This window comes from Panthera tigris, chromosome C1, assembly GCF_018350195.1.
Source record: "Panthera tigris isolate Pti1 chromosome C1, P.tigris_Pti1_mat1.1, whole genome shotgun sequence".
In the NCBI taxonomy this organism is placed as follows: domain Eukaryota; kingdom Metazoa; phylum Chordata; class Mammalia; order Carnivora; family Felidae; genus Panthera; species Panthera tigris.
Window position 1 is genome coordinate 13,513,709 of NC_056667.1, and position 140,271 is coordinate 13,653,979.

Genomic DNA, 140,271 nt, shown 5'->3' on the forward strand with positions numbered 1-140,271 from the left:
TCTCTCATGCTGCAAGCCCAAGGTCTGCCCCGCAGGACTGTGGTGACAGAGGTCAGGGGCTTGGTCAGGCCTGCCCACCCTTTTCCAAAGAAGGGGGTCGCGGTGGGGGCTGGGAAGGAGCACAGCTTCGTCCAGCAGACTTCATCACCACACTATTCCACCCGTGGTCTGCTTCTTAACCACCCGGGTCTGCGTAAGAGTGAAGTCTACACCCTGCTAGCGTACGAAAAGACAAAACAGGTGATCTTGGCCCTTGGCCCCCGAAGCGGAGGCTCAGTGGAGGCGTTCAGCCAGAAAGAAAAGGATTGGCATTAACAGGCCCTTCGCCGCCCTTTCCACCATCGCTGTCGAGAGGACCTAGGTTGGGTTGCACCGGGGAGCCCCCCGCAGCTGACGCTGAGCCCAGACATGTAGCTGTGGAGAGTGAGAGGGCTGGGTGTCAGCCCCCAGGGAGGGCCACGCGGCTCGACTAGCGGGCGGGGACGCGCATCTGGGAGGACTGGAGGGGCCTAGGGCTGGAACCGGCGAGCAGAAGCGGCGGACGGGGCCCCTCCAGGGCGGGCGTCAGGCTGACCACGAGGAGGGGGGACCGGGAGTCTGAGCAGCTAGAAAGCAGGTGACGGCGGTTTAGGTGGGGAGAGAGAGGAGCAGCCCCACGGGAGCCTGCTCGCGAGGCGAGGGCTCGGGGGGAGCGGCTCCCCGGCTGGGATTCGACGGGTAGGGGAGCCTCTACCCCAGGGGAGCGGATACCCACCTTGCTCCGCCGTGGCCTCCTGCTCCTCTCGCCACCGTGCTTCGCCACGACTAGTGACAGCCTCCCGGTTACCCCGCCATGGCGGCGGCCTCCTGGGGCAGGCCGCTGCCGGCCCTCCGTACCCCCTTCTCCCTTCTTCCCTTGAGGGCACGCTCCCTCGTGCACGTGATGGATGCCCACGAAGGTTGGGGTCCCAGGGAGCAGAGGCCGAGATGGACACAGCAGGGGGCAGGTTTGCTGGGGACACCTGTCCACGAGAAGGGGAAGAAGTTGGGGTGGGCCCAGGGAGAGGCTGGGCTGCGATGCGGGCACGACAAAGGTCTCGGCCGACCCCACGAGGCCCTCCCCGCAGCTGTCCTGCATCGCGCCCGAGAAACTCGGCCTTGATGTTCCTTGGTATCCCTGCAGCATCCAATCCCGGGGGGGCAAGCCATTCTGGAAGCGTCTGAGAACAATGAGCCAGCAGCCCTCCCAGCGGCTGCAGAAAAAAGTCCTTCAGTCCTAAAGGGGGAGCCGGGGGGTGCATTACCACGTCCACCACAGATGCCCCCTACATACTATGTTCCCACCTTCCCTCGCAGCCCGGCGTGGCAGGGGGATTAAATTCTGGCCAATGGCACGTGAGAGGAAGTTACGCGTGCCACTTGCGGGTTGTGCCTGGTGTCCTGCCCTTCCGACTCTCCTGCCACCAGCTGGGATGCAGCTGTGAAGATGGGAGCCAGAGCAGCCACTTTGGGTCCAGAGTTGGATGCTCCATGCGGAGGGTAGCAGAGTTGCCCACCGTTTCTCAACCGCACCCCTCCAGAATGTTACGTGCGAGAGACTTCAGTTCTGTTGTGTTTAAGCATTTGGAGGCCCCTTTGTTACAGCCTACCGTCCTTTACCCTGTTTGAGCAGCCACCACCTCCGTCACCGTCCTGACCACAGTGTGACCAGAGTGTTACAAGGTTGCCATCAGGACGAGACAAAACAGTGTACGTATGACAGGAGCAACAAGGTTTGCCCGCCTCCACACGGCCGCACCCTGTCGTCCACTGTCTCCTTGACGGTGACCGTTGTTGTGGGGACCTTATTATGTCACCTGTTGCCACAGCATCTCCATGAAGCCTACTCCATGGGCCTCCCCGCCCTAGTGACTGGAAGGGTCGCTGCCGTTTTCACTTACAATCCTAGCTGGATCCATGACCGAACGGGGCCCCGGGACTCCCCTGAGCCTCAGCTCTCTCACCTGTCAAGTGGGGATAACAACAACCCCCCAGCAGGTGGCTGCGGGGATTAGACGGGAGGACGTGTGGGAGAGGCTGACCGCAGCACCTGCTCATGGGAAACACTCATAAATGGCCCCCACCGGCACCGTCCCGGTCGCCCTTTCCCTTCGCAAAACACCTTCATCCACCAGAAAGCCATGGGCCAGGGGAGGTGGGAGACCCGGCACCCCATGGCAAGCACCCAGTCCTTTGTGCCACGTGACCCTCCCAGCAGGTCCCGTGGGAGGTGAGCCCGAGGTCCCTCCCACTCTGAGCATCCCTGTGACTCCTGGCTGCCCCCGCCCCAACCACTGTCGGGAAGCCACCCGCCCGCCAGAGGGCTCCCTCCTCAACGTCCGAGCTCGCGTGGGGAGCGCCGGGCCCCTCCTCGGTGCGGGGGGCACAGGCCGAGCCGCATCCGCCCGGGCGCCTCAAAGCTCTTTGACACTTGTTAATGTCTTCCCGCTTCCGTGCGAGCGGGTCTGGTTCACATTAGCACCCAGGCCCCGCGGTGGTCAGACGCAGGGCTTGGGCTCCGTCCAGAACGTGTCAGACTCCGCTGGGGTTCTTCTGACTACTTATCTAACGTGGAACATCGAGTGGTTTGATCTGCCAATTAGGCTCACCCAGAGCCGCTAACTGGAAGCAGATGGGCCGATACGTTATCGTACGGGGACCGCACACTTCCCTCTTCCCGACAGAAGGGGAAGGCGGTGCCCTGCGCGTCTCCCCTGGCCCACCCTGGACACCCCTGCGGCGGCAGCGGGTCCGAGGGCCTCCCCCCGGGGGGTCCCGGATGGGAGGCTTGACCCGGGGGAGTCGGCCTCGTCTCCCCTTCCCCGAGAGCTGGAGGAGACTGCCGAAGCTGGATATGCAGTGAGCCGGGGTGAGAACCCACCCACGTGGCCCCAGAGTCCCAGGGCGTCTGCAAGCTGCTGCCGGTTCCCTCCATCTAGGGCTCCTGGGCCGGCCCCGGGGGGCCTTTATGCAGCAGCTCGACACCCGCCACTGGGCTGGGCCCAGGCTGCACAGAGGCAGGGGTGCTGTGAATGAAACGGTCCCTCTGGGGTCCCCTCCGACTCCTAGGTGGCCCCAAGCCCACCCACAGACAGCTTCTCCGACCAGTCCCACCCAAACCAGGATCCCTCCCCTCACTCCAGGGCCAGCCTGTCCCCAAGGAGCGTTGATGCCCCGACTCCACGGCACCACTGGTCCGGGACATCATCCGCACTCACCTGCTGGCTGACACCCCAAGGGCCTCCCGCCTCCTCCCTCAGACCCGCGCACCTGTCTCCCTTCCGAAAGCTCTCCGAGCGTCTCTCTTAGGACAAAGGCCAAGTTCCTGATAAAGATCGTGGCTAAGCCTTGGCAGTTGCTGTGTCCTAGGCATCCTGTAAGTGTTCGCGCGGGACGGCACACGTACGTCCCTGGGGGGTGGGCGCTGTGACCTTCGCCCCATTCTATGGAGGACACAGAACTGCAGCCTGGGGCGGGGAGGGGCGTAAGTGAACATCCCCAGAGTCAAGCAGCGGGACGCCTCTCCTTCCCTCCTCTGTCCTTGTCTCCCCCTCCCTCTCTCTCCCCTCTTCAAGACCTCCTTCCTTCTCCCTCCCTCTCTCCTTCTCTCTCTCCCTCTATACCCCTTCCCCCTCCCCCCCTCCCTCTCTCTCCCTTCATCTCCCCCTTTGGGGGTCCTGAGTCCTACACCAGAACATGAGCTGCCTGGACGCAGGGACCGTCCTCTCGGGCCATCCCCGATCCTCGGTGCTGCGGGGACCTGACCTTCGTAGGGCTTACTATTGTTAGTGAATGAATGCCAACTTCCCACGCCCTTCCCTTGCTCAGGGACCTGAACGGCTCACCCTAACCGTGACCTTCCACCCCTAGAGATCTGCGCCTGGTTCTCCCGGCTTCTAGCCACATGATCCGTTTATAATCCTGCCTCATCCATTGACTCAGCCACTCAGCCGGTATTTGTTGAGAGCCTGCTCTGTGCCAGGCACTTTTCTAGGTGCTTGGGCTGATGCATCAGTGAACAAAGCAGACAAAGCTCCCTGCCCTCACGGGGCTGACGGTTTATTGTGGGATAAAAACAACACTCAAGCCAAAGAGGTAAAATGTATGGTGTGTCAGTGGTACGTGTGAAGGCGAAAAGCTAAGCAGGCAGGAAAAATAAACGAGGAAACAAAGGAACCACCCGGGTGACAAGCTGAGGAAGAGCATTTCAAGAAGAGGGAACAGCCAGTGCAAAGGCCCTGGGGCACACACGTGGCACGTTTGGGGATGGAGAGGAAGCCCAGTGTGGCTGCAAGGAGCGTAGAGGGTGGGGTGTCCACAGCAAGGTAGGAGAGGTGGTGGGGAGCCCTGGGGGTCTCACGCCGGCATAAGGACCATGGCTCTTCATCAGAGAGAGAGGGGGAGCCCCGGGACTGAGCAGAGGAGGGATAGGAAGTGACCTACTGCAGTGGGCAGGGCAGAAGCAGGGAGAGCACCTGGGAGGCTGTCGCTGGAACCCAGGGTCACCCCAGGTTTGGGATCTATTCAGTGTTGCTGACAGATCGGATGCAGGGTGAGAGAGAGGAGTCAGGGGTGACAAGATCGGGGACGTCGTCACTGATTCTACTGCCAACCTGTCCTTGCCTGTGAGGCCAAGGTCCAGCTTTCTGCCTTCCCTCTGTCACCCTCTCCACACCCCTGCAGCCCAGCCACCACGGAAGGTAGCCCATTCAGCCTGGCCTGGCCCCAGGGCCCCAGACCACACCCAGGTCCCACCAGGTCCCAGCAGGTGGGGGCCAGCCCCTGCAAAAGGCCCCCCACCCTGCGTTTCACTGCCCAGGCAACAAATGCCCAGCGCCTCGAGCAGCCAATGCATTGGAGGTGACTCCACAGGCGAGAGGAAGGCCACACAGAGACTGGCCTGCCTCTGACTCAAGGGCTCACAGACCGAAAAGGCAGCAGCCGGTCACAGGCCGGGACCAAGGAGGGTTAAACTCAAGCAGCTCTGGACGTGCAAAGGACCTCCTCTGCCCCAAGGCAGGGAGGCCTTCCCCAGGGACTGAAGTGTCTCAACTGGGCCTCAAGGGATGAATGCAAGTCCCGCAGGGATAAGAGAGAAGGGACAGCTTGAGCACAGATGCGAAGCCAGACCTGTTTGGGGAATCGCCAGGATCCCACGGGAGCCGCTGGGGGGGTGAGGCTGGAGAGGCGAGCGGGAGCCAGATTCTGAAGCACAAAGCACCTGCCTCTTCCACGAAGGAGGCCAGGCCTTGGGGAGCCACAGAAGGGGTCTGAGCTGCGGAGGCCTGCGACCGACACTGGGTCAAGGGGGCGTCACTCAGCTGGACTGGTATGGGAAGGGGTCAGGGTTCCAAGAGGGGGAAGCTTGAGAGATGCCCTACGAGGTCAGAGAGAGTGTGTCCAAAGGAGAGGACGACGGTGGCATTCAAAATCCGGTCCCCAGAGCGGACAAACCTCTAGACAAAAAAAGGGATGATCTGAGATCACAAGAGCCGGACCCCACCCCCAATTCTCCAAGTCCCAGCTCCCCGACCTGTAAGCTGGTTGGCCCCGAGCAAGTTAATCAGCCTCTCTGAGCTTCGGTTTCCTCTTGGGTAAGACACAGATGTGTTGGGCTGCAAGTGAGAGAAAACCCAACTCAAACTACCGGAGGTGATTAATGGACTCGCAGGAGGTTTCGGAGGAAGGGCCGCCTCCAAGTAAGATCCATGGGCTCAAACGGCTCCAAGGACCCAGTTTTTCCATCTTTGCACTTGGCCTTCTGCAAAGTCCAGCTTTCCTCTAAGGCTCACTTGCCCTGCGGTCCCACAAGCGTTGCCCCGAGCTGCTGTGTCTCAGCCTTGTCAGTTTCTACAGGAAGAACCTTTGTCCCAGGAAAAATCCCGGGAGTCCCTCTGCCTGGACCAACCTTCGGCCAAGGTCACCTGCCTCCATTCCCTGGGGCCAGGACAGAGTCAGCTCCCCTAGAACAGCAGAGATCTCTCCTAGGAGCATGGGGGCTTCCAGGTAGGGTGGGAGAGAAAGGGATGCCAGGGGGGTCACTGGTACCCATGGGGCAGTCATTGTGGGGATTAGAGATCCCACGTGTGGCACCCTCCTCGAGAGGCCACTATTCTTTTTTTTTTTAATAAAAAAAATTTTTTAATGATTATCTTTATTTTTGAGACATAGAGCAGGAGCAGGGGAGGGGCAGAGAGAGAAGGAGACACAGAATCGGAAGCAGGCTCCAGGCTCTGAGCTGTCAGCACAGAGCCTGACGCGGGGCTCAAACTCACAAACTATGAGATCATGACCTGAGCTGAAGTCAGACGCTCAACCGACTGAGCCACCCAGGAGCCCCCCCCCTTTTTTTTTTAAATTTTTTTAGTGTTATTTACTTTTGAGAGACAGAGACATGGCACGAGTGGGGGAAGGGCAGAAAGAGAGGGAGACCCAGAATCCAAAGCAGGTTCCAGGCTCTGAGCTGTCAGCACAGAGCCCGACGCGGAGCTCGAACTCACGGACTGCGAGATCATGATCTGAGCTGAAGCCAGACGCTCAGCCAGCTGAGCCACTCAGGCGCCCCTAGAGGCCACTATTCTTTTTGTCATTGGGTATAAAAGACCATCGTGAGCAAGAAAAATGAGGTTTAATGTGCCGTCCCCAAAGATGAAACGGATGTCCGTAAACGGAAATCCCCAAGGGTCGGGTTTGAGTCAATCTAAGAAAAATTTCTAACAGCTGGCGTTGTCTTCCATGGGCCTCCTGTCACTGGAGGGGAACAAGAGAGGACCAACATCTCAGCTCAGGGCAGCTGTAGGGGGAGGTGTGGAGCGGATGCCTCCGAGGGCAGTGGGGTTCCAGGATTCCCTCTCTAATGGGGGTCCACGAGGCAGAAGCAGGAAAAGGAGGTCATTATCTCTTAAAAAAAAAAAAAAAAAGTTGTAAACCAAGGCGTCAGAAGCATGGAAGGAAAGAGAATTAAGCGCTTAAAACTCCCTGAGCTTGGCAATCTGGTCCCGAGGGTGAGGGGGATGGGACATGGGCACATCGAGGAACAGACGGGGCACAGAGCTGCTCCCTGGAAGCTGGGGACTGGGCGGGGTCTCCCCTGGGAGGCAAGAGCAGGGGACAGAGAAGGGGTGCAATCGTTCTCCCCTGGGGGCTTCCCGGGCAGTCTCCAGCTGTCGGGGCCAGGCCAGCGCTCAGGACCGTAGGAATAGGACCAGAAGCAAGGGGTGGCCAGGAGCCCCTCAGGGGACCCCGGAGGGAGCGAGGCAGCGTGCGCACGGGTGCCGGAAGCGGGTACCAGGTGGGCAAGGTCAGGGTCCGCCCCGTCTAGCCCCGGCCCTCTTTCCAAGCCCGCTTCTCACACCGGCCACCCCACTCGGGCCGCCCCCCGGGTCTCCTCGCACCCACCTTAGCTCCTGCCGCCCCCACCTTCTGTCTTCACACTCAGACTTCCCGGTTGCTCTTTCCAAACGCCAGCCTCCCCCCGCCCACCGCCCCAGAGTCCTTCCCAAGTGGAGAGACTGTGCCCCTCCCTCCATGACTGGGTTGCCCGCACCAGCTCCCTGGGTGAGGCGTCGGGGCCCGGCTGTGAGGGGCTGGGGAAGCTCCCCCCACCCGTAAGACAAGGACGGGATAGTGGATAATGCAGTAAAGCCTTCGGGGAGGGTAATTCGTGTTAGCTGCCTCCTCATCGATGGTGAGCGCAGGTGTTTGTCTTACATTTCTTTTATTTATTTGTTTATTTGTTTATTGTTTTATTTGTTTATTTTAGAGACAGAGCAGGGGGAGGGGCAGAGAGAGAGAGAGTAAGAGAATCTTTTAAGTTTTTTTGTTTTTTTTTAATCTCCTTAATGTTTATTCATTTTCAAGACACAGAGTGCAAGCAGGGGTGGGGCAGAGAGAGAGGGAGACACAGAATCCGCAGCAGGCTCCAGGCTCCGAGCCGTCAGCACAGAGCCCGACGCGGGGCTCAAACTCACAGACCATGAGATCATGACCTGAGCTGAAGTTGGATGCTCAACTGACTGAGCCACCCGGGCGCCCTCGAGAGAAAGAAAATCTTCAGCAGGCCCCACGCTCAGCCCAATGCGGGGATCCAACCCACAATCCTCGGATCATGACCCGAGCTGAAATCAAGAGTCGGACTCTCAGCCGACGAGCCACCCAGGCACCCCTGTCTTGTATTTCTAGATGCTTCTCAGGGTCCAGCACGCAAGGCCACGGGGCATGAATGGGATTCATGATGCAGTGGCCTGAGGGAACAGTAGTGGAGGAGAAGGGGAGACGAGCACCGTGACTCAGCTGTCCGGTCGATATTCGTGGAGCACCTGCTGTGGGCCGGCTCTGGAAAGACGCTCAGGAAAGGGAAACGGGGACCGTCCCTGCCATTGCTGTTATGGAGAAGCAGCTCCCAAAATACGAAGGCTGTTTTCCCAAACTCCAGGTGATTCAAAGCGAGATCCCATCACCCGCCACCTTGAAGCATGAAGGACAGAGACTCAGGACCAGAGGGAGATAGTCCTGCCTTCCGTGCCGCACATGAAGCTTCCGGAAAGTTGCTCCTGCCAGGGCCGGTGTTGGGCCAATCCAGGAATCACTCCCAGGGGAGTCCTGACACAGTCACGAGGTCACCCCAGTCACTGATTCCTGAGCCCGTCGCTCAGCCTCTCCAGGCTGCAGCTCGGAGGCGTCGGCAGGGAAGTTGGGGCTCCCTGGTGAGCTGTGACAGGCCGGCTCTGACCCCTGGACGGCGAAGTCAGGGCTCCTCCCGCCATCGAGGGTGATGGGCACGGGCACAGCTAAACTCAGCATGGCAGTGTCTTCCAGGTTCAGCGGTGCCGGGGCGGCTCCGAGCACATGGGGGGCCCAAGCACCGCAAGACGACGCCCAGAATTTGCTGGGGGCAAAGCCAGTTGCCACAAGAGGCTGGTACCACGGACTCGAACATATACCATGGACATATGGGTGTAAAAAGGAGACACAACCTCCTTTTGAAGCCTGATGGTTCAAGGGAACATGTGAACTTGCAAAATGGTTGCATTTATTGACTACCTACTGTATGCACTTCACGCCCATTCTCTCTGATCCTCCGACGTCCCGGCGAAGTAGGTATTGTTCCTATTTTATCTGATTTATTTTTAATCTTTTTAAATATAATTTGTCGTCAAATTGGCTAATACACAGTGTGTCAAGGGTGCCCTTGGTTTATTGTTCCTATTTTAGAGAAGGGGCCGTGTAGGCTCTGAAACAGTAAATAGAATTGGCCCAGAGTACACGGCTCAGAAGTGGCAACGCGGAAATGGAAGCTGAGGTCTCTGATCCCAGTCTTCTTTCTTGGGGCGGGGTGGGGGGAGGGGGGAACCTCTGGAAACAAGAAGGAAACGCCTTCGTTTCACCCAAGGGAGGTTTATTCATAAGCATTTTATGAAGCAGCCCCTATGCGCAGCCATGACTCAGAGAAGCTGGGTCCCAAGCTGGGTTCCAAGCTGGGGGGCGGGGGAGTCTGGGAGGTGAGGCGCAGACACGTGGGCAGGGAGTGAATGATGCCGGGCAGATGTCCCCCAACACCAGCCCCAGCCCAGCCTTCCAGCATGGCTGCCCCGAGCCGGAACCTGCGGACACCCGCTGTGACCACCAGATGGCGACTGTGGGCTGCTCCGATCCACCTCTGTCTTGGAGACCAATAGGGAGGTCACCCCGGATCCTTTTCCTAGCATGGGTGGCGGTGCCTGGCAAGCCAAACAGCTGCAGGGAAAGCGTGAGTATTTTTAGGCATCCACCAGCGGGTGGGTAAAAACGGCCAGGGTGCAGAGAACCTGGAGGGGGAGGCCAAATCAGAGAGTAGGGCGGGGTGGCGTCCCTGCTCCCAGCAGGGGCTGAACGAGTCACCACCACCCCTACCCCCACCCCGGGTCTCCATCTCCCAGGGTGGAGCCCTCTGGCCCCCTGGGCAGCCAGGGGGCAGTGCTAGTCCTTCCCGTGCTGTAGCCCTGAATCATGCTGCTGAAGTAGACGGGCGTGTTGCGATCCGGTTAGAAGAGGACCACGCAGCACTTGGGGCCGAAGTAGCCCAGGGGCCAAAGCGCCCAGAAGGTTGAGCACTGCGACCACGAGGTGCAGGATGGTGACCAGGACCCCCTCGTAGACAGACATGAAGGTACGGAGGGAGATGGAAGAGGTAGTAGAAGGTCATGCGGAAGGTGATGAACTTGGCCTCGTTGTGGGTGGTGGGCAGCTCCTTGCCCACGTAGGCGAAGCTGAAGCCGCCACGGACAGGAGCGGGTCCAGGCTGGTGTTGAACAGCAGCACTTTGTGGTAGTTGCAGGCGAGAACCGCGATCTTGGGGTCATCGGGGCCGGGGCGGGCGACGGGCTCGGCGGTCGTGGCCAGCACGTTGCCCGCCACGAAGACACAGGGCCCGTGGTAGCGGACCCAGTAGCCGTGGGCACGCGGGAGGCGCCTGGCCATCTTGAAGACGCGGACGATCTGGAAAGAGCGCACGGTGACACAGGAGATACAGACGGTGAAGCAGAGGGCGAAGAGGGTCTGGCGGCCGAGGCACATGAAAAACGCGGGCTGCCCGACGTACATGGGGACCGTCACCTATGCCAGCGGCAGTGGCATCGGCATCGGGAACCACCTGGGGCCCCCGGCCGAGCGAACCATGGGCGCGTGGCGGTGCCTCCAGAAGATCACCAAGATGGCCAGGGTGCGGAGGGAGCCCAGGATGGACAGCACGGCCACAGCGACGGCGGGTGCCTCTCGCCATTCAAGGGAGGCCAGCCGCCGCTTGAAGCAGGAGGCGTCGTTCCTCCGGGACCACCCGCAACTCGGGCAGGGCCGGCAGCCAAACTCGTCTGCGAGAGCCCACAGCAGTTCCCGTCAGATATACCCACCTTCCCAGCACCCACATCCTCTGCACCTGCACCCGGCCAGGCTGTAGGGGCAGGGAGGGGGCGAGCCAAGGGCGATGCCTGCGGTCGTAGCCACCTCTCACTGCGTCCCTCGTATCCACCGGCCCATCAGATCCTCACTGCCACCCCATTTCACAGATGTGGCATCTGAGGCTCCTCCAGGCAGTTACAAAACCAGACAGTTACAGAGGCAGGATGTGGTCCAAGGTCCCCTTGACTCAGAGCCTGGCGACCGTAATGCCTCCCTTCCAAGACCGTACCCTCTGGTGAGATGGACATTCGACTGTTTATTCAAGTTTCTTCTTGAGCGCCATCCACTGTGATAGGCATCTGAGATGGGAGAGCACAGACGTGGATAAAACCGAGCCCCCAGACTTCCGGCTACCGACCAATTGCAAACAAACTTTTGTTGAGCACCTACTCTGTGCCCTGGGCTCTGCTGGGCACGTCGTAAGTACTCGGATCGGTAGATGTACAGACCGCTTAGTTACTAATCTGTGAGGTCATGAAAAAAAAATAATTCGGCCCCAACGGTGAACTGTGCTAAACACTGGAGGGATGACATTGTCCCCCCCCTTCCTGGAGTTTCTGATCTATAGGGGGAGATGTCAATTCTTCTCATCAAGGATGTCACTCAATAAACATTCACCGAGCAAACATTATATGCTCCGAACTACACGAGGCACTTGGGAGGCCACAGAGAGAAATCAGATCCTAGCCCTGTCTGCCTGAAACATTTCTTCTACGGACAGAGACATTCATTCATTTGTGTGTTTGTTTGTTCGTTCATTCATTCATTCATTCATCCAGTGGACATTCTCTGGCCTGACCCCCCTGGGCCCTCAGCTACATGTGTGTGCAGAAGGGATCAGTTACAGCCCCGCCTGCTTGAGGGCTGTTCCTTCTCCCACCCCCACGCCCTCACAGCATTGAAGATTTTTCTTACACCAGCGGTTAGGGAGATACAAGCGGAATCAGACATGGTCCGTGGCCTTTGGACACCTGTGTCCCCTGGATGAGACTCCAGAGACCCTGCCAAAGATGAAGGGCCCTGAGAGCCCCAGGGCGGGGCAGGGGTGTGGGTCTGCGAGTCCCACATGCAGTTTGGTTGAGGAAGGTGCCTGGAAGGCAGTCGAGACACTCGAAGCAGCAGGGATGCATACCGGCAGGCTTCTTCCTCAGGCTGGCCGTCCTTGGAACACATGGACACAGGGATCTGGAGGGAGGAAGGCAAGAGATCCTGAGCCCAACCAGCAGGATGCTCAGGAAACGGAGCCTGGCCCCTGTCCGGGATGGGGAAGGAGTAGGGACTGCCACTAGAACGGGACCTTTGTAGGGACCCCCCCCCCCCCGCGTTTGGCCTGCCTGAGACCTGGTCCACCTTCTTCAGGTAACAGCGCGCGACTGTCGAGACGGAGACTTTCTGAGATTGCCGGGCAGATAAGATGTGGCTCTGGGGCTGCCAGCAGCCACCGTGTCTCCATAGAGGGAGGACATTCCAAGGAAGGACCTGAGATCTGGAGGGAATGAGACCCTGGATCTATCCGTGCCTGGAGTCTCAAGGTCCACTCCTGGAGTTTTCGGTGATGGGAGGGAACAACTTCACTTTGTAGAGTGGGGCAAAACGCATCCTAAAATTCAGATGGCATCTCAAGGGACCCTGAGTTCCCAACGCAATCTTGAAAAAGAACAAACTGGGGATGCATATTTCCTGACTTCAACACTGAACTGCGAAGCTACAGTAACCCAAGCGCTGTGGTGCTGGCATAAAAACACACATACAGGGCGCCTGGGGGGCTCAGTCGGTGGAGCGTCCGACTTTGGCTCAGGTCACGATCTCGCTGTTTGTGGGTTCGAGCCCCGCGTCGGGCTCGGTGCTGACAGCTCAGAGCCTGGAGCCTGTTTCGGATTCTGTGTCTCCCTCTCTCTCTGTCCCTCCCCTGCTCACACCCTGTCTCTCTCTCAAGAATAAAGAAAGATTTAAAAAAAGAGTTTTGTATTTGTTTTTTTTAAAGACACACATACAGACCAATAAAATAGAACAGAGAGTCCAGACACAAACCCTCACACATACGGTCAAATGATTTTTGACGGGTGTTCCAAGACCATTCAGTGGGGGAAAGATCGTTTTTCCAATGAATGGTGCTGGGAACGCTGGATATCCACGTACAAAAGAATAAAGTTGGACCTAATGCCACGTGCGGGTACCTCAAAATGGATCCATGACTCACAGGGAGACCTAAAATCATAAAAACCGCTACAAGAAAACACCGGGCACAAGTTTCAGGACACTGGATCTGGCAATGACCTTCCTGGATAGGACTTCGTGAAAATGGAAAACGTTTGTCCACCAAACGACAGAGAGTAATGTATGGAGAGCGTAAAAAGGCATCCCACAGAATGGGAGACAATATCTGCATGTTGTTCATCTACCAAGGGATTAATATCCAGCATATACAAAGAACTCCTAAAACATGATAACTCAGAAATGGACAAAGGACCTGAATAGAGATTTCTCCAAAGAAGATACACACATGGCGAATCAGTACTTGAAAAGCTGCTCAATCAGTAATCATGAGGGAAAGACAAATCAAAGCTACAGTGAGAGACCAGCCTACGCCCATTGGGATGGTTGCTATCAAAAAAACGGGTCATAACCCGGGCTGGCAAGGATGCAGAGGAACCGGGACCTCCTCATTCACCGCCGGGAGTGTAGACGGGGATGGTGGTGGTGGAAAACGGTATGGCAATTCCTCAAAAAATTAAAAACAGAATTAACACACGATCCGGCTTCCACTTCTGGGTGTCTACTCAAAAGAATTGAAAGCAGAGATTCAAAGACACATTTGTACACCCATGTTTAATGCAGCGTTATTCACGATAGCTTAAACGAAGAAGCGACCCAAGTGTCCATTGATGGATGAACGGATAAGCGAGATGTGATATATACCTGTAATGAATTATTCAGTCTAAAGAGGGAAGAAAATTCTGACACACGCCACAAAACGGATGAACCGTAAGAACATGATGTTGAGTGAAATTAGCCAGTCACGGAAGACAAATGCTGTGTGGTTCCGTTTATAGGAGATTCTGAGTCCAATTCATAGGACCACAAAATAGAAGGGTGGCTTCCGGGGCGGGAAGGAGGGGAGAGTGGGGAGTTAGTGTTTGAGAAGTATAAAGTTTCAGGGAGCCTGGGTGGCTCAGTCGGTTAAGCATCCGACCTCGGCTCAAGGTCATGATCTCACGGCTTGTGGGTTCGAGCCCCGCGTCGGGCTCTGTGCTGACAGCTCGGAGCCTGGAGCCTGCTTCCGATTCTGTGTCTTCTTCTCTCTCTGCCCCTCCCCAGCTCATGCTCTGCCTCTGTCTCTCTCTCTCTCTCTCAAAAATAAACATTAAAAAATTATTTTACATTAATATATACCCAAACTTATAGAAGGCAGTGAACGCAGTACTTAGAGGGGATTGTGCAGCTCTAAATGCCTGATTAAAAGAAGAGAAAGCTCTCAAATCACTACCATTTGCTGTCTTATTGCAGTTAAGTTTACTCTTGTACTGTTCTCTGTCCACATGGCACTGGATCGCTCTGACATTCGGCAGAACATCATGCGGGTCCACTTTATTCATGGCATCGTACCGACGGGATCTGGTGAGTAGGAAGCAGGAAGCACCCTTCATGCCCACGCGAGACACAAATACTTAGGTACGAGGGTATATGATAAGGGCTCTGACACACCGGCGATGCTTTCAGGGCTCCTGTGGTCTGGGAAAGGCCAGGACATCCTGTCTACGCGACAGAGCGACTTGTGACATCTTCTGCCTTCTGCCGTTAGAGACGTATGGCACTTGGCGAACCTCTCGAGATCGGGGGCGACCGCATAAATCGCTCTTGGAAAGACTGCTGCAACCCGCATTTATCAGGTGGCTCGGACGACGTCCGGTTTCCAGGCAAACGATGACAAGCCCGGAGGAGGACTCTGAAGCAGGCTCTGGCTGTAGGACGTGCTGTCCTTGCCACTCGGGCCATGTGGCCAAGCAGATTTGCTGATGCCAGCGTCACCTGCAGGGGACAAGAGGGTCCAGCCCCAGTATGAGAGGTTGCAAAACGTAGCTGTAACATACCTTCCACCAGAGTACGACTCTCTACTTGAAAATCAGCTCCTGGTGTCCTGCCGGGCCTTCGTGGAGAACAAGCACGTGGCCTCAGGACATCAAGTGACTCTCAGAGGCACGGAGCTGCGTGGTCAGGCAGGAAGAGTGGCACATGTCCACGCAACGGAAATGGCACATTTGGGATCAGGCCAAAGCAGGCCCCGGGGGCAGCGGGGAGGGGGCACAGACATGTATGTGTCTTAGGTCAGTGATTCACAGGTAATCTATCCCCAGCTTGATATATTAACGTGAGCTCAAAACGGACCGTTGCCACACTAGGCTCCTCTCGGGGACGCCCCCGAAGGGCGGTCCCCAGGGGGTAGAGTTGAGAGCACAGCACGTGTTTGTTCACTTGGTGTGGACGGAGAAAGGCCCTGGAGAGCGGATATTCCTGGACGGCTGGGCAGCGACGAATGGCTTGGCCGGCTGCTCGGTGGGCCTGGAAAGAACAAGACCAGAAGAGTGGAGAGGACATCGTCTGGGCGGAAGGGTGTGTGCGTGGATGTACGAGAGTGAGCGCAAAGCCTGATGATCTTTGTGTCTCGGGCCCATGCCCGTCGAGAACCCAGGGAGCGATGAAGAACCAGATGGACAGGATGAAGCTTCCAGTACGGGTCAGCCGCCCCGGGGCTTGCACGGAGTGCCCGCGGTGGCGAGGATGGGGGCTGTGGGCGGGAGCTCAGCGGCGTGGGCTTCCTCTCCGTGGTCGGCACCGCTGAACACCTAACCTTCCAGCCCGGAACCCACACTGAGCCCTTGATTTGGTACCATTCTACATGGATGCCGGCCCATCTATCAACCGCAGGTGCCTTCTTCCCTGGAGGGAGCACTGACTCATCCGTGTAAGAACGTGCCTCCCTGTCTGCCACGCAGCACCCCCATCCCAGGGCGTACAGAGTGAACGAGTTACTGTCATGGGGCCCCCCACAAAGTCACCCCAGACAAGAGACCCATTGTGCGGCAAAGGGGGTGTGATGTGGGCACATGACCACAGGATCCACTGATACCAACACATTCCACACCACCATCGAGAAGTATCCCGTCTGATAAAACGACGGTATGGTGTATTAAGCGTTCAGGTAAGGTACCAGCTGGGGGACAGACAACACCTTGAGGGTAGGGACACTGCCCTTCAGGGTGAGGTATAAGCATTGAATGAAAGGCGGGTATGTAGCACTGTGGCCCCAACAGCTAGAACACGTGGGTCCAGCCACCACGGGGCGGAAGAAGGCTCGGCCACGCTCACCATTGTTCTCGGGGGCTCATTGTAGAACCGGTGCTTTTTGTCCCCACAGGCTGGACTCTTCTGGAATCCAGGGTCTGGCCTCCAAAGAGGGAACATGTCTACATATCCCCAGACAAAATGGGTGCTAGGTTACCTCCTGGCTTTTCAGGGGCCGCACGTCAGGGAACGAGAAGGCCAAGAAAGGAGGAGGTAGTTAACCTGGATTAGCAGGAGGGGCCAGGTCCCCACCACACAAGAGGGTAGGAAGGAGTAGGTCTGGAGTCCAGAAGATTCAGCGCAGTGGCCGGGTCATTACTGGACACCTGCCACAACCACGGGCCGGCACGGACAAGGCGACTGCGGGCTCAGACACCCGGGGACAAATGTCCGGAACACCCCACCAGCCAGGTGGCCAAGGGCGAAGGACTCCGGAATGGATGGCGGAAGGGAGGGATGAGGAACAGCGGCTCCACCTGGCCCCCACTGCAGCTGCAGGGCCTGTGATGGTGTCCACTCGAGTCCCCGTGAAGACGCCGGGCTGGCTGCTGCCCCAAACGTGCCAGCCCACCAAGCTGTGGGGAGGACGTGAGCACAGCGACGGGTGGCCATCCATCTCTGTGGCTTCTCTCACGTTTTCTCAGCCCACCTTCTAGTCCTGCCCCTGCCATAGCAACCAATCCACGCAGGGGTTACCTGTCAGCACCTCCCCTAAGCTGCACTCGGTCTCTTTCGCTCTCTGCCCGGGGGCTGTCGTGTGAGATGCTCGTGGGGAGCTGCTGGGCACCCACACATGTGTGACCTGGAAGCACAAGGGAGTTAATGCCCCGTGCGGCGACCTTGGGCCACAGCGGGGAGGGGGGTGGTACAGACCAGTGGATCCATTCCATCCTCTTCCTTCCCTTGGGGACAATTCCAAAGTGGTCCCTCGGAAGGTTCCAGTAAGATCGAGCTCACAGTCGGTGTCCAGCTTAAGAACATTCCCTGCTACTGACTTTCTCTCTATCCCTAATGGACTCTCCCCCATCACCCACTCCTGCTCCCATGGAGCATATCCTGGAATAAACTGCACATAAACCCTTGCCTCAGGCTCTGCTTCCCAGGAAAAACCCCAGGCAAAGACACTGTTATTTGTTGACTTGCATCCCCTCGAAGTTCACTGAAGTCTGAAACCCCAGGACCTAAAAATGTGAATTTACTTGGAACTAGGATCATTTCAGAGGTAATCAGTTAAGACGAGGTCATCCTGGAGTAGGGCGGGCCCCCACTCCAATATGACCCATGTCTTTATAAAAGGGGAGATTTGGAGACAGATACCCCCACAGGGAGAGTGCCCGTGGAGGTGACCACAGAGGTCGGGTGAGAAAACCCCAAGCCAAGGAAAGCCAGCGATGGCCAGCTAACCACCAGAAGTTGGGAGAGAGGCCTGGAACATCCTCCCTCTGGAGAGGGTTCCAGAAGGAACCAACCCTACTGACGGCTTGAGTTGGACTTCCAACCCCCAGACTGTGGCCCTTTGTGACAGCAGCCCTAGCAAACCATTAAAGACACCAACCCAACTGACTCCATAAAAACCCCCACGAAGCATAGGAACTAGAGGCACCCGGGACCACAGAAACTGTGGATAAAGTGTGCAGTCCATCGGGAGGACTGGTGAAGGCAGGCGGAGCTTTTTTTTATTATTATTTTTAAGTAGGCTGCACGCCCAGCACGGAGCCCAACACAGGGGTCTAAACTCACGACCCTGAGATCAAGACCTGCGCTGAGATCCAGAGTCGGATGCTTAACCGACTGAGCCACCCAGGTGCCCTGGCTCTTTGAACTTTTAGATCCCCCCACCTCCCCCGCTCCCCACGAGGCTGGGTCTCTACCCTTCCCCACATCGCGGCCATTCTGACAGCTTGTAACCTAAGAGGGTAAAACAAAGGAGCTTTCAGACTGACAGATGTCAGACACAGGTGAAGGCACAGCTACTGTCCCCAAAACGCGAGTACTAATCGATGGGATGTAGACTGAATGCTGCGTATAGAGACGTGCGAAAGCTGTGTGGCCTTTTATGGGTCACGCGACCCCCTCTGTGCCTCCAGTTTTCCAACGCCAAAGACAGGAGGAACAGTACTCTCTATTTCCCAGGGTTGACATGAGAATTGAAGTCCTTAGCACACACGTGTCCCCCTAACGTTCACTTTGCGCAGCCCCCTGAGCCCCTGGGTCCTGAGGATCCAGAAAGCTCTAGACTTCCACAGTGCTTAGTCAATGGGAGGAGGGACACCCACAAATAGGGACGCCATCATTGCTCGATAATGGATCTCAGGTCCACAGGGCCCTTGCCACCCCTGCACGAGCCAGTGCCCAGACCCAGGTCCCAGCCCCCCACCAGCCCTCCGAGAGCTGACCGTGTTGTTGGCCGTGTGCCAGGAGACGTCACGGATGGCCCTCAGCCGTCGTAGCACCGGGCAGTAGGAGGCGATGCTCCGGAAAGGTCCTGGCTCAGGTCCCACCGCCACTGGATGATCTCCAGGCGCATGAGTAGGTCCCCTCGCTGGTCAAAAAAGATCCGGTGGCCCAGGAGGGTGAAGCTGACCTTCCAGATTTCCTGAAGCAGCTGGAGAGGCCACAGGGAAAGGAAGCGAAGCTGGCGTCAGAAGTCGGGCCCGATCTGGGGGGGAGTGACTACCCCACGAGACTGGGCGTCCACATCCCTACAAGGGGGCAATGAGACCGCAGATGTGGCCACCCGGGAGGCAGCGGCTGGGAGCCCCGGCTCTGTCGTCGGACACACCTGGGTTCAGGCACCAGCTCTGCCACCTGCTCTGAGCCTTGGGCCTGTCGCCCAACCTCCGTGAGCTCCAGTCTCCTCTTCCGCAAAGTAGGACAACAAAAACCCTGTCTCCCGGGCTCTGAAGCAACACGTGAGTTTCCCAATGTTGGGAGCTTAGCACAGGGCCTGCAAACTAGGAAGTGCTCCCCTCCGGCCGAGGTGTCGACATTGTTCCTGCTCCCCGGAAGTCACCTCGGCCATGCCGCGGGGACCCAACACCTGGGCTCCAGAGTCCACCGCCTCTCTCACTTGCAAGGGTCAGCTGCCCCCACCCCTGCCCCCTGGGTGCTTCCGGCTTCCCCACAGTTGCAGGCGACCCTCCGGTCTCTCCCCCGTGCCATCCCCCGTCACTCTGTGAATGCGGAAGCTGTACAAACTGGAACACGCTTTGGACTGGGCATCCTTTGGCCTGAATCCCAATCTGAGCTCCTTCCTCAATTTGCTGTGTGACTTTGGCCAAGTCACTGAACCTCTCTGGGCAGACCACCCCCCCACCCCCCGCCCTCGAAAGAGCTTCCAACTTAGATACCCCATCAATCTGACTCCTCGGCTTTCCCTCCATAAATGAGAGAGTCTATTGGGCTATGTCTTGGGGGTCCAGAGCTCACCTCGCCTCGGGGACCGACAGACAGACAGCCAAGTGCTTCGGGCCCTAGCCTTCTTCCTGCTCTGCCCAGGGAGTGAGGTCTCCAGAAGCCTCTTTGGAATTTGCACATGTTGCTGGGACCGAGGGCAGTGGTCTTGGGAGCTGAGAGGAGGAAACTCCTCCCCGGTGGCGGCCTCTGGATGGGGATCCGGATGCCGTGAAGGGCCCACAGGGAACCAGGTCCTGGTGTCGGATTCCAGGGCTCGAAGGCAGGGGGTCAGAAAGTATTGGCCCTGCAACCCTCCTGAGCGGAGGACTATTGTCCAGAAATGAATGAGGAGAAAGAGAAGGACATTCGGCTTCTACTCGGCAGCAGGTAACGTGCACGCATCACTGCTAATCCTCACAAAAGCTCAGCAGGGTGCGTATTATCCTTTCCAGCCAGCACAGGAGGAACCTGGGGCTCAGAGATATTAATTAACTTGCCCCAGGCTGCACCGCTAATGGGGCCAAGCTGGACTCAAACCCAGGTCTGCCTGAGGACAAAGCTCTCTGCCTCCCAACGGACGGACAGATGGGCCACAGCTGAGACGCTGGGGTGGACAGAGGCGGAGAGAAGGACGCAGTGAAGAGCCAGTGAGGGTGGTGAGCAGGTGGCCTGTGGTCCCGGCCGGCTGGTCACTGTTAGAGCCCCAAGGGCCCCAGTCCCAACCCCATTAAGTAAAAGGATGGGACCCCAAGACTCTGAGAACACCTTGCAACTCCAACGCTCTATGATTCCACGACCTGCTGAAGATCTTCCCTTGGACTCCCGAAGCCCCCTCTCATTTGCCAGCCTGGATTTTCCCCAGCCTCCCCCTAATCGCCCCCTCCCCATCATCACGGGCGGAGCGCCCTCCTGGCCTCTATCTCCAAGTCTCCCCTTCACCCGGGCCTCCCCCTCCTCCCCGCCTCTCCGAGGGGCGCCCTCCTCTCCATCCCCACTGCCCCTGTCCTGGAGCATCACCACCCCCTGGCCACTCCCTAGCTGGGCGACCGTCACTCCTCTGAACCTCCATCTCCCCTCTGTATGGGCAGCAGCCATCGAGTAACAGTGGTTAGTCACAGGGTGTCTGGGGATAGATGATAATTCACACAGAGGGGTTAGCACAGTGCCGGGACATAGTAGGGGCTCATTCATTCATTCATTCATTCAAGAAATATCCACTGAGAGTCAACTCTGAGCCAGATCCGGTTCTAGCAGCACAGAACAGGACGGTAGGATTGAAAGGTCCCTGCTCTCCCCGGCCTACGTCTGGGAGGAGGAGGGTGGTGGGGAAGAGCCGATAAACAAGAAGGCAAGTAAATAAACACAACAAAGACACTTCGGGGTAAGAGTTATGAGAAAAATCCTCAGGCTGGCGTGGCATGACCCAGCATTGGGGGGAGGGGGCCCTGCACAAGTGGGGCCTTTGGGGTAACGGAGAGGGACAGCTGGAGCTCAGCTCGTCCCCTCACCGGGCCGTGTGCCCGCGGTAGGGTGGCATCTACCCCCGGGCAGAGGGCATCGTGGTCTAACGCGTCTGCACAAAAGGGCATCATTTCCACTGTTCACGCCAGTGGAGACCCTGGGAGACGTTGCCATAGGATGATGGGCTGGGGTCCCTACTTCCTGTCCCTGTCACCCCTCCACCTCCACCCCAAACTGGCTTGTTGGATTGTCTTCAAAACAGCAATTTCGGTGCTTGCCTTGGAACTCACTGTGGGCTCCTACTGCGTCTAGAGCAAAGCCCCAGCTCCTTCATCCGGCACTTAATGCCCTCCAATGTCACCTGCAGCTCCCCTTGTCCCCCATCCTTTGGTCACAGTGGCCTGATCACACGACCCAGACCACCATTCTCCTCCTGAGATGTCCAGTGCCTCCCTGGCCCTTCTCACTCCCAGCGATGCCGCCTCGCGCACACACACACACACACACACACACACACACACATTGCACCTCTGACTTCCTGCAGCACTCAGCAGAGACAGATCTTCCCGACTGTCCTTGTCCTTCCCAGGGTGAGGATCCGGGGCACCCGCAGGGCCCAGCCTGGGCCTGGCACGTTGCAGGTGCTCAGGAAATGAGTTGCCATGATTGGTGCTCTCTGGTCTCCACTGTTGGGAGAGGAAAGAAGTCAACTGGTCCTTCATCACAGCCGTTGCCACAGTTGTCTAGGAAACCTGAACAGTACGGTGGGAAAATCGGCGGGTTCAAAGGGCCGACCTGGGTTCAAAGCCACGAACCACTGCTCACCACTAAAACCACCACAGACAGGTCACTTTGACTCCCTGTCTCAGCCTTCCTATCTGTGGATTATCGACCTCGTAGGATGGCCACGATTTAGGGTGATGTATTCCAGGCACTCATGGCCCACTGGATGCTCAAAAGACAGTAAAGCACCCATAATAATTATGTATATTATTAATGTAGCAGGGCACACAGTAAAATATAATATTCTGCTGGCTGAGGCTAGAATTCCTTTAAAGAATCATTGTAGTTTTAGAAAAAAATAAGCACTTAAGGTTGCAAGGTTAGGCTCTGAGATTATGGGGTAGAGAGGTTACAAATAAATAGATTAAGGGAAAGGGGGAGTTTTTGAAAGAGCTAACTCAATGGCTCTGTGGAGGAAGCAGACAAGCATTTGGGGAGGGGGGATCGAGAAGAGGGGAGGAAGGCGAGAATAAAGACAAAATATAGACAGCGTTAGGGGAGTACCTAAGCCCCAAACTTTAAAGCAAACAAACGAACAAGGAAGCATTCAAGCACAGTGTGCGTCTCTGATGAAATTCCCCTCTGGTCCTCCAGATCCTCAGTAAAATCTTCTACCCACATAAACTTCGTGGTTAGGTGTGTGTGTGTGTGTGTGTGTGTGTGTGTGTGCGCGCGCACGCAGATCAGAAAAATACAGATTTAAATTCCAGGTCTGAATCCAGGCGACTCCTTGCCTCCTTACTCCTCTGAATCATCCAGACCTGGGACGACAGAAGATGCATAAACCCAAGGCAGAGCCTCAGAGAGCTGAACACAGAAGTCCTCCCCCAAGGCCGCCACCCTGGAGAAACGGCAGGGGGCCCGGGGTGCCCACTGCCTGCCAGGCCTCCTTCCAGGGAACTTCACCCAAATCTCCTGCCGGGACAGGCTATCTTGGATGGCGAGGACTACATTAATGTAAAAAAAAGGAGTTTTGTCACCATGAAGCACTTCTGGTTTTATGTGTCTGGGGACAGGGTACGTCCCCTGGCCTCTCCTGCCAGTTTGCCCAGGACCCGGCCAGAGAGGGGGACGCTAGAGCAGGGCAGTGGTCTCCGTGGCAACCACTCAGGGCTGTGGCGGCTGCGCTGTGTGGCCCCGACTCTCCGTGGGCGGGGCCTCACCTGCCAGGGATAAACGACCCGCTAGGAGCGGCTGGTCTGGGTGCAGCCCAGGAGCCTGTGCAGCGCGTGGGCCTGTCGTGCAGGACCGGGTCGATGGCCCAGGACTCGAAGGCGATCCGCACGATGCCCGTGAGGTTCTGGCGGAGCACCTCGCGGAAGAAGTTGTGCAGGACCAGCTCTGGCGACAACAGGACCACGACGCGCGCAGAGCTCTGCCGCTGCTCGTCCACGATGGCCTTCAGGCGCCGGCGCTCCCACTGCGTCACCGCCTGGTTCGGCTGGGGCATGGGCAGCGTCACCCGGAAGGCGATGCAGATGTCGCCGCCGGCCGGGCGATCGCTGAGCAGCTGGCTGTTGTCGCGGCCGTAGTCGCCGCTGCTCACCAGCGCGATGATCCAGTTCCGGCGGAAGTACAACATCAGCTGCACCATGGCCTCGGTCTGGTGATCGGCGCCCGGCGCTGTGCGCAGAAGGGCCGGGAAGCGCTGCTTGTCCCGTAGCTCGTCACTGATGGCGCTGTAGGTGATCTGCCCGAGAGCGGAGGGCCGCCAGCGTGAGCTAGGGCCTCACCAGGCCGCCATCACCCCCCCACCCCGGGGTCACCACAGCATCCCCCCACCCTTCCCCTTGGCTGTCTCTGCTGCTGTTCGTGGCAGCCGGTGGCCTCTGCGACCACTTGTCCGTCACCTTACTCCTCAGCTCAAAACTCCCCAACAGCTCCTAATGTCACTCGAGGACAGCCAGAGTCCTTCCGTGGCCCCCAAGGGGCTCCACCACTGACCCCGGCCCTCGCCTCTCTGGCTTCGTCTTCTCCTACTGTCCTGCCTGGTCCCGGGGCTGCTCACCGGTTCGGCCAACGCACCAGGCTCCTGCCGGCCTCTGCATTCGCTGCCCCCTCTTCCGGAGCGCTCTTCTCCTAGGCACCCACATAGCTCCCTCACCCCTTCCCCTCCCTCAGGTGGTTGTCCAGTTGTCAGAAAGAGCCTCCTGGCCACCCCGCTTGAAACTGAGGTCTCCCCCTACCCGCCTGCCCACCGACCTGTCCAGCCTCCCTCGCCCTGCTGGCCTTTTCATTCTGTCCGGTGCACATCTCACTTTCCAACAGCCTATATCACAGTGTTTACGGACATGGCCTGGCTCTCCCGCCAGGAGATGAGCTCTAGGTGTTGTTCCCTGCCGTATCCCCAGCCCTACAACAGCACCTGCTCCATAAATATTTGTTAAACATAAGAAAGAATGAGTTTAGTCCTGGACGAGATGCCTCATGTAAGCGTATTAATGTTTACTAAGCACCTGCTACGTGTCAGACCCCTGGCACTTTACATAACAAAAATGACAGCAAACAGTGTAACTACCTACTATGTGCCGAGCCTCGTGCTAGCTGCCTTTTTAGGGCATGAAAACTTTTTTTTTTTTTTAATGCATAAAAACCTTATGCCAGTTCTGGTCGAGGCACCTTTAATCATGACGATGACAACACTTACAATGACAGTAGTCATACCAATGGCACTTTTTTGAGGACCTCTTATGCGTCAGGCCTTGTGCCGGGCAACCGTACAAGATAGTGTCGAGCACTTCCTGAGTTTTCATCTTTGTGCAAGATGCTTTACGTACCATTACATAAGCGACTAGCTTCTGTGTCCTACAAACTCCCGCATAGCTTAAAGCCTTTAACGTTCAGACAGCCCTAGGATGGAACTCTTATCATCCCATTTTATAGGTGGGGAAGATGAGGCTCAGAGAGTTAAGAGGTTTGCTCAAGACCTCACAATGGCCAAGACGCAGAGCCAAGATGCACACCCAGGTGTGTCTGCCTCCAAAGCCTGAGCTCTTAACCACGCGGCTGGGCTGCCTTCCTAGGATTGGGGTTGACATTCTGACCCGACTTCCCGCCTCCTCCTACCCCCAGGACCGGTGGGGGGAAGTGAGCCCCCTGGATAACCACTCCTCTGCCCCCCAGCTCCTTACCCCAGGACCCAGGGGCCTCCCCTGTGGAAGGAGCAAGAGGGAGAGGAAGCGGGCCACCGTCACAGTGGACTCAGAGTTGCCAGGGCCGAGGACAGCCACCGCACGGGGCACCCAGTGGCTGTAGTCCTCCTGGATGGGCAAGGAACAGTCCTCCTTTGCCGGGAAGTGGAGCACGGGCTGGACGTCGTTGGAGGTGCGGCCGACAGCCACCATCTCGTAGCCCAGCAGCACGCCAGGCAGCAGGCTGCTCTGGCTGTTGATCTCCTCCCCTGCAAAGCGCATGGCCTGCATGAGATCGTAGCCCAACACCCTTATTTCATACCTGGGGGAGCCACGTGGGGTGGGGTGAGAGGCAGGTCCAGAGTGAGAGGGGGAAGGGATGGGAGAGCCGGGGAGTCCCCTCTGCCTGCCATAGGAAAGCCGAGGAGTGGCCCGAGAAGGAGCCACTCCAGAAGATTCCGGCATTTTTATCTCATCGTTGTCACCTACCACCATCACCACCACCGCCATTCTCACCATAGTCTTCACTCTTTGCATTATCACCATTATTACTGCTCTCAATCTTATCGGCATCACCACCATCACTGAACTCCCCTCTGTCGTCACCGGCGTCAGCACATTCGCTCGCCAATGTGCCGTCACTGGTAACCACCACACTGGTCATTCCCGAGCCAGCGTGTGATCTTCCCCGACGTCACATAAAGGGGGCACTTCTTGCAGTCAGCTTTTACACACTCTTTTTTCTCTCCCTCTCTCACAGGACGCCTTCACCCTCTCTGCACCAAGTCGCTATCTCATCATCCCACGCTGGGTCCGCTATCCCAGCCTTCGTGCTTGCGCGAAGGTGTCTCACCCAACCTTGAGTGATGCAGCCACCCCCGGGGCTCACAGGGGACAAGGTGAGTGGAGGAAATCCCTTCTGGTCCTGGAAGGGAAGCACCCCTTCCCACCTAACCGCAGCCCTAGAGAAATGCAAACCTTCCCCTCCAGTCTGAGAACCTGCGACCGAAAAACCACATTTCCGCCTTCCAAAGGCATAACCCCTGGTTTCTAGACTTGGACTTGACATGGGCTCAGTGGGAGTTCCCCACTTGACAAAGTAGGTGGGGGTGGTCTCGACAACCCCTCCAGGCTCAAATACCCTGTAACTCTTTATTTATTAAGACACGCGGCGGGACAACCAGCTCTCCATATTTCAGAATACAATTGCCAAAGACTTTGGTAACATGAACCGCACGGGGTCTCCCTGCAGGCCGGTGGGGATAATGTGGGATGAGAGGCTGGCAATGAATGAGGAAGAGCATTTTGAGCCCTTGGTCCTGGCGTGGTCCCCTGAGGAGCACAGGACCAGCCCAGGCTTCCCACTCCGCCCCCGTCGCCACCTCCAGCCCCACACTGGCGACTCACCCCTTGCACTGGGGCACCTGCAGGAGGTTGAGGTGGACGATGCCCTTCACGTTGGCATGGAGGGTGAAGAGGCCGCCGAGGAGGTAATCCCCAGCCAAGTAGAAGTCTGAGTTCTCAGCCGGCTCAGCCAGGAGCCGCGGCAGGATGATGAGGGAGCAGACTTCCCTGGCCCGGGGTCCCATGGCTGGGAAGTGAGGGGTCCCCGGAGGTGGCCCTGCCTCGACACCAGGGGATTTGCACAGACATTTACATAGTGACGGTCTTGCCATGGCCGAAGGGGTGGGGAAACACCTGGACAGGTGGAGAAGCCTGAGAACTCTGGGGGGGAAGAAGAGGCTAGAATTAGGATGATCCCTTCCTAGGGCATGGTGGGCCCTGGGGGGTCTGGGAGAACGCCCTGCGGAGGTAGAGAAAGCATGTCCTGCTATCTCGGACACAAACTTAACCTTCTGCCACTCGGTTAAGGACAGGTCCCATGCCCCTGACATTTCCAACATCTGGGAGTAAAGGGCACAGATACTCACCCAGGAGACAGAGTAGAACCGGATCAAGTTGATCCTGGCAGATAGTACTTTATGTACGGCCCCTGACCCAGGACAGGTGTTCCAGTAAGAACCAGGCATCATGCTGTGTGCTCGCCATTCACCATCTCGCTCGATGATCACATTAACGGGGACTATGACCGGCCCCATTCCGCAGATGAGAAAACTGAGGCACAGAGAAGCTTACGAAGCTCACCCTGGGTTGCACAACCAGCAAAAGTGGGGGCTCAAAGCACACAGTCAGATGCTAGGACCTGGTTCTCAATCTCCACGACGTATAACATCATGAGGTCACGGCCTTTGCTAAAAAGCAGCGTTTCAGCAGCTAAGAGAATGGGAGCGGCGAGGGAGGCGGTTAATACCCGTTAGCCCGACAACGCAGCAGTCAGCGCTGCTGGGTGAGCCCCGCTCTGGGTGCCCCCTTCGTACCCAGCACCAAGGGGCGGGGTTACTGTCAGAAAAGAGAGCTGAAAATTTCCAAAAGGAGATGGTTCCAGCAAACAGGGCACCCATCGGAATCTGAGACCCTGTCCGCGTTATGTCGTTGTGGTCCTTTGGTGGCCCGGAGGGAGCCTGGGGACACCTACTGTGGAATGCTCGACACAGACGAGTCTGTTACAGCTGGGGCCCATTAAGGCCTCTGGGATCCGGGGTTGTGGGGAGAGGGGGTTCCCAGGCACAGAAAGCTGGCCGAAAACCTCATGCTCTCCCCCTGTCCCACCTCAGCCAAGCCCGGCTCCTTCTTCGAGGGCTAGTCGGTGCCTTGCCCCCTCCAGGAAACCATCCCTGGCCCCAGTTCACAGGAACCACCCCTGCTCTGAGCTGCAGAGGCACAGCGGCTGCACGCGTCACTTCTAAGGAGGGAGAATAAAGCGGTTGCTGGGAGGTCCCGGGACGTTCTGGAGACTCCCAGCAAAGTCAGGCTCTCTAACCAAGCTCGGGGGGTAAGCAGATGGCAGAGAAAAGAAAGCATCTAAATTAACCGGAGCCCCGGGGTGTGGCCCCAGCCCCAGGGTGCACGATGGCGGAGAGAGCCACGAACCCAGCAGGCGCTGACTAGCTCACGGTGCGGCAGGGCTGGGCGGGGTTCGAGGGACACAGACAGGACACCCGGGGGACGTGGCCCGGAGCCTCAGAGACTGTGAGCTCCGCGGGGGAGGCAGGGTCGAAGCCTTGAGGCCTGCCGGGATGGTGGTGATGATGCGCACAGGTCACTTCCGTCGCTAACGTGTTCTGAGGGCTCGCAGCATGCCAGGTACCGCGTGGAGCCCTCTCCATCTCTGTTATCCCACTTTTTTCTCACTACCTTCCTTTTTTTTTTTTTAAGTTTATTTATTTGTTTTGAGAGAGAGAGAGAGAGCAAAAGCAGGTGAGGGGCAGAGAGAAGGGAAGACAGAATCCCAAGCAGGCTCTGTGCTGTCAGCACACAGCCTGATGCGGGGCTTGAACTCACGAACCGGGAGATCATGACCTGAGCCGCGATCCAGAATCGGATGCTTAACCGACTGAGCCTCCCAGGCGCCCCTATTCTCGCGACCTTCTGATGTGCTCTTGGTATGTCTCCTCTTTGCAGATGAGGACGCTGAGGTTCAGAGAGGGACAGTCACTTATCCAGAGCCACACAGCGAGTAGTGGACTGGAGGAATCGGAGACCCGAATGTGGGCTGCAGAAAGTGGTGGGGACTGAGGGGCTCCCAGGGGAAAGGAATAAGGGTCCCCCTTGACAGGGATGATCTCTCTGAAGGCCAAAATCTGAGGAAGGAGCACTAGACGGGGAGCCAGGAGCCTTGGTTTCCGGGCCAGCTGTGCAGCCACTACCCTCGGGCAAGTCACTGCCATTCTCTGGGCTGCGGCCTCCCTACGCGTAAAATGGAATCAATGCTCTTAACATTTCGAGGATGAGGATCCTTTTGAGATTCTGATGAAAGCCCTGAACGCTGACGCACACACACCCAGTGACTCAAACCCCAGGGTGCGCGAGGCTCGGTGCACGAGGCTCTGCGTGAGCCCTGGGCTTCGGTGCCCCGGACTGGATCATCTCCGCAGCCCCCGTGGCCTTGACATCATCTGGGAGGGGCACGTGGGTGAGGCTGGGGTGCGGGCCGCTCCGAGGACAAGCGCCCGGGAACCCCGTGGTGCCGTGACTCTCGTTCAGGGTTGCACACACAGCACGCGCCCCAGGGTGGCCTGGGCCTGACACAACCATCACCCGCGTGGCCCAGTGCGGGCCCAACGTCCCCGCGTTCACCTCTGTGTGGCCACTGGCGGCCGAGGTGATGGAGAGCCATGATAGGCTTACGCAAAGTACGCGGGGGGGAGGCGACAAGAAAACGGGGGCCAGGAAAGGCCGTGAATTTGCCTTAGATCTGCCGCCCCCGTGTTCACGGAGAGGAACTAGCTCCATTTGCTTCGGGCTGGAAGGGGCCGCCCTGAACCTCCCTCCTCCCCTTGCCAAGATGGTTGGAGGGGGGATGGCGTGCAGGGGGCACCCCCAAGTGAGGCCTTGCCCCAGGGATGGAGGGGGCACAGCAGCTCCTCTCCCCCACCCGACCCTCCAATCTGTCCTCTGACTTGCACGTCCTTCCGTCTGCTACCCTGCACCCCACTCCCCATTTCCCCTCTTTCTTTCCAGCCCGTGCTGCCTCCTCCGGGACAAAAGTGGGGGGCTGGAAACCCAGCTCCGGTCTGGCTTACGGTGGGGCCAGGGGCAGGTGGGCAGGACCTCCTTCCCTGGGAAGGTGTGACGGACAGGCAACCTCAGCCAGCCTGGCTCAGAGATCCTCAAAGGAGGGTCACCGGGGAGGCCTCAGGGCCAGTTTCCAGAGACCCTAACCTCATCAGTCACCCCGCTGAGAGAAGTTTAGACGTCAGAAGTGAAGCGGACGGGGTGGCCCCTGCAGGAGGCCACGGCGTGGATAAAGAACCAGAAACCGTGTCCCACAGGGAGGTGAAGAAAAGGGGTGCTGCTCCTGGAGAAGAAGACTCAGGGAGCTCTCAACGGGAGTGCAGGGGCCTAGGGTGGGGGGCGAGGTGGTCCCGTTCCTGGGCCCTAAGGGCTCAGCCCAGTGGACAGGGGCCAGGCAGGGGTTCTGAGTCCCCTCTGCCTCTTCACCCATAAAGTGGCCCAAACCACCCTCAGTGGGAGCGAGTAAATGGGAGGGATGCACCCTACACTCCAGCGTCCGTGGCTTTGTCCCTGGCACGGCACTCTCGACCTTCACCCCCATAAAAGGCCGGGGTCCCTGACTCTCTACGGCTCTTCTTTCTAAGGCTCAGATCTGCCCAACCTGGGTGCCGATCCTGGCTCTGCCGCTTACTGGCCGCGTGACCTCGCCCAGGCACGTCCCTCCCTGAGCCCCGCTCCGCTCCCAATGCCTGCCTGGACTCATGTCATGGCGCAGGTGTCTGAGCATCCGCTGCCTCGATCCGCCCTGGCCCCTGGGCGCCAAACGCTCCGGGGCTGAGGGAGACTGCCTGGGCGCCTGGGGCCTGGAGGGAGGACACAGCAGAGCCCCGGGGCAGCGTTGTGATGTACCTTGGGCACCTGAGGGTCGTGAGGCACCTGCTCCACCATTGGAGTGGCTGCCAACATCCTGAGAGGGTCAAGACTGGCTGCTTGTGTTTGGAGCCACAGCGACAGGCGTGCCTCATCCTGCCGGCTCACGGCGCGGCTCCCGCCCAGAAGCTGCTGTGTTCCTGCCAGGGAGCAGGGCGGAGGGGGTGCTGGTACGGCCACCAGGAAAAATCCCGTCCCTGCCCCTTACTGAGCGGGCCTTCTTTCCCTAAGCCTCAGCTTCCTCATCTGTGAAATGGGGCTGAGATGATCCCGCCTCCCTCACAGGCCGGTCCTATCCAAGAAAACGACTGGGAGCAGCTGTGCCAGAAACAGGTGCTCAGTGAGGCCCGGCTTCTCCTCCTTCCTGGGCACAGGTATCCAGGGTGAAGGTGTGAGGGAGGGGTTGAAAATAAGAAGGTCTCAGGGGCGCCCGGGGGGCTCAGTCGGTTGGGCGTCCGACTTTGGCTCAGGTCACGAGCTCACTCACGGCTTGTGAGTTCGAGCCCTGCATCTGTCTCTCTGCACGGAGCCTGGCAGCTTCGGATCCTCTGTCCCCCTCTCTCTGCCCCTCCCCTGCTCATGCTCGCTCTCCCTCCCTCTCTCAAAAGAAAGTGTCTCTTTGGGGCACTGAAGCGGGGCTCACGCGCAAAAGCCTGGCAGGCAGAGACGGGGACCATCTCCCGCCGGTTTACTAGTTACTGCACCCACCCGTGCCTCAGTCTCCCCACCTGCAAAGCGGGAGTAACAGAAGCGCCTTCGGGGTTGCAGTGAGGACCTGAGGACTCAGCACGGCGCCTGGCGCACCGGCTGCATCCTGGCAACGTGGCTCCTGCTCTATTACCACGCTGGTCCCCGACAGACCGCACGCGGAGGGACTGTGGCGACGCGCCTGGCGGTGAATTAATGACAAGGAAGGCACAACTCTGTGAAGAGGGTGGGTCTCCACCCTGCCTCTTCCTCGAGCTCCCCAGGAGCTCCGGGTCAGCCTGGAGGCCAGGAACCGGCACAGGTGGCCCCTCATTTCCCTAGAGCGCATGCCTGACTGGCAGCCCACGGGGACAGCGGTGGCGGGGACGTCTGGCCTCGGGCAAATGGTTCACACTCTGAGCCCGGACTTGTGGCTGGGCCCGTGACCACAGCAGGGAAATGAAGAGGCTCCTTCGGTCACCGGGGACACGGGCACTTGCTGTGGCGGTCGTGCGGAGGGCGGGCCCCGGGCCCTCGGGAGCCACCTGCCCCACAGTGGGGCACGAGAGCAGTGGAACAGAGAGGGCAGCGGCTTTGGACCCCTCCAATGCCCTAGTTAAACGGTGGCGAAGGCACCAGGTGGGGGGGAGGGCAGTGGAAGAGGACCAGCTGGAAATGGGGGACCCGACGGAGCAGGTGGCAAGGGGCATGGGCTGTGGGGGCCCACACCTGCATTCAAACCCCAGAGCTCCTACTAAGCAGCCCTTCCACAGAAGGCAGAGAACAGCGACCCAGTAAGGTCAGTGTCAGGCTGGGTGAGACTAGGGGGACAAAGCCAACTCTGCTCCCATCTCAGGGTGTGACCTTGAGCAAGTCGCTCCATTTGCTCAAGGTCATTAACAGGCCTACGCATCCCACAGGCAGCCACCACCTTGCCCCCCTGGGAGCTCCGGCCTGGGCCTCCGGGGCCCACGCTCTGTCCCTGAGCGAAGCCCCTGGGGTGAGCCAGGTGGGGGCCCCGCCAAGGGGCGGAGTCTCCATCCCCTGCCCACAGCTCCAATACCCCGCACGCCAAGACCTCCGATCAACGGCCCCGGGACAGGGAGGGGTCACGTGGCCAGCAGCGGGTTCCTTGTACATCCTTTGAATGGAGACAGACCGGCACACGGCTTCCCCCCGCCCCAAGTCCGCTGGCCCGTGTGGACTGAGACCCACAGATTCTGGGCTCATGCTAACTGGGCCACGGTTGCTCTCCTCCACATCACGTGGCCAGTCGAGGTCTTTCCAAGGCACGTCAGTGCCATGTATGGGCATCTGGGAGTCAGCACAGAGAATGGGTTTGGGAATCAGACGTACTTGGCTTTACATCCCAATGATATGCTGCACCCATGGCCACGTCCCTTCCCCGGTTTCCTCTCTGCAAAATGGGAGCATGGAGCCTGTACTTCAGGCTGTTGGGACACAAAGTCCTCCAGAGGCTCAGAACCAACCGCATATACAGAGATACTTAGCATAAGGACACTGCTCGCGCATTCCTGTTGGCTTGGTGAAACGCAAACTCTGCAGAGTACAAGACCCAGGGAAGAGTCACGGCTGAGTCCAAGGGCTGTCTACTGGCAGGAATTCTTTCTTGCTTGAGGGAGGTCAGTCTGTGTTCTAGTAAGGCTTCGACTGATTGGATGAGGCCCACCGCATCGTGGAGAACAATCAGCTTTACCTGGAGGCCACTGATTTAAATGTCAATCTTACCCGAAAACCGCAATCACAGAAACATCGAGAATACTGTTTAACTAAATACCACAGCCCAGTCAAGTTGACGCATAAACTTAACCACCACCACAGCAGTTAACAGTGGCTGTTAGAACGTATAAATGGTTAACGTGGTTGAACCATTAATTCTGTGTCTGGCGTCGTTCTAAACAATTACATGGAATAACTCATTGTATTCTGTGTGTGTGTGTGTGTGTGTGTGTGTGTGGGTGGGTGTTATTATCCCCAGGTTGCATAACTTTTTGAAGATCATCAGCTGGGAGGCCGAGAGCCGGGATTTGAACCCAGGTTTGAACCCACCTGACTCCAGAGTGCCCGCACCTCCAGCACATAGCCCCAGACATCAGTGCCCACCCGCCCTCTTGTCACACGAGGGCCCTGCACGCCTGTCCCGAAGGACGTATGAACACCACCATCAGCCTTTGGTGAAGTTGGCCGGTCCCCCCCCGCCCCCGCCAGAGAGACCACCAACTTAAGTAACAAGCATTTATTGGGTGGCATCAGAACGAATCTCATTGCCCCCTCACAGTGTAGAATCGGTGGAACCGGGAACATCTCCAGCACCTCTCCCCAGCAGACTGCCCTGGCCTCTCCAGGGAACAACGCGGAACTTAGAAGGAAACAGCAACGTGGAAGGACGCCTGGGTAGCATCATACCCTGACCGTGGGCCAGTGTAGAACCATGGTGCTTGGGGCCAGCCCCATGGGGGACTCCAGGCCGGCTGTCCTTGAGGGAGGGCCAGCACTCTTAGGGTCCCCTGGGAACTGTCCTCCAAAGTCACCCCTTACTAATCCCCGGCCACCTGCAATGCAACTAGCAGGTTTTGGTGAATGTCCACCTACTGGCTGCATCAAAGAAGGGGCCACTAGGGCCCAGTCCACATGGAGCCACTTCTGTGCGAAGGAAGGAAGGTTCTACAGGCAATCCCCAGCCCAGGCTGGACGGGAACTCAAGGCTGGCTCTCGGGTCAGAAGAAGGTGGCAGCAAAGTCTCCCTGGGCCTGTTCTACCTCGGCCAGTGGAGACTGAGTTCCTGAGGGGGAACCCTAGGCCCACCACATAGAGACTGCCAGGAATCGCATGGCCTCCAAAGAACACAGGGACCCTGGAGAAAGGCACACGGGTGTCTAAGGCATATGGTCAGGCAGAAGTACCCGCTGGCTAGGACACCTAGTGAGGACGGTGGGCGGCCCAGACCCAAGAGGGCAAGGCCAGCTGGTGTCCTCTGTGCCCTGCAGGCCACCCTGGGTCACACCGAATCCTGGAGAGCCGGAGGAGCTGAGGCCAAGGCCAGGAGTCCCTGTGGATGCTGAGGCTTGCCAAGGGTCCCAGAGCTGCCTCCTTTTCCCCCAGAGGATCCCGGGAGCTCCGTTACTGCCGTTCCCCAGGTCCCTGAGCCAGCGGGCTGGAAAAGAGAGGCAAAGAACTGACAGGGCACCAGGTCAGACCTACCAGACAGAAGTTCTAGCACAGCCGGTGAGACGGGGGAGTGGCCCTGTTCCTCCCCAGCATGGTCTCAAACTAGAGCCCGCAGCTGCCCCTGCAGGGTGGGACAGGCCAGGATGTGGGCCGGTGTGGGGTGGGGGTGGGGGGACAGGCCTTGGCCCTGGGAAGGGGGCCGTCCTACGGGGAGCGAGTTGAAGGGGCTGGAGTGGGGCCGGTGTGCACCGATCAGCCGTCTGGACGGACAGGTGGACGGCAAAGGTGCGAAGCGGGGCTCATTGCATGTATGAGTAGCGCCAATCCCCCAGAGGCTCGTGGGTCTCCTTGATGACCTGGGGCGACGTCCACCGCAGGACGTAGTGGGGCCCTCCCGGCTTGTCATTGGTTCCTGTGGAACAGATAGCTCCGTTGTTCTCTGAAAAGACACAGCAGCTCCAGGCGGAAGGGAAAGGGGGCGGGGAAGAGTTGACGGAACAACGGGGACACCGGCACAGGCAACAAGCAGCTGAACTAAAACGAAACGTGTTCACAGGGCCAAGGTTTCCCGAGCGCATCTGTGCAGCACACAGAGCCGGAGGTCAGGGGAGGCCGGAACCAGTGAGCACAGGAGGCCCACGCTCCCCGGGTCTGTGTGCCCCACCTGCAAGGAGTGTCTGGGAGCACTGTGGAGAGAGCACCGCGCTGGGAGCCAGGAGCCCCGGGGCCTGGCCTGGGCTGTGCCACAGGGCGGCTGGGACCTGGGGCAAGTGCCAGCCCACGCTGAGTCTCGGTTTCCCCAACTGCAACACGAGGACGCTGAAGTGACCGGAGCATGGTGGTGAGAGGTGTGGGTGTTGGAACCAAAATGCCAGCTCCACCACCTCCCAGCCATGTGCCCTCGAACAAGTCACTTCCCCTCCCTGTGCCTCAATTTACTCCTCTGTAAAATGGGAAGAAGACAGCCCAGCGCCTCACCCACAATGCTTCCTATTACTCTGAACACCCTTGAGATGAGGCGATCGAGGTCTCCTGCCAGGAACTCGCCTCCCCTCTGGAAAGGGGGACCCACTCACCAGAGGCTCGGGCCCCCCCAAAGGGCTGCTGGCCCACCACCGAGCCAGTGGACTTGTCGTTGATGTAGAAGTTGCCGGCGGCGTTCCTCAGCATTGTGGTGGCCTCCTGGACAACATCCCTACAAGGCAGGACAGTGATAAAAGGGCAGCCGGCTCCCCTCCCGCCAGCCCCAGGTCCGACCTCCTCCACCATGCAGCCCAGCCCACACCGGCTGCCCAGCTGAAGCACTAGGCCGAGCTCGGGCCCGTGACACGGGCCAGCCACAGGCAGCGTCTTAGAGCCTCTGAGCCGCTTCTGGAAAGTGGTTAGCATGGCCTCCCTCACGGGGCTGCTGCACGAGCTGACCAGGAGGTCAGGCTCGTGCGAGCGGCCCATCCTGGTCCAGTTTTCCTGCCTCCCCCCCTCCCCCACCGGGAGCTTGGGGAACCTCCAGACCGCCACCCTGATCCCAGCTTCCAATCCCAACTCCACGCTCTTAGAGACAGGCAGGGCGGCAGCTGGCGCCACGGAGGAAGGAAAAGCCAAGACTCAGGCTTGGCACCTTGACCCCCGGGCTCCAACATGGCCTCTGCGAGATAAGGCAGTATGCTCCTGGCCCCTGAGCCCAATTCTTCTGCTCTGCAGCCTGAGGCAAGGACCCTCAGTGGGGCCCCATCAGACCCAGAGGAGCCGGTCAAAAGCATGGATTCCCCAGCCACGCCCCCAATAAGGGGACCCCAGAATCTACATTTCAGAAAAGAGTCTTGTACCCCTGCTGGGGAGGCCTGCCTGCCGGTCAGGGCTGAGGTGAGGGGAAGGGGCGGCGTTATTTCAAGGATCCAAGTCCAGGAGGGCGCTCGTGGGGTGGCGGGGGCAGGACACCAGGCCAAGAGCAGAAGGGCGGCCGCCACTCACTTATCCTGGGCGAACACTGCCCCCGTGAGGCCGTAGCTGCTGGTGCTGTCGACCAGCCGCAGCGTCTCCTTGTACTTGTCGTCCGGGTAGACGTACACGGTCAGCACGGGCCCGAAGATCTCCTGAGACGGAAGGAAGCCCCGGGGTCAGACACCCCCCCACCCCCCGCCGGCCCCAGACCAGAGCCCCAAGGCCTCCCTGTCCCCCTGCTCTGGCCTCTGCCTCTCCCCAGTCCCCGGGGCTCGGCCCACAGCTCCGCACCTGCACGAAGAGCCAGGCGTCTGCCGCTGGGCTCCCTCAGGAGACGGCAACACTCTGCCCTGCCCTGCCCGCCCCACCCTGACCTGGCAAAGGACCCGAGGGAGCTTGCTGGCCCTCCTGGCCAGCCACCCCTGTCCCCTCCACCACCCCTGCGCTGCCATCCTGGGCGAGTGCCTTGACTTCTCCGCCTCCGTCGGTCATCTGTAACACGGGAATGGGAACGGCCCCTCCTCTCAGACAGGTGCCCAGAGTTAAGAGTCTGTAAGTGTTCGCCGTTAAGGTCACGACAGCAGCTCGGTGGCCGCGAACGGCAGAAGTGCTATGACACCAGCAGGGTCAGCGGTGTCAAGGACAGAGCACCGGATCTGGGGTCAGTGGGCCTGGCCCCGCTCTCCCGGGGACTGAGACACTCCCTTTCCGGGACCTACCTCACATTCCTGTCTGTGAAATGGGATAATATCGCGAGAAGAAACCCACGTGCAAGGGCCCCACGTGCGCTGTGCTCGGGTGGGAGACTGTTCTCTACGCCCCAGTCACCTCCTTCATGATGGGCTCCCGCGGGTCCTTGCTCTCAATGATGCAGGGTTCCACAAAGTAGCCCACGGAGTCGTCGCACTTGCCCCCGGCCAGGACGGTGAGGCTGGGCGAGGAGCGGGCGTGCTCCAGCCACTTCTTGATGCGGCCGAAGGACTGGGGTTGGGGATGGGGGGGGAGGAGGGGGTGTCACAGACCGGCCGGAGGTGATGACAAGCAGCAGTGTCCCCAACACACCCCAAAGGGCCCGAATTCTGAAACCGGAGGGGGGAGACGGGAAGAAGGCAAAAGCCAGGATCCGGCGGAGTCACGGCAGAGACAAGGGCAGACGTGCACACGCGTGTGAGAGCGTTTGTGAGAATGTGTGTGTGGTAGAGCCACAACTACACCTACAGAAACACAACGCGCACAGTAACATACGCACACACCTACGCGAGGTCGCGCGTCTTCACGTTTAGGTACGTGCGTAAATACACCTGCCCGTGACGTGTACATTTACGAATGCAGATTGACGTGCACCTGCGCACGTGTGAACACACGCACGAACACGCACGCGTGCACACAGGTGTATCTGTTTCTGTTGGAGATACGTGCACACCTTCGTGCACGTGGACGTGGATGTCTATGTGGGTGACGTGCACGCACGCCTGCACACCAAGATCACGAACGTGCTCGCAGACAGGCACGTACGAATGCACGTGTGTTTGGGCTCATGCACGAGTCGAACCAGGGGGCGACTCGTCGAGCCTGGTTGTGGGGTGTGTGGGAAGCAAGTTCTCCGGTGGCGGACATTTCTGCCTTTTTCAAGCTCAGGGCGGGCGTGTCTGCGGGGCTGTCGGACCGTGGGCCTTGCCTGGAGCAGTGAGGCCAGGTCGCCCCCCCCCCCCCCCCCCCCGTCAAGAGCCCTGCGTCTCCTCCCTCTCCCACCCAGGCCAGGGCTCAGCCCCCCCGGGAACGCCTGCTCCGTGCCCGTACCTTGGCATCGATCACTGCAGAGAAGAAGGTCCCAAAATCCTCTGCTGGCTGGAGGCAAGGGAGGCACCGGAAGACAGAGTCACCGAGTCACTGCAGGCCGGAGACAAAGGGAGCCCCCTCCCCGCGCATCCCAGGCCTGCCACCGCCAAAGCCACAGCGCGGGAGCCTCCAATCCCATCAGCCACCCGCTGGGCCGCGGCGGGGATGAAGCGCCACTCACGTCGCCCACTTTGATCCTGCCGTGCTCCTCCAGCAGCCGCCCTTTGATCTGCGGCCACAGCGACTGAGGCACGTAGAGGCGGGAGCAGGCGGAGCACTTCTGGCCGCCATACTCGAAGGCCGAGCGCAGGGTCCCGCTCACCACGCTGTCCACGTCGGCCGAGCGGTGCACGAAGTGGAAGTTCTTCCCGCCACACTCTGCAGGGGGGAGGGGGCGCGGGTGGAGCGCAGGCCTCTCGGCAGCAGGGCACCCGCCGCGGCGCCTGCACCTGTCCGCAGGTGCGCCCAGCCCCAACCCCCAGCGGACGGGCTCGGGAGAAGGCAGGGCCGCGGCCGGACATCATCCCGGAAGCCGGCGAGCCAGGCCCGTCCCGCTCCGCGGCTGAGGAAACAGGCTGGGGCAGGGGTGCCGCCCACCATCGAGGCAGAAACAGAACCGGAATCCCAGGCTCCCAGGAGCCAATCTACTCCCAGAAGTGGGCACGGCTTGCTTTGCACCTTGCCAACCCCCCAGCCCAGCGAGAGGAGAGGGGTCCGCTCCACGTCGGCCCCGAGGGCTGGCCCCTCTTCCCTACCCACGGCGGCGACACCCTTCCCCAGGCTCCTCGGCCTCCAGGCCCCGGCTTCCTCCCACATCAGCTAACAGCAGCTCCCGTCACAAGGCACTAAGCACCCACCAGGCTCTGCTCAAAGCACTTTCTGCTCTGTCTCACTAAAGCCTCACAACAGCCCCCCTACCCCCACCGTTATCGTTCCCATTTTAAAGACAGGAAAACTGAAGACGCGTCTGGCTGGCTTGGCGGATAGCACCTGAGACTCTTGATCTCTGGGTCGTGAGCTCCAGTCAGAGCCTGTCTCTCCCTCAGGGCACAGTGGGAAGGAGGCAGAGAAGAGAAAACCGTGGACAGCTCCCTGCTCCCCACCTTATAAAGGGCGGCACTGGGGTGCAGATGCCACAGCCGGCTGAGGGTGCACCTTCTCTGACCGCCCCCCCCCCGCCCCCATCGGAGCTCGGACCAGCTCAGGAGCAAGAATGCTGAACCACCAGCCCCCGCGCTGCCTTGGACGGCCCCGGGGCCTCCGCACACCCCCTCTTTCCCTCCTCGAATTCTGCGCTGCTCTCGTCACAGCCCAGCATCACCATCTGCGCGTCCACTATCTGCCTCCATTCCCGGAACACGAGTTCCTGAGGGCTGGGTCTGTGTCTCTTGCCATCACGCGTCCCTGGTCTCCAGAAATGCCTACGTAGATGCTAAACATTTTATTTGCTGAATGACGAATGAATGAAGGAATGGATGGATGGATGGATGGATGGATGGATGGATGGAAAAATGCTCATTCGGAGGCCAAAGTCCTTGGTGCGACCCCCTGGATCTAGCACAGCTGAGGCTCCGCCCCTAAGCCCCTCACTTCTCAGCTTCCACAGGGCTGCCCCACCTATGGGGGCCTCACCTCTGCCTCTTCCTCTTCCTCCTTCATGACGGCCAGGGGAGGGTCCCTGGGGCCACAGGGGAGGGTGCCAGGAGAGGGGCCCTTACCTCCAGCCAGGCGTGGGAAGGTGCGGAACCGGTCCAGGTTCTGGGCCACCTGCTTCCACAGGTGTTTGAAGGTGCTGAAACCAGAGGGGAGCGCAAGGCTGAGGAAGCCAGCTGAGGTCACTGAGACAGCGAGGGCCTTGGCGGGTGGGGAGTAGGCACCACCACAGGAAGAGACCCAAAAGCCTGGCGGGTGGGGGCAGGGGTCCCAGCGAGGGGGGCAGGGAACTGAGTAGGCGGGGGCAGGTGAGACACCCACGGGGAGGCAGCAACGGCAGGCCTGGCGGCAAGAAGACGCAGAGAAGGTTGCGCGGGGGTCCTGCCTCAGACGCTCATGGCCACGTGACCTGACACTCATTACTCGACCTCTCTGAGCCTCAAACCGTGCACCCCGCCCGGGCACGGGAGCGAACAACCCACCCGGCAGAGCTGTTCCGTGGCAGCTCTAATGTGGGTCAAGTGCTCAGGTCAGCGCAGCCGCGCTTCAGGTGCCCGGTGGGGGGCCAGACGCCACCATGGTCCGGGAGAGGCGCCCCCAGCCCAGCGCCCGGGGCTCTAGAGGCCAAACCAAGGAGCGCCCTGGGAGAGAGAGCTCAGGCCCCCACCTCCTCCCCAAGATCCAAGTGTGACCAACCTCAGCACCACAAAACAATAAAAATGCTAATCACCAGGGAGCCTGCGACACAGTAGCTAATACTAATTTATGACTTTCCTACCTTTAAGCCCGCTGCTCGTCAGAGCATGGCAAATGGGGGCCAGGCCCGCTCCGCCCGCTAATAGGCAGGGACCCGTAGGGCCCGCACTGGCAGAGCGGGTCTTTTCGGAAAACGGTCCTCCTCAGCAATTCTCACGCCGCCACCACACCTGGCAAACCCTAGCCGGAAGGGGGGTAGGGGAGCCTGAGGCCGGGGAAGGGAGACTGGAAGCCACCGCAGGTGTCCCCAGGGACACCTGGAAGGACCCCAGTGCCGACCCCGACATCTCCACTCAGATGACCCTCGGGCACCTCGAACTCCAAGCGACCGGCATGCGATTCGTCACTTTCACCCAAGCCCTCCAGGCGCCCACCTCGGTGCCCTCTGGGCCCCCTCTGCCAGAGCCCGGACGTTCCCACACACAGCCCTCCTCCGCCGATCCGAGTCCTCGGACAAGTGACCGCATCTCCCTGCCACTTGCTCTCTGGGATCCATTCCTCCCGTCTCTACTCTGGCCAGGCGTCTGCTGTCCCTCCCTAGATGCGGACACGCGGACAGCCTCCTCACTGGTCTCCCGCTTCTGGCCGCCAGCGACTTGCGCACAGGGCAGTCGAAGCAATCATCTAGGACGGAGGCTGCGAACGCAGGGGCCCAGCAGGGCCAGGCTGGGAACGGATGACCAAGTATGCAGACAGCCGGGGCCTGGTGAGGGTGACAGGGACCACAGAGCACCCGGACCCCACCTCCAGCCAGGGGGTGCCACGGGGGACACGGAGGCCCAGAGGGCTCAGGTTCCCAAAAGAAGCTTGAAATCTCAACTGGATTTTTGCATGAAACTGCCCCAACTGTGCCAGGATGATCCATCTTGATAAGGAGTCAAAGAGAACAGAGCCACTTCCCATGTCCAGCTGGAGAACTACCATTTGCAATCTTTGCTGGAAACCAAGCTGCTTAATGCACACCCCCGTGTGTAAAGCTTCCTGTGGCTCCCGTCACCTTCGGGATGAAGTGCGGACACCCCGGCGGGCTCCCAGGGCCTCACAGTCACGGGACTAAACGTCCCGAAAGGCAGGACTTGTCCATCCACCTGTTCGCTGGACAGACACCTGCCGGTGAGTAAGTGAGGTGTCACGATCGAACCACTTCCTGTCTGCACTCGCTCACCTCGGCCCCGGAACTCTAAGCTCCAAGCCACAGGGAACCACCACCTCCCAAGGCGCAGGGGCTCTGGCCTGGAGGCCCGGCATGTGCTGCTCCCTCTCCTACAACACTCTCCCTCCCCGCTCTCTGCTCAGCCGTCTCCTCTGCTTAGGTGCCACCTCCTCCGAGAAGCCTTCCTGACTCTCCTCCTCCAATTCATTCCAAGCTCCCTGTGCCCCTCCCAGTGACAGCAGTGGCATCAAACTCAGCGTCACCAAACATCCGTAGGCTGCATCCTGCCTGTGAAGCTCTTCCTCTTTGCTAACTCACCGGACCCTCACGATGACTCTACAAGGTAGGGACCATCGTTCCTGGTGAACAGGTCAAGAAATGGAGGCTCAGAGAGGTGACGTGGGCCACCGGTGGCCACACAGCAAGTCAGTGGGTATGGTCAGTGCCCGACCGCCAGCTCCCGCACTGAGGTCGTGAGGCGGCCGCTTGGCAAACGTCCCCACGCCACCCGGCCCGCCCCGACCCGGGGACTTACGGCACGCTGCCTGTGAAGTTGATGCCGCAGAGGTGCTCTGAGCTGGTGACAGTGTCCCCAAACGTGGGCCCGTCAGCCGGCACAAACTGGATGATATTGGGGGGCAGGCCAGCCTCCCGGAGGATGCGGTAGACAGCAGAGCTGGCCAGCATGGCCGTGTCACTGGGCTTCCACAGGACCACGTTGCCCTGCCCGGGAGACACGGTGACGAGTCACAAGGCCAGGGGTCACCAGCCCGACTCCCATCCCATCCCGAAGCACGGCCATCCCTCACCTGGAACCGCCAGGCCCCCGGGCAGGCCAGCACGTCCCCTACAGGACCCCACTCCTCCTCCAGGGGTCGGACACGGTGCTCTAAAAGCCCTAAGTCAGTGAGACCACACCCCGCCCTGCCCGCCCCCCGCACTCTGGCCAAGGCCACTCTTCCTCTGGAAGCCTGTACAGACTGGTCCTGCCAGCACCCCTCAGGCAGGTCTGTTCTGGGTGTTTCCATGACACTGGGCACTCACTGGGTGTGGCCGGGCAAGCACTCACAGGGCTGTCTCTACACGTGTCCTGGGCGAAGACACGTGGGCGCCTGGGCGTGTGCGTGTCTGTCTGGGTGCGGATGCACAAGGACAGCCTGGGGCAGGACCATCCTCAAGATCAGCCAGCCGCCCCACGTGGGGCCCAGGCCCCGCCAGTGTCAGCCCTCCCTCGAGCCACCTCCAAAGGCAGGGGGGCATCAGCCCCATTCAGCAGGAGCTCATGAGGGTGACGGCTGCCTCCACCCTGGCAAGGGCAGGGGAGCCAGGGACTTTGAATCCTCATCTGCGTCACCGTTTCCTAGATCTGACAGATAAATCAGAGAGTACACAGCAGGCGCTCAAAAGCGATGTGTCCTCACCATCAACGTTCTCCACACACGGAGCCCGCACCAGGCCAGACGTGACCCGCGTGCGGCTTCGCTCGCTCATCACAACCCTATTATACGTGGGCTTTCCTAGATCTCCACTTGGAGGAGGAGGAAACTGCCTCAGAGAAGTTCAGGGGCCTGGCCTGGGGTCCCCCGGAGCAGGGCAAAGCTGGGGTCCAAACCAGTCTCTGGCCCCAAAGTCTTTCCACGGGCCCACACTGCCTCTGCCTTCTGGGCATCTCCCACGACCAGGGCTGGGCCCCTTTCGTCGGCTGAGATGGGATGGAGAGCCAGCAGCCCCGTGCCCGCCCGCTGCCCACATCTCACTCACCATCAAGGCTGGCGCCCCCGCCAGGTTGCCGCCGATCGCCGTGAAGTTAAAGGGAGAGATGGCCGCCACGAAGCCCTGGGGTGGGGGGGGCGGTGCGGTGAGGCCAGGCTCAAGGCTTCCAGCAGGCTCCCGCCCGCCCCGCCACCCGAGGGTACCTCCAGCCCCCGGTACACGACGCTGTTGGTGCTGGGCGGCACGCTGAGGGGCTGCTGACCCTCCAGCTCCACGGCAAACTTGGCATTGAACCGGAAGAAGTCGATGAGCTCAGCCGCCGCGTCGATCTCCGCCTGAATCACCGTCTTACCCTGCGTGCAGGACGGCCGGGGGGTCAGCGGCCGCAGACGTGCCTCCCGACGGCCCCTTTCCAAGACCGACCGTGTGCCCACGGTGACGTCATGCCCACAGTGCTGGCGGCTCCTTCCCCCCGGGGTGAGGATGTGCCCCCGTCAGGGGCATCTGGACCAAGAAGCGGGAGGCAAACGTCTGCTTATGCTGCCCGTTCCTCCTGATGGCAAACGTCCCAGGGGTGGGGGAGGGCCTCATGGGCTGCAACATGGGGCTCTTCCGGATCAGGGCAGCCCCTCCTTGGCACACACGGTCACTGGCAGCTGTCATCCTGCTTGGGACCTGGAGCTACAGAAGCCACGGTGCACTGGCCCTGGCTCTATGAGGCGGCCACGCTTCCTACAAGCGCCAGAGTTCTTAGTCAAATAAAGCACCTTCATCTGGTGGCAGACTGTGTGCGCCTCTCCCTGCCCAAGCGTGGCTCATCCGGGACGCTGGGGAGCCCACGATGCCACCCCCCCCCCCCCCCCCCCCCCCAGGGGCTGCTGAGAATCCGGAGACACTTTGCTGGTGAGGAGTGGTCATACCACCTCCGTGCAGCAGAGGGCGCTCTCGCCACAGGACAGTGAGCGGGCATGGGGGCAGTGGGGTGGCCGCCCCAAATGCCTAAGGCTTGCTGCTGGGGAGGGTGACATTAACCCTTCTCCCTCGGCTCCCTTCCCAACTTTGAGCTGTTGATGCTACTCTGGCTCAACGTGCACTCAACCGAAGAACGCCTATCAGGAGCTTCTGTGACTCCAGAGAGATGCTGTGTGTAGCCCAGGAAGACGGAGAACAGTTAACCGGGACCGCTGTCTCCAAAAGGCTTGTAAAGGGGTGACAAACACACAACTCATTACACCCAGTGCGATCTGAGCCGTACTGATGCACACACAGCATGCTACAGGACCACAGAGGCGGGGCTCATCTTTCTGGACAGAGAAGAGTCTGGAAGCCCCACGGAGGAGGTGGCTTCTGGGCAGGATCTCAACAGGAAGAGTCCACAGGGCACAGAAGAGTGGGCATTCCAGGCAGGACAGCGGGCAGAGGCAGGGAGACGGGATGCCTGCAGGGCCCAGGGATCTCGCTAAGTCCAGGCTGGCGGCCTCCTGGGCAGGATGGCCTGGCGGGGAAGGGCAGAGCGGCCAGGGAGCTGGACAGAGGCCGGAAACAAGGGGCCCTGAGTGCCGTGCGCAGGACTTGGGACATGACGGTTGGTGACAGAGAGACCCTCGTGGTGTGGAAGGCTGGAGGGACCGCCTGGAGGTGTCAGAGAGACCACTCCGAGCGCCGCGGAGGTCTGACTGAGGCTGGAGGGCTGGACGGGACCTCAAGGACATCTTCTGGCTCCAGCAGGCACAGCACGTCCTGGTACCCAGAAGCTGCTTGACTGACGTGTGCTGCATCGGAGGGAGTATGACCGCCTCCCACACCCCACCCCGGCTGTGCCCATGGGCACCTCACCTGTCCCACCATGGTCTTGGCCAGGACCTCAGCCCTGCGAGGCCCGCTCAGCATATCTGCGGCCTTCAGGAAGATCTGGGCCCGGTCTGCAACAGGCTTCAGGTCCCACTCTTTCCTGGCAGCCAAAGCGGCCTCGATGGCTCTGTTGAGTAGGGCCTAACGAAAGGGAAAAGGTTGGGAGCTGCCTCCTAGAACAGGAAGGGCCCCAGGGGAATGGGCGAGAGAGGAGATTGGGGATCATTCATTCTCCAAGGACCTGTGGCTTCCTTGGCCCTCAGTGCTGCCCACCACAACTCCCCCCCACCCCCACCAGCTGCAGACATGGTGTCCCATCACCTGCTGGCCCAGCCAAGGCTCAGAGCCAGTCCTGCCACCATCTGCAGGTCTGAGGGACCTCCCAGGTAGGTCAGCACCAAGTCCCTCCATGGTCAAACCTGTTCCACTTTCTCTTGTGGTCTCATCAGGGCCTCCCCTTATTCCAGGGGCCCCCAAACCCACCAGCTAGTCTCCAGCCCTCAAGGTCAGGTGCCTGGCCTTGCCTTTGCTCGGCCAGAACCCCAGCCTGAGATATTCACTTGCTACCGGCATCCCTGATGGCAATTGTCCCCGTTGCCGCCTGAACGCTGGCTCCTAGACCCCCTGCCACAGGGCACCTCAGCCCTTCTCGCCGGCCCTCCATGATGCCGAGCCTCTGTCTGGCTTTCCATCCAGGGCGTCTCCAATTTCTCTGACTCAGCCTTGAAGACTCTACTCTCCCTCAAAAGCCAGGCTGCCTCACGGCCACAGGCATGTGAGGGGACATCAGCCTTGGCCCACACAGCTCTCCTCTGGCTCAAGTTAACCACAGCGGGCCTGGCCTTGTGAAAGACTCCGCCCCCCATGGCCAGAGAGGGAAGCAGCGACGGACAGCATGTCAGCAGCCAGCAGGGCAACACGGGGACAGTCCCCCACCCAGACTCACCTTGTCTGCATAGCAGAACTTGGCCACCTTGTGTCCATGGTTGAAGGGCTGAAAGATGAGAGAAGAGTGAGGTCCCTGCCCAGGAGGAAGGTGCCAGGACGGGTGGGGACATGGCCGGGCTCAGAGCTCGCTTTCTAGGCAACAGCCGTCAGCACACTCACTCTCTCCCCTCCAATCCCCTCCAATCCCCACACTGATCTCTCTCACTTGGGGGTTACGGAGCACCTGCTGTTCGGTGAGGGAGATGGTTCCCACTCCAGAAGGTTCATGGTCCCGAGAAAGGCAGGGACTGCACAGCCTCAGGGAAAGCGTGAACTTCGTGGTCAGACAGACACGGGATCGCATCCCAGCTCTGCCACCCGCTAGCTGGGGGCCATATGTAAACTGAGTCCCCCTTTCCAGGTCTCCCCATGTGGGAAAGGGGGACCCCCCGCCTCATGGCATGGGGAGGGGGGGCCAAATGAGCTCACAGGTGAAAATGCTTCCGGAGCAGGCATGGCACGCGGCTGCGGCTCAGGAAGGGGTGATGCCACCATGGGAGGCCCCCAAACGAGACACGGGAGTTGAGAATCGCTCAGGATTTCTGCTGTGCCCCAAGTGCCCAGGGGACAGAGCAACCGCTTCTCCAGCCCCTTGCACGGGACCCAGAGACACTCATCTCGAAGGGAAGACCCTCAACAAATATTTACACACGGAACCCGGCAGGGCCGCGTGCGAGCATAAGCAATGCATCAGGGAGACGTTTCACTTCTTTACGCCACAATTATCAACACTTCTGCCACCCACCCGTCGCCCGATGGGCCCTTTGGGGCTTTCCTGTCTAATGTGGCAGCCACCAGCCGCATGTGCATGCTGACGTTTCAACTCAGCCACTCTCGGCTGGCACCTGGCACAGCCCTGAGGGGCCGGGCAAACTGACCGATCCCAAGTTGTGCTCCCAGGGCTCCAGGTATCACGCCCTCTGGCCGCTGATCCAGCAGTGGGGGCTCCGGACGCCTCCTGTGGGCGACTCCCGCCCCGAGCCATCCTCGGAACCCTCAAAGCGGGGGCCTAGGGTCTCCACCCTCACTCCTGCACAGCCTGCTCAGGATTCCATCTGGACAGAGCCACAACATGCCTCCCTCCCCCATCTGCGAAAGGGTACAGCCCTTTACTCTCCCCCAAATTACAGATCTAGGAGTTTCCTGGTCCATCCAAAGTATACGCCAGTTCCTGGCTCTATAAACCCCAAGCGGGTGTCATCACGGGGCTTAGCCCACAGTTAGCCCCTAAGCCTCGCTCTGGAGAAATCCACCAGGGATAACGGAAGATGCTGTGTGGACGCCTCGGGATCTTTCTTGCCTGTGGCCAGGACTCAGTCGCGGGCTGGGCACAGCGTGGCCGTCCGGGCACATGTGACATGACACAAAGCCCACACTACACCTGCGTGAGGACCAGGGCTGGTCAGGGGGAAGCCTCTGCACATCAGGTGAAGGATTCCCAAGCCTGCCCCTGGGGCCCTTTTTTTTTTTCTCTCTTTTTTGACAAACTAGCTACAGGTTCCGCTTAAGGGACAGGGAGAGGCGCCGTTACAGCTGACGTGGCCTCCTGCACGCGGGTGCCGGGCACTTGACAATGACCCTACATGGAACCCCCATTTTACACACAAGAAGACTGAGGCGCGGGGAGGTCAAGACCCGACTGGCCCAGCTGGGGTCAGGTGCCCCCTTCAGCAGCCTCAAGGAGTGGGGCCACACGGTTTCAAAGGTGGCCACCAGCCAGCACCGTGGGGGCAGGCGAGGAGCTCCCGGGTCTGGGCACAGACCCTCCACGGAGGCAGGCACCACACTGGTCCGCCTGGGGCTGGCGTCCCCGGGGCTTGGTTCCCGGCTCTCTGACAGCTTCCTCCATCCTGGCTCAACCCCAGCTGTCTACTCGCCTTCCCACCACAAACTCCCCAGCCGCCCGTGAGCCCTGGACACGCGTGGGCCTACGTCCAGCCTCACACCTTCTGCCAAGCCCTCGCTTTTTCACTCTGCTGCCCCGAAACTAGAAAGCATACTCTTGTGACAAGCGACAGGGCTCTTCTGGAAAGTCTCGCCCTCCTTAACCCCCCTCCAGGGACTCCCCAGCACTCCCGGAATAGGTTCCTTCACCACAGCCGACAAGAACCTCAAAGTCACTGCCAACGACCTCTCCTTCTCTCAGTGGGGCCCTGTGTCCCCCGCCCCCCTGGCTTCCTCTCTGTGGCGCACTGGGCCTGTCCCCACCTGCGGGACTCTGCCCGAGGACCCCTCTGCCCGGCAACCTCATCCTTGGGGTTCGACTCAGCGGCCACCACTCCAAAGAGGCCTCCGACCGCCCAGCCCCACGTGGCCCCCGCGTCGCCGGCGTGGCACCTGTGCCTCCCACGGTCCCTCACCAGCTGGAACTCGCGTCTCTTTCCTCGTTGACCCATGTGCCATCCTGCTGTCCCCCAGGGTGGCTCCGAGAGGGCGGAGCCATCTGCCCAGGGCCTGGGCCCCAGGAGGCGTGGGTGGCTGGCGGGATTTTATTACCACGACTTACAAGTGCTCTGCTAGAAAGAAGGGCTGAGGCAGATTTCTGGCTAATTTGGCCACAGAGAAAGCCGCCTCGTTTGCATTCCAAGGCCCTCATGTTGCAACTGGTTGGACTGCACGAAGCTAGAAGCCCCACGTATGCCTGTTTGCGCAGAGTTTCAAAACACGTATCTGTGTATACACACACATGCACACACACACTTTTTTTTTTTTTTTTCCATAGCTGAGGTGGGTATTTGCTTTAAGCCTTTCTGAGTTACAAAGGGTCATGGCCACACAAGGCATAAGAAGGGATGGGGCGGGTCCTCTGCCAGGGGCTCGCCCTCAGGCTCCCTCATGGGGATGTGCTGCAAACTCCCAATCCTGGCCAAGACCCCCAACGGTCACAAAAGCAGGTCACTCCTACCTTTGGCCCGACAGACAGGTGGGGCACAGGCGCAGGGGACACTTCTCAGCCCTCAGCACAGACCACAGGCCTCTGGCACTTCTTAGGAAGAGCAGGCTGCCTTACGGCTATCCCGCGTCTCGCAAAAGCTCCGCTGAGGGAAGCACTCAGGCAGGTGCCTGAGGGACCAGCAGGCCGGCCGGCCGGCCTCCCGCTGGGGCCAGAGACACAAAAGCGGTGAGTGGAGAGGGCTGGCATCGTGCGTGGGAGTGGAGACTGGGGGGTGGGGGGTTGGGGGGGGGGAACAGGGCCCCCAGAGAGCCGCCCACTGCCGCGTTCTAGCACTGTGGTGCCCGGCAGGAATGCCAGCCTTGTGCGGCCACATCTTCCCACCCCCCAGAGAAGCCGGACATGGGCGTCTGTACCCAAAATCTCCCCCCATCGTGAGGAGATGGGGAAAAAAGCCACAGGTGTCAGTTTGCACCCTGAGCCCCAGATGGAAAAGCTCCCCCAGCAGCAGACACGGGCCTGCAGGGCGGCCCCTTGGCACCCCCAGGCACTGGGCCGTGAGGATGTCCTCAGCCGGCACCAAGGGACAGGGCGCAAGACGGCGGCCCCGTGAAACACCGCGCATGCGATGGGAGACTCCCGTGGGGACCCTGCTTCTCACATCACCATGTCCTCCCGCCACCCTCGGGAGAAATTCTCTCCGGCCCCGTATCGGGAATGGCTTCTCCCATCGTGCAGGTGGATTTCAAGAACACCCTGACTAGTGTGAGTGATGTTCTCTTCCTGGGGTCACTGGAAGGCCTCAAGGCAAGCCTGGGCCGTCTGCCACACCTAGGGCGCCACGGTTCTCACTTTGCGGCCAGGAGGTCACAGTGAGATTATCCTACCGCACTGTATGTGAGTCAATACACTGCCTCCAACTCTTCCCTAGAAATAGGGTGTGAGGGTGCCTTGGTGGCTGCCGGCTGAGAGTCCGACTTCGGCTCAGGTCATGATCTCAAGCCTCGTGAGTTCAAGCCCCGCATCAGGCTCGCTGCTGTCGGCACAGAGCCCGGTTCGGATCCTCTGTCCCTCTCTCTCTCTCTCTCTCTCAATCTCTCCTCCTCCCCCGCTTGTGCGCTCTCTCTCTCAAAAACAAATAGACATTAAAAAAAAAAAAAAAAAAAAACACAGAAAAGGAAAGAAAGAAATAGGGTGTGAATGAATCTATCATGTGGAGACACGACAGGGCCTCTCAGATGCGCCTCTAGAGGGAGCCTGGCTCCAGCAGGAGGGCTTCTAGGAGGCGGCGACACGTGGCCAGGCCCCGGGTGCTCACCTCAGATGAGCTCGTCTTCTGCTAGAGCAGCAGGTTCCAAAACAGAGGCCAGGGCCTGGGTGACTGTCCCTTCTTTGGAGGGATCACCTCAGTTCTGACGTTCTGTCCTTCCTTCCTACTCTCTAGGTGGTTGACTTTTCTAAAGAAGACGGCGAAGCGGGTGGCAGTCACGGGTTTCACTCCATCTCGGCGGGCATGAAGTTGGCACCTTTTATGACTATACTTCCAAGGCGGCTTTGGGCAGTGAGCTATCGGGGCACGGAATTCAAAATCTGGGAGTGGACCAGACAGCCCTTTGCAGGCAGCGACCCTGTGTCGAGCTGGTGTATTGCCTGAGAGCCAGACCCCAGACTCGGGGAGACGCCCCACCCGCGCGCCAGACTCACCGACACCTGGTACCGTACGTCCGAGGTCCACACCTCTTCGTCCCCCACCACACACGGGATGGCTTCCGTCCGGCCCTTCAGGTCCTTCAAGGCCTGGGGAGAGGACGACACAGCGGATGGGCACCCACCTCCCCTCCCTGCCCCACCCACGAGCCCGGCACGGAGTCCGCAGACACAGCTGCCCGGCCGGAACGGGTATGAGAAGGGGCCCGGGTCTGAGGGCAGAGAGCGTCTGCTCCCCTCGGGGGACAGCAGGACTCAGCCCCTGGCCACTGTCCCCTGCTGTCCTGAGGGAAGGGGAGGCCAGTGTTGACGGTCTTCCCGTTATAAAAAGATCAGAAAACCATATCTGAAATGTATGGGAAATCTCACCATTTTTAAAATCCTGGCAATTAGTGGGAGAATGTCTTTAAGCATACAACACCTGTGGGCTTACAACCCCCGACCTGGACTGAGCCCCCAGGTGGCCCCGGGCCACACCCTGCTGCTCCCAGCCTCTCCGGTCCTCCAGTCGCACGGCTGTCCCAGACCTGGTCTCCTTCCCAGGCTGGGGGCAGGTGCAGAAGGGGGTGGTGACTGGAGGCACGGAAAGGCATCCTGGGGGGCTGCCCGAGGCTGTCCCCGCTCCCTCCCTACCCCCACTGGGTGTCCCCACCCACCCCTTACCTTCTCCAGCGCATCTCTCTCAGGGCTGCCCTGCGTGAATGCCAGGACGGGTTCATTGGCCACCGTCAGGGAGGGGGTGTGCCTCCACCGCAGCCTGGGGTGCAAGAGCAGGGGACAGAGGCAGACGGGTCAGTGGTGGCCACTGCCAGACCCAGCCCCTCGACCTCCAACAGCGGGGAGGGGCATCCTGGGCTGGCCCAGAATCCCAAAATCCAGAGCGAGTACAGAGCCAGGGGAGGGGGGGAGAACTGGCCCTGGGGTCCAAAATCCAAGCTCTCGTCCCGGACCTGCCAGTGTGTGCCCCTGGGCACGTGACCCGCCTCCTCCGGGCCGGTCTCCACATCCGCTGAGAACAACCATACAAACTCACACGGCTGTCTGAGGTGTAATCGACGCAAAACCCCTTCTCAGCGTTTTGCACCCACGGGGAGGGCTGACTCTCCCTGGACTTCCCCACGATGCAGCCCCTTTCCCAAACGGCCCCGGGTTACTGCTTTCCCCAGCCCGAGAAGGCAGCCCGGCCCAGAGCGCAGTCTCATCAGAATGCGACCCAGCTGGGATTCTCTTGGCACGAGGCGCTGAGCTCCGGGTGGGCGAGAACATCCAAGATGTGGGTCGTGCCCTTGCAGGAGCGCCCCGAGCTCAGCTCGCAGCCACAGGGAGGGCTGGTTGGGGGGCTCAGGGTCTGAGTCCAGGGTGCCGAGTTTCAAAACTTCCTTGGCCTGGAGACCCTACTGAGCCTTGAACCTTATGACCCCACAGACGGGTGACCACTAGTGACGACCCCCCCTAACGTGTCTGGGACTGGAAGGGTGGGGGACAGATGGGGAAGAGCCAGGACTTGAGGTCATTCATTCCAGAGCTGGAGCACCAGCTGGGGGACTCCTCCAGGCCACAGGGGCCCTCGGCCTGTGAGTGCTGGGGGCACTTTCATCCATCCTTTCTCCCTGGGAAGGGTCTGGCTCAAGGACCAGTCTGGAAGACCCAGAGGAAGGACACAAAGCCAGGGGCCACGCGGGCCAGCCCTTCCTTCACTCCACAAGGTTCCGGGGCACCTGCTGTGTCCCTGACACTGCTCCAAACACTGGAGATAGAGCGGTGGCCTAGACAGCAAGGCCTCGGGCTACACGCAGCTGACCTTCAGTGAGGGCCACGGACGAGCGACACTGTGATGACAGAGGGGATGTGAGAACGAGCAAGGAGAAGGGCAGGGCGGCCCTAGCCAGGGTGGTCAGGGAGGGCCTCTCCAAGGAGGTGTCCTTCTGAGGGCCATCTGGGCTCTGAGAAGGGCTGGGAAGAACATTCCAGGCCCAGGGGAAAGCAAGTACAAAGGCCAGGAGCAGGAAGCACGACAGGAAGAGCTGAGAGGGGCCTGTGCCGTCCGGGAGGAAGGAGGGCAGGGCCCGGTTGCCCAAGATTTTGCCTAACGGCAAAGTGAGCTCAGGCCTCCTCCCTCCTCCCCCCCCCCCCCCCCCCCCCCCGGCAGCACCCCCCACACCCAAGGAGGCGTGTCACGTTCCTCAGGCCCCACCCCGCCCCTAACCAGAGGCAGAAACCTCCCACCACCCCCTGGGGTTACGATGGAGAGCTCGGGAGACAGTAACTACAGATGTGCTGGATGAGAAGTCAGAGTCCACACAGACCCCCTCCGCCTGCTGTGGGGGGTGGAGAACGGAGAGGCTGGAAAATGGCGGCAGCCACGAGCCTCAACACCAGTCGGGAAAGCGGGGGGCAGCGTGTGCGTCTGGGGCCCTCTGGAAGGTTCCAGCAGCATCTCTCCGGGGCCTCGGAAGCAGCAACCACCACCACCGATCAGCCAATCAGATCCCGCCACCTCCTCTGGCAGCCAGGGTGCCGCCAGGAGGAGTGTGGGCTGGGGGCCTGGAGGTGCGCGCCCCAACCCCAGCCTGGACCCCAGCTCCCGGGGGGTGCCAAAAAGCGCAGCTCTGGAAGCAGACAAATCTGGGACCGCAACCCAGACGCGCTTCGCGACATCAGCCTGTTATTCCAAACTCGGCAGGCCTTGGACTCCCCGCCTGAGAAATGGGGTCGAGGCCACGTGCCCCGCAGGGTCAGCGTGAGGTTGAAAAGTGCTGGCCTCTCCTCACCCTCCTGCTTTGTAGCTCTAAGAAAACCGCCTTCTAAAACCGTTTTTAATGTCTATTTTTGAGAGAGAGCAACAGAGCAAGCAGGGGAGGGGCGGGGAGAGAGGGAGACACGGAATCCGAAGCAGGCTCCGATCTCCGAGCCGTCAGCACACAGCCCGACGCGGGGCGCGAACCCATGAACCAGGAGATCATGACCTGAGCCGAAGTCAGACGCTCAACTGACTGAGCCACCCAGGCGCCCCAGAAAATTGTCTTCTAGAACGTTACTGCACCAGGAGAGCCTGGCGGGCTCAGTCGGTAGGGCACATGACACTTGATCATAAATTAAAGTTCCGTTTAAAAAGTATATATGTATTTTACTATGTTTTATATAGTAACATAGTCTATGTGTATTTTTTGCTATGTTATATATAGTAACTTATTCTATGTATTTTTTTTACTATGTTATATATAGTGACATACTCTCTCTGTATATTATTTTACTATGTTATATATAGTAGCACATTCTATATATGTTACTGCACCAGGCCAGGTGTTCAAAGGCAAATTGGTTGTCAAACACCCCCAAGGTCACCACAATCAGGGGCTAACCCTGGGGGTTCTCAGTAAGTACTGCTGCAATAAATTTAACACCACATTCCATCCAGCTTAAAATGCAGAATGCAGTAGCTACCAGCCTTCCGGCACCTGTTCCCTCCCAGGCCTCTCTCTACCTTCCCCAGGGCAGAGGCCCACTGTGACCACAGGATCACTTTCTCCAGGGCTTCCTCTATGCCTGGCAAGTCTCCAGGCCGTGGCCCAGCTGCCCATCAGTCCGAATGTGGGGAACAGAACTGAAAGATCAGCCTGAGTCCACGAGAGCCAGAAATAACCCAAAGACACCTGACAAAACCACCCCACCCCTTTGATTTTGGCTCCTGGGCCAGTTGGGATGAACAGGAGTACCCTTCCTGGGCTCCAGGGAAGGCAAAGAAGAATCACTCACAGGGCCTGGAGCCTCTGGTGAGGATCTTCGAGGCCCTTCGAGGCCGTAGGAGGCAGGACTGCATTCCTTAGTCACAAGCAAGGGCCAAGAGACAACTCAGATAAGGGCAACAAAACTTGCCTATTTACTCATCATGCATTTTCTGAGCACTTACCAGGTGCCTGGCTCTGGGATGCAAAGGTGAAGCCAGCCTGCCTTTGTCAGAGCAGCTCTCGGCCCTGCCACTTAGTCTGAACTTGACTCAGGGACCCCTAACAACCTGGGTGCCGGTTCTGCTCATGACCTGGGCCTCTGAGCTCAAGCTGCCCCTCTCCACCCTCTGCAAGTACCAGGATCTGAGCTAAAAAGGTCACAACACTGGGGCACCTGGGTGGCTTGGTCGGTTAAGCATTTGACTCTTGGTTTTGGCTCAGGTCACGATCTCACAATTCCTGGGTTCCAGCCCCACGTGCTGACAGCACGGAGCCTGTTTGGGATTCTCTCTCTCTCTCCCTCTCTCTGCCCCTCCCCTGCTCATGCGCGCACTCTCTCTCTCTCTCAAAACAAATAAACTCTTTTAAAAAATTAAAAAAAAAAAAAAAGGTCACACCACCAACACATGGTCTGCAACAGAACTGGACAGAGCTTTGGGCCAGCCAGTGCAACCCCAGAACTTTACAGAGGGGAACACTGAGGTTCGGAAGTGTAGGGCCCAAGCTCCCAGGTCACCCTTGGCCTCCACCCTGGTCCCAGGGCACCCTCGGACCTGGACTGCATGCGTGCAATGGCCAAGCTGCTCCACTGTCCCCAAGCAACTCTCCAACACAGGCCAGAGTTAGTTTTAACATGAAAACTTGATCACACACAGAGAGAGCAAGCACTCCGCCCAAAACCACTCCATGGCTTCTCGTTTCTTCCACAACAAAAAAATCAGAATCCTTACTGAGGCCTCCAGACTCACTTCCCATCAGGCCTCCAGACTCACTTCCCATCACCACCCGACCCCCCCCCCCCCCGCCCACTTCGCGGGCCACCCAGGTCTTCTCTGGAGTCCCCTCTGCTTGGGAGGCTACCCTCACAGCGCCGGGACGGGGCCCTGTCGGGCCATCTCAAAGCCCCCACGCTCTTCCCAGGGCACCACTGACGGTGTCGGCTCCCCCAGGCCGGCCTGCACCCACTTGGCTCACCACCGGCCACACTGCCTGGGACGCAAAGGACACACTGGTAAACCTTTTGTCAGACTCATCAAGCAGAAAAGAGGGAGGAAAACAACAACAATGAACACCCAGGTGTTGTCAGAAGGACACCAGGCCCCCAGGACAACACCAGACCCCCAGGACAGGACTCCCATCCCAGTTAGCTCTTCTGCTAACGCCTGGGGGCTGGATGCAGGTCCCCAGTGACTAGGGCCAGGGGTGACCAAGGCCCAGGAGAGGAGCAGAAAGGAAACTAGCGTTGCTTCATTCAGCTTCCAGACTTTCCCGGCTGGTATCTGGGACCTGATAAGGCCAATCCTCCTTATCGCCAAGATGAGGGGCCTGGAGCAGAGAGGTAAGCAGAGAGAAAGTGCGGGGGCCCCAGGGCAGGTCCAGAAGGGAGCGGCATCAGGCCCAGGCTGAGCTGTTTCCACTTTATTGCCCAGGAACATCAAGGAATATTTATTAAGCACTTACAGCTCGCCTGGCACTATGCTCAGTGATGATGTCCCGAGTCCAAGCTGCGAGAGCACGAAGAAGGCACCATGATCATCCCCATCATTATCATCACAGAGGAGCAGACTGACCTTCTGAGATTACTGTGCGGTGCATGGCTCTGGTCACAACTCCCTGACCCTGAGCCTGTCAGAGGCCCCTGAGCAGTGGGGCCGAGGGGACAGGTGCGTCCTCCTCCCGCCCAGCACTTCCCACCTGAGGAGAGAGGCAGGCGGTGGCTTGCTGTCCATGGACGCGGACAGCTCAGCCCAGGGCCGTCCGCTCCATGACATGTCTACCAGGAAAGGAAGGGTCTGGGGGGGGGGGGTAAGACACCCCCCCAAGATGGGCAGGTGTCTGCCCCTTCCCCTGGGGTGAGCAGGGTCAGTCCCAACAGAACGGGTTTTGCCTCAGGGTAATGAATGAGCATAAAGGGAAGGCTCACTCCGCCCCCTACCATCCTCGTGGTGCTGGGACCCCCTTGTCTGAATGTCCCTGATCAAAGACGACCACTCAGACGACCCCACTGGTGGGGCAGGCGATCAAAAATAATACTTAAAGCAATGTTCTCTAGGAGCAGACACTCTCCAGAGTGGTTTTTGTGTATGAATTCATTTCATCTCCAGGGCAATCCTATGAGGTGGCTCCTATTATTTACCTTTATTTACCACTTGGGGACACGAGGCGGCACAGAGAGGCTGAACAACCCGCCCAGGACCACAGAGCTACTGAGAGGTGAAGTCAGAATCTGCCCCATGCCGTCCTCTGGTCCATCCCAAGAGCAAGTGCTCCGCACCGACCGAATGCCAGGCCGGGTGCTGGGTACCAGAAGCAAGTGCTCAAGGTTTGCCTGTGATGACAGCCCGGGTGGGGACTTTTAACAACCTCTGAAGCAAGTATTAGGATCACTGCAGGCTCTATTTATTCCTTCACTAAGTCACTTACGTCAGGGGTACCAGACCCCAGCAATCTACCTGTCACATCGCGTCCAATCCTTCTGCTACACGGCTGATAGGATTATCCCCATTTTACAGACAGGGCACTGAGGGGCCAAAGGAGAGCTGCCTTGCCAAGGGCGCGAAGTGCTGGGTGAGTGTGGGTTCACCATGGGGGCTGGGGGGGGGGACATTCCAGGCAAGAGGTGCTGCCTGGCCTCTGCTTAGGGGACTGAGAGAGCAGAGTACGTCCAGGGGACGGTGGGATGTGCCGGCCTGTGCCCGTCCTGGGGGGCAGGCAGGCGGGACAAACATTGGGGAGGCTTGAAATTCTGAAAATTAAACAGGCAGGTGGGCTGAGAGGAGTCCAAAGTGACCCAGGACTCCGGCAGGGAACAGGACTGTGGCCAATTCCAGCCCACCCATCCCTGCTGGGGAGCAGGGGGGTCATCTCTGCACCCTTCGCACCCAGCAAGGTCTGGTACAAGAGTAATGGACAAAATAACATTCGTTGTAAGCCTGCTATGCGCCCAAGATAGTTCTTTTGTTTATTAAATTTGTATATAAACATAAACATGTATCTTGACTCTTTCCAACAAGAATTTGCAAAGACATCACCGAGGACATCCCCCCTAGAGTCAATGAAGTAGAGAAAAAAAGCAGGAGGTCAGGGCCAAAGGAGACAGGAGGCAGTCAACCGGGGGGTCTGGTGTACTAGCTTAAGGCCTTAGACAAATCTTCCTTAATTTCCAAGGGCCTCAGTTGTTTAATCCGTGAAATGGGAATAGTGACGCCTACATCATAGGCTCCCGATGAGCTCAGTAAAATAATCCACACAGAAGGCCAATGGCAGCTATTGCCGTTAGTGGCTATCCCTGGGCCATCCCTGGCTCAAGTCCAGTTGTAGTAAGTACCTACTGGCAAGAAGGGCTGTGAACATCATTTCTTCACCAAATGTTTGCTCGGGGCTTCCCAGGTGCCAGACACACTATGAGGCCCTGGGGACGGTAAGGTAGACAAGTCCATGAAATAAAAAAGTCAACTACAAAAATGGATTTGCAGGTGAGCCCACGTGTATACTGTGGGTTTTCTTCTTTTTTAAAAAATATATATTCACGGAAACTTCAAAGGATATTAGGGGCGCCTGGGTGGCTCAGTACATTGAGGTCCGACTCTTGGCTTTCAGCTCAGGCCATGATCTCACAGTTCGTGAGTTCGAGCCCTGCCATCGGGCTCCGTGCAGACAGTGCAGAGCCTGCTTGGGATGCTCTCTCTCTGCCCCTCCCCCGTTCTCTCTCTCAAAATAAATAAATAAAATTTTTTTAAAGGGTATTAAAATGATGACAGTGGTTACCTCTGTGTGGTGACATTCCAAGTGACGTGTGTACCCTTTTCTGCTTTATCTGCACGTTTTACAACGGACACGTGTTAGCTAAATAGTCACTGAATAAATGACAAAGTGGCCAAACATCAAACCTGTTTTTCCAAAGTAATGGCTCTCCGCTGGGTGCACTTCTGCCCTAGGTGACAATCAGCGATGTCTGACATGTTTCTACTGTCACAACCGCGGGGTGCTAATGGTGTCCAGTGAGTAGAAGCCAGGAACGCTGCACAGCCCCCGCAACCCAGGATTACCCAGCTCGAAATGTGAATGGTGCCAAGGTTGAGAAACCCTAGGGTCTAGGGCACCGGGCCAGCTGCTCTACCGAGAGAGGTTAACCTAACTCTTCAGATCTGATTGCAAAATGCTTTTCCTCCATTCTGGAAGCTCTGTAATTAGGAGCATGAATCTGGAGTCTGACTGCGAATTTGGTCTTCCATTCGCCTCAACTGGAAAATAAGTTTCCCTTCTGTAAAAACGGGGATAATACAGTGCTTATTAGCGACAGCACCATAGGTCTGTGGCACTCGATCGCTTGAGAAATATTACTATTATAAGCTTTTTTTTTTAAAGAATATAGATTGCTTTCTACCAGATATTAGAGCTTTTTATGGCTAAGCCCTCCTCCCGCCACCCCCCAACCCCGCCGTTAAACTGAAAAGTCCACATGCAAATCTCAGGGGTACCCTTCTCTTCCAGTGTTTAGCACAACATCCGCACATGATGGGTACTCGGTAAATACAGGAACATATGGAGCTTCCGTGTAAGGTCTGCGGGGAGGGGAGTGGGTGTCAGAGCGCAGGGAGAAGCCCACAAAGGGGCAAGTGTGACAAGTGCAGCCCCCAATCTTGGCTTGGGAGAGGAATGTGCCTTTCCTGTGCCCTTCCTTACCTATCGAGCCCCCACCCACAAAGGACACACAGCTGTGTTGAAACTGACCCATGTCCAGGGCACCCCCGTGCCATCCCTTGGGACACTGATTAACTCAGAAAGGGCATAGCTCAGCAGAGGAGACATGGCTGGTCACAGTCCTAGGGGTCAGGCAAACAAAACTCAAATTGGGGGTGGGGGCTACCCAGCTCTGAAAGGGAGGCCCAGAGAAACACCCGTCCATCAGACTGGGCCCCTCTGGGACAGGGTCTGTGTCCTACCTATCCCTCCCCACCCCCCACCCCCAATACACACACACCCTGTCTAGCCCAGAAGAGGAAGGGGCTCTAAGAACATCTGTCATTCGTTGAGTGGGCACGGGTCCAAGAATCCAACTCCACAGCCTGGAAGTTTCCAGGGCTGATCCACCTTGAAACTACACGTGGGTTTCTTCACCTGTAATCTGGAATATCTACCGCACAGTTTTAAATGAGAGTAATAAACGACGATCATGACTAATAAGAACTGGGCACTAAGTGCCAGGCACCGTTCGGGCACTTTGCATGTATGGTCTTCCTTAGTCAGCGTCTGATACATTATACGAACTCCGTAAGGATTACTATTCCACCTATCAGAAGGAAGAGTCCCTTTCACTCCCGGTAATTAACTTGAAAAGGGGGAGGGCCGGGAAAGAGAGTAGACGTCCCAGTGGAAAGGACAGAGGAGACTCAGGGAATCCCAGAGGTGGATCCTGAATGTGAGACCAAGGGTGGGGAGCTGAGAAGCGCTGTGCGAAAAATCGAGGCGCACTTCGGCGGTGGGTCCAGCATTAGGAGAAAGACGAGCGCGAAGGAGGCGACTTTCCGAGCAGAGCGTGGGAGCCAGGAGGGAGTCCCCCCTCGCGGAAGGCAAGAGACGGTGGGGGTCGCAGCGGGAGGAAGGCCTGGGTGCGGGGCGGGGCGCCAGAGGAAGCGACCCCCAGCCGGGGGACCCGCGGGACCGTGGCGGGGGTCCGGCAGGGAGGTGAGCACTCACCCGGGCCCCCTCCAGGGGCGGGCCTGCAGGGCGCGGCGGAGCGCGGGGCACAGCGGCAGCATCTCGAGCGCGCGGCGCGGCTGTCCGCTCACGGCGCGCCCCGGGCGCGGCCAGAAGGTGGAGCCCCGCCCGGAGCGCACCACCTCGACAGGCGGGGGGATCTGATCACGCTACCGTCCTCCGAAGTCAAGGTCAGCAGAAATGTTTCCGTGTGTGACTTCTGTCAACACAATAGCTCTTGCTTTGAGGGCACTGTAGGGACCAGTATGCGACACAGGACAAGGTAGCCCAAAAAAGAAGTCTCGACATATACACGTTTTCCCCTCCTTTTTATGGTATGACTCAACAGCCCTCCAGGGGGCCGAGGGAGAAGGGGCGTGAGCCTCATTGGCCAATCAGAATGACACACCGAAGCTTATGGGCCAATCCGATGGACGGTCTTGTTGCAGCCGTCTTGGCCAGGGGGCTGAAGAGCCAATGAGAGAGCCGGAGCAGGACACGTGCGCGGAGCAGCGGAAGGACTGCGGTTTGGTGCGTCAGGTGTCTCGAGCGTCCCGGGCTGACTGCTCGGGCTGCCCTTGGTCAGATGGCATCAGGTTCTTTGACCCCGCGGGTCCACACCGCGGCCAGCCCCTTGCCTCCACGCGGAGACTGCAGCCCCTGGGATGAGCCTGCAAACCCTGCCTCCAGCCTCCTCCTGCTGGGCGCCCAGCCGCCTCCACCTCCCAGCGTCGTGCCGGCCCTAAAGCTTGCGTGAGCCTGACGCTGAGATAAATCCGCCTGCTTGCTGGCAGATTACGATCAAGAAGAGAGAAAACCCAGCCAGTCCATGCTTCGCTTTTCCCTCAAAGCTTCTGACCTCGGAACCAGTTGTCCCTGACCTCCATTCCACCCCTGCCAGCTCACCCCACCCCAAACTTTTGGTTTCCTCTTGAAGTTGTTTGCTTGAACGCTTTATTTACAATTAGGATTCTGAAACCTTTCCGATGGCGGGGTCCTAGGGATTCGTTCTATTCCTAAATACTCTTCCAGTTTGCCTGTTTATATTTCCTCCAGCGTGAACCGAGAACCTGCTTAGGAGTCAGTCCCGATGCGTGATTGTGGTTCCAACTTAGGACGTTAGCAAAATACATCACTTCCCTGGGTCTCAGTTTCCAGGTCTATATTAGAGGGGCAATAATACCCACCCTAGAATGTTCCCATTATTTCATGCTACTCCTCTTTCTCCAGGTCACACCCTTTAAGACACTTCGGAGGAATTTAAAGAGCAGGAAGCGAGAAAAGGAAGCTACATTAAGCACAAGTCTTAAAGATGGTAGAAATAGATTGGAATTGGTGGCTCTATTAAAAAAATTTTTAAGTTTATTGATTTATTTTGAGAGAAAGACCACGAGTGGGGGAGGGCAGAGAGAGAATCCTAAGCAGGTTCTGTGCTGTCAGCACAGAGCTCAAGGCAGGAATTGAAGTCACAAACCACAAGGTCATGACCTGAGCAGGGCTCGAGTCAGACGCTTAACTGACTGAGCCACCCAGGCATTCCTGTCTCTCTTAATCCATACAGAAAACTCTAGTGTGTGTGTGTGGGGGGGGGGGCAATGTCTCCCCAGATTTGGCCATTAACAAGAAGACACTAGAACACTGGAAAATGTCAAATTCAGAGTCCCAGAAGGTGGCCTCTCATGGGCTCAGTAAAAGGTTGGTTCAAGAAACGGCGGGCTTTATGATTAACAGGAAGGACCTCAACTGCAAGGCAGTCTATGCTGGTTACTCAGCCTGTGATACCTGTGGCTCGCTCTTCCCCTTCCTGCTTTATCGACTTCCAAAGATTTTACTGGGAGATGAAGCTATGGCAGGTGATGTGAAATTTCCCTATTTTGTCACAAATCGGCCAGTTACTTGGTTTGGTGTTTACGTGGCCCTCAGTCCTCTTGCCCCTCCCCCATCACTACTTTATCCCCCCCCCCAAAAAAAAAAACGCCATCAATTCTAAGACATTTCACTTTATTTAAAAGAAGCCAATATACAGGATATAAAGGGCATGATATTTACAACAGTACAGTAAACAGGTTGGTTTCTGGTAGGATCAGTAGTCTTTCAATGAGTATAAACCTCCCCCCGCCCCCTTCCCCTTGACACTAGACCCAACTGGCAGACAGACAGCAACAGTGGGGTGGGATGGGGCTGTGGGATACAAAGTCTCCCTGGATGGGGCTAAAAATCAGGTAGATGCTAAAATGTCCACCGAAGGGGTCTTGCTAGGGGTGGGGATGGTGCCTTCGCCTCATTTCTTTGAGGGCCTGGCGGCAGGAACGGTGGGGGATTTGCCCAAGACCAACACACGGCCCACCTTGAGCCTAGAAATCCTCCACGCGTGGAAAATTGCCTTTCAGAGAGGGTTTGCCCTCCCCCCCTACCCACCCGGCTGCCCCCAGACTCCACACTCTAGGAGCGTGCCCTTCTAGAACCAGAGCTCGGTGTCTCCGGGTGGTGAACCCAGGTCTGAGCAGGACCCAGCACGCAGCACCCTAGTCCTCTCCCAGGCCCCAGAGGAGCACATCAAGGACCACAGCCCAGGCCTCGGCCCGGAGTCCGCACAGCTGGGGCTGGGAGGGAGGCATCCCCTGGCATTTCCATCCCTGCTCCAGCTGCCTGACGACCTGGGACCCAGTAGGGCCCAGGCCCCAAGGAAGCCGAATGCTCCCTGAACCAACAGTCCCATGGCTGCCCACAGCCTGCTGGTTCTCAGCCTCTCCCAAACACAGCTGACTTGGAAATGGGTCTTGGCAGATCGGAGTGTAACTACTCAGAGCCCACCCTCCGAGGCAGAGCTGGGCCCCTACCTGGTGCCCCCTTCCGCCTCCCCCCACCCACCTCAATTCTGAATTCCCCACTGCCCACCCACTCCCACAAGTGCCCCCCCCCAAACACTTCCAAGGACCGAGGAGCTGGGGGAGGGGTTAAGGAACAGGGAAATGGGGTGAAGCGGGACGTAGGCTCTGCTGAAGCCGCTCATGGGTGCAGGTGAGTAGGCGGTGAGGCCGGGGAGATGGGGCGAGGGGCACTGGTTATATTCAGCAGCAGCAACATGCATCTTGTTCACAGAAGAACACGGGGCTGCCATAACTGCCTACCCTAGATTTAAAAACCCTTTCCTTTCATAAAAATAGATGAGAATCTCTTGCTTTATAAATAGATTACATTTAGCTTAAGTGACACCTTCTATTACCCCTTACCCCGCACCCTCTCCCCGATTCCAAGCCAAAGTGGTTTGCTTCTCTGTAGGTCAGAGCCAAGTCTGTGACAGACTGGGCCTTCAGAGACCTCAAGATATATTGCTACAAGAAAACAAAGTGTGTTTACTTGCCAATGATCTTTTTTTTTTATCCCCTGTTTGGAGTCTCAGAGGAGTGTGTGTGTGTGCGTGCGTGAGTGCGTGCGCGCGTGTAGATTCCACAACCAGGGAGCCCAAAGGAAAGCTACTCTCCCTGCTCCTCCCCGATCCTCTCTTTTTATAAAACCCCCAAAAATAGGAGAGTGAGAGAGGGCAGCACAGGAGAACCCATCTGAGAACAACCCTAAAATACCAATGTCAATATGACACTGGGCTTAGAAATAGAAATTTGACTATTTACAGCTTTACAAAGGACGGACCAGTTCGTCCCGACCGGACCTAGTGCTGCCCCAGCGAGCGTTGGGGTCTTTCTTGGCAAGCTGTGGGCTCGTGGCGAGGGGACAAGCAGGGCCCACTGGCAACGAACTCAAAAAAACAAAACAAAAAAACCCAGAACTTGGTGGGGAGAAAGGTAGCCAGACCAAGACCCAGGCCCCCTGCCAAGGAGGCGGGTCGGCCACCCGCTTGCTGTCCCCCACCCCCATCGTCCTGCCCCAAATCCTTGCTCCCCAGAGGAGAGCAGCTATGGAAAATCAGCAAGAAGGAACTTTCTGGCCAGCATCTATCTCTGGCTCCTGCCATTTCCATACTCCCTGGACAAACTTAGAGCACGCTAGTCCCAGAGACGAACGTCCTATGTACACAAAATGGGAAGCATAAATAACACCACCGGACACCGATTGCCCCGGTCACCTTAGTTACCCCCAAATGCTTACACTGTTGCCTTACGTCTTAACACTAAAGCTAGGTCTGTCACCCTCCCGCCACCTTGAGGAACAACCCGGGGCTGGCTTTCACTCTGCCTCCCGAACCACGTCCTTCCAGGCCTCCCCCCAGCCCCGGACAGAGGAGGCCCGAGGGGTCCTCCCGGAAACGGAAAATCTTTTCAGCAGCTGAGGTCCAAGGCCAACTGGCTCTGATAACCTTTGGTTAAAATGAAACTGAAACTAAAACAACAATAACACTAAGGACCATAATAATCAGGTATGTTTGAACCCTGTAACCTTTAGAACAAGGGTCAGTGAGGAGGAGGGAAAGGGGCTGTCTCTCCTCTGAAACCATCAATCCCTCCACGTACCTACCCAGGGACCGTTCGGCTGGGGATGGAAGCCTCTCAGCCAGACCACTAGCAGGCTCCCTCAGCGACAACAACAACAACGGAAAGAACTCACGATGAAGGCCACCAAGTTCTGATAAATAAAAATTACATACAGTCACTAACATACACTCTCTCTCTCCATATATATATATATATTATATGAATATTATGTACAATGGTTTTAAGACTGCAAAACTGGTGGGGGAAACGGAAGAGAGAGAAGGCCCTAACAGGTCGCTGGTACCCTGAGGAAGAAAGACAGGGGGCTGCAATCCGTTTTAAAGCCAGAGCCCCTCCTCTGCCTCCACACAGGAGCAGTAGGCGAGAAGTTCTGGTCCTGGGGCACATTTTGCTTCTTTGACCTCCAGGGGGAGCTCCTGGGCCAATTAAAAAAAAAAAAAAAATCGGCGATCCCACCCACAGGAGTGGGTCCAAAAAGAAATTTTTCTTAAAAAGCGAAACCTGCTCGCCTGGTTCCAAGCTGAGATTTGGCAGCGTGGCCTCAACGTGGTGCCTTTTGACACGGCCCACTCAAGTCTTGGGGAGACACTGGCTCAGATTAACTCCCCGCCAGTCGGTCAATCAAGTGAAGAATAGAAATAGGCTTGCGGGTGTCCATGAGCAGAACAAGGATGGCTCTCATCCAGAGATGAGCTCCGCTCCTGCCACCACCTCTGATCTGCCAGCAGCCCTCGATGCCTCCCTCCCCTTCCCTTTCCAGTGTCAGCCAGTGGCCAAGAAGTGGACAACTGGGGGCAGTGGAGAACCAAGATGGCGGCAGGAGGTAGGAACCCAGCTCCACTATGGAGGGGGTAGATACCAGACCTAGCCCCCTTCAGACTTTCTCACAGAGAAATTACAGACCTATAGCCCCTTATCATTGGCTGGGAAGGGAGAGAAAAACATCAAGAAAACAAAATGTGTTTACTTGCCAATGACCAGGGCAATAGGAGACCCCTCCCACCCCACAGAGGTCCCAAGAGAGCAAGCAGTCAGGTGGGCCAAGGGCCTTGCAGGACCCAGGCCTCACTACCAACCGTGACAGAACCCCCGTCCCAAGTCAGTGCTCACCCGAGGAGGTTGCGAGAGAGCTCGCCCTAGCTTCAGCCTCCCTCCGAGCTCCGGGGGAAAACCAGGAGTCAGGGCGGGAGCCTACCTTCCACAATGATATAAGGCAAGCTGCTTTTTTTGTTTGTTTGTTTGTTTTTTGCATAGTAGTTTAAACACAGTGAGACTCCACTCCACCCCCCCCCCCACAGTGCCTTGTCCCTCCACTTTGCCACTCGATCCAAAAAAAAAAAAAAAAAGAAAATTTTGTCTCCCCTCCTTCCTTCCATCTTTTCAAGTTAAAGCACTTGAGAGGCCCCCACCCAGGCCTAGAAAGGTTGCAAAGGCAAACAGCTCCTTCCTGGGGGGGGGTGGGGAGGGGAGGAGGTGGACCACCCCAAGGCCAACTCAGGTCTGCACTGGCCAGGCAGAGGAGGGAAGGGCATAGCTCACGGCCAATCAGAGGAGCAGGTGGGAGGGTAGAAATCCATATTATACCATGCCAGGGGCCCCGCCCTCACCTTAGAGTTTTGTATAAAAACACCTGCTAGGAATAATTCTTTGGAGCTCAAAGTGGCTCAGCTTAGGGGAAAAGGCACAGTTAACTCTGCATCGTCCGGACAGAAGTCTGCATTTGTGATGTGGAGAACAATAGAAATCGACAGCACCATTCCTTGGGTGGGTGGATGGAGAAGGGGCACTGGTTGGTGGTGGGCTGGAAGGAAGGAAGCAGCGGTCCCTCGGGGCCTCCGGAGACGGGAGGGCAGAGGGAGTCGGTGTGGTGAGGACTGGAGCCCCGCTCTGAGGAGCCTTCCCGGCCCCACGGGGAGCGGGGGCAGAGGCCCCGTCACCGAGACCACCAGGCACAGGGGGGCCTCAGTCATCAGCTGACCATGGGCTCCACATCCGCCTCCCGCTCAAACTCATCCTGGATCTCGTCTGTACTTCCTGAGTCGCTGCTGGCCACGGAGCTGGGGGACGGTGAATTCCTGGAAGGCACAAGAGAATGGGGTCATTCAGAGGGCAATCTGCGGACCCCTGAAGGGATCCAAGGAGCAGAAAAGACTGAGCTGCCACTTGTGTATAATCTAACCCCAGAGGGGTGTCCTGCCCTGAGACCCCTGGCCTTGCTCTGCTTTCTCTAGAATCTTCTAAGCTCACGAGTTGACTGTGGCCCTCAAGACCTCTTGGGAACCACCCCCCGCCCCCAATGCCTCTAATTGCTGGGTGCTGAGAGCTCCCTGGCAGCAGGAACTATGGGTCGAGCTTGGTTCCTATTCTCCAATCACCTAATGCAGGGCTGGGCACGTGGTAGGTGCTCAGTAAACCCCAGTTAACTCAGAGGGAGGCCATACAGGAAAGTGGCCAATGGTACTGGGTTCGAATTCTGGCCCTATCGCTGAAGAGCCGGGGGGCCTCGGGCAAGCTATTTAACAAGCCTAAGCCTACACTCCTCCATCTGAACAACGGAGATAATGACAGGGGGCTCTGGGGGGGAAACAGTGAGCTAAAGGTGTGGCATGCTAAGCCCAGGGCCCCCCACGCAGCTTCCCACTGAGCTGTCTCTCCCTCTTACAGCCTGAACCATGGCCCGCGGGAATACAGTCATAATAAGAGAAACAATTACAATTAACACATGTGTGCTTCGTGCCAAGCATTTTACATGTATTATCTCATTTTATTATTAGCATATGTCTCCCCCAAAAGGCTGCGTGTTCCTCGAAGGCAGGGGCTCTTTGTTTTGGTGTTCCCTGGCAGATACAAGGGGCCTGATGCACATCAGTCTCCTGGGGCCAGACCCAGGTGGCCCTTGGATGGAAGATGGACAAGGACAAGTATGAGCCCCATCGGCAGTGGTGGAGGAGTGCCCTCCCTACCTCCTCCACCCACTGGCAATTCGGCAGAAAGTGGGGCATGAGCCCCTAGAGGCAGGGGCTGTGGCTGTTCTGTTCATCACTGTCTCCGCAGCCTGGCACAGAGCAGGCCTTTGACGTGACAAGTAGCTGTGGAATCAGTGGGGACAGGGCTGTCACGGGAGTTACGTGAGATCAGACTACATAAGTCATCCAGCACACAGCAAGCGGCTAATACTCATTGGATGGATGGATGGATGGATGGATGGATGGATGGATGGATGGAGGAAGGGAGGGAGGGATGGATGGAGGGACGGATGGATGGAGGGAGAGATGGATGGATGGGGGGAGGGAGGGAGGGATGGATGGAGGGATGGATGGATGGAGGGAGGGAGGGATGGATGGAGGGATGGATGGATGGATGGATGGAGGGATGGATGGAGGAAGGGAGGGAGGGATGGATGGATGAATGGATGGAGGGATGGATGGATGAATGGATGGATGGATGGATGGATGGATGGATGGAGGAAGGGAGGGAGGGATGGATGGAGGGATGGATGGATGGATGGATGGAGGGATGGATGGATGGATGGAGAGATGGATGGATGGACAGATGAATGGATGGATGGAGGGAGGGAGGGATGGACGGATGGACGGATGGACAGATGGATGGAGGGAGGGAGGGAGGGAGGGATGGACGGATGGAAAGATGGATAGATGGACGGATGGAAGGATGGATGGAGGGAGGGATGAATGGAGGGAGGGATGAATGGAGGGAGGGATGGACGGATGGATGGAGGGATGGATGGATGGAAGGACAGACAGGAGGATGGACAGAAGGGCTGAACAGACGAAATGGGCCAGGCTGTAAACTGCAGCCCCACAAATGCTCACCACCCCCCCCAAAGGACGCAGTCACTGAATCCCCAGGGAGGACCGGGCTGGGTACCTGTCAGCGGAGCCTTTGATGAGCCGGCGGCAGGTCTCCATCTGCACGTCCAGGCCACGTTTCATGCTGCACATCTCCATGTACTCGTGCAAGTGCCGGTTCATGTCACTCTTGGCTGTGGCCAGCTCCAGCTGCCGGGACCCGATGTGGGGATAAAGGTGAGGCCAAGTCACCCACCCCGGCCCCCATCCCCTCTGGGCCTCCCTCCATTCTCTGTGTGGTGGTCCGTGGCCTCCAGAACGGCTTCCAGTGAAAGGGGAACGGTTGCTTAGCAACCATGGGGGGGGAGGGCAGCCTTCCTGGTTCCACTGACTCTGCCCAGCCCAGCATCCCTGCGCTCCTCTCCCTGGACTTGATTAGGAAAGTTCTCAGGTCCCTGTTACGTTTCTGGCCCTTCTCCTCTACCAGATGCTATATCCCCCAGGGAAGGAGCCGGCCTGCTCTTTCGCCAGCATTCACCCTCAGTGAAAGACGTGGCCAGGTGTGCAGGCTCTAGAGCGGAGACAGGAGGCTTGAAGGCTGCTTCTTGGCTGGATGCCCTGGGCAAGCCACATGGGCTTTTTTCCACCTCACTTCCTCCTCTGTAAAACGGGGTGCACAGGATCCACTGCACGGGGGGAGGATCTCCTCCCCCCAAAACAGGGTGCACGGTACCCACTACGCGGGGTGGAGGCACCTCACGACCTCTCGGCACAGAGAGGGTATGTGGGTACCAGGGAGGTTGTCCTCGTAAGGGCTTACTCGGTGCCTGGCATCACTCAATGCCACTCAGACGTCATCCCTACTTATTTGGGATCACGATCTCAGTTGAAGAACTTAGGAGAAAAAAAGTTCTCCGGGACAGGCAGGGATGACCACCCCCATTTTATGTGTTTTACACATTGGAAAACAGAGGCCTTAAGGTGGGGTAGGACCCACCCTGGGGCAGACAGGAAACCGCAGGCCTCCAACTCCCGACCCCTGGTCCACAGGCACACTCGTCACGGGGTCTCCACTGTGACGGACACCTCGCTTCACAGGGGCGTCTCTAGGGGGTCCCAGAGCCCGATATCTCACCTCGATCTGGCCGATCGTTTCCTGGTACTCCTTGTCTCTTGTCTTGAAGAAGGATTCTGTCTCATGGATCAAGTTGCCCAAATTCTCCTCTTGCTGGGGACACAGAGCAAAGGGGGCCAAGTGAGACGGGTGGCATGGGCTGCCGGGGCACAGCAGGGGCAGGGGATAGCTGGGAGGCCTGTGCGAGGCCAGGCCCCGGGCTCACCTCGCCCTGCAGGTCAATGGTCGGGTTGCAGTTGGTGAAGTCCTCCCAGAGCAGCAGCGTGTCCTCGTTCTCTTCCCACGTCAGGCTGTCACAGTCGTCGTCAAAGTCAAAGGTCTCGCGCCTGTAGGAGGACACCGGAGGGCAGGGCTGAGCAGAGGCCAGCTCCAGAGGCCGGGGTCTGGGAGAGACAGGGGTGCTGCCCCAATGGGTATGCTCCTGCAAGGTGGCCCCCCCCAAACAGAGAGGGGCACTGGCCAAAGGGGACACGCACCTTACCGTGGGGGTTCAACTCTTTTAAAATGCAGAAAGTACTTACATATTACTTACACGACTTAAAATGTATATACATATATATTTTTTAATTTTAATGTTTATTTTTTTATTTTTATTTTTTTACACTTATTATTTTTGAGAGACAGAGAGAGACAGAGCACAAGTGGGGAAGGGGCAGAAAGAGAGGGAGACACAGAATCCGAAGCAGGCTCCAGGCTCCCAGCCGTCAGCACAGAGCCCGACGCGGGGCTCGAACTCCCGAACCGTGAGATCGTGACCTGAGCCGAAGTCAGATGCTTAACTGAGTGAGCCACCCAGGCGCCCCTTTATTTTTGAGAGAGAGAGAGAGAGAGAGAGAGAGAGAGAGAGAGAGCAGGCAAAGGGCAGAGAAAGAGGGAGAGGGAGCGGACAAAGGGCAGAGAGAGAGGGAGACACAGAATCTGAAACAGGCTCCAGGCTCTGAGCTGTCAGCACAGAGCCTGACACACAGCTCGAACCCATGAACAGCGAGATCATGACCTGAGCCTAAGTCAGACACTTAACCGACTGAGCCACGCAGGCATCCCTTGTGACTATTTTCACTCAGATACCAGCTCATTTCTTGAGACCCTACTTTGCAAGAGTGTATCGCAACACATACTCCACTGCTGACTTGACTTCCTTTCTAGCGATTTATATCCTCTTCTGCACAACTAGGAAAAGGTTGCTATTGTTCCCAATTTACAGATGAGGAAACTGCAGCTCAGAAAGAAAACCACACTTGTCCAAAGTCACACTGCTTGCTTGTAACAGACACTGGGGTTAAAAACCAGATGTTTCCCACAGCGTTTTCCTCCCCAGGAAAACACACCGAGCACCCATAGGTGCCGGGCACGGAACGGGCCGCTACGCCTCTATTAAACTGCATTTCATTCCATCCTCATGACGTTCCTATGAAGCAAGCATAATTATTACTCCCATTTTACAGATGAGGACACTGAAGGCTGCAGGGATTAGGTAGACTTCTGGACCAACACACACTGGAAATCGGGTTTGCATTCAAAGCCCAAGTAATTTCAGAGCCTCCCTATGCACCGGGACTAGAAGTAGTAACAGACCATACAGGCTGGCCTGGGACGGAGGGGTTTCTGGAGATGCCCGGGCTCCCCCTGCTGGAGGGGACCTCAAAAATCAGATGGGAAGGCTGAGGTCTGTGGGGGTTAAATCATTTGATCCGTCGAATCAGCCACAGAAGAGAACTGTGAGTCCCGGGGCTCTCCTTCAACTCCTCCCTGGATTCTCCGGGACACTGCTCCCTATTTTCCCAAAGGATCAGGCTGGGGGCCACCAGGCTGGGCCCCAGAAGAACTTCCGGTTAAAAACTACCTAGAGCCCCCCCCTGGAGCCAGGTTCCCCACCAAAATGCAGTTCCTGCCGGATCCTGTAGGTGGCTCCGTGGGTCCAGGGACCTGGGACCAGGGACCAGAGCCGGGACCAGGGCTGTGTCGGAAGGCAGTGCTGGCCTGGACTAGCTCCAAACGAGCCCCTGGGGTCCACCGGCACCGCAACACATACTCGACTGCTGACTTCACTTCCTTTCTAGCGTCTGGAATCTAAAGGAAACCCTGGCTGAGTAATGGGGAGCCAGAAAGGATGGGAAGATGGGCAAGAGAGGAGGGTCAGACGATCGAGAAGGCGGAGCCAAGGAGCTGGCCCCGGTGCAGGGAAAGTAGCAAATTCCTCCCCTTCTCCTTGGTCTGAAGCCCAAGCAACAGATTTTGATCAAAACAAAACAGCCCTGACACGGGCGCATTATTCAAAGACATCAGTGGAACCGGCCGGGGGGCAGCCTCTGGCTTGGGTCTCTGCCCAGTCCATAGCGAGGGGACACGGACATGTCAGTGGGAGGGGCCGGGGCCCTGCCGAGGGTGGGGTCAGCATGGCCTCGGCCAGGACTGCAAGGGTGGAGAGGGATCAGAGGATTTTTTTTTTTTAATCTAGGCAACTGTACAACTGATAAATCTAATTAGATACTGAACCTAGTTCAGACCTGTCAACACCAGGCACCCGTTTTTGCATTGGAACCTCCTTTGTATACACAGTACTGCTTCCGGTGGAGCCCCCAGACCCAGCTCTTGGGACTGTCCCTTTCAGCTCACCCCATTCCTGGGCGGCCTAACTATCCCCTGGTGACTTTCTGAAAACGGGGACAAAGCCCCTGAATCCATGCGAATGAACCCAGCCTGGGCCTGGGGGGCGGACAATGCCCAGCCTAACATTCAGAACAACCGGATCCAACCAAGAGTTCTCTTCCAAAGCCTCTCTTGTCACCAAAAGATGAGAGTATGACATTTGGAGGGGACGTCAGAAGATGATATCAAGAGTCCAGGAGACTGTCACCCTCAAACAGCAAACCCCCAAAACACAGCCCACCTCAGTTCTGTGTCAAGAGAATGACAAGTACAAGGAAGTGGCAGGCAAACCCATCCCTGCTCGGTTCTGACTCCCGTCTCCCTGAGAGTCACCTGGCTCGGCCACAAAGGGACCAGGGCAGGGAGGATGTTGCAAGGAGGGCAGAGGGAGACATCTCTCTGAGCACAAAGACAGCCAGTTGGGGACAAAGCACTCGACCGAGAGTCAGGGACCGCGCTCTGTTCCAACTCCTGGCAGGCCCCTCTCTTATCCTCGGTTTCCCCATCTGTACGTGAAGGGCTGGGCTGAGTGACCCTCGGACTCTGTAATGCTAAGCCAGCCCCGGAGCTTTGCAGGAAGCCATCAGGAGATGGCTGCGCCCTGGCTTCTGAGCTGAGTACAATGTCACAGGCAACTGCGAAAGACACGTGCCCCCTCTGGAGGGGTTCTGTGCGGTTTTTGCGATGGCTCAGGAGAGCCAAGAGCTCAAACGTAGCCCTGCTGTTGGAAACCCAGAGCCCTGGGGAAAAGCAGAGCTCTCAGGGCTCGGGTGCCCCACTGCGAAGGCCTCCAGAGAAACAGCAGCCAAGAGCAGGCCCGTGGGGCAGGAGGAAACGTGGGCCCCAGAGACCCTGTCCCAGCCCAGCCCTTTGACTCCAGGCCCATAGGTGAGTCACCTAATGCCCACAGCTGCACCCTCCTCTCCCCTCCCCCTCCCCACTTTAGGGCACTACATGAGTCAGAGTTAAAGATGGATTTGGACTAAGAATATGGCACTGGGCGGGCCAAGGCCATACACAGTGTGTCCCTGCCCTAGACGGCCGGTGGGGTTCTAGGAAACCAGCTTTCCACAGGGGAGGGGAGAGCAGCCCTGATGGAAAGTATTCGCCAGTTTCCCACCAGGGCAGATTTGAAGCGACTTCCCTGTGCCGTCACTGAACACGGAGTGGGCAGACATGTGTGCGATCGCTTTCATGAGCTGGTACGAGCTGGCTCCAGCCCACCACTGACCACAGCCAGCCCCGGACTCTGCCACTGGCCCGCGGCATCTCACAGGTGACATGCCTGACTCTGGATCTCAGCTCCGCCACGTTATCCGTGGGGTAGTCTTGGCCAAGCGGCTTCCCTCCCGTGAGTGTCAGTTTCCTCGTGTACAAAAGGGGAACCGGGAATCCAACCCCCCTGGTCGACTGTCTGGAGTCCTCGAAGTCACACTTGGGAAGCACCTTACAGACACAGGATGCTCAGTGGACGTCGGGAGCCCCCCCCCCCGGCCAGCCTGGGGGGCCCTGGTGTGTGGATCGGCTTGGCTCCCCTCCCCTCCCCCCCGCTGCCCTGCAAGGACAATGGTGGGAGCGGAAGGCTTGATCTGACAGGACCACCACTAACCACTTGGCCTCTTCTGAGAATGTGAAACTCCCCAAACTGTAAAGATTGAAAATAAATCTAAATTCTTTCAGAACACCGTGCCGGCCACACAAAACACATCTGCAGGCTGCTTTCAGCCCAGGTCACCGGTTTGCCACCCCTGTCCCAGCAATCTGGGGAAACTGGAGAGGAACTACCCCCCCGCCCCGGGGAGGGCTGGGGCAGTGGAGATACTCACAGCTGGTTAAACATGCGTTTCATCTCGTCCGTGATGTTCATGGAGCCGACCTCGTCATCTGAGAACCGGTTCACCTCCCCGTCCTGCTCGGAGATGTCATCGTCGGAGGCCACCTTACGCTCTTTCTTTTTGGGGACCACCTGACCCGGAAAGGAAGAGATCGAGGTAAGTGGGAGGCTCTGCTGGGATGGGCTGGGAAGGGAGCCGGCATCCCACGGGATGGATGGAGCGTGGCTGGGGTAGCCACTGCCAGGAAGGGTGCAGAGCTGAACTCCTCTAAGAAGCAGGCAGAGCTAGCAGGGAGCGTGAGGTGGAGACATGCAGGACAGAGGACAGACGGCCTGACCCTTCCCTCCCCTGGAGGTGGGCCGGCCCGGCTCAGCCCTTCACCAGAGCAGTAGCCCCACGATCTGGGGGAGAGGGATGGGCCAGCCCGGGGCACAGAGTCACCCGGGATGTGTCAGAGCCAGCCAGAGATGGAGAAACCCCTCACAGGGGCCCAGAGGCCCCACGCTCAGAGCCCTCCTGCTCGCACGCAAAGGTAACGGGCAGGCAGCCCGAGGTTCACCAAGCTTCCTCCACTCCAAGCAGACAAGACACGAGCAAACCAAACAAAGCCTGGAATGGCCACCCCTGCTCCCCAGCAGAGGCGGCAGCAAGAAGGCGCGGAGGTGGACGAGCCCGGATTTCTCCCGCTACGTCCGAAGTCACGCACTTAAAGCGACGACACACCGTATTGCCCTGGGCTCAAGCACAAAGCCAAACCACAACCCAAAATTCAAGAAGCAGCCTTTGGAGAATGACGCGTGCCCTCTGGGCAGCTGGACAAGCCCCCAGGGTACTGACAGAGGCTCTTCAGTGGAAGCGGAAAATAGAGACCAAAAGCCCCTCTTGGGAAATCTTAGACTCAACTGCCAGGGCTCCCACAGCCTGGCCAGGGCCCTCGACCTCGGCGATGGCGCCCCGTGGGCCGAGCCCTGAGGGGTGAGGAGACCTGAGATCCAGTCCCGGCACTTCCTTTCCCTCCCTGAGCCCGTCGCGTCACCCTGCCCCCCTCCGGGCCAAGTGGCTTCTTCAGCCGCAGGATGAAGCACTCCGCCTTGACGACACAGCCTGAGGGGCCTACAAGTGCCTGATTCTACCTCGTCCTGGGGAGGCCAGAGGGGTGGGTAAACACTACCTCTGGGGTGAAGGGGAGTGGGCAGGGCTCGGGGGGGAATAGGGCCATGCAGGGTGGAGGCCAGGCCCTCTGGGAGTGGGGAGTGGCAGCTGGTGAGCAGGGCGGCCCTATTCACCTGGAAGATCTTGGACACGTCTTCCGAGTTCCGCTGCTGTGCGACATCGCACAGCTTGGCCGTGATATCGATTCGACGGCAGATGTCCATGTCCACCTTCATGGCCTTTTCTTGGATCTTTGTGTCCAGGTCTGTCATGGGCTGCAGGGAGGACAGCAGGGGGGTTACGTGAGCGAGGGCTGGAGCAGGCACAGGGGGGCGGGGGAGTCGCTCCCAGGCTCCTGAGGGGGCGGAGGGGCGTGAGGCCCGGGGTCCAGAGTCCGAGGGGGCCAGGGAGCTTCTCCTGGGCGTCGGGGGTGGGGCCGGCGCTGCTCAGGTTAGGGGAGGGGAAGGGGGGGTCGTAGGAGCTAAAGGCTTTGGCGCTGAGTAGACAATGTGAGACCCTGTTTGGCGGCCTCCCTAAGGGCTGCTGGAAGGCATCCCCTCAAGAGACACGGTGTTTATTTGTTAGAGCAAAGGAAAAAGAAAGACAGCCCCCGCTGTTGAAAGACTTCCCTTCTTTCCCACCCCACGTGCCCCGCCTGTCCCCCACAGAGGGTCCTGCCAAGTGGCGCTCTCTCCCCAGGACCCCCCTCCCCACGGCTGACAGCGAGGCATCACCTAAGACGGGGGGGGGGGGGTCCCCCAGGACCCCAGTGAGGGAAAGCCAGGTGGCCTTCACCTGCAGCCCCCAGAGGCTTCTTCCAGCCACACCCAGCTCCACACCCCTCAGGACTAGAAGCCACACCAGGCTGAGTCACCCGCGATCGGGGCTCCTTCTCCTTTCTGGCTGCCCTCCCTACGTACGGCCCGCTGCTTGAAGGTGGCGGGAAACCCGGGTCCCCAGCAGGAAGGAGGCCTTTGTTGCCAACAGCTCCCTGCACCCGTGGTCGCTCAGAAAGGTTCCAGTCGCCAAAAGGATGCACACACTGGCCTTCCCCAACTTTACAAAGCAACCCTGCTGCAGGCCGCTGGCCTGGGGAGCCTCTCAGGCTGGCACAGGCCAGACCCGGGGCCTCCTGCGACCTGCCACTGGGCCCTCCCCGTGCCCAGACAGCGAGGCCCACGGCCACCACCTGCCCTCAACGTGGCGAGCTGGGACGAGTCGGAGCAAACGCAAACAGACCATCAGAGGAGCCCAGGGGAGGGCGGGATGGGTTAAGCAGCAGATTAATGCATCTCTACTCAGACCAAGGGAAGCAGAAGTGAGGGGTGGGGGCTGGTCTCCGATGCATCCGACATCCTCACGGGGCAAACGCAGCCAGCCAGGACTCTAACTAGAAGCCGAGCTCTGGAGCCTCGGAGTGAATGAAGCATTTTGCATGATGGGGGGGGGGGGGGGAAAGGGGGGTTGTCATGACGCCTGGGGTGGCGGCCGGTGGCACTTACGTCACTCATGAGCCCCTTAAACACCACCAGCTCGGCCTTGAGCCGCTCAATTTTCTCGTTCATCTCCTCCTGGATGGCTTCAGCCTCCTGTGCCGCCTGTGGAGGACAGAGATGGGGACAGGCTCAGGGGGCCAGGCATCCTGAGGGCTAGGAAGGGCTGGGCACCTGGGTCTACAGCCCCGGACGCCTGACGTTCCACCAGGCCTGGCACCTGCATGCCAGGAAAAGGGTGCCGACGACCTCACCCCAGCCCGCCTTTCCTGAGCCCAGTTCACTTCAGGGCACCACTCGGCTTAAAACACTCCTCAAAGAAATAGTCATCGTATGGAAAAAGTCCCCGGCAGATATTAAGAGAAGAGCAGGTTAATATAACAAGAGATCCCAATAGGTTAAAATATGAGGTCGGTCCATGTGAGATTCCCAATGGTTAACCATCTCCCATCTCAAAAATGGCAACGTCATGTGTGTTAACCTAATCGAACATATACGTCTAGAGTCGCTGTGTTTGCACAGAAAAGACCAGAAGGCCACATGGCAATTTGTCAACTATGCAGGGGTAGAACTGGAGGTGGGTTTTATTTTCTCCCTGTACTTCTCTGAATTCTCCAAATATGTGACCATGAACACGTTATGTTTGTAAATAAAAAGATTTCTGTTATAAAAGAAAGGGAGGGGGCAGCCACTCATCCTTTTCCTTCTACATATTGACATTATTTTATTCTATCTCTTATAAGATCAGTGCTTTAAATATCAGAAAGCAATTCCTTTTTAATGTTGGAAAGAACTTTTCCTTGCCTTCTCCTGGGGTCGCTATTCAAAGGCCAAGAAGGTGGAGTTTGCTGCCCAGGGTACCCAGCAGGTGGGTGAGAAGCAGAGCCACAGACACAGAGCCAGAACCGAAAGGGAACGTTCTCACCTGGTGACACGGCCACCCGCCCTCTCCGAGGCATTCCGCCCCAAGTCAGTTCCCTTAAGCTGGGGGCTGGGCAGTTCAAGAGACCATCCAGTCCTGGGGCGCCTGCATGGCTCAGTCGGTTAAGCGTCCGACTCCTGATTTCGGCTCAGGTCACGATCTCACGGTTCGTGAGATCGAGCCCCGCGTCAGGCTCTGCGCTGACAGCACGGAGCCTGCTTGGGATTCTCTCTCCATCTCTCTCTGCCCCTCCCCCACTTGTGTGTGTGTGCGCTCCCTCCCTCTCCCCCCCTCCCAAAATAAATAAATAAGCATTTAAAAAAAGAGAGAGAGAGAAACCATCCAATCCTGAGCTCAGGTGGGGAGGAGGTAGGAAAGAGTTACTGGACCAATGTCACCCAGCAAGCAGGGGTCAGCGCCGGGACTTAGACCCAGGCTTCCCAACTCCTGTCCCGGAGCTTTTCTGCAACACTGTGCCAGTCCCTTCCTAGGTCTGAAGCAGGGGACGAGGAGAGGCCTTGTGGCTCCACTGAGGAGAGACTGAGGCAACAGGAAGCAGCACAGAGCAGGGGCTGAGCCAGGAATGGCCTCGGGCTTTGTGCCACCGCGACAGTGCCCCTTGGCCACACGGTTCCCGCGAGCCTCTCCCGGTCGGGGCCTCCGAGGGCGCTCACCTCCTGCAGCGTGTCCACCATGGTCTGGAGGTTCATGCGCTTGGCAAGCTCTTCCTCCCACCTGCAAGAGTCGAGAAGGACAGGTGGTCAGAGGGTGGGCTCCCCGTGCCAGTCCAGCCCTCAGACACAATGCCAGCACCCACCCTGGGCCTGTCCCCGGGCCAGACAAGGAAGGGGCAGCAGTGAACCCATCCCGGCCTGCCCTCCAGGAGCTCCCAGTCTAGGGGTGGGGGGACGGCCCATAACCATATCAGACGGTGGTGACATGTGCCACGTGCTGGCACCAGCACCGCGGGGAGATGAAGGCCGGAGGGACCACACTCTCTATTTCACACACGCTGTAAAGTGCCGTGCAAATGCCACTGTTCCTGCTATGGTTGCCTCACACGGGACAGCACGGGAGCCCGGCTGCAGCCAGCACCCGATAGGGGCTCTTTGCACCCGTCAGAAAGAAACTTTTATTGTACTGATCGTTGCGATCTTGGGTTCTTGTCGTGTAGCGACCTTCATCAGCAGAGAAGTCTCCTACACAGCGATCATCCCTAGCTCACAGATACGGAAACTGAGGCCCAGAGAGGTTAAATGTCTTACCCGGAGACGCTCAGCTAGCTGGCGGGTGGGGCTGGAATTCAAACCCAGGTCTGCTTGGTTACATTAAAACAAAAACAATAAATATAGCTCTCACTTATTCAGCGCTTATTATGCGCCAGGCGCTGTTCCAGGGCTTTCTGTGTATTGTCTCATTCGGGCACACATTAGTTAAAGCTGGACAGGAGAGAACAGAGGGCACCCAGGGGCTCCCAGTGTGCCCCCCAACATTAATTGGAGGCAGAATGGGATGTTAATAGTTATCACTGTAACGATCCCAGCTCAGCCTGAGTGCTTACTTGGTACCAGGCACAGTTCTATATGACATAATTCGGTCCTCTTAACAACCCTCCAGCACAGCCGTAGTGTCACCCCATGTTACGGATGGAGAAAGCAAGGCACAGAGTCAGGTGCCCAAGGTCAGGGTGAGGACAGGTGGAGCCAGGACTCTAACCCAGGCTGGAGGCTCCAGACCGAGTACTTGTAACCCTGCCAGGCCCCCTGTAGACCCAGGACCCACGGGAGCCGTAACTGGGCTCCCCACCCAGCTCCTCTCCCTCCCCAGAGGAAGCCTGGAAGAGGTCCCCTCCCTCCCGCCCTCCTGAGACACACCGATGCGCTTGTCTCTTTCCTCACCCTATGGCCGCCTCCCTACATGGCCTCAGAGCAGGCGAGTCTGGAAGCCTTTTAGGATGCTGTCGGGGCCGGCTAAAAATAGGCCAGAGGGGAAGAATGGATGAAGGGTAGGTTACGTCACTGGCTTTTGGAAACAAGAGAACACGGATACTGTTTGCACACACAGAGGAAAATTCCTCCTCTCCCCTACATGCTCCCCTTCTCCCTCGCTCCCTCTGGTCTCTACCAACCCCCCTGGTGTTGGCAGGCAGGCCTAGCTCTGCCGGGTCCAGAACCTGGCGGGCAGTGGGACTGGGGCTGGGGCTCCTGCCAGGGATGAAGGGCACCGAGAAAGCTAAGGAGAGGCAGGCAGAGAAGCTAAGGACCGACCCCAGGCCAGACCATCTCACCGAACCCCCCCCACTGTACACATGAGGAACCCGAGGCCCACAGCACATAGGGAATTTGTCCAAGGTCAGCTGGTATGTCAGGGGCAAGGCCAGGAGTCCCGCCCCGGGCCCACCGTGGGAGACAGGAACCCAGGGTGGGGAGAAGTTCACAGGCTGCCCTCCACGCAGCATGGGGCTCCTGGGGCTTCTCTCAAGGGAGGCCAAGGCCCAGAACACGGGTCTGAGCTGAATCATCTCTCCTGGCCACGCTGCTCTCAGAGGGGCAGGGGGCTCAATTCCAAGCTGCCGAGCAGAGCAGGTGCAGGGAAGGGCCGCAGGCTGCCTTCTGCAAGCCGGCCTCGCTATTGCAAGGGCAGGAGTAGCAGAGAAGGGGGCCGCGAGGGGTGAAGAGGTGGGCACCCAGGGGCACCTCGCCCACACACATCCGCTTCTCAGACGGGCTCCTGGAGATGAGGCCCGGCCCCTCTCACTTTTCCTTCGAGCAACCTTTTGATGAGGGAAGTGACAGAGGGGTTAACAGACCCATCGCACAGAGAGGGCAAATGAGGCCCAGAGATTTGCCCCCAGTCGACCCAGAGCAAAGACACAAGCCAGGTCTCCGAAGCGACAACCACTGATGGGCCCGCACAGTCTGTGCCCCACGCACCGAGTTCAGTGCCTCATACACACTGGCTTCGGTGTGAATTTTTATTAACCTGCTCGCGTAGAGAATCTTCCCCACACCCATCCTGTGGATGCAAGAGCTGACGTTCAGAGAGGTGAGGGAACTCGTCTGAGGCCACCCAGCTGGTAAGCAGGGATGGGACTCGAGCCCGGGCCGCGCTCTAGAGCAGCACGAACCACGCTGCGATGTGCACAGGAATCACCCCGGGGACCTTGTTCGGACTCGGCAGGTGTGGGGCGGGGCGGGGCGGACATGCGGCATTTCTAACGGGCTCCCCCTGCGCCACAGCACGCGGAGCGGCCCCACACCTCGCTGGGGTTTCTAAGCTGCATCCCGACATCGATGCCCTCGCACAGATGACTTCATGGGCCTTTTCATTTCCAAAGCCGGGCTGGGTGGGCGGCCGGCAGGCCTGCTCCCAGAAGACCCAGGGCAGACCCCGGCGTGTCAACAGCAGCCGGCTTGACAGACCAGATCTGCTGCCCACGCCTCCCAGCCGCAGTGGGAAAACCTGGCTCTGCGGGCTCCAGCGTTGACATTGCAGAAAAGCCTTGCCCTTCAGCCGCGCTGGCTGACGGGGGTGGAAGGACGTCGGTGATGTGCTTCTTAAGGGGCCCCAGACGCCCCGTGTTCTCTGCCGCTCGGCGCAGGAGGGAGCACGCAGCTTGACGGAACGCGGGTCAAGTTTTTTTTTTTAAGTTGTGGCCTCTGAAACGCCAACGCCTCTGTCCCGGGCACAGTCCCCTCCCCTGACCTGGATCTGCCCACGGGAATAAGGTTTCAGCAGGACGGGCGTTTCGGGCGGAGGCACCCGCATCAGCAAAGATGGGCAGCAGGGAGGCCAGGGAGTGGCCGCCACCACTGGGAAGGGGACCCACCTGCTAGGGGTCAGGGGCCGGTCCACTATCAAGTCTTTTAAGCCTTCGCCCTCCCGGCTGTCACGCCTGGCCCACCGCTGAGCAAGGGTGTTCACGTGGTACACTATAAAGCTGCAGAGAAACCTCTCCCCATTTTACGGGCGGAGAAAACAAAGGCCCGGAGCACAGAGATAACTCCAGCCGGGGCCGAGGTGGCCTGCGTCACTTAGAGCCACCCCTGCCCGCCCTGGCCCAATGGCTCATAAAACTTCCAGCTTTTCCTTCTTAAAGTGTGCGGTAAGAGAAGGGAGAGGAGAGACAGTTATTGGTCACCGTCTGGGTGGGGCTCACCAAGTTAGGCATTCATATACACGTAAAATATAAAATACCACCTAACCTTCCCCCCCCCCCCCCACCGCCAAGGATTGTCCCCATTCTGCAGATGAGGATGGGTCTCAGGACCCCTGCCTCCCCCGCCACTTGGCCGTGGGACCTCATCACGCCTGGCTCTGACCCTGAGAGCCAGCCACGATGTCGGGGACCTCCAGAGAAAGTGCTCGGGGCCCAGCCCCGGCACCAGCTATGCTCCAACCACACACGGGGACCTGCTCTCGCCTCCCCACCCTGCAGACACCCTCGGACAGCAGTCTCTGAGGCCGGTTCCTCCGAGCGCTCCGATGTTCCCGGCAGCCTCTGCGGCAGGCAGGGCAGACAACGATGGGGGAGGAGGAAGAGGGTAAGAACACTAGCAGAGAAGCTAATACAGACCCAGTGCACACGGTGGGCCAGGCACCCTTCTCAGGAGCTTCACGTGCATCACCTCATTTAAACAAGTACCTCTGGGTACAGTTATTAAGTTGTTTTTTTTTTTTTTAACGTTTACTTATTTTGGAGACAACGCGAGAGACAGAGGGCAAGCAATGGAGGGGCACACAGAGGGAGACACAGAATCCGAAGCGGGCTCCAGGCTCCGAGCTGTCAGCCCAGAGCCCGACGTGGGGCTCGAACTCACGAACCGTGAGATCATGACCTGAGCTGAAGTCGGACGCCTAACCAACCGAGCCACCCAGGCGCCCCTAGGTATAGTTATGATCTCCATGTTACTGATGAAGAAGTTCAAGTCCAAGAGCATTACCCAAGATCGCACAGCTAGCAAAGTGGGATCGTTTCTATTTCACACCTGTACTCAGAGAACCTCCAAATGCGAAGGCCGAAAGGGACCAGTGTTCACCTCGTTCAAACCTCTGAGGGTACAGCTAAGGAAACTGAGGCCCAGGGTCACACAGGAAGCTGAAGGCAGGGTGCCCTCTGCTCTCTTAGCCCAGGCCCCAGCTCACAAGGATCAGGAGGCAGAGGGATGTGAGCCCGAACTCAGGCTCAGCCTCCCCCAGCACCCGTCTCCATCCCTCAGAGCCTGGGTCTCTCCACCGACACATGAGAGCATGGCCCCAACACACACCAGAGAACCATTCTGTTCCCACACTCTCTGAATGGTCATGAGACCAGCCCCCAGCTCCAGCTGGGCTGGACCTCAGGGTGCATCTCCTGGCCACCCACCTAGCCTCCTGCCCCCTGCTACTCAGTTATTCCAATCCTTCCAGAGGCCTATGCTCAAACCCTCCCACTGCCTGGAGCCTTGAACTGACGGAAAAACCAAGATCCCAGCGAGGAAGGGGCTGATGTATGGTGCCCCTGGAGACCCTGGAGCCCAGCATGACCCACAGCACAGCGGCTGTACGGGGTAGCAGACAAGGGCAGCGGCAGTCTCAGAGGGCCTCTGTGCCGATGCAAAAGACGGGCAGGGGCTCGAACCGTGCGGTGCACAAATCAGGACCCCGGATGTGCGTGCGGGCAGCATGGAGAAGCCCTCCGGCACCCATCTCAGAAGTCTTAAGTACCCTGTGCCCTGGCCTGATGGGGCACGAAGGAAAGATGAGTGAGATGCCTGTTCTAGGCGGGAAAAGAGGCTCAGAGGAGGGGTGCCGTCATACAAGTCAGCAGAGGAGTCGGGTCTAAAGCCGGGGGTCCAGCCCTTCCTCCAGTACAGAGAACTGGTTATAATTACCGTGTCTGCACTCAGCGCTGCAAAACCCACCCACACTTGGTCAGGAGCCAAACGGTTGCATGCATCTGTTGGTTGGATGGATGGATGGATGGATGGATGGATCCAAGCTGCAATCACTCCTCAGCCCTCCTGCTCACCCCCTCCGCCCGGAACACCCTGAGCTTGCACCACCCCAGCCTCGGAGCTCCCAGGAGCAGAGTTCCCGGCAGTGCCCTCTGCTCAGCTCTGTCCACTCCAGGGAGAGGAAGGCCGGGGGGAGGGACCGCCAGGGCAGGAAGGGGGCAGGAAGAAGGAGAAAGCTTCCCTCTCCCACTTCCCTCTGCCCTAGGGGCTGAAGAGGGGAGGCAGGGATGTCAGGACAAAGAGGACAAGGAGAGGAAATGACTCCACCAAAGGAAGCTGCAGCTGGGGCCTCGGCCACTACCTTAGCAGAAGAACACGCATGAGGCAAGGGGCCGGGACAGGAGGTGGCAGCACCCGCCCCAGCCTGATGTGGTCTCCCTGCATTCCGGAGGAGCCACCACTGCAACCACATGATGGAGGAGAAGCCTGGCGGGCCTCTGGGGGGAGGGGGTGGGCCGCTTCCCGGCCCGCCCCCTCCCCCATCCCCTCATGATGACACACAGAGCCTCAGGAAAGGGGCCGACAAAGCCTGGCCTGCTGGGGGGCGGAAAGCCAAGCCGAAGTCACTGGCAGAGGGACTGACTCACAGATTTTTCACTTCCTGTGCCGTCAGAGAAAGAAGCCATGGGGCCCTAGCTCCAGAGGAAAGTGGGTACAGCCCCAGCCAAACAATTAAGGCTTCAGGGACAGCCCATGGGGCTGCCGGGGGGAAAGTCCTGGAGACTCCTAGGTTTGAATCCTGCCCCGGCCACTTCCCAGCTGTGTGGCCCTGGGCAAATCAATCACCCTCTCTGGGCCTCAGCTTCCTTATCTGCGAGAGGGGAAGCTCTCCACCCCCCTTGAGGGTGGTCGTGAGGACCGCCTGCGGTGGGCAGAACGGGTGAAAACACCCAGTCCCGCCCCCCGCACGGAGCAGACAATGAATAGGGGGCAGCACCACGTGAACGGTGAAATGCCACCGCTGTGGCTCCGGCGCCCAGACCCCAGAGAGCTGGGAGGGTGCCACAGGAATGGTCCACACCTTTCCAGGGAAGGGAAGCGGCTGGCACACCCAGGCTGACTCACTCAGGTGATGGGAAGCCGGCTCAGGTGAGGATAGGCTGGAGCCATCAGTGGAAAAGCTCATTCTGAGCCAAGCGTGGGCCTGGCCTCTGGCGGAGGGCAGGTGGCAGAGACCGGTTTCCACCCGGACCCCGGGGAGCCCACCCCGCGGCAGCACAGCCGGGTGCGGGCCGCCGGGACGGCGGAGGGGGTGAGCCCACTCACAGACGCACAGAGGCGCTGCTCCCCTCCCCACACCCCTGGCCTCACTGCAGAGCTGGGACCCAGACCAATACCCAAGCTGGGGGACAAGGTGGCAGGCCCGCAGGCAGACCAGGGGGACCCTTTCTGCAAGCGCAGTTTCACCCAAGCCCACGGGCAGGAGATCAGAGTGGGCACCTCAACAGAGGCCGAGCTGCAGGTGACGATCCGGAGTCCCTCACCCTCCTGGCTTCTGCTGAGCCCCCCAGAACTTCCCACGCCATAGCACCCCCTTGTCTGACAACGCGAACCTCTCCCGTGCTTTACTGTATCTTTGCTCTCCAGCAGAAGGAGGGCTGGGTCCCCCAGCCTGCGAGCAGAGGGGCTCCCCCTGCCCCTGAGCCCCGCTGTCACGGGTACCTCCAGGCACCGCCTCACTCGTGCTCCCCGTCCTCCTCCCCGCGGACTCTGGTGCTCCCATCTGCACTGAGCCCCCGATCCTAGGGAAGGGACCCCGTGCAGACGTGCCCACGACCAGCCCGGCTGCCCAGCTGTGCTCCGCTGCTCGGAAGGAAACACAAATTAAATGCCAACTGATTGTCTCCACGGAGGAGGTATTAATTTAATGTGTACACTTAACCAGGGCAACCGATTCCATTACAGGCGGGCAGTAATGGCCCGGGCAGGCCGGAGCACGGGCTGTGAGCTGGTGATGGGCCGCGGCGAGCAGCCACCGTGCCTCGTGTGCACCCCTAGCTGGCAAGCTGCCATCACACGCGCACGCACGGGCCTGCTTGCAACCTGAAATGCAGCCCCGTCCAGGGAGCCCAGCCGACAAGGCTTTGCCATGAGGCGCCCAGGGCCTTCTAGAATCAAAGATGATAGGAGTCTCTACTGACCCCACTAAGAAGGGCATGGAAACGGAGGAAGCCTCCAGCTACTCTGTGATTCCTGGGGGCCTGCGTACCACTACCCAGGAGCCTCAGTTTCCTCCTCTGTCCTACCTTGCAGGGTTCACGGGCAGGTTAGACAAGCTCATGTGAGCGTCCACAGGCACCCCTGGCCATTCTTACAACTGGTGTCACCTGGGGGGGTGGGGAGGGAGAGACAGGGTGGTGTGCCCAGGACCACCTAATAAGCAGGGGCACTTCATCCTCCGACTCTGGGGATCTGGAAGCTACCGAGAGGGGTGGCACTGAAATTCAGTTGCCCGTGAGTTTCCCCAGCGAGGAGGTGAAACAAAAGCCAGCCCTGCCCATGAGCTGCATGGAATCATCCGCACTCTCCCTCCCTGTTTCTCAGTGGTCACGAGCACCCTTTGCAGGGCGGCTGGCAAGCCTCCGGGGCTCTCCGTGGGGGCCACCAGGCCTTGAGAGAGGTTGAAGGGGGAGACTGGCAAGCCCTTGACTGGACCCCGCTCCGTAGGCCCACATATCCTTAGGTAACACAGCAGCCAGGGTCATGCAAGAAACCCTGTATCTGGCCCGTCGGTCCCTAACTTGCCATGTGACCTCGGGCAAGTCCCTTCCCTCCTCAAGCATCACTTTCCCATTCTTAACGCAATGGTGTCCAGCTGGATAAATTCTAAGAGCCCAACCAGCCAGGCCAGAAAACGATTTCCACAGTCCCTAGGCAAAAACCCCATGCTGACCACAAAGCGATCTGATAAGCCTCAAAGTCTGAAGACATCTGAGACACCAGTCTTGGACCTCGAACCCAATGTGTGTAGTGAAGACAAGGGCAGGGGCTCTGGAGGGTGCTGGGATCAAACCCCAGCTATACGTCCTGTGGCTCTGTGACCTAGAGCAGGCTACTCACCCTCTCTGAGCCTTGGTAAGCCCACCCACCTCGCAGGGTTTTTTGCAAATATTCAGCGGACTCACGTATGACAGGCACCTAGAACAGCGCCCGGCACACCATCATCCTCCTCACCCACGTGACTTCCCGAGGACAGATGGTCAGAGAGGTCCAGGGACTGAGAGAGCAGCCCTGGACCACACAGCGTAGGTGCCAGACTGGAACCCAGGACTGGCTGGCTCCAGAGCCCCTGTGCTGCCATAATCACCACAAAACCCAGCCAATGTCCTGTTTCTGCCCTCCATGCCCCCGGACATCCCCCAAGAATGAATGGGCACGTGCTCAGCCCTCTGTCTGTCCTGGCAAGGGCCACCGTGATGGCCAGAGAGACCAAGGCAGGAGAGGTCCCTCCAGCCAGAACCCAGCTGGTCTCACGGCGCAACCCCGACAGGCACGAGGCATCCTCACGGGCTCAGAGAAGCCCCTGGTCACCTGCCCCAATGCCAGTCTGAGGCGTGGGCTGCTTCTAGGGAGTCATCTGCTTCAGTCAGCCAGTGTCCCTGGCTGCCCAGATCCCCAGTGCCCTTTCCACCCTGCTGCCATGTACCGAAACAGGTATAGGGACCCGGGCGCTCTGGAGGTGCCTGTAATCCGGAGGCTGTATGCTGGGCAGCACCCTCCTTCCAGTGCCTCTGTCCAGAAACCACACCCAAGCGGGCACTGCCCCTCACAAACCAGATCACTTCTGAGAAGCAAAGTGTCTCAAAGGGCATCTCATGGCAAGGAGGAATCTGCACCCCAAATCGTAAACCACCATGAGGTTTCTGGGGCACCATTTCCAACCTCTTTGAGGCTTGCTACACCTTCAACACCTCCTCCAGGGAGCCTTTCCTGACTTCCCCAGGGTGAGTCACTATGTCCATTGGAGGTTTCCAGTCCTGGCACATGCCCTCTTCATGGCATCCGTGAGCTGTCACTCCCCTGCCTCTCTCATCAGACTCGCTCTCCCAGGAGAAGGGGAAGGACCTACATTGCCCTGAAAATGCTTAGTACGTGCTGGCCTTGTCACTGTCCTCCCACCTAGGGTCCTCATGCCCGCTTCACCGACACGCAAACAGAGGTCCAGGTGCAAAGCCTGGTCCATCTGATTTCCAAGGCTGAGCAGCTTCTCAGCGCTAAGAGTGTCTTACCACCAGCTCCGTGAACCCCACTCTCCACCACGCCCTCCAGCACACCCCAGATTACCATCCCAGGGTCAGGTGCACAGAAGTGGGTTCGCGGGGTCTCAGTCACTGACTTGGAAGAGAGCTGCTCAGCCAGGGTATTTGCTTTGTCTGTTTACTCACCTCCGAGGCCCCAGAGCTCAGGTGGACAAAGGCATTAGCATTCCACCTCCAGTGGCCAAGACCCATCTGCCTGCAACCTCGCCATCCCCCCGCCCGACAACCCACTGGGGCCAGCATGTGACCAGCAAAAGAGGCACTGGCTTTGGAGTCAGATCGAAATGGGTTCAAAGCCCAACATGACCAGCCATGTGCTTCCGGGCAAATGATTTCCTGCCCCTGAGCCTCCCTCTTTGGACATCGTGACACGGGGATCATAGAGGACCCTCCTCGGGGGCTGCTCTGGTCTGTGAAACAGGTGATAAGGTGAAGGCTCTGCACAAACGGAGGCTCTCCTTCCCTGCCCTGTCCTGCTGCCACTAACTAGCTCTGAGGTCTCTCTGGGCCTCGGTTTCTTCATCTGTAAAATGGTCTCCGCTTCTTCTGGCTCTGCTGCCCTATGGAAAGCACGGGGAGAAGGCTGGCTGCAGTTTGCCATCAGGCCCCCAGGCACTGACGGCAGAGGCCTCACACCTTCCTTCCCCGGACCGGGATGTTGGGAAGGGCAGGGTTTTGCCTCTGGGCAAAGCACTTAACCTGCGCCCCAGCTTCCCCACCTTTAAGGCGGGTGCCAATGGAAGCTTTAGCTTACACTCAAGTGTATCATGTCCGTGTGCGTTAAGCACTTAGCGTGCAGCCCAGCGCCTAGTAAACACTCAACTGACGGAAGCTCTGATTAGCCGGCCCCGCCACGGAGAACGGGTGGCTCAGCTTGGGATGACAGTCCGCTAAGTGAACTGGCCAGGGCCCCGGACACCACACCAGACAGGACGCACCTGGGTGCCAACCCAAAGCCCTGCTATCCGTGCCTGGTAACGCACGGAGCCATCGAACAAAGACACGGGAGCACCTCTCATCTCCCTGGTGTCCAAAATCCAGCACCACATCCCAGCACCCGGCACAAGACTGGGCACGAGGACGCCCCAGGGAATGAGAGTCGAGTGTCTCTGGGTCACCGAGCTCAGCAGCCTCCCGGCATCCACTGCAGCCCAGCTCAGTCTGGCTGTCAGCTTGGATTCCGTCTTCTCTCCCCCGCGACAGTTTCAACAAACATTTCCTGAGTGCGCACTCGGGAGCCACGTGGCAGGCAGTGGCAAAGAAGTGGATGAAGAATGTCCCCCTCCCATTGAGAGAGGGAGGCCAGTCCCGGAGCTCTCTCCAAGCGGCACCTCTGGCTTCTTGACCCTCAAGTCCTCAGTCCCTCAACCCATAAGGCAGGAAGGTCTGGAAGCGGGGACGGAAGGGGCTGCTGATCCTGGGCTCTCAGGGCCGCGAGGCATCTTTGCTCTGTCCACGAATGGACGGGAGCTGTCCCTGCCCGTCTGCACCCCCAGGGGCAGCGGGGAGGAAACCGAGAATCCATCACCACCCTGAAAACAGCAGTTGCTTCCAGAGAGAGAACCACGTGGCTAGGGGACAGGGGTGGGAGGGAGGCTTGTCACTCTGTTTCCTGCTGTTCCTTTTTTTTTTAAGTCAATAATAAGATACAAATACAAAATTTACCATCATAACCATTTTTTAACTTTTTTAATGTTTACTTATTCTTTGAGAGAGAGCGCGAGAGAGAGGCGGGGGGGGGGGAGGGAGAGAGAGAGAGAGAGAGAGAGAGAGAGAGAGAGAGAGAGAATCCCAAGCAGGCTCCATGCTTTCAGTGCAGAACCCGATGCAAGGCTTAAACTCACGAACCGTGAGATCATGACCTGAGCCGAAACCAAGACTCGGATGCTCAACTGACTGAGCCACCCAGGCGCCCCCTTCCGCCATAACCATCTTTAAGTGTACCTCTCAGTGGCATTGAGCACGTTCACACCATCGTGCACCCATCACCACTGTCCATCTCTGGAACCCTTCACCATGCAAAGCAGAAACTCCGCACCCATCAAATACTAACTCCCCATGCCTTCCTCCCCCAGCCCCTGGTGCCCACCTTGCTACTTTCTGTCTCTATGAAATGGACTATTCTAGGGATCTCACATAAGTGGAACCCTACAGTATTTACCCTTTTGTGACTGGCTTATTTCACTAATTATTAAACATAATGTCCTGGAGGCTCCCCCATGTTGCAGCCTGTGTGAGAGTTTCCTCTCTTGCATCTTTTTGAATTTTGAATGATGTAATGTGTCAGTTAGCCAAAAAATCAAAACCACTCAGACTTTTAAGAGACAAAAATACCTGCTCACTTTCCCTTTGTTTTACGCTGCATGCGTATTTCACAAGGATTACACAAGAGATCAGGCAAGTGAAACAAAACCATTAAAACCCCACCCAATCCCCCCTCTCCAAGAGAATCACCTTCACGCTTCTCAGTGCTTCCTTATGAGAGTGTATCTTTTAAAAGCGAAAATGGCGGGGCGCCTGGGTGGCTCAGTCCGTTGAGCGTCGGACTTCAGCTCAGGTCATAATCTCGCAGTTTGTGAGTTCAAGCCCCGCGTCAGGCTCTGTGCTGACAGCTCAGAGCCTGGAGCCTGCTTCTGATTCTGTGTCTCCCTCTCTCTCTGACCCTCCCCTGATCACGCTCTGTCTCTCTCTGTCTCAAAAATAAATAAAACATTAAACAAATTTAAAAAAATGAAAATAAAAAAAATAAATAAAAGCGAAAATGGGATGAGACTGTCTGCGGCATTCAAGCGTGCTTTCTCCGCTTAATGTACGGCAAGCATCCTTCTGGGCGGGTCACATGGCAGGTGGCCGTGCCACCGCTGATCTCACGGGTCCCGCACTGTCATTCCCAAGTCCTACCAATCTAAACAACACTGCAAAGAACATCCTGGTACATACACACATTTGCATATCTGTCCAGTTGTCCCAGCGGAGCGAGTGGCTGGGTCAAGGGTGCAGAAGAGGCTTTAGTGCCCCTCTGAAGTGCTGTGTGTGACAAGGGCATACTCCTGCGGGGTTCAGCAGCTGCTGGAGACTGGACGGCTGCTCAGGGAGCCCAGGAAGAGCAGGGTCCCGGGGTCCCCACCCTAGTTCGCGCAGCAACACTGTTTTGTGCCTCCGTTTTCCCACCGATCAAAAGGCTGGTGGAAGAGGACCCCGCCATGAATACGGCCCTTCCTCACCCTCACTGGGGTGGCACCCTGCCCTCCCCAGGGAGCAAAGTGTTGGGAGATCGGGCTCATCTGAGCAGTGGGCCCGACACCTCTCTTCCAAAAGCGTGGAGGTTGATGAACCCTGGAGCAGGTGGCTCGTGCTAGCCTGGGGCAAGATAAAACAGCATCCCCCGTGGTGCCCCCACCCCAGGTGTGCCAAGCTGCCTCACACCTCCAATGCGTGTGCTGCACACTCTGTCTAGAAGGCTCTGTTCTACACGCCCCTCCCCCCCCCCCCGGGTCATACCTCTCTCTCCTCCTCATCTTATACCAACTTCAGGACCTAATTTATCTGCCTCCTCCTCCTCCTCCCCCAGGAAGCCTTCCCTGTCAAGGTCTAGCGCCCTACTTCTGTACTCCAAAGGCTCCACTCACTTACTACTGAGGTTATCTGTTCCCCGGCCGGTCTCCCTACTGAACTCAACTCTTGCAAGGCCAGGCCCACCACCCCTGGCTCCCGGCTGCAACTCCGGAGCCCAGCACGGAGCCTGGAACACAGCAGGCACCAGATACATGTTTCCTGGAGAACAGGTGCCTCGAGCGTCACCTTCAGGGCCTTTCCTAGGACATCCAAGCCGGAGTCAGTGCAGCCCTGACTGCACTGACAAAGTACTTTGTCATCACTGTGCGGCCTTGGGCATGACCTCCCGGCCTGCCCCTCCCCATCAGCCTCGGTTTCCCCAACCTCCACACTCCCTGCCAGCTCTGTTACTCTCCTCCAGTCATCCTCTTCTGTCACCCGGTCACCCAGGCCCGCCTCCCATGGGACTGATGACGGGAAGGTGAGTTCACAGCCCTCCATCCCCAGGGCTTTGTCTCTCTGCTCAGGCCTGGCCAAGCCCCCAGAGACGCTCCCCCCCATCCCATCCCCAACATCAGGTGCTCTTAGCAGCTCTCAGACCCCGGGGCTCTCGCTGTCGCTCAACTCCAGAAGCCAGCAGGGGTTCTGGGCACCCAGGCCAAAAAGCAGGAGGCCCGGCAGGGTGGGGGTGTGGGGTGGGGTCTGTGCCCAGGAGGCTGGGGAGGCCCCACCCAGAGATATGTTTACAGCTTTGAGGGAAAACAGCAACTCCCAAGGCTATTTTGGAAACCTAATGTGCACTTTGGGTCTCCCGTTGTTTATTCCAAGTGACTGTGCCGCCCGGCAGGTAAATGCAAGGCACTGTGGGTCCGCAGCTCAGTGTAACCTCCCCATCAAAGCCACATCATTCACTGGGAGCACTTATGCACCCAAGCAGGCGTGGGCTCCCTGCCTCGGATTCCAAGTTTCCCTTAACAAATGTGCAGCCTGCACAAATAAGGGATCAAAGCCAAGGGGAGTCCGCCGGGAAGGAGGGGGCACACAGCCCACCCCGGATTTAAACCAAGGCCCTGCAGCCTTGAGCAAGTCCCCTCCCTAGGCCTTGGTCTCCTCATCTGTGAAGTGGGGGCGAATGACCCCCACCTGGGTTATATGAGGGCAGGCAAACACAGCAGGCTCCGTGTGTGGAAAAAAGAAAATCTCAGAACACGGGATCCCAGGATGTCCGAAGGGGATGCGCAGGAGCCCGGGCCGTTTGTCAGTGGGAAGGCTGAAGCTCAGAGAGGTGACGTGACGTGCCCAAGGTCACACAGCCAGGCGGCAGCAGAGCAGGGACTGGAACTCAGAGCCCATGTGCTTCCCGCCACACCACGGTAAGGGGAGGAGGACATTCCTGAGCAAATCACCGGGGAGGAAGGAGGGAAGGGTGACAAGGACCCAGGAAGCTAATTACACGCGGGGCTTGTGTAACTGAGAATGGGCCGGGGCAGGCACTGCCCGAGTGTGCAGCATCCTAATCCCCACAACTGGCCGGGAAGGCTCCAAGCATGGCCGGACAGGTGATTAGTCGGCGACTGTCTGCACCAAGAGAGGGATTAGTGACTCAATACAGCTCAAGGGGACAGACTCACTGCTTAATACCAGCCTCCTGCCATCATGCGGGCCCAGCCAGTGAGGAAGGCACCGGGACACCCAAAACACACACACACACACACACACACACACACACACACACACACACACACACAGAGTATCCCACCCACCCATCCTAGGTGCTGGGGCACCACTCTCAGAGGACAGAGAACCTGCTGCGACAGGAAGGCTTCCGGCAGAGACCTGATTGGAGCCTCGAGATTCCTCGTCCCCATTCTGCTGACAGGGAAGCTGAGGCTCACAGAGAGGAGGCGACTTATCCAGCGTCACATAATCACAACAGCCAACGCCGTGAAGTGGTATCTGTGATGAGCACTGTTAACTCCTTCAGTCCTCACAACTGGCTTAGGAGGTAGATACCATCATGACGCCCATCTTACAGATGAGGAAACTGAGGCCCAGGGAAGGGTGGCAACTTGCGCAAGGTCACAGAGTTCGAAAGTGGCAGAGCCGGGACTTGAATCCAGGCCGTCTGGCCTCAGAGCCCAAGTTCATGACACCCGGCTCACCTGCCTCTGCTCCCCTGATGGTGTGACCGATGCTGGATTAGAACACAGTCTCTCACATCCCAAAGCCTTGGTTCCTTTCTCTGTGCCAGCTGGCCTCATAAGAGGAGGAAGAGGGGTCAGGAAGCGTGTACGTCAGCCTCCAGGGCTCAGAATGGACCCTGAGTCGCAACGCCTCCAAACCCCAAGAGCAAAGCGCTAAGGCTCCCCCGCTGACCTGCCACACTGAGCCCAGCGTGGCCCTGGCTGTGTGGCCCCTGAAGTGAGGTTCCTGTAGGCCCGGCCCAGCCTCCAGCACCCTCCAATGGGCAGGGAGTCTTTTAAAACCCAGAGATCGTCCCAAGGGGGCCCCCAAGCACTGCCCGGATCCTGCCACAGAACCAGCATGGCGTCTCTTCTCAGGCTCAAGCCCCGCTGGGGCCTCTCTTCTCCCTGAGACGTGGCCCCCCCGCCACACAACCCCCAGCCCGGACTGAGCAAGAAGCCAGAAAAGGAGATGGTCCAAGACAGACAGACAAGCAGGAGCAGCCGGGGGGAAGGGATGAGGCCACTCACACAGCTCCCTCGTCCCTTACCTCAAAGTACTTTGTCATCAGACAGACAGACTCAGCCACTTCCCAAGCTGGTGACCTAGTAAAAGTGACTTCACCTCTTTCTGAGCCTCAGTTTCCTCATCCGTGAAATGGGACAGCAACAGTTCCTACCTCCTGGGTTGTGGGGATTGTACAAGATTAGGAACACTAAGCGTCATCTTAGCGAGGGGGACCCGCTTCCAGTTGCTGGGGGTGGCTTCAGGTCCAGGGTCCTGGGCTTGGCTGAGTCATGCCATTCTTCCCTGCAGGGGGTTGTCCTCTGGGCTCCCCCTTCCCCACCCTGGGATGGGGGTGCCGTCTGGTATCCAGAGTCTCCCAAGTGCCCGGCGCATAGTAGGCCCTCAACCGGTATTCACTGGATAAATCTGCTTGTGAGCGGTCGTCCTGAGGCACAGCCGCGAGAAGGCCTGGGTACAAGTCCCGGCTGCCTGCACTGAGTCACTGCATGACCCTGGGCCTGTCCTAGCACCTCTCTGGACCCATCTGCAAGAGGAAGCTCTGACCACCCCCAGGAGCTCAGGATCTCCCTCCTCTTGCCTCTGGGAAACCCCAGGGCAGCCTGCCCAGTGGTAGGCCCTTTCCCAACAGGCCCGGCTTCCTGGGGACAGACAGCCGAGTGCACGCCCACCCCTGCAAGCCCACAAAGGCAGCAGGCGGCCTCCTCCTGGTGACTTTGCTTTGGGACAGATGGAACACGGTGGTGTGGCTTCTGTCAAGCCAGATGGCCTGGTTGGCCTCGGGGGCCAGGACACCAGCTGGGTGTCCAGCCCCAGCAGGCAGAACTGCTTAACCCCTTCCTGCCCCAGCCACAGGAGTTGGCATCCCCTTGGCAACTTCTGTATATTCAGGCTTCCTGCCCTTGGAGATAAGTGGCCTCCCCCAGAGCCAAAAGGGAGTCCGGGAGGCAGCAGGGTGAGAGGGAGCCTTGGGGCAGGTAGGAGGGGGGGAGGTGAGGCCGCTGGGCTCTGAGGGCAGGCCTGGATCGCCAGGAATGTGCCATCCCAGAGGACAAGCAGGGGAGGGACTGATTCCTGGCTGGGGAGCCCCGTGGACCGGGATGCTTTGCTTCCAGGACACCCATGTGGGGCTAGAAGGCCACCAGCTACCTTTATCGGGCTGGAAAACCCACTCCCCGGCCCAAACCTCAGAATCAGCATGGCCCTGTGAACAAGGAGACCCAACTCCACCAGGCTGGCTGAATGGCCATAGTCGTGTTGCTCAATCTCTGTGGGCCTCAGTTTCCCCATCAGGAAAGATGGGGCCAGGGTGACCCTGGGTTCCAAATCTACTTCCAGCTCAGAGGGTTTCATGACTCCAGAAGAAGGCATGTGCCTCCCTCCCAGGAACTGGTAGGGACCCAAAGGGACCGGCCAGATCCTTTCCACACAAACAGCATGCCCTAACAAGCACGCAGGAGTCAAGGGGAACTTTAGAAGGGAAGAGGGCGAGCTTAGGGGCTCAGAGGGGAGTGGAGCCGTCTTCCCCAGGCGGTGGTTGCCCACCCATTCCCCTACTCCATGGAAGGCTACACAAGATGATGCAGCCTATGGGATTATGGCTAGAGGCCAGGAAGCATTTTCCGATGGAAAGAGCTAGAAAGCACTTCCAGGGGAAGGCTCTGGAATGACCTTCCCAGGCAATAAGGTCTCTAAGCAGGATTTGCAAAGGTCCTAACCTCAAGGTGGAAGGAGGAACAGATAACCTCTGGAGACCCCCGGGGACAGCAAGCTGGCGTCTACAAGAAGTAAAGCAGGGCCTCAGGGTCTCTGCACACGGGTGCCCGGCCAACTGGTGTTCCAGACAGGGCATCATCTCAGGGCCGAGCATGGCCAGGCTCAGCTCCAGCTTAGGACCTGCACACTGGTCCAGCAGGCATCTCCGGGTGTCTCTCAGGACAGAGGCTGCAGAGGACTCCAGCAAAGCCCAAGAACACATCAAAATAGGCGAAGAGGCAAGGGCTGAGTGAGAGGGCTGCCAGCCAGAAGTGGAGTCTTAGCGTGACCGAGAGGCGAGAACGTGGGACCGGGGGCCACACACCTGGCTGTGAGACCTAGCTCTGCCACCGAGTTGCTGTGCCACCTGGGGCAAGTCACTGCCCCTCTCTGATGTGTGTTGAGGGAGAAGCTAAACATCTGTCAGGACTCTTGCAGCTCTGATTTAAGAGTCATTTGGCAAGCTCAACTAGGAACAAGAGTCTGCCCGTGTGGTCCATGCAGCATCATCACCACGGCCCAGGCTCAGGGCCTGAGTACAGGGGCCGTGAAAACAGATGGATGGATGGATGGATGGATGGATGGATGGATGGAAATGGTGGGTGGATGGATAGATGGGTGGATGGGTGGATGGGTGGATGGATGGATGGATGGATGGGTGGGTGGATGGAAATGGTGGGTGGATGCATAGATGGGTGTATGGATGGATGGATGGATGGATGGGTGGGTGGATGGATGGATGAATGGATGAAGGATGGAAGGATGGATGGGTGGATGGAAATGGTGGGTGGATGGATAGATGGGTGGATGGGTGGATGGATGGATGGATGGATGGATGAATGGATGGATGAAGGATAGATGGATAGATGGGTGGATGGATGGATGATCAAGTGGGATCATTCCTGAAAAAGAGGAACAGAAGGTCCTAGACGTCCGCGGGGATGATTCCTTACCCTTGCCCACAAGGCCTCCTTAGAATCACATTCGCACAACTATAGACCCTCCAGCACCCAATCGTCTTCTCTATCTTATACATACGCGTGCACATACCTACCCATGCATACTTACATATGCAGCACACACTCCCTGCACGGTGGCCCAGCTCTGAATCTTGAGGACAGACGCTCTGGATCCCCAAAGCCATGAGATTTATCTGTTCCAGCCTTCCCCCCGGGTATCTTGGCTTTCGGAAGTGTGCTCTCGAAGCTGGGTTTGAAATGAGACTCAACAGCGGTGGAACCCAGTGGAGGGTGATCTTTTAAGCCGCTGAGACCCCAGTTCACACGCCAGCTCTGCCACTTTCTAGCTATTCCAAGGAGCAGGTCACTTCACCTGCCAAGACTCTGTTTCCTCATCTGTACAATGGGCATGACGGCAGCCACCCTTTAAGAGTGCAGTGATTTCAAGAGAACATGACCATGAAGTTTAGGACTGCATCGGGTATGAGAGAGGCTCTTGGGAAACGGCGAGCTGAGTATTATGGGATAATGAGACCCTGGCTTCCTTCTTGGAGGAGCTGAAGGCAAGCCAAGCCTCCCAGGGCTTCTCTGCCTGGGCCCTGAAATCGTTCCATCTCCTTTCCCACCTTGGGGGGTGGGGGGTGATGTGCCTGGGCTTAAAGCAGGCAGAAGGCACAGAGCAGCCTTTGTCCCAGAGACGAAATTCTAAACCAGTTGCCCTGACGTCAACCCTGGAAAAACAATGAGAACGCGGCCTTCGACGTCACCTCTCTGCCCAAGGTCTGGGAACGCACACTTCACCCACAAGGCCTCATAGAGGCAAACTGGGGGCTGCACCAGAACCCAGAAGCCATCCTCCCATGGCGTTAGAGAGGCCCAGAAGGAGGAAGAGCTGCCCCCTTCCCCTCCCCCCAAGGGTGAGGGCCAGGAACACGCGGCCCACTGCTCAGCCTGGAACACGGACCCTGTGTGTGTGGCGAACAGTCCTCCGGGAGGGTCCGCCAGACCCGGGTTCAGATCCCAGCTCTGCCCCTGCTTCCTGAGCAGTGAGACCTCAGGCCAGGGATGGGACCTCCTGAGGCTGCCTCCACATCCATACAAGGAGTCTGGGACTTAGAGGGCCCCACCCCCCAGGCGGCAGGAACAGGGACACACTCCCCCATGCAGCAAGGCCACTGGAAGCCACAGCCTTGAATGCTAGGTCTTGCCCTACCACTGACCCTGCGCTGACAATCTGCTGGGGATGTGACCTCCTCCTTGCTGGTCAGGCAGGCGGCTCTGCTGGGGAAAGGAAGTGCCCTGAACACAAAAGGCCAGCCTGTAGCCGGAAGAGGGAGGGAGTAGGCACTTCTTACTGTATGGGGCCTGGGGGCTGGGGACGCTCGGACAGATGGGACAGAGCAGTAACAGCTGAGGGCTCAGCACCACGCTGAACACCTGGCATGCACGACTCCACCGGACCCTCCTTACGACGCCTTGAGCTCAGGATGGCATCCCCATTTTATAGATGAGAGAGTGGAGGCTCCGGGTGGCCTTGCTCAGGGTCAGAGCCCCACCTAAGTGAAAGCCCATGTATTTATTACGCCTTAGGGCACGGAGAGGAACAACCTATGAGTTGGGGGACGTCCCCTGAACTTGCCAGTAGCCTGCTGAGCTAGAACCTCCGCTGGGCTAAGTCCTGGGGTTTTAAATGTTAGTATTTTCTCCGAAGGCAAGTGGAAAGCCAATCGCAACAGAGTATGAAGACTCTCCATAAAAAAACGCACAAATCCCGGGCGCCTGGGTGGCTCAGTCGGTTCAGGGTCTGACTCTTGATTTCGGCTCAGGTCATGATCTCACGGTTTGTTGAGTTCGAGACCCGTGTCAGGCTCTCTGCTGATGGTGCAGAGCCTGCTTGGGATTCTCCCTCTCCCCCTCTCTCTGCCCCTACCCTGCTCGTGCTCTTTCTGACAAAATAAATAAATAAACTTAAAAAAAAAAATAGTACAAATCCAAAAGTACGATTTGTCAGCCACAGCCCCAGACCGGGGATCTCTGTGGGGCTGGGGACCCGCCTTTCAGGTTCACACAACTCCAGCCTTCAAGGCAAAGTTCTCCGAACTTCGCACTTCTGGGGCCCACCCCAGAGGAAAGAGGATGGGACTGGTCCTCACTGGGTAAGGCTTATCGACAACAATGCCGGGGGTGGGGGGTGGGGGGTGTGTGTCATCATCCCATTTACACAAGAGGAAACTGAGGCACAGAGAAATGACACAGCAGAGCACACGGTGGAAGACAAGGATGGTCAATCAGTCGGTCAACAACCCAAGGCTGCTGGCCTGAGGCCAGGGGAGGGCCTTTTGTTACAAGGTGACAAACCCACCAGGACCTCAGAGTCTCTTCTGTAGGCGCAGAAGCTCATCCACGGCACAGGCACCTGGATGCTGGCTGGGGGGCGGGGTTCGGGTTCTGCAGACTCCACTTGAGGCTCTGAGGCCTCTTCACCCTAAGAGCTCCATCCTCGGCAGTTTTCAAAACCCCTCCTTAAATGGCCGTCAGACCCCAGAAGGATCCCTTAGCTCAGGGTTTCAAAGGAAACCCTACTCTGCTGTGTGACCTCAAGGGAGCTGCTCTGCTTCTCTGGGCCTGAGCTTTCTCATCTGGAAACAGTCATGGGTATGTGAGTCGGAGGGGGAGAGGAAAACATAAATCACTGAGGGACGAACTCTCAGAAGGTCTTTTTTCAAAAGACACAGAGCACATCTACTCACCCGCCACGACAGGGGAATGATGCTGCCCGGAAGCAGGATCCGGATGGACTGACTGAGCTCGGACAGCGCCTCAAGCCCTCTGGGCCCAGCAGGGGTAAGATGAAGTCACAGGTGTGAGGGAGCAGGGGCAGGCAGGGTGGTCAGGCCCGGGAGGTAAGGTGAACAGCCTAGCCTCCCGGCCCCCGCACCCCTACCCATGTCTAATCCTAGGCTCATCTCTGATGGGGGCTGGGGGCCGAGGTCTCCCATGACCAGCATTGACCTCCAAGACCCAACAGCTATCACTCTCGCCAGGGAGCCTCCCCTGCCCCCAACGATGATGTACAAGGGGTGGTACAAAGGGACTGGGGTGGCCAAAGGCAGGGTCCTGACCCCGGGGGCTCCCAGTCTGCAGGGTGTAGACCAAGGCTCCCAGACACACGCGTGCACACACAAAGGCTCACAAAGCCCCGGCAGCAGACAAAGAGCCCCCCGCAGCGGGCTGGCATTGGGTGGGCAGAGGGACAGGGAACAGGGCCCCCCTCACAGCCCTGCCCTGCCTCAGATGCGGGGGGGATGGGAAGGTGAAAAAAAACAGCCATAAGGACTAAAGACCCAAACAAGAACAAGGGAAAGCGGGACAGGAGGGAGGATGAGAGGCAGCAAAATGGAAGAAAGAGAGCCAAGAAGGCCAGGAGGAGGGAGGGAGGGTGAGAAGGGGAAGAAGAGTGAGCAGGCAGGCCAGGCCCACACGTTGGCATGGCAACCTCGCCACCAGGCCTTTGACCAAGCTGTTCCCTCTACCTGAAACACCCTTCCCTTCTCTTCCACTCTTACTGGACCTCCGAGACACAACTCAGGCGACATCTCCTCCGGGAAGCCTTCCTTGACTGGCCCTAACCTGGCTCGGGTGCCTTCCAGAACCCCTGGGTTTCGGGCACTGCAGGGTCCCACCCAGAGCTCCAAGGCTCTCTGGTCCTGTGGTCTGACTTTGCAATAAGCTATTGCAGTCAGCCTCCCCACCCACCGCCCCAACATGGCCTTCTGCCCATTACCACAGGGGCAAAAAGGAGGTGCTGAGAGGCCCTGGGAAGATGTACCGACCCTGCCCTGAGAGGAGCCTGTCTGCCGGGGAATTTCACAAGGTCCACTTAGACCAGCAGTCTTCCCCTCCCCCAAGACGGCAAACAGGCGGCAGCCAGCCAAGTACCGTCTTAAATAACCCAAGTAATAAAAATGGCCAATTAAGAGGGCGGAAGGCAGTGTCTCCACTGCGGGGGCGTCTCTCCATCACGCAGCAGATGAGCGGGGGGCTGTGTGAACCAGGCGCATCCCAAAGTCGGAGCACGCAGGCAGGCCGGCCAGAATGCACTCAGCAGGCATCTCAGAGAGAGCTCTGAGAGACAGCCCCCGCCTGGGGCAGCCGAGCGGAGGGGCTCCTGCCCAGGCGGGGGTCCAACTGCCCTCCGACCCCCGCCCCTGCTCCTTTCCCCAGGACCCCCAGCCTCATTTAATAACAACGACGGCGGCTGCCAGCGTCCGAACACCACCATCCCACTGGCTTTCCCTGCCACCCACGCACAGGACTGTCCCCACTTCTCAGAGGAGCAAAGGACTCTCTCAAGTTCACATGGATTTTAAGCAGCAGAAACTCTCCCACTTCCTTTCCTCCCAGCTTTCAAGTGCCACACAAGCGCCCTTCCCCGAGCTATCTCGTTTTGCGGGCTTCTGTCCAACATCAACATCACGGCCCGTCTCGGGGATCCAGTGGGGGCGTGAATGCAAAGGCAAGGGAAGGATGGGACATCTCCTGGGGCCTCGAGGAGCCCCAGGCTGCCTGGGAAGCTGGGGAGGAAAGGGCAGAGTGTGTAGGCAGGACCCAGGCTTCTAATCATCCCCCCACGCCCGCAGGGCGAACACTCAACAGTTTATAAAGTGTTTCCGCAGACATCACTTCATTTAACCTTCCAAACGGCCCAGGGAGGTCAGAGGTACTGTCCCCATTTCACAGGAGTGACAACTGAGGCTCAGAGCATGGAAGCTACTTGCAGTGGGCACATGTCCCTTCGTGGAGACAGCATAGAAGGTTGAATCTGGAGCCTGACTTCCTGGGTTGACATCCTGGCTTCCCACCTGCTACCTGTGTCTGGGCTCAGGTCCCTCAACGTCTCTGCAGCTCAGTTCTATCCTCTAAAACGGGGCTAATGACAGCACCTAATGCATAGGGTTAGGATGAGGTCACATGAACCAAAGGTTTGTAAACCGCTTTGAATGCAGCTTGACAAAGAGTAAATGGTAGATAAATATTTGTTTAATTAATGAATTAATATTTATTGTGCCCTTACTATGCACAGGTACTATCTGAGCGGGTGCGTGTCAGGTGGCATCGTCACATTTGCCTGTGTCCCCACACTCTGAGATCCCGGCTACGTCTGCTTCCCCCCAGTGCCCAGCACGGGGGCCTGGCGCACAGTGGGTGCCCAGCCACGGTCAGGAGAACAAAACCTCAGCTTCTCAGACACCCACACCCAGCGGGCTCATCTTCCCCAACGCGAGGCACGGAGTGACTGTCACAAGTTCCCTGTACCCAGGCAAAGTTTATGGAACCAACCGAAAGCAAAAGTTAGGGAGACCCAAGCCCAGGGCGGAGGCCCGTTTCCCTGCAGTCACCAGAGTGCCGGCTGCTCTCTCCTGCTTGTCACCAAGTGACGAGAAACCCTGGCCCCTGCCCTGGGAGGGTGCAGGTGCCGGGTACGATCAAAGGAGCGTTAACTTCTTCTCTGAGACCCACATCCAGCTCCTGGCTTTGCCGTGTGGCTTAGAGTGAGTTACTCTTGTGCCCTGAGCCTGGGTTTCCCTCTGCAGAGATGGCACAAGGTTTAAATCAGAGCAGGGGAAAGTTCCAGACAGGTGATAATACGTGCCCCCTGACCCCCCCGCTCCTCCCCCTGCCAGGCCCACCGGCTCCACTGTGCCAGCCTCTGTGGCTGACCAGTAACTGCTCCCTGCCCAGAGTCCAGTCCCCGACCAGGATCACCTCCAAAGAGCAGGGGGGCTAGGCCGCCCTCGACGGTGGCCCGGGAGGCTCATCTGCCTGCCATTGCCGGTGACTCACTGGCTTCTTGAGAAATAACTACCGTCAAGTGGGAGCGGGAAGACTTCCCGGCACAGCAGCCGCCTTCTGTTCTGCCACCCATGGTGGCAATATTGTGACAGGCGCTGGGGAGACCCCACGCCTCAGCCTGCCTCCTCACCCCGGACCAGCCTTCCCCAGGGCGGCAGGAACCTGGCCAGCCCGTCCGCCCCGAGGAAGAACGCTGAACTCGGGGTCTAGAGATGCAGACGGGACTTGCCACAACTGCCTCACCTGTCAGAACCTCTCACCTGCCAAATGGGCATAATTATCTCAGCTCTTGGGGTTGTCTAGTAACGAACTCTCACTTATTTAAAGAAGCCATCACAGGGGCACCTGGGTGGTCTGTTGCTTAAGCATCCGACTCTCGGTTTTGGCTCGGGTCACCATCCCGGGGTCGTGGGATTGAGCCCCGCGTGGGGCTCTGTGCCAAGCATGGAGTCTGCTTAGGATTCTCTCTCTCTCCCTCTGTCCCTCTCCCCCACTCGCTCTTTCTCTAAAATGAAATTTTTGTTTGAATTTTAAAAAATAAAGACCTCATTACAGAGCCTAGCACATAATAGTTGCTCAATCAGCGGAGGCTATTAAGTCATTATGGCTTATTTTTTAAACCTCTTTCAGAACGTTCTACACTCCGTATTTGGGTTGATTTTTACAGCAACCCTGGAAAGCAGGACTCGTGAGAAAACTCCATTTTATGGAGTGACAAACTGAGGTGCCAAAGATTAAATGGTGTGCGGATCTGAAACCACTCCAACAAAGTTACAGAGAGACCAGGATTGGCAGTGTCCTGGGCCAGCCCATCCTCCCACCGCCCCCCTTCCCCGGCGGACAACCGGAAGCTCGGATCACAGCACAGCCAAGCCGGGACCATGACCCGGACTCCACGGGGCTCTGGCCGTCCCCTTGCCACCCGCCAGGGGACTCGGCCAGGCCACAGCCCCTTGAGGGAACCAGAGGCCTTCACCAGGTTTACTGCTGGGTGACAACTACCCTCTCTTGTATCAGGAACTAGGGCGAGAAACCACATCCTGCCCAGGAAGCCGAATGCCCCGTGCCCCCTGAAGGTGGGCGGGCACGGCTCTGGCGGGCAGGCGGCAGCCTCACCAATCCTCACCAGCCTCCCGTCTGGCCCGCGCAACCCGCAATGCCCATAGGTTACATGACACCCAGAGGCCGCTGGCAGGGACGCTGACCGCCCTCCCCCCAGCCTCCGGCCTGGCTCTTGACTTCGGCCCACAAAGCCGGCACCACTCACTTCTCAGGGCACCCACGTTTCTGCCCCGTGAAATCCTGCCGTGGAACTCTTACAGAACTTCATTTAGACAGGGCTGGAGCTGCGTGAGCCCATTCACCCGGCCCCACAACCTCGGCATAGCGATGAGGAGAAAGACCCAGAGAGGCAAAGTGACTAGGCCGATGTCACTCAGCTTTCAACCCCTGCGCCAGGAGCCCAGCATCTAGCACCGGGGGATGGGTGCCATTCAAATATGGTCCAACTGACGCGTGGGGCCGGGAGCGCGGGTCTCCCGACTCCAAACCAGCCCCTTCCCTCCACGAGCTGCGAGATCCCAGATATATAGTCTGTGGTGGCCACCAGCGTCATCTGGGCCTTGTGTCCCCTGGCCGCACCGGGGGCCTATCACCACACAGCGGCCAGGCGCAGGGCCCTCCCTCACCGCAAAACGCTTGCTCAGCATGGACTCTGGCCAGACCCGGGTTGGGCTCGGCCAGTACACAGACCTGGAACCGGCCCCCACAAGCTTCCAGTCTGTGGGGGAGCAGACATCCCAGGCAATTGTGATTCAGGGTATGGGGTGCCGTGATGGGAGAGGTCGTGGGCGCTCAGGAACGCCTGATAGAAGAAAGTCAAGGAAAACCAATGCATCCCGGTCCTGAGCCGAGGAGACGACAGCGTCTCCTCCCCTGTCCCAGGCCTTCAGCCATCCATGACATGGGAAACAAGCAGAACACCAGCCGGGCTTCGCTTCCCCGATGTGATCAAAAGCCAGGACTCCAACTGCAAAGTCCACAGCCTCCGGTATCGTGGACACATGGCACCGTTTAAATCGATGCCCCTAGAAGTCAACGCATCTCCTTGCGGCAAAGAGCACGTTCAGATTCTGGGTCTACCCTTCTGTGTCCTTCAAATGCCGACACGTGTGCGGATGCGGGCCAAGAGCCTACAGAGACTGAGAGCGTGTGAGTCCGTGTGTGTGTGTGTGTGTGTGTGTGTGTGTGTGTGTGTGTGTGTGTATGCGTGTGTGCACTGGGGCAGGGGAGGGGGGCAGGGGCCTCGCATCCGGTGGCCAAGGCAAAAGCCCCGCCCCACATTCCTCAGGGAAGGAATCTTCAGCGTCAGCTGTCTCCAGGCTTCCTGCTTCCCTTTCTTTTCTGGGACCTCATTCCCCTCCCTCTGGCTTGAGGCTCTGAAAATCCCTCCCAACTGTGTTCCCAAAGAGAATGCCGGCACAGCCAAGAGACTCTAGGATACCCAGAAGCTGGATGGAGGGGGTTTGTGTGTTTCTTTCAATGAAGGTTAGAAGAAAGGGCGGGGGGTGGGAGGGGGGTGGCCAGAGATTTCCGGAGGCACAAATCAACCGCTAAGAGTAGGAAGAACACCCTCCTTAGATGCTGGACAAAGAAGTAGCCCTTTTTCCCTCCTCCCCCAACACCATGTCTGGCGCCTTCCACGGGACAGAGAGCTGCGACTCGTCCTGAAATGGGTGTGCTGGGCGGTCCAGCATTGTGCCGGGAAAGCCCTGTGAAATGAAGGGAACAGACATTGCGCAGGAGGTCAGAGAGGGGACCAACCCTGAACCTACCGAGCCCCAGGTGCCTTGTCACCGGGGCTCATTTATTCCTCCCCGATTCCTAGGGGAGCAACATTACTCCCCCTCTTTCACAGAAAGCGGTGGCTCAGGCAGCTCAGAGAGGTTAAGCAATTGCCCACAGTCACACAGAAAGTGGCAGAGCTGGGATTTCAACCTTCTTTCCACCATCCCAGGCTGCCTCCCGGAAAAACCAGAAATAAAGAATCCATATCGGTGGCAGCTTCAGAAATAACAGAAGTGGCAGGGAACGAAACCTTCCAACCAGCTTTCCGGGGCAGTCTTCTGGCTTTGGGGCACTCAAGGGCCAGCAAACACCTGCTCAAGGGCCTTCCAGGGCGTGATGGGAAAAGGCAGGGGACACTCCAGCTGGCTCACCCACCAGCCCTTCTTGGAGCCCTTCATTCAGGCCCCCAGCCCAGCCCCTTCCGGCTCATGATCAGAAATAGCTGTGACAAAAGTCCCTCCCATCCCTGAAAGTAGCTTTTTAAAAAATGCCTAACGGCAGACACAGAAAGGTGGAGAGAACTCTCCCAACACCCAACCCCGGGCAGATGATGTGGGCATCACCTCAGCGTGGTGGGGAAAGCTTTGGACAGCAGGCTTCCCAACTCAGCTTTGTGGGTCAGCTCCCTCTGGGCCTCAGTTTCCCCACCTCAAAAATGAAAGTAACTCAGCTGAATCAGCAATTTCTCTTTTTTGTTTTTTCTAAGCCGTAGAGCCCGGTTTTCCAATTGAATCCTCCTCAGAAGATCAATATGACAGCTCACGGAAATGGAGCTTCTGTGGTTGATGAAAGCCAAACCCCAGGTGCTCGGCACCCCCGCTCACTGTCCCCAGAATTGCCCCAAGGCTCCGGGGATCCAGAGGGCCCATGTGGGAACCATCAGGATCCAATGATCACTGTGGTCCCTTCCTGACTCTCAAGGGAAGCTCCGATCACCCAAATACCAGGTTAAAACAAACCAAGCCCCTCATGCTGACTTGAGTCAGAGGCACAGACACTTAGCGACCTGCAGCGGGGAGGGAAGGAAACCAGACAGTTCCAAACCACACTGGGCCTGGGGCAGGAGAGGGGGAGGCCAGGACTGCCATCCCATGAGGCAGGAAGGGCCCTGACCCGGACCCCTTGGAGTCACAGACCGAAGTGTAGAGTGAATTAGAAGGGAAACCCCCTCCTGTAAAGGTGGAGGGCCTAAGGCTCAGAGAGGGCGGCAATTGGCCCGAGGTCACACAGCGCCTAGTAGCGGAGCCAGACCTGGAGTCTGGGTCTCCTGGATGTGATGCAAAAAAACCCCCACGTGTTTAAAGTTCAGATAGATCCAGCAGGAATGTCCAGGGAAAAGCCCCCAGCCTGCAAACTCAGAACAGGATATTTTGGTGGCACTGGGTGGTGACAGGGCAGAGATGTTTGTTTTGGTTTCCAAATCAATGCTTGACAACCTTGTTGGCGTTACAGTTTCGGCAACCACATTTCACGGTAAAGAGCTCAGAGCTGGTTGGACCAAAGGGAAACTAAAAACCGTAGCGAACAGGCCAGGGGCTGTGGTTTGGGTTGCGTGTTTCCAAAGCATGGCTCCTATACCACCGATGGCACATGAGATGATCTGAGGCGGTTCACAAGTGACTCTTTGTGTTTACAGTCTGCCGACTACAGAGGTGAGCGAATAAACAAAATGTGGTCTGTCCGCACGGTAGAACGTTATTCACCAATCTAAAGGAAGGTACTCCTGGAATTTGCTACAACATGGATGTACCTCAAAAACACTGAGTGAAAGAAGCCAGGCACAAAAGACAATCTATGGTATGATTCCATTTCTATGAAGTGTCCAGAAGAGGCAAATCTATAGAAACAGAAAGCAGATCCGTGTTGCCTGGGCTGGGTGGGAATGGCGATTAACTGCCATTCCTCTGGGGGGGACCAGAGGAAACCCGGGAACCTTTTCTTTCCTGGCACAGGTGCCTTCCAGTGCTCACGGCTTGGGGCTCCATGCTAGACATCCCGAAAGGATGTAAAGGCTTCAGTGGCCAACAGTGCAAGCAAACCCCGTGGTCCCATCCCTCAGACTGTGCCTTCTCTCATGGACAGGGGCCCAGAAGTGGGCCGGGAGTTCTAATGCAAGATTATATTTTGTCAAGACCTTCTGAGATCATCTAGCCCGGTGGTTTTTTAATTTTTTTTTAAGTTTATTTATTTTGAGAGAGAGAGAGAGAGAGAGAGCAGAGGTAGGGGCAGAGAGAGAGAGAGAGAGAGAGAGAGAGAGAGAGAGAGAATCCCAAGCAGCCTCTGCAGCACAGAGCCTCAACTGAGACGGGGCTCAGTCTCAAGAACCATGAGATCATGACCATGACCAATGCAGAGTCGGACGCCTAAGAGCCACCCAGGCACCCCTAACTTTTTTTTTTAAGTGGTTCAGATGCCTGCCCTCCTCCCAAGAGAAAATTCTTATGAGAAACCCAAATACAGAAACAGGTAAAAACAGAATGCTACTTGTATACATTTATATTGTAAGTTCAAATATAGATATTTCAAATATAACCATTCTGAATTCAATCAGTGAAGTTGGCGAGGCTATTTTGATTCATTAACACTTAGAACGGGGACTACAGATGACAGCACCACTTTCCATTTAATTCTGTTTCCAGTTTTGGCTGCAGAGTTTCACGAAAATCCTGACTCACACAGATAAGTAGCTACAAATGGGAATGGTTTTTAGCGGTTTGCTCTGCAATGTCAGAGTACTCTTCAGACAAATAGAGAAGGCAGGAGGGTGGCTCTAACTTGAGGCCAACTACTAATACGTTAGTGTGTCGGTGGACTTCAAGGAGTTAACGTGAACTTAAAAAGTGAGCACATGTTGGGGCGCCTGGGTGGCTCAGTGGGTTAAGCACCCGACTTCGGCTCAGGTCATGATCTCACTGTTCGTGACTTCAGGCCCCGCGTTGGGCTCTGGGCTGGCAGCTCGGAACCTGGAGCCTGCATCGGATTGTGTGTCTTCCTCTCTCTCTGCCCCTCCTCCCCCCCCTCAAAAATAAATAAATGTGAAAAAAAATTTTTTTCAAGTGAGCACGTTTAGAACCATATTTAACATTTTAATATAATTTAAAATATTAAGTCCCATGTAATATTCAAGGACCGCCCCCCCCCCCAATAGCATCTCTAAGGAAGCATGAGGCTTCAGAGAGCATGGTTCTAACCCACTCACCCCTCACTTTACAGAGAGGGAAGCTGAGTCCCACAGAAGGGAGTATATTTGCTTTGGAAAAATCCAAAAACTTGAGCCCCGAATCAACTTCAGAAAAGATGCGCCTCCCCGGTTCACAAAAAAAAAAATGGAGGAAGGGAAGGTGCTCGTGCAGCCCAGAGGGTGGGAGGAAGGCACCCACACTCCACCTGCCTCAGCAGTGGCCATCTCATTCCAGGCCAACGCCAGAGGCTGACATCACACCCCACGCCCTGGGTGCAACTTGAACAGAGCATTGCTCAACGCCAACCTATCTCCCTTTGAGATTGGGCACGGTTTTTCCATCTCCTTAGTCGCCCGGTCCAAAAAAGCACACACAATAAAACAAACACGGCACAAGCCTGGGGCATGACGACACAATCAACAGTGGCAGACAGAAGGGCCCAGCCCTCCGTGTTTCACCATCGAGAGCAAGTGCCTGTTCCCCTACCCCACCCCGGCGAAGCTGCCCACAGAGGCAGAGGTAGCCTTCCCATGGCCATGGCGGGCCACCAGGCCATTCTCAAGTCCTCAAGAGAAGACCAGCCCGGGAGAGGAGCTCGTTCCCCCAACGGGGTGTAAGACCTCCCCGCTGAGAGTCAGGCCCTGCCTGAGACAGACCTGAGACTTGGGCCTCTGCTCCACGCTGGCCTGACACAGTCTCTCGTCTGTAACATCAACGGATTACTTCTCCCCTTCTGCAACCCTGGGTAGATTGTATTACGCCAGTCTCTCTAAATGAGCAAACAGGCTTCCAAATGGTTCAACAGTCTCCCTGGCGGGTGATGGAGCCGGCATTTGAATCCAGCCCAGTGGAGGAAAAGGAAGGAGACCCACACCTAGCTCCCTGGGCAGACCTATGCGAGCCCCAGGACTCAAGGAGTAGAAGGAAAGATCCTTCTCGCAACATGCTCCAAACAGAGGCTCCCAATGTGGAGAGCTGCCCATGCCGGGGACAGCAGAGGGCCCTGCCCCCACCCAGGCCTGAGAAGCTACAGACAGACCCCTCTCCTCTTATTGGAAAGCTGAGCCATCAGTCCTGTAGGCCAGGCTGCAGGCAAGCAGGAAGCAGTGTCAGTGTCCCAGCTGGGGAATCAGGACTGGGCAGGAATGTGCAGGCTGGTCCTGCAGGCAGTGTGCCCCCCACACTAGCCAGAGATGGTGGTCTGGGTCCCTTCAATGTCTAGTTTTCAGCCCAAGGTCCTCGCCTCCTGTGGGCCTTTAGGGCTGAGTCTGTTGGGGCTCAGTAAGCCAGGACAGTAGTGGGGTGGGGAGAAGAGGGATGAAGAGAGGCATTTTTAAAAGCTGGTGGCCAGTCTGATGTAGGCCCCGCCACCTGGACCTTGCAGAGCCAGAGCAAAATGGCAGACTCCGGCCCTAGTGGGTAGGGACAAATCTACCCATTTTCAAACATATGGTCTCATTTAATTCAAGGAACAAAACAGTAGTTTGGTTGAGTTTTTTCTTTTCACCCGCAGAGGGAGAGGAGCCCACCCCCTACAGCCTTGGAAAATACCTAGAGCAGCAGACAAACTAGCCAAAAGTCTTTCAATTCACTAGTCGTTCAAATCCTGGTTTCACCACTATCAGCCAAGTCACCCTAGGCAAGTCACTTGCATCCCTGTGCCTCAGTTTCCTCATCTACAAATCGGGGATAAGAATGCTTTACACTCTGCGTCGGCGTGAGGATTAAATGAGATCACCTAAAACACCAGTGGTTATTATGTCACCTAGAAAGCAACCTGCCTCGACCAATGACAGCGCCGAGGTGTCCCCTATGGTAGTCAGCGCCAGCCCCCATTCTTGGAACTAGATAACTGAGTTTTCCAAGCGCGTGTAGGGCGCCAGGCAAACACAGCTCCCAGCCCACCTGCTAGGACCAGCTGGCCGCCCCCGGCCCCTCCCCAACGCACGCATTCCGCGGCCTTCGGGACCTGGACGCCCCCTCCCCGGGAGCTGCGCGGGGGAAGGGCAGTCTGCACTCACCTCCGCTTGTACTCGTCGCGCTCGCGCTTCACCTTGGCCAGCACGTTGTAGAGCGCGCGTATCTCCGGCGTGATGGTGTCGATCTGCACGCCCACGCCGTCGGGATGCACCCACGACACGCCGGGGCCCTGCACCGTCTCCACGCCGCCGCCGCCCGTGCGCCGCACCTGCGTGTAGCTCCAGATGGTCCCGGGCAGACGGCCGTAGTGCTGCGGGTGCGAGCCGCCGCCGGGGGGCAGGCCGCCCAGGGCCACGGCGTTGGCGTTGGCGCCGGCCGCCGCGCCGCTGCCGCTGCCGAGCCCGGCGCCGGCTGCGGGCGGCCGCAGAAGCTCGGGCCCGGTCTGCACGGCCTGCTCGCGGGAGAAGGTCTTGTAGCGCAGCCGCCGCTCGCGCTCGCTCTGCTGCTGTTCCAGCTGCTTCTCCAGCAGCCGGTTGCGCCGCTCCAGCTCGTGCACCTTGGCCAGGAAGCAGCGGAAGCGCACGTTGAGCCCCTTCAGGAGGTGGATGTTGGAGCCCAAGTCGTCCCGCAGCGCCGCCGTCACAGGCGACGGCCCCGGCCCGGCCCCGCCGCCGCCGCCGCCCCCGCCGGGGCAGCTCCCGCCGCCGCCGCCCGGCGGGCAGCCGAAGGCCAAGGCCATCTCCCCGAACAGCAGCGAGTTCACCATGCGCCGGCTGCGCGGCTCAGGGCCCCGGGCCCGCGGCTCCAGATGCGGCTCCAGCTCCGGGCAGGGCTCCCGGCGCGGCCGGGCCAGGGCGGGCGCGGGCTCCAGCGCGGCCGGCCGGGCGGTTCCAGATGCGCGCCAGATGCGGCCTCCGCAGCGACGGCGGCCGGACCGCCCCCCGGATGTGGGCGCCGAGGCGAGGGACTGGACTCGGGGCCGCGGTGGAGGCCGCGAAGGCTGCGTGAGGTGGCGAGGGTCGCGGGTCCCAGCTCCGCGGCTGTCAGAGTCGGTGTGGAGGCTCCGCGGCAGCGGCGCGCAGAGGACTCTCGGCCGGCACTGCCCCTCTGCGGCGGGCCCCGCCCACTGCAGACATAGGCCCCGCCCCTGCCCTCGTCCCGCCCACCCCGCCTCCCTCTGCGGCGCTCCCCGAGACCGAGGCCCCGCCCCCGAGGCCCGCAGCGCCGGGCCCCGCCCAGGAGGCGGTGGCTCCGCCCACCCCCGCTCTAGGCTGCTTTCTGGGCTGGGTGGACCGGCTGTCTGCAGCTCTGGCTCCGCCTGGCTCCCGGCTGGACCACGCCCTCTCCCGCGCCGAGTCCCGCCGCCCGGCCCGGCTCCGATTCTTTGCCTGGGGACACGGACCGCAGAGCTGCACCAGGCCCGCGGTTAGCTGGAACCGCCGCAGAGCCAGCCCGGCCCCTTAAAGGGGCCGGCAGCCGGCGCAGCGCACGTTTCCCTGTTAGAGCGCCCCTGCCCCCACATCCTCTCACAAGGAGGCTCCGCTCCGGCTCCCTACTCGGATTCCCCCGGCCCCAAATTCCCACGGGGTGTCCCGGAAGGGCTGGGGAACCATAGGGTACGAAGGTGCATCCACCCCCCACCCCCACTCCAACTTGGGGCGGCCTAGATCGACCTTCCCAGGATAAGGCAGCGCTTCCGCTGGCACGTACCCCACGCGGTGGACCAGGGCGGGCTTCTGCACCGCTTGCCCCCGCCTATGGGCGCGAGTTCGTCGTCCCAAGATCGACCTGGGCACTGGCGAGCTGCTGATCCCCGGGTCCACTGGGGAGCCCAGCCGAGTGGGGGACGGCGGAGGTGGGGGGGGAGACTGAGCGAAGACCCTCCCGGAAAATGACATCCGAAAGCTCAGCCTTGGGCTGCTGCTGTTTCCGGCCCTGAACGAGACCACCTTTCCACCTCTGCACACTCGCGCGCAGAGATGCAGGGGGCCCCACGCCTGGGGTGCATTTCATCCAACTGTTTAGGGGGCAGCAAGGGGGTGGAACCAGTGTGAAGGGCGGAGCCAACCCGAGAATTCAATTCATTCAGTCTTTTCTACCACCCTAAAGAACAAGCTCTCCAGCCTCCTGCTGTCTCTTGAACCAGTTTGCAAATATCTGTCATCATTTTCTTAATGCTAATAATGGCTCCCCTTATTGAGTGCTTCCTATATGTCAGGTGCCAAACTTAGTTATTATCTCCATTTTACAGAGAAGATCGCTGAGACCAGAGGAACAACAAGCCATCCCCAAAAGCGCCTGCTGTAACCGGCAATCCTACCCTGCTGGGCTCCTGTGCATTTTCCCACTTGATCCTCTCCATAAACCTCAGAGGGGAGGTGGCCCACACCTTTGAACGCCTGTGGCTTGCACTGTGTACCAGACATGTGGCATGTTCCAGATTCTTCCAGCTGCATTTTTTGAATTGCAATTTAATTTTGTCTCATTAACTTTTGTGTTTTGTCTCGTGCGTAAGCTTGAGGGCAGGTACCCTGTCTTACAGGGACAATGGTTTGGTGTCCTCAGCGACAAAAGAGACACAAAGGCGGCGTGGGCTTGTTCCGGGATGAGGTTGTGGCTGTTGTGTTAATCTGCTGCTTTTGATTTGGTCATAAGAGCAAAGACCCTCCCCACGTTTCCTTCCCTCAACCGCAGCTCCTTGCTCCCTGCCAAAATGGTCTCACCTTGACAACACTCAGCACCAAAACTCACCTGTCTTGAAACCTCTCTCTGCTTCACCCAACCCAGCGTGGTCAGTTTTCTTCGCTCTGTTCTCTCAGCTCTTGGTGATTTTGTTTATCTAATCGAAAGAATCAAGACCCCTTGGCCTTAAAGCAGGAGTTTGAGACCCCCTCCCCCAAGGAGGCTGTGGATAGAATTCATGACACTGGGATGGGCATAAGTTATATCTTTATTTTCATTAATCTCTAAATGGTATTTAGCATCTTCTTTGACCGTGAGTGCAGGGAACCGGTAGAAGTCCCTGTGATTTGTCACTAAGGGAAGTCAAAGATCTTTTCATATCGATATTATAGTTACTGTACATATTTCAAAATATGATTTAAGCTACCACAACTCTGAAATGAAGATCATATTAGACCCACCACTAAATCTTATTGGTGTGTTAGTGAAGAAGCACTATATCACAAACTGGTTCAAATTTTTTGTGATTGTATTTTAGTAAAAATTGTTTTATTATCCTAACGCCATTTTTTTTTTTTTAAGTATTCTTAGGGCTTCTGGGTGGCTCAGTTGGTTTGAGCATCCAACTCTTGATTTTGAGTCTTGATCTCAGGTCATGATCCCAGGGTCATGGGATCAAGCCCTGTGTCAGGCACACGGAGCCTGATTGGGATTCTGCCTCTGTCTTCCTCTGTCCCTCTCCCCTGCTCCTGCTCTCTGTCTCTCTGTCTCTCTCTCTAAAATAAAATTAAACAAAATTATTCTGAAAAGAGGTCCATAGGCTTTACCAGATGCTCAAGGGGCCTGTGGAACGGAAAGGGTTAAAAAGCCACACCTGGGGAGTGGCTCCCTGCAGCCTGTTCCGGGAAGAATATGTCCTACCAGCAGCATTGTCCTGGAGTTGGGGTATCAGGGGCACCCAGCCCTGTCCTGGGCGCTAGAGAGATTCAGACATTCTATGATCATTAACTGAACCCTTGCGTCAGCACAGGCTCTCTGCTTGTCAGAAGGCAAGAGTTTAAGGAATGCCAGGAAAGCTAATGAAGGCTACCAGAAAGACCCTCCTGAGGCATGGGAGGGGTGCGAGAAGGGACACTTGGCCTGGAGGAGGTGGCTGAGTAGAGAACCAGAAGATCTGAAGGAAATGGAGGAAATCATACCCAGAGGGATTTCCAACTCAGCTGTAGAAATATACGTACAAACAAAATGGCTAGAAAATGGTGCTGTGGCCATAAAGGAGCCAAAGTGAGATGTGTGTCTTGCTTTTTATGGGTAAGATGAGAGAGGAGGCTAACCTGATGTCCTTCCAGTAGAGTGACCAACTGTCTTCATTTGCCCAGGACCCAGGGTTCCCCTTGATGCAGGACTTTCAATGCTAAAACCAGAACGTTTCAGAGAAACCAAAACAAGCCCTTATAGCTCTGGCGACTTCTCAGGCCAGAAGTCTTGGTCATCAATGTCAGCCAGATGGGGCTCAGAAAGAAGCCAGCCTAGGGGTGCCTGTGTGGCTCAGTCGGTTGACTCAGGTCAAGATCTCACAGTTTGGGATGACAGCTCAGAGCCTGGAGCCTGCTTCAGATTCTGTGTCTCCCTCTCTCTCTCTCTGCCCCTCCCCTGCCCATGCTCTGTCTCTCTCTCTCTCTCTCTCAAAAATGAATCAATATTTTTTAAAAATTAAAAAAAAAGAGGGGACCTGGGTGGCTCAGTCGGTTAAGCATCCGACTTCGGCTCAGGTCATGATCTCACAGTCTGTGAGCTCGAGTCCTGCATCGGGCTCTGTGCCAACAGCTCAGAGCCTGGAGCCTGCTTCAGATTCTGTGTCTCCCTCTCTCTCTGCCCTCCCCTGCTCATGCTCTGTTTCTCTCTGTCTCAAAAACAAATAAGAACATTAAAAAAATTTCTTTTTAATTAAAAAAAAGAAAAGAAGCCAGTCCAGTGTTCCCAATTTACAGACAATAGCATCAAGGTCCAAAGAGGGGTAGGGACTAGGCCCAGGTCACCCGAAAAAAAAAATTGGTGGCAAAACCTGGCCTAGAACTCTGGTCCTACCCTCTGTCCAATGTTCAGCCCTCCCCCAAGCTTGTCAGTGAGGTCAGTGCTTCCATCCGTTCAACCCTGGACACCCTCACCTCGCCATCCATCATCCAGAGAGAACACAGGTGACTCTTTGCTGGGTGGGGGGATCACTCAGACAGACAAAAGGAATATCCCCAAGAGGGATGCCAGCCTCCACTCTCTGAATTAGGATCGGTTTTCTCCTCAGTGAGGATGGGCATAACTTCACCCACGGGGCCCTTTTTATAGTCTCTGCCTCCTTGTCACAGCCACCTTGCCTGCCCTGTCAAAGTGCTGGGGACACCTGACAGGCTCTCAATAAGCAGTTGCTGAATGAATGAATGAATGAACTGATAAATGAATGGACAAACAACTTCATTCTCCCCACCCCATTCCTTTGGCATTTCACCTGGTAACTATCCCTCATCCTTCAGATTCCAACCTCATGCACAAAACCTCTGTCCTCCCAGCACCCTCCGGGTCAACAACCTTGAGCCAGGAACACGTCAAATTCCCTATAGCCCCACATCCGGGCATGATGCCCAGCACATAATAGGTGCTTCACAGAGATGAGTTCAGGCAAGCAAATGTGCTGTTAATACGAGAGAAAACTCCCGTCAGGTGCAGAGTAGGCGCTCAATAAATGTCAGATTTTTCTCACTTTAACTACAGTTCTTGGTTTTACAACCATCCAGCCATAGTTTACTTATATCATTTGCCCATTTCAATGGATTTTACTAACCTTACCAAGCTGCGTGACCATCACTACGAATCTGTTTTAGAATATTTCATCTCTCCCAGTAAGATCCCTGGTGCCCTCTTACTGGTATTCCCTGTTTCCACCCCCCTGCTGAGGCCACCGCTGATCTACCTCCTGTCTCTGTGGACTGGCCTTTTCCGGTCATTTCATATAAATGGAAACATAAAATACATAGCCCTCGTGGATCATTCCTTGTTATTGACAATCTCTTTTTATTTTTGTTAATTTATTTTAACGTTTATTTTTGAGAAACAGAGAGAGAGCGTGAGTGGGGGAAGGGGCAGAGAGAGAAGGAGACACAGAAGCCGAAGCAGTCTCCAAGATCCCGGCTGTCAGCACAGAGCCCGACATGGGGCTCAAACTCAGGAACTGTGAGATCACGACTGAGCTGAAGTCGGTCGCTTAACCAGATGCCCCGACAATCTCTTTTTAAATGCTGATAGTTGGGATTTTTCTTTACCTTACTTACCATTCTGCACTTCTGTTCCTCATCTGGAAATAGGACCAAGTAAGACTATCTCCCTCACAGGGAGGTTGTCAAGGTTAAATGACTGAATACGTGGAAAATCGGCATGTAGTACCTGCTCAATAAATATCAGCTATTAGCACCGTGAATTTTCTCCCATCCTTTTGCTTATGCAAATATAGAAAGCCCAAAAATGTATAAAGAGGCAAGGGGGAAAAAGCATCGCCCGCAATCCCACACCCAGGGACCCCGTCTGGCGTCTCAGTCCGGCCCTGCTGCTGGGGGGAATAAGCTGCTCCCTCTCCCCTGCGTGTTCCCCATCCCACCCTCAGCCGGTAGCTTCTAGAACATTCCCATGAGGTTGCTTCCCGGTAAAATGAAAAAGAGCAGTAAAACACGATGGCACAGAAGAAAGGGAGTGGCTGCAAGCCCCACATGATGCTGCAGGTGAAGATTAATTCTCTGAGCAGCACAAAGTCTTGAGATGTCCCGTCTCTCTTCCCAGAAAATAACAATGACAACAACGACAGCCAAAAAAAAAAAAAAAAAGATTTGGCAGCAGGGTGACTCTGGCTGGGCCCGTAGCAGCAGCGCGTTGCTAGGCCTCAACCCTCCTGGGCACCTCCGGGCTTAGAAGCGGCTTAAGCTGCGCGTTGTCTCAACAATTATTCTGGGTGGGTTTGCCTTCCTCGGAAAGGGCGTGGGTTTCGCCACCGTCAGGCGCCAAAGTGTCCCACTGGCTGCCCAGACAGCGCTGATCTTGGTCAGCAGCCTTGGGGGAGCCCCAGCAGCCTTTGGGGTGCTTCCAGCACCTTCCCCAGGCCCCCGCAGGCCTGTCTCATGAAGGCCAGCCCGGGCGGCTCTGTATAATCTTGCTGTACGGCAGGGCGGTGATGAGCAGGGGATGCAGAGCCAGCTTCCATCAATTAACCGTGTGACTGTGGGCAAGGCAGTCAACCGCTCTGTGCCTCCGTTTCCCGCTCTGTGAAATGGGAGGGTAGTGGTCCTTGAGGTTACTATGGGGATTAAACACGTCCACATGTGTGAAGAGCTTAGAACAGTGCCTGGCATGCATGAGCGCTGGCCATCACGAGCCAACATTCCTCGAACCCCTGCCAGGCACCATTCTAGCTGGTGATATGAGCTCCTTGTGACAAGAAATCAAAGCTGTGGGTTGCAGAGACCTAATGAGCGCCATGATGGATCACCCAGGGGGAGCCATGACTTTGGGCGGCCCTTGTTTCCAGGCTTTATCGACTGACTCCCAAATGACAGCAACTGTTGAATAGCTTTCATCAAATCTTTTCACCAAAACTCCATGCGTTAAAGTCCCCTCTACCCTCCTTACGGATGGGGAGACGGAGGCTTGAGGGGGCGAAGGGGCCCTTCCAAGAATAGGCGTTTCATGGCACAGTTGCGCTTTGGCTTTTTGTTTGTTTTGTTTTGTTTCTATTTTTTGAGAGAGAAAGTGCAAGCTGGGGAGGGGCAGAGAGAGAGGGAGAGAGAGAGAGAGAATCCTTCAGCAGCCTCCACACCCAGCGAGCAGGGAGCTCAACGTGGGACTCAGTGCCATGACCACGAGATCATGACGTGAGCTGAAATCAAGAGCCAGACACCTAACTGACTAAGCCACCCGGGCAGGCGTGCCCCCCGCCAGTTGCGCTTTGAACCCAGCTTTGAACCCCAAGTCCTGTCCATCCCTCTCTGGCTATAAAACTCAATGGTGGAACATGCAAATGCAGACTGGCAGAGTGAGGCTGTTTCTGCCAACCTGTTCCGCGGCAGAAACCTTCAAATGAGTGGAAGGAGGCATGGAGAATGGAGGTGCAGGAGCATCATTCAAGGAGCCCAGAGCCAAGATGAGCAGCAACCCCATGCACTCCTGCCACTGGGCCTTTGCACATGCTGGTTGCCCCTCTGGGAACACTGTTCCCCTTTCCCACTGGCCAGTTCGTACTTATCCTTCAGATCTCAGCTTTGGTAGCCCTTCTCCTTCTTCATCTGTTGTCTTGTTTTGACTTGGCATGAGGTGTACCTTACGCTCAGTAAAGTATGCAAATATTACATGTATGGCCCAGTGAATTTCCTCAGATGCACATGCCAATGTACTCACCACCCAGATCATTCCCCACACACCTGAAGGCTCCCGAAGGTAATCAGATTCTGACTTTCCTCACCATGGATTCCCTTCCAGCCTCGTGTAGATGGCATCATACAAGACGTTTTGGGCTTCTTTTGCTCAGTCTTTTTTTTTTTTTTTAAGTTTATTTACTTATTGAGAGAGAGAGAGAGAGGGGCAGATTGAGAGAGAATCCCAAACAGGCTCTGCACTGTCATTGCAGAGCCCGATGCCGGGCTCTGTCCCAGCAACCATGAGATCATGACCTGAGCTGAAGTCAAGAGTCAGCTGCTTGGGGATCCTGGGTGGCTCAGTCGGTTAAGCATCCGACTTCGGCTCAGGTCACGTGCTCACGGTTTGTGGGTTTGCGCCCCACATCGGGCTCTGTGCCGACAGCTCAGAGCCTGCAGCTGGCTTCAGATTCTGTCTCTCCCTCTCTCTCTGTTCCTCCCCCATTCATGCTCTGATTCTGAAAAATAAATAAACGCTAAAAAAAAATTAAAAAAAAAAAAGAGTCAGCTGCTTAACCGCCTGAGCCACCCGGGTGTCCCTTGTTTTGCTCAGTCTTATCTGTGGGAGATCCATACGTGAAACTGTGTGTAGCAGCTTTCTGTTCTTTCCCTTTGCTGCATAGTAGTAAATGGTACGAACATGTCACTATCTATGTATCCTTTCTACTGCGGGTGAACATCGGGGTGGCTTGTCGTTTGGGGCTTTTCAGTGTATTATAGAGAACTCACAAACCTGAGATCAAGAGTCCCAAGCTCCACTGACTGAGCCAGCCAAGAGCCGTGGTCCTTTTTATTTTCAACTTTCTGGGAGTGTGAAAGGTAGCACCGCCTGGGGAAGCCAGAGTCTGCACCCCCAAACCAGATAAGGGGCCTCCTGTTCTCCCCCAGGGCGGGTTCATTTCTCTGTGGCATTTCCAACCGTCACCCCCATCTCATGGAGGGACTGCTCGTTCAAATGCCATCTATTGAGTCCCGGGAAGGGTGCCTGGCAGGGGGTGGCTCTCTGAGGTCTAGATCCCGCAGCCCTCGCAGAGGAGACGCCTCTCCTGCCTCTCTTCTCATCTCACCCGAAAGCTCCATAAAGTGCCCAACGCGTCCATAAGGCGGCGCGTCTCTCTCTGCGCAAAGCGGCGGGTCCCTGACCTCGAGGGCTAACAGGTGCCGAGAGCCTTCTCCCTGGTCCCCGTAGGGCATCTCACTCATTCGTCCTGCTACCCGCTCGGGTCCGCCCCAGCAGCTGCAGTCTGCGTGCGAGCCTGGTATGCTTCGTCTCGTTCTACCCTAGCCTCATCGATTCGGGGGAAGGACCGCCCTTCTCCTTTTACAGATGGGGAAACTGAGGCTTGGAGAGGAGACGCTGGATTCTTGCCCCCTTTCCCGGGCCCAGAGATCGTAGGTCTGAAGCCTTAAGTCGGGTCCGGCGAGGACACCGCATTGCCCACACCCACGTCAGGGAGCCCTGCAGCCGCGTGGGGGACCAGGACCAGCAGATGGTTGCCAGGGAGGCCCTGGCAGGTCCAGAAGCCGCAAGGCAGGACCCCCGGGGGTCCCTCCTGTGTTCCGCGCCAGCTGCTCTGCCCCCATTAGGAGGCAAGCGGGGTAAATCCGTACCCACCTCACTTCTGATTTCTGGTCTGCAAACGGCTGCCTCCCATGTCAGGGAAAGTCCTCACAGTCGGGCAGGGCGGGCCCTCCGCAGCCTCGTGGCCCTATTTCTGCCGAAACAGATGTCCCTGCAATGGGGACACCTCCTGGGAAGTGACTGCAAGAGAGGGGTGGCTCACAGGCCTTCTTCCCGGAGGACTGCCTGCCCCTTCCAGCCATGAAGCAAGGAATGTGTCTGAGCTCATCCCAGGCCCCGGTGACGGGCCCGGCGCCCTGATTGTCCTTAGTGCAACTGTGAAATTACTCCCCACAGAAGTCGCCGTGTCAGCCTCAGGGACTTCCCCGATGGCTGTTACGTAACCGCAGGGCCTTAGCCAGCCGGAGGCCTCCTTGGTCTACACCTGCCCTGCCCCTTCCAGCCCAACTGGAGGACTAAAGTAAGTCACGGCACATCCGTAAGAAGAAACACCCCAACCATCCAGAGGAAACTACACGCTGCTGTTTCTCGGCACAGGGAGGGGACCGCCATTTGCACCGAAGTGAAAAGACACACGATACACTATAAAACCCATCTTATTTATTTATTTTTTATTATTATTTTTTAATGTGATATATCTTTGAGAGAGAGAGACAGAGACAGAGCGTGAGCAGGGAAGGGGCAGAGAGAGAGGGAGACGCCGAATCCACAGCAGGCTCCAGGCTCCGAGCTGTCATCACAGAGCCCGATGCAGGGCTCGAACTCACAGATTGTGAGATCATGACCTGAGCCGAAGTCGGACGCTCAACCGACGGAGCCACCCGGGCACCCCAAAACCCATTTTAAAAGTGTTTATCTTCTGTCCATGGGGCTGCCTATATGTAAATATAAAGAAAAAGTCTGTAAGGACATCCAGAAGGTCAGCAGATGGCTCTTCTTAAAAAATGCCATTTTGGGGGGCACCTGGGTGGCTCAGTTGGGTAAGTGTCTAGCTCAGGTCATGATCTTGAGATCTGTGAGTTCGAGCCCCGTGTCGGGCTCTGTGCTGACGGCTCGGAGCCTGCAGCCTGCTTCGGATTCTGTGTCTCCCTCTCTCTCTGCCCCTCCGCTGCTCATGCTCTGTCTCTCTCTCAAAAATAAATAAACGTTAAAAGGTCGGAGCGACCCAAGTGTCCAACAACAGATGAGCGGATAAATGAAATGCGGAATAAACCTGCAGTGGGATGTCAGTCAACCTTAAAAAAGAAGGAAGTCCTGACGCTACGACAGTGTGGATGAACCTGGAAGACACATGCCAGGGAAATAAGAGAAAACAAACCAGTCACAAAAGGGTAAACACGTGAGGTGCCTAGAATAGGCGGGTTCATGGGACAGAAAGTGGAGCAAAGGTTACCAGGGGCTGCGGGGGGGGGGGGGGGGGGGGAGGGGCAGGGCTGGGGGAATGGGAACTTACTGTTTCATGGGCACAGGGTTTCAGTTTAGGCTAATGAAAAAGTTCTGGAAATGGATAGTAGTACAGCCGTGCGATATTATGAATGTACTTAAATACCACTGAATTGTACACTTAAAAATGGCAAATTTTATGTTATGCGTATTTTACCTCCATAATAAAAATGTTTTAATGTTTATTTATTTTGAGAGAGAGAGAGAGCGAGAGAGAGAGAGAGAGTTCGCGAGCAGGGGAGGGACAGAGAGAGAGGGGGAGGGAGAGAGAATCCACTGAGCCCGACACAGGGCTCAAACTCAGAAACCTTGAGATTGTGACCTGAGCCAAGATCAAGAGTCGGGCGCTTAACTGACCCAGGCACCCCTAAAAAAATTTTTTTAATATCATCTGTAAAAAACCCATAGGAAGGTTACGTGAGACAAGATGTGAGTCCCCTTGTTCTAGCACATTCTCCGGCAAAAGAGATGCCCCTGCACGATTCCTTGCCAAGAAGGGGCAAGAGACCCACTGAAGTTCACCAACAACAGCCACGCACTCTGCTGAGCCCTGCGGCAGGCCCGAGGTGGGAGAGAGTTCGTCCACTCTCCACTGGACCCCTGCCCTCAAGGAGCCTCCACTGCCCGGTGGAGGGACCCGGCAGGCTGCCAGTGATGCCCACAGCAGATCGAAAGTGATGAGTGACGAGGTCCAGGGTGCTCTGGAAAGTCAAGGGTGTTCAGAGGTAGGAGTGAGTACACTGGGCTAGGAGGGGGAACAGGAGCAGGATGGACTATTGTCCCATAAACCAAAGACTTGAGGAATTTGAAAGTAAGGACAAGAACCGTGGGGCTGCTGGGAATCTCGGGAGGCTTCCTGGAGGAGGTGGTTTTGAACTGGGTCTTGAAGGAGGCAGATGTGGGATGCTCCGGGGAGATCTCAGCTCTCTAGCAACCCCTCTGTTTAGGCCGGATGCAGAGAAGAATTATTTATGGAACTTCTACCGGTGCCTAGCTCATCCATGCCCAACAGTGACCCCGCAAGGCAGCTGTCATTGCGCCCGTGCCATCGATAGGGAGGCCGAGGCTCAAAAGGCTGAGTTACATGTCCAGAGTCGCAGTGTGAAGGCCTACCTGACCCCCTAGCCCGTGCCACTCCCCAGTACAAAACTGCTCCCAAAGAGTTACGGCAGGTCCCACGCCCCAGCCCACCTCGAGGTCTGGGCTCCGTCAGCTTTGCGCTTTGCTTGCTACGTCGCCTCGGGAAATGTACTCGAATTCTTTGATCCTTGGTTTCCTTATCTGAAAATACAGAGCATGAGAGTCCTTACTCAGAAAGACTTCAGGAAGATTAAATGGGATATTGTATCTGACATGCTCAATAGAGTCCCTGGCAGATTATAAATACCCAACTGTTGATAGCTACTTTATTATTATTATTATTATTATTATTATTACTTATGATGGTGGCAACTGTTGCCATTACTGTTAAGACAAAGAGCATCTCTAAAACAGGGATCACTCCTTCAAATGCCTGCCGAGGCCGAACAGGCAACATGAATCTTCGAACTGGGCGGTGCACCGGGGTGGGGGTGGGGGTCTGTGGCAAAGTGTGGTGTGCAGCCACCTGCTTAAACACAGTCTGTGGTATAATAAAAAATAAATATTTGGTCTCTGTCCCTGGTTCCAGGTTCCGGGGACAGAGCTCCTAAAAACCTTGGAATTTTCTGTTTCATGTACACTAATGAGATGAGTCACGGGGAATGGGGGGACAAGGTAGCTTCGCGATGGGAGGCTGGTGGCCAGAAAGCCCAAGGTACGACTGGGAGGGTTGGGACCTTCAGCCTCCCCTCCCCAGGCTCCTGGGAAGGGAGAGAGGCCGGAGATCGACTTCAGTCACCAACGGCCGCTGATTTTACTCAATCATACCTACGTGACAAACCCTCATAAAACCCCTACACAACGCGATTCAGGGAGCTTCCGAGTCGGCGTGCACACAGAGGTGCTGGGAGGGTGTGGTGAACGCGAGGGGTCCCCCACGGATCTCTTCCATTCGTCCGTTCCTGAGTCGTGTCCTTTATAACAACCCAGTGAACACAAGGAAAGTGTCTTCCTAGTCCTGTGAGTTGTTCTAGCAAATTATCTAACCTAAGGCGGGGGGTCACGGGACCCCTCGATTTACAGCCAGTTGGTCAGAAGTACAGGCGGCCCCCAGGACTTGCCATTGATGTCCGACGTAGGGGGCAGTCTTGAGAGACTGAGCCCTGAACTTGTGTGGTCTGTGCGAACTCCAAGGTCCTTAGTGTCAGAGCTGAGTTGGCTCCCTGGTGTCAGAGAATTGCAGAATTCATGTGGAAAACCCCCACACCATTTGGTGTCATAAATGGTAGCAGAAAAAGGACACCACGTCATGAAAAATTTTTTTTAAAAAATACAGTGTCGGGGCGCCTGGGTGGCTCAGTCGGTTAAGCGGCCGACTTCGGCTCAGGTCATGATCTCGCGGTCCGTGAGTTCGAGCCCCACGTCAGGCTCTGTGCTGACCGCTCAGAGCCTGGAGCCTGTTTCAGATTCTGTGTCTCCCTCTCTCTGACCCTCCCCTGTTCATGCTCTGTCTCTCTCTGTCTCAAACATAAAATAAACGTTAAAAAAAAAAATAAAAAAAAATACAGTGTCAAGTGATGGGAAGAGGCACGAGGGGTCTCTGGGGGCCCCCCATGCCGTGCACTCTCTCTTGGCCCAGTTGCTGGTTACCCAGCCTGCTCACCATGTGACAGACCGCTGAGCTGACTGATTACGCATTGTGCATATTTCTATCTGTATGTCATACTTCATAATAGGTAATAAATCCCAAAAGTTGCTTTTTAAAAATTTTCTTTATTTTTATTTTGAGAGAGAGATAGAGAACAAGCCGGGGAGGGACAGGGAGAGGGAGACAGCTCTGAGCTGTCAGCACAGAGCCCGATGTGGGGCTCGAACTCATGAACTGTGACATCATGACCTGAGCCGAAGTAAGAGTCGGACGCTTAAACGGCTGAGCCACCCAGGCGCCCCCAAAAGTTGTTCTTTCAAATTTTAACCATCCTGGTTGAATAAACACAGCTAAGGGTCAGAGCTGGGCCCCGGGCAGCAAGTTTGGAGTGAGTGAGGTACGTTCACCCAGATGAAGAGTGCCCAGTCACCAGATGACGGGACTCATCAGGGAAGAGCTGGTAGCACTTAGATGGGGCCTCACGAGCTCGTCTGGTCCAGCCCCTTCCTCCTGCACATAAAGTATTATTATCCCCATTTCTCAGATGAAGCCACAGAAGCCCAGAAACCTCCAACAAGAGGCCACATGTCAGAAGCCACCATCTCACTTGGGGCCTTAAAAATTCCCCACATCCTGGGGCACCCGTGTGGCTCGGTCGGTAGGCGTCCGACTTTGGCTCGGGTCATGATGATCTCGCGGCTCGTGGGTTCGAGCCCCGTGTCGGGCTCTGTGCTGACAGCTCGGAGCCTGGAGCCTGCTTCGGATTCTGTGTCTCCCTCTCTCTGCTCCTCCCCCACTCACACTCTCTCTCTCTTTCAAAAACAAATAAACATTAAAAAAAAATTTTTTTTAAATGCCCCACAGCCTGACTGCTGTCTCCTCTCCATGAGCGTCCTGAAACCCAACACGGCCTCTGCCTGGAAGGGGCCACGGGGGTCCCGAGGGTGTCCCCCTGGCTTTTTCAGCAGGCCTAAGTTGCTTTTATATCCTTGACCTACCTTTGTTGCGATTTTAATGATCATATTGGTGATGCTTTTAAAAGACGCTCTGAGGCCTTTGGGCACTAACATCTCATCAGTAGAATTCACCCACCATTTCTGTGATTAGTATTTTATTAACAATAGTAATCCCTGCTCTGGACACCAGCTTGTCTTCAGATGATTCGAAACAGTTAGCAGAGGTTGACTCACGCCCTGGGCTGGTCAGAGGCAGCATCGTTTTCCTCCCCAGATAGTGACCTTGATAAGCACTCAGGACCCCAGCACCACAGCCAGCCACGATGCTAGACCCTTAGGAGATCACATCGGGCCCGGGCCACACGAGGCGCTGCAGCAAAATAAAGCTGGCTTCTAGAACGAGATACCCTCCTGTCCATTCCTTTTCCATTTTTGTCCTGAATTGGAGCCGGAGGACGTCCCAGTCTTGTCCTCATTTGTCCTTGACACCTCTCTAACAAAAGAGAGAACCGGCCCCAGGCTCGGACCCTTGGGCTGGACCTGGTGAAAACGCAATGATGCCAATTTGCTTGTTTATGCTATTTTTACAGTCACCTTCTATTTATGTTAAGGTGTGTTTGTGTGATGTAAAGTTTCCTGTTCATCAAAGGAAATAAGTAAGTAAATAAATTGAAGCAAGAAAAGGGCGAATCTAAAGAAAGTGTTAGAGAAATCACAGTCTGGGTCGGGGTCAGCAGACTGGGGCCCGCGGGCCAAATCTGGCCCACGATTGCTTTTGTATGGTTCACAAACCGGGAATGACTTTTACATTTTTAAGTGGCTGGTGGTGGGGTGGGGGTGGGGGAGGTTCAAAAGCAGAATACATGATAAATCCCCGGGATTCAAATTTCAGTGTCCACACAGAGTTTCATTACCACGCGGGGATGCCCGTTCATTCACGTTTCGTCTGGCAAAACACTTCGTCTGCTTTCACACTACGACGGCAGAGTTGAGTAATTGCAACAGGGACCAAACTATTTTCGCAGTGTCCAACATGTTTGTTATTTTGACCCTTCATGGAGAAATGTTGCCAGCCCCTGGTGGAGGTGTTTGGCTGATAGGGCGAAGATCTTTGCGATGGCACCAGACTGAGAGAAGCCCTCGTCTGAACTCTGGGAGGTAATAACCACTTGCTTCTACCCATTTTACAGATGAGAAGGAAACAGGCTCCGAGCGGGTTAGTGACTTGCCCAAGGTCTCACGGCTGATCAGCAGCAAGTCGGGATTTGAACCCAGGTCAGGCGGCAAAGGGCTTTAGGTAGGCAGCGCTGAACGTAACACGCACTTCGCTGATCTCTCTTCCCACACCTCCTGCCCCGTCATCCTCTCCGTGTCCCCGGAGCACAGCTGGCACTTCTGCGCCTCAGCACCTTTGTTCATACACCTCTACCTCCCATTATTCACCCCCGACAAGACGGCGCCTCCTCCAGGAAGTCTTCCCCATGGCCCATCCTTCCCAGACCCGGGGCAGGCCTCCCTCCTCTGCCCTCCCCACACTTGTACCTACAAGGCTGAGGATTATTCACCATCATTCCTGATGGCATGGCTCACCTCCCCAAGCTCAGGTAAGGCCCCTGGAGGGTGGGGACTGTGACTTATACAAAGAGCAAATGATTTAGCAGGACAGGGCAGGCCCTCCGTGCCTTGAACATGGTCTATAGCCTCACCTCGCCTCTCCCCTGCTTATGCTTTATGCCCCAGCGATATGGAAACCCATCCTGCTAACCTGGGCCTGTCTACCTACACACAGGCTGTTCCTTCTAGCAGACCACACTCTGTAGCCATTCTGCATCCAACTCCTATTCATCCTTCAAAGCCCCAATCAGGCATCAGTATGAAAACCACTGTGTATCCCACTCCTACTCCCAGCAGAGCCGGCTCCCCGAGGCTGCCTCCATGCCCCCGCTTCTGGTGAGGCTATAGAGGGGGAGGCTTAGCCTCCGGGCTCCGGAGCCAGACGGACTGGGTTCAAATCTGGGTCTTCTTGGTTCTAGCTCTATCACTGGACAAGTGACTGAGCCTCGCCGAGCCTCAGCCATTTTGCCTGTAAAATGACGGCGGCAACAGCAGGCTGTGCCTGGAGTCAGTGTCAGGACTGGGTGACAGGGTGCCCGTGAAGACCCTACATTCAGCAAGTGCTGAGAAAATGCTCGCCATTATGACTCCACTGTCCTTATAATTGGCAGTTTCTTGGTCCCCCACCCTGCAAGGGCCAGGGGTTCCGTGGAGATGGGAAGTGGCTCTCAGTGCCTGATGCCGCAGCAGGTCTGGGCTTAGTACACAGTAAAAGCGGGGTCCCTCCCCCCTCTTCCTCCTGTCCTCCACCCCAACCCCTGCTCTCAGCCAAACAAAGTGAACTGGCCCGGGGGTAAGGAAGGGATGGGGTTGGGGCCCCACCCGCCCACGTACGGGTCTGCGTTCTCACGGGGGTCCCTGACCTGAAACCCAAGGCCCCGGGCCCCAGGGTCATGCCAAAGGCTGCCCTCACAGCAGCCCTTCCAAAACCAAGGACGGGACTCCATAAACACGGTTTATGGGTCGGGAAGCAGATTTAGAGGCTTGCCTTGTTCATGAGTCAGTGGGACCTCAAAGAAGACCACACGAGCGTCCTTGTTCCCCATCCGGTCCCCATCTCTCCCGAGAGTGGGTTCCCCCGCACCATAAATCTGTACAAACACAACCCAACCAAAGACACGCCTGGATGGTGTCCTTACCACTGGGCTCGGGGCCAACGCGGCAGCATACAGAGCAGAGCGGAACCTCGCCAGGAAGACCAGACTCCCGGGAAGTCTAAACGGAAAAAAGGTGGGTCGCTGTTTGACACGGCTCCGTGAAAGGCAGGCTGGTGCGGCGACGAAGCAGTCGGGCCCTGGTTTCGAATTCAGACATCACGGCTTAGGAGCTGTGTGGCCCGGGGCAGGTCACTTTACCTCTCTGAGCCTCCGCTTCCAACTCAGTCGACTGAGGCGCAGAGCCGCTGTGAGAATAATACCTGGGAGGTACTTTGCACACAGTGCCAGGCACCAAGCAAATCTTCAGTTCATCTAGTTCTGTCGTCATCTGAAGAATCCTTGGGTCCTTCTCTTTCCCTCCCTGGGCCTCGGCTCCTTCCAGGGCAAGTCTTCCCTCCCTCAGAGCAGAGGCTGGGGACGGACAGCACCCTGTCCCGAGCAAGACGGAGACAGGCCAGCTGGGGTCACGAGACTCGGCTCCATTAGGACTGCCGTCCCAGCTAGTGCTTCGACCCAAAATAAGGGTTCGCTGCCTGAACCCATAGTTTATTGGAAAGGTGAGCCCAGGAAATGCCAGTAGGGGAGGGGGGACATGAGATGGAGAGGGAAGGCAGTCAGCTAAGCTCTGGGCAGGTGGAGCCCAATGCGGATGGGAAAAATCTGGGAGCCGGTGTAGAACCCAAGCTGGGCAGGCTGGGCTCTTTTTTTTTTTTTTAACATTTATTCATTTTTTGAGAGACAGAGAGAGTGTGTGTGAGCAGGGGAGGGGCAGAGAGAGAGGGAGACCCAGAATCTGAAGCAGGCTCCAGGCTCCGAGCTGTCAGCACAGAGCCCGACCCGGGGCTCGAACCCACGAACTGTGAGATCATGACCTGAGCTGAAGTCGGATGCTTAACTGACTGAGCCACCCAGGTGCCTCAAGGCTGTGTGTGTGTGGGGGGGGGGGGGTCTTGATACACCAACTCCTGGTCACCATTAAGTGTGATGGCAGGAGGGGTTAATTCCCCAGCACTCCACCCCTGCTGTGGATGTGCATGATTTCTCAGTCTCCCAGCAGCCTTGCAAGGTGGACATCACTGTCTCCCTCCCCTTTTCTCTGTCTTTTAAAACATTTTTTGACTTTCAATAGATCCCAGTGAGGATCCCTCCCCTTTTAAATAGCTTTATCGAGGTATAATTTGCACGCCACAAAACTCACCCATTTTAAGTGTACAACTTAACATCTTAATGTATTTACAGAGTGGGACACGCCAGTGTAAGAACATTGCCCATTTATGGTGGCTCCCCATTCCCCACCCCCCCCCCAACACCCCCACCAGCCTTAGGCATTCACACATCCATTTTCTGTCTCCACAGATTTTTCTCTTTGGACATTTCCTATAAAGGAAATCATACAAGGTGTGGTCATTTGGGTCTGGATTCTCTCATCCAGCGTGATGTTTCTGAGGTTCATCCATGTTGTAGATGTGTCAATAGTCCTCTTTTTTATTGTCAAATAGTATTCTGCTGAATGGATATACCACATTTTGCTTTTCCATTCACCAGCCAATGGACACTTGAACTGTTTCCATTTTTCGGCTATTATGAATAACGTTGCTATGAACATTCACGTACAAGTTTTTTGGGTGGAGGTATGCTTTCATTTTTCTCGAGTAGATACCTACTGGGTCCTATGCTAACTCTGTGTTTACCATTTTGAGAAAATGTTTTTCCAAAGAGACTGCACCACGTTGGGCATTCCCACCAGCAATGTGTAAAGGTTACAATTCCGGACTCTTGTCCAGTGGGTGCAAAGTCTTATCCCATTATGCTTTTGATTTGCATTTCCCTAATGACTAAAGATTGGCCGAGCGGTTCTCCTGTGCTTACTGGCCGTGTGCGTGATCTTCTTTGGATGTGGATCTATTCCAATCATTTGCCTGTTTATATTAATCAAAGGAGAGTTGACGTGCAATGTTTTAGTTTCAGGTGCACAACACAGTGATTCAACATTTACGTACATTACAAAATGCCCACCACCGTAAGGACAGTTACCACAATATTACTGACTATATTCCCCACGCTGTACTTTTCATTCACCCGTTTCACCCATCCCCCTATCCTTACCCCTTTGGCAACCACCAGTTCGTTGTCTGTATTTATGAGACTGTTTCTGGGTTTTTTTCTGTTTTGTTTTTTAGATTGCACATGTAAGTGAAATCATATGGTATTTGTCTTCCTCTGACTTATTTCACCGAACATAATGCCTCAGTCCATCCACGGTGTCACAAATTCCTTTGCCCATCTTTAATTAGGTTATATGTCTTCTTCATCATGGCCCATTTACAGACGAGAAATGTGGCTCAGGAAAACAGAGCTGTTGCGGGCGACAGGCTGCCTGAGCCCTGAGCTCTCCCCTTGGCACTATTCCAGGCTGCATCCAGATGCCCATTGGACCTCGTTCCCCAAAGGCATGTTTGGAGGTGTTGGGAGTTGAACGCTTGGTTCTTTGGAAATGAAGGGTTGGGGGGCCCCACATCTCTCCTACCTTTAGAGACCCAAGATTCCCAGAGAGAAAGGTGCCTCGCTGTAGCTCCCGCCTCTCCCCAGCACAAGGACCAGGTGACAGCACAGAACCACTCTGCCAGTTGCACAGAGTCTGAAGATGTATGTCATGGACCATGAGGCTCCCGCCCGCCTGCTCCCCACTCGCTCCCTCAGCCTCCCCGCCCTCCTCCCTCTCAGCGCTGCTTGGGAGCATGGCCTGCTTTCTCCTGACCTCAGGCTTTGGCTCTGCTTCCTGGCTGCTGTTCTTGTCTCTTCTCCGCAGTCCACTGATCCCACTAATGGCCCTCTGGGTAACACCCCTGCTGGCCTGACCCAGCTCTCCTCTAGAAGCCATAAGTCAGTCCTCTCAGCAGACACTGTCTTCGCACCTGCTGGGTGCAGGATGCCGGGGACACAGAAAGGACAGGATGCGGTCTGTGCCCTCAATGAGGTGGACAAGGCAGAACCAGAAACAACTGATAGCCAGCGAAGTTTTGTGGGAGCTGTAACAGATGAGAAGATTCTGTACAGGGAACCAGGGGGTGAGGGGCAGGAGGCGGAAGTGAAGCAGATTCCCTGGGCAGACTCTGTTGGAGGGGTGCTCGCTGTTGGTGCGTAGAGGCAGGGAAGGGCATTCTAGGCAGTGAACCGCGAGAACCACCGCAGAGAAGTGTGAAATCTGCTTGACGAATCTCAAGTAGCTCTGAGTTGCTGGGGTGTAGAAGGGATCTAGTGGGGCTAAAGTCATGGTGACCCTTGAATGCCACGCGATGGAGTGTGCAGCAGGGGAGTGAATGAGGGTTTTAAGCAGGGGAGGGACATGGTCAGATCTGTGCTTTAGCAAAATACAACCATGCTGATCAGTCTCCCATTAACTTCAGTCCACTGGCATCCCGTGTGTTTTGTGCTGCCCGATAATCCATTCCATCCAAATTCCCACTCCCCTAGATGACCGTGTCACATCTTCTCTCTCTCGTGGCTCAGACACCTCCTCCCCATCCTCCTTCTCAGCTGACGACCTTCCTTCCTATTTACCAAGGAAGCAAAGCAACCAGAAGAGATGTCCCATGCCTACCCATCACCTCATTCCAACCTGTGTGCTCTGTCATTCCCCTGTTGCTACGAGGGAACTCTCCAGCAATACCTGAGTCCCGTTCCTCCCCTTGTGCATTGAACCCCTTCTGCTCTCCCCCACACAAGGACATTGCCCCATGAAATAGCCCCCACCTTCTGGGTCATTGTCATTGCCATGTAAATTTCCACCTTTCCTGAAAGTGACTTATCATCATCATCACCATCATCATCATCATTTTGACCTGACACCCCTCTCCAGCTACTGGCCCACGTCTCTGATCATTTCCACAGGAAAATTTCACAAAAGATCGGTGAACTGTTCTCCAGCCACATTCAACGTAAAGAACTGTATCGATTAAACAGAGAATCAAACTGAACAAGGAATAAGCGATTATAAAACTGACCATGGAGATTTGAAAAAGAACCAAATAGAACTTCTGGGAAAGGAAAACATATGAAGCAGAATTGTCAACATCAACGGCTGGATTAAACAGCAGATGACGACAGGGCTGAAAAGATCACTGGGGAAAATGGAAGCTATATCTGAGGGAACTATCAAGAACATAGCACAGAGGGATAATGTTATAAACTATGAAATAAAGACTAAAGGCACGGGGGCAGAGACAGGGTGTAAATACACATCTCAATGGAGTTCAGTGCGGGGGGCTGAAAAATGCCTCCCCAGCCCTCCCAAAGAGATTTCCATGTCCTGATGCCTGGAACCTGTGAATGTTACCATATATGACAAAAAAGGGTCTTTGCAGATGTAATTGAGTTAAGGGTCCTAGCTAGGATGGGGAGATTAGCCTGGATTAACCAGGGTCCCTAAATGCAACCATATGTGTCCTTCTAAGAGGGAGGCAGGGGATATTTGACAACATACAGAAGAGAAGCCAATATGAAGACAAAGAAGAGAGAGGCTTGAAGATGCTCTATGCTGGAGCCTGGAGTATGCTGCTATAAGCCCAGGGGTGCCTCCACCACGAGCTGGAAGAGACAGGAGTCGATTCCCCCCTAGAGACTCCAGAGCAAAGCATGACCCTGCTAACACCTAAATATCAGCCTAAATATACTGATTTAGGAGTTTGGGCCCCCAGAACTGTGAAAGAATGAATTTTTACAGTTTTGAGCCACCAAGTTTGTGGTACTTTGTTATAGTAGCCACAAGAAATGTGTACAGTGGGAGAAAAGTAATAATCAAAAGGATAATGGCTACGAATTTTCCAAAACGGATGAAAGATGTGAATTGTCCCATTCAAAAATCACAGTAAATCTCAAGCAAGATAAAAGTTCAAATCCACATCCACATAGAACATAATGAACCTTCAGGAGAGCACTGAAAATACAGTCAGAGAAAATACAGTCAGAGAAAAAGAGATTTACCAATCAAAAAAATCCAAAAAAACAAAACAAGTGTTTGGAAACAGCTGACCTTTCAATTGTAACAACTGTAGCCAGAGACCAAGGGAAAATAACCATTAATTAGAATTGTATACCCAGCCAGACTATCTTCCAAGAACAAGGACAAAACTTTAAAACAAGCCAATATTGGGTGTGTTGACCACCGATAAAGCTTCAACAAAGACACTTTTAAAGATGTGTCCCCGGGGCGCCTGGGTGGCTCAGTCGGTTGGGTGGCCGACTTCGGCTCAGGTCATGATCTTGCGGTCCGTGAGTTCTAGCCCCGCGTCGGGCTCTGTGCTGACAGCTCAGAGCCTGGAGCCTGCTTCATATTCTGTGTCTCCCTCTCTCTGACCCTCCCTTGTTCATGCTCTGTCTCTCCCTGTCTCAAAAATGAATAAACGTTAAAAAATAAAATAAAATAAAATAAAATAAAATAAAATAAAAAAATAAAGATGTGTCCCAGCAGGAGCCTGGATGGCTCAGTCGGTTAAGTGTCCAACTTCAGCTCAGGTCTGATCTCGCAGTTTGTGAATTCGAGCCCTGCATCAGGCTCTGTGCTCACAGCTTGGAGCCTGGAGCTTGCTTCTGATTCTGTGTCTCCCTCTCTCTCTGCCCCTTCCCCGCTCACTTTCCTTCTCTCAAAAAATAAATAAACGTTAAAAAAATTTTTTTAAAGATGTGTCTCAGGAAGAAGGAAAACGATCTCAAATGTAAGGTCCAAAATGCAAGAAAGAAAAATGAGAATAAAAGAGACAACCACGCAGGTAAATGTGAATAAATATTAACTATATGAAATACAATTTCCGCACAAATTCATTTTCACTCAGTATGGTTCCAGATGAAATCCCCAAAAGGTGTTAATGAAATATGACAATCTCTTTCTATACTTTATAAGGAAGAGCAAAAGGAGTCGAGACATTCCTGAGGAAGTACAAGGAGTAGACTTTGGCCTACCAGATACCAATATGCACGATAGCAAATGATCATTAAGATCACTTTTGTTTCAAAGCGTTAGTAATTGGAGTTGCGTGGGTTTGGCTCACAATAGACCAGTGCATCCAACTAGAAAACCTACAAGCAGACTCAAGCATAAACAGAAATGTGATCTAGAGAAGAGGTGGTTTTTGCAAAATAATGCAGAAAAGGAAGTATTCAATAGACAAAGCCAGGATGGCTGCTTGTCCACATGGAAAAAAACTGAAACTGGATCCTGTTTATACAAAATCAATTTCAGGTGGACCAAAAGACCTAAATGTGCAAGATGAAACTCTCAAAAGAAAATATAAGACATGATCTCTAAGACCTCAGGGGAGGGAGAGGTTTCTTTAAAAAGACACAAAAAGCACAGACCAGAAGGGATAACGTTGATACACTCTAATATGTTAAGAATAAGAGCTTCTGGAACACCTGGATGGCTCAGTTGTTTGAGCATCCAACTCTTGATTTTGGCTTGTGTCATGGTCCCAGGGTCATGGGATCAAGCTCTGCGTTGGGCTTCACACTGGGTGTGGAGCTTGCTTAAGACTCTCTCTCTCTCTCTCTCTCTCTCTCTCTCTCATTCTCTCTCATTCTCTCTCAAAAAAAAAAAAAGTGAAAAGACAAGGCACAGATTGGGAAATGACACTTGGAATGCACATAATTTACAAAAGATTAGGATCCTGATATGTAAAGAGCTCCTAAGGGATCAATAAGAAAAACACAACAGGGGTGCCTGGGTGGCTGTCGGTTGAGCAGCTGACTTCAGCTCAGGTCATGATCTCACAACTTGTGAGTTCGAGCTCCACGTCAGGCTCTGTGCTGACAGCTCGGAGCCTGGATCCCCCAGATTGGCACCAGTGTTAAAATCTGACAACACCAAGTGTTGTTAGAGCCGTGGAACAACGCAAGCTCTTATACACTGCTGTAAGAGCGTAGATTCGTACAACCATTTTGGAAAGCAACTTGGCATCATCGGGTCAAGTTCAGAGGCACACACCTTACTACCCAGCACTTCTCTTCCTGTGTGCCTCACCTGGAAACTCTTCATCTCATCAGGAGATGTAATAAATGTGGATGGCAGCAACCCTATGTCCATAAACAGGAGAACGGATTGATGACTTGTGGTTTATTCATATAATATGGTGCATTATGGCAGCCAAAACGAATGCACTATGGCTACACTCAACAACACGGATGAATGTCACAAACAAAATATGCAACAAACACACACTCGCTGTAGGAAAATGCACCCCGATGCTATTTCTCCAAAGGTCAAAGGCACGCAAAGCTAGACAATATATTGTTCAAGACTGCATCCAACTGTGAAAAAAATATAAAGAAAAGGGTAAAGGGATGAAAAATACAAAATTCAGGATAGTTATTGCCCCCAGATGGAAGGGAGAGGGAGAGCTGAGGAGGCACATGGGGAAGCCTCAGGATTTATCAGCTCTCCCAACTTGGAGGTAGGTACGTGAGTTTATTCATATTATCTTCATCATTACTATTAATATCCTGCATGCAAGGTATATTTTGCATGGGTGAAATGGTCTTAATTTCTCTTTTTATTTTTAAGATTTTATTTTTCAGAAATCTCCTACACCCAGCGTGGGGCTCGAACCTGCAACCCTGAGATCAAGAGTCTCACGCTCCACCGACTGAGGCAGTCGGGCGCCCCTGAAATGTTCTTAATTTCAAAACGGAAATGCACACCTAGGCACACATAGGCTGGCAGCCGTGACGATGGTGTGGACTCTGGACTCCAAAGGACAGGGAGACCCACTGTGAGGCTGTTACCTGCCTGGGGTCTTGTGAACACAAAGTGGAATCACCAATGTTACGGTGTCTAAAATACTAAGCTCCGGGGCGCCTGGGTGGTGCAGTCGGTTAGGCGTCCGACTTCGGCCAGGTCACGATCTCGTGGTCCGTGAGTTCGAGCCCCGCGTCAGGCTCTGGGCTGATGGCTCGGAGCCTGGAGCCTGTTTCCGATTCTGTGTCTCCCTCTCTCTCTGCTCCTCCCCCGTTCATGCTCTGTCTCTCTCTGTCCCAAAAATAAATTAAAAACGTTGAAAAAAAAATTAAAAAAAAATAAATAAATAAAAAATAAAATACTAAGCTCCATACGAATCTTTGTTCTTATGGCGACGATGAGGGTGTGGCGGGGGTGGTGGTAGGGGGTATAGAGGGAAAAGAAATATATTTGAAAGATCTTTGCCACTTAGAGTGACTGCAAATGAGCGGGAGAGTCAGGAGTCGACAGTGATGTTATGATTTCATCACGCTTAGGAATACACTTTACATTTGCAGAAAACCAAGCAGGGACCAGCAGAGGAGAAGCAGTTGGGGGCAGCAGGGGTGATGGGTGTTCTGGATGCATGTTTGGGTCGTGCGGATGGTTTGGGGTTGTTTCTTTTGTTTTATTGAGGTGTAATTGACATATACCATTGTGTTAATTTCAGGTATACAACATAATGATTCGATATTTGTATAGACTGCAAAATGATCATGGGAACGGTTACTTTTGTCAATATGTCACATGCACTAGACCGAAGAAAGGTAGATGGGGAGCTTGTATGAAGGGTGGAGAATCGAGGATTTGCTGGAGAAGCTGTCCCCAAGCTGGTCCTGGCAGCCACATGCGGAATCCACAGCCGCTTCAGCCCTCTGGCAAACTCTGGAGAATTACTGGTCACGTCTTGGGCCCACCACAGAAGCCTTCTATCACATGACCTTGTCCTTACCTCTTAACAATGTCCGGCATCTCGTCTGGGGAGGCATACATGCTTTGTGGGGTGGCTACACTTGGAGAGACTCTGTGTTTGTGGGCCTCGAGGGAACTTGACTCCTGACCCGGGCCCTCTGAGGGCAGAGTCTTTGGAGATCCACCCAGGGGCTTTGGCACTCACAGCCAGGTGTCCAGGTTAACCTTGACACAGTTTCCATGATTTTTCTTCTTGTCAATGGAACCTCACATCCATTCTGGGAGGGGCTTCAGAGGTCACCAGGGTGGCTCTGCCTCTGAAGATCAACCTGGACAGACTGACAACTCCTCCGTCTCCTGAGAACTTTTCTCCCTTTGGACAAGAAGCTCCTCTTGAGGGATGTCTGGGTGGCTCAGTCGGTTAAGCATCTGACGTCAGCTCAAGTCATGATCTCACAGTTTGTGGGTTTCAACCCCGTGTCGGGCTCTGGGCTGACAGCTTGGAGCCTGGAACCTGTTTTAGATTCTGTGTCCCTCCCCTGCTCGCGCTCTGTCTCTGTCTTTCAAAAATGAATACATGTTAAAAAAATTTTAATTAAAAATAAATTTAAAAAAAAAAGCTCCTCTAGAAAAACCTTGAGGCAAAGGGGACATGTTGCCCTATTCAGTCTGCAATGGCTTCCCTTTCATGGAAGGCAACTGGGCATTGCATTCCAAGAGCTTCTGGGGGTGCCTGGCTAGCTCAGTTGGTGGACCATGAGACTCTTGATCTCAGGGTTGTAAGTTCGAGCCCCCTGTTGATCCAGAAAGCTTACTTAAAAAAAAAAAAAGACCTACAAATTACCATAACCCACATAGTTTCCTAACAAAATTCTCCTAATAAAGGAAAATCAGAAATATGCTGTGTCAACCACAGAGGATTTAAATATGTAATGGTAAAACCCAGCAGCCTAGGACATTGCATAAAAATTTTAAAAATTAAAAAAACTTGGCTTGGGAGATTATTTAATGACATGGAAAGATGTTCACAATGCAATACGAAGTGAAAGAAAAGCAGGTCATGAAATAGACTGTTTACTAGAGTCATATTTTTATGTCTTAAGCATGGGAAAATGCAGGAAAGATCTAGACACAAAGACCTTTATAATGGTTCTTTGGGATGTAACATTGCGGGTATTTTTCTCCCTTTCATGTTGCAAGGCTGCATTTTCAGAGGGTTTGCAATGAATAGATGTTTCAGTTTGAACTTTTTAATTACACCAGTAATGCAGGAGAACGGACTCACGGTGAGGTATGCAAGCAAGATGCCTAAGGCCAGCATCATCTTTAAGCCCTGCCCCAGTGCCCATGCCCCACCCCCCACGACCCCTCCCCCCCTCCACCACCCCCACCCCCTCAGTGACCACTGTTAGGAGTCTCATGTCATTCCTGTGAATCCTTTTCCCGCACATTCTGCACAGATATGTGTGGACATTTAGAAATATGCAGCATTCTCCAGGTTTTTTTCTCTTTTTTTTCCATAATTGGTCTCCTAACATGTGTACTGTATGGATATATAACTCGCTTTTTCACTTACCCAGTGGCCTGGGAGATCTTTTCGTAAAGACATCTACTTCAATAATTTTAACTGTTACGTGGTTTCTACAGTACAGATGGACTGCAGTTTGTCTACCTATCCACAACCGATGAATATTGACCGTTGCTGATGAATGCAAACATCAGTGCAGTGAAAATCCCCGTCTACGCTTACACACGTGCAGGTACATACCCATTTCTTAGGAGGAGAGTCTAAGAAGTCAAATCTATGGTCATGCATACTTTAAATTTAAATAGGGCACCTGGGTGGCTCAGCCGGTTGAGTGTCCGACTCTTGATTTCGGCTCAGGTCATGATCCCAGGGTCGTGGATCGAACCCTACATTGGGCTTTGCACTGAACGTGGAGCCTGCTTGAGATTCTCTCTCTCTCTCTCTCTCTCTCTCTCCCCCCCCCTTTCTGCTTCTTTCCCCCACTCGTGCTCGCTCGCTCTCTAAAATAAAAAACAAAAAGATAACCTTGAAATACCCTCCAAAAATAAGATCTGCCTGTTGGTTTTCCCACTAATGGTATTCGAGATACCTGTTTCTCCAAGTCCTTGCCAACGCGTGACATCATCGATCTTTTTACTTTTTTGTGTATTACTTCAAGGATAAGGAAGAAAACAGGGCTATCAAAGCTTGCCCCATTTAACCCCTCCCCCTTGACTGGGTCTATAACACCATCCAAGGGGTCCACCAGGCTTTCTTGCCCACCTCAAACCCCCAGGAACACAGTGTTGCGCCCAGTGCCCTGGGTGGCCGTTGTCATGCGTCATTGCCACATCTGAAGGTGGGGCCAGGAAGGCCGGTGGGGGTGTAGATAGGGGGAAAGTCCATCACCAGACGCTGTTCCAGCACGATCCACTTCGACCTCCAAAATAAATGTCAGATCTGTCCCCTTGCCTGCCACCATAGCCACTGCCCCGGACCCAGCCATCCTCATCCAACATGTGAACCCCGAAGTGGTCGGCCGTTGTCCCCCATTTCGATCCTCCGGTTCTCCCGCCACCAGCTAGAGAAGTCTTTCTTGCCGCGTAATTCAGACCACATGACTCCCAAGCTCAGAAGAGTCTTGGAGCTTCCTGCTGGGTTGGGAATCACGTCGCAGCCCCTTCCCCCGCGGTAGAGCCCTGTGCCATGTGACTCCGCCCACTCCGTGACGGCATCTCCTCTGGGGTCGCCCTTGCTCACTGCAGCCCAGGCAGCCTGGCTCCCATCTACTCTGCATAGACACACACACGCCCCCAGCTCTTCCCTGCCTCAGGGACCGTGCCTGTGTTGTGCCCTCGGCTCAGGACCTCCTTCCTTCTCCTTCTTCCCGTGCTCATCTTTCA

The 140,271-nt window shown here is 56.6% G+C and overlaps 3 protein-coding genes and 3 long non-coding RNA genes across 6 annotated transcripts in view; 2 read left to right on the top strand and 4 right to left on the bottom strand.

Moving 5' to 3' along the window:
- The window catches only part of LOC122241198, a 2,880-nt gene extending 1,109 nt beyond the window's left edge, over positions 1-1,771 (bottom strand). The window contains exons 1-3 of the long non-coding RNA XR_006221228.1: positions 1,639-1,771; positions 755-1,001; positions 1-605 (exon numbers count right to left, since the gene is read on the bottom strand). The exon at positions 1-605 is cut by the window's left edge and continues 1,109 nt beyond it. This is a non-coding gene — a long non-coding RNA (uncharacterized LOC122241198). The remainder of the gene's footprint in view (positions 606-754; positions 1,002-1,638) is intronic.
- Positions 1,772-8,628: 6,857 nt separating this feature from the next.
- TAS1R2 (taste 1 receptor member 2) lies at positions 8,629-26,656 on the bottom strand. The gene is given in 13 exon segments (XM_042997661.1): positions 8,629-8,905; positions 9,916-10,085; positions 10,087-10,189; positions 10,191-10,275; positions 10,278-10,865; positions 12,020-12,102; positions 12,104-12,138; positions 18,693-18,781; positions 18,784-18,931; positions 21,761-21,839; positions 23,100-23,626; positions 25,068-25,389; positions 26,475-26,656. Coding segments are annotated over 13 exon segments (2,688 nt in total).
- Positions 26,657-33,496: 6,840 nt separating this feature from the next.
- On the bottom strand, positions 33,497-60,656 carry ALDH4A1 (aldehyde dehydrogenase 4 family member A1). The gene is made up of 15 exons (XM_042996576.1): positions 60,589-60,656; positions 51,605-51,698; positions 50,939-51,031; positions 46,301-46,348; positions 45,340-45,495; positions 43,707-43,856; positions 43,552-43,626; positions 42,326-42,513; positions 39,947-40,020; positions 38,410-38,606; positions 38,190-38,237; positions 37,218-37,370; positions 36,420-36,541; positions 35,525-35,643; positions 33,497-34,860 (listed from the first exon to the last, which is right to left on the bottom strand). The coding sequence occupies exons 1-15, from the start codon at positions 60,648-60,650 to the stop codon at positions 34,748-34,750; spliced, it is 1,692 nt and encodes a 563-aa protein (XP_042852510.1). The 5' UTR covers positions 60,651-60,656; the 3' UTR covers positions 33,497-34,747.
- A 1,460-nt stretch (positions 60,657-62,116) lies between these two features.
- On the top strand, positions 62,117-65,196 carry LOC122241161. Its single transcript, XR_006221157.1, has 2 exons — positions 62,117-62,441; positions 64,805-65,196. It is a non-coding gene; the product is annotated as an uncharacterized LOC122241161 (long non-coding RNA).
- A 79-nt stretch (positions 65,197-65,275) lies between these two features.
- Positions 65,276-112,502, bottom strand: IFFO2 (intermediate filament family orphan 2). Its single transcript, XM_007083833.3, has 9 exons — positions 111,171-112,502; positions 78,709-78,769; positions 77,122-77,217; positions 75,754-75,894; positions 74,459-74,598; positions 70,189-70,309; positions 69,984-70,076; positions 68,928-69,058; positions 65,276-67,114 (listed from the first exon to the last, which is right to left on the bottom strand). Exons 1-9 carry the CDS (start codon positions 111,833-111,835, stop codon positions 67,009-67,011), a joined length of 1,554 nt encoding a protein of 517 aa, XP_007083895.2. The 5' UTR covers positions 111,836-112,502; the 3' UTR covers positions 65,276-67,008.
- On the top strand, positions 112,501-113,558 carry LOC122241162. Its single transcript, XR_006221158.1, has 2 exons — positions 112,501-112,685; positions 113,321-113,558. It is a non-coding gene; the product is annotated as an uncharacterized LOC122241162 (long non-coding RNA).
- Positions 113,559-140,271: the final 26,713 nt, after the last annotated feature.

Bases quoted from the DNA above. Each gene is read 5' to 3' on its own strand.
- ALDH4A1 (XM_042996576.1), bottom strand. From the start codon at position 60,650: ATGCTGCCGCTGTGCCCCGCGCTCCGCCGCGCCCTGCAGGCCCGCCCC. The intron at 43,857-45,339 runs GTGAGGTGCCCA...TCCTGCACGCAG, and splicing joins CCAAGACCATGGTGGGACAG to GGTAAGACGGTGATTCAGGC. The intron at 36,542-37,217 runs GTGACTGGGGCG...CTTCCGTCTCAG, and splicing joins GGGAGCCCATCATGAAGGAG to GAGATCTTCGGGCCCGTGCT.
- IFFO2 (XM_007083833.3), bottom strand. From the start codon at position 111,835: ATGGTGAACTCGCTGCTGTTCGGGGAGATGGCCTTGGCCTTCGGCTGC. The intron at 70,077-70,188 runs GTGAGCCCGGGG...CTGTGTCCCCAG, and splicing joins CCATTGACCTGCAGGGCGAG to CAAGAGGAGAATTTGGGCAA. The intron at 69,059-69,983 runs GTGAGATATCGG...GGGTCCCGGCAG, and splicing joins AAACGATCGGCCAGATCGAG to CTGGAGCTGGCCACAGCCAA.